General features: G+C 44.3%; 1 long non-coding RNA gene across 3 annotated transcripts; it reads right to left on the reverse strand.

Annotated features, from left to right (window-relative positions):
• Positions 1-32211: 32211 nt before the first annotated feature.
• LOC131419887 (uncharacterized) lies at positions 32212-94961 on the reverse strand. 3 transcript variants are annotated; one of them, XR_009223354.1, is made up of 3 exons: positions 54797-55861; positions 51101-51231; positions 32212-32318 (listed from the first exon to the last, which is right to left on the reverse strand). It is a non-coding gene; the product is annotated as an uncharacterized LOC131419887 (long non-coding RNA). The 3 variants fall into 3 exon arrangements; XR_009223353.1 differs by lacking the exon at positions 51101-51231 and adding an exon at positions 94947-94961 and having other exon boundaries at positions 32213-32318; positions 54797-55919; XR_009223352.1 differs by lacking the exon at positions 51101-51231 and adding an exon at positions 57688-57880 and having other exon boundaries at positions 32213-32318; positions 54797-55919.
• Positions 94962-144179: the final 49218 nt, after the last annotated feature.

The raw sequence follows: 144179 nt of genomic DNA on the forward strand, positions 1-144179 counted from the left end.
TTCTGGATGTTTTAAACCACGTGAGACAAATACAGTGTATGGTAAAATTGTTAATCTTGCAGAAGTTGTAGAATATCCTGATGGTTATGGAAGTTGGTGGCGGAGAACCTGAATCATATGAAAAGTAGTTGATTAATTAGCACCTGACAAAATTTTTTAATTTGGTAAGGACAATAATAAGACATAAATGTTGAAAAGATAGCTTTGCATATCAGAGTATTGTCAAAGGCCACTGGGGAAATTCATAATATTCTCAAATACTACAAAAAATGACCATTTTTTCATAAAAGATGTCGTACATGATGGCACCATATACTTCTGTCAGAAAATTTACAATGAAGAAAATTAAGACTTGAGTCATTTTAATTTTAACGATTTGTTTCTGCTTACTATTAGGTTAAAAAACGCTTTTAGAAATAAAGTGATAAGGGATGCACTTGCTTAATTTTTAATCTTTTTTAAGAAAAAGTCTTTTTCACATTTAAAAAAAATATTTATTTGTATTTATTTTATGCTGAATTTGTTTGTGGGCCCAAAGCCTTTTTTTAATTAGCTACCACCAATTCTTTTCAAACTCTTTCAAAAAGTTGAAGAGGAGAGAATACTTCTAAAGTCATCCTATGGAGTTAGTACTACCCTGATATGAAAGCCAAAGACACTAAGAGAAAAGAAAACTACAAGTCAGTATCTTTGATGAATATTGATACAAAAATCCTCAATAAAATAATAACTAACCAGATTCAGCAGCATATTAAAAGGATTATACATCATTTTTAAGTGGGATTTATAAGTGGGATTTATTTCTGGAATACAAGGATGTTTCAATATATGAAAATGAATCAACGTAATAAACCACATTAACAGAATGAGGAAAAAAAACACAGGATCATCTCAATGGATGCAGAAAAAGACTTAACAAAACTAAACATGTTTTCATGTTAAAAACACTAGAAAACTCTCAGAGTAAAAGGAAGCTACTTCAACATAATAAAAGCCAGATATAGAAATACACAGAGAACATCGTATTCAAGGGTGAAAGACTGAAAGCTTTTCCTCTAAGATCAGGAAAAAGGCAAGAATGCCCACTGTCACCACTTCTATTCAACACGGTATTAGATGTTCTAGCCAAAGCAATTAGGCAAGAAAAAGAAAGCAATAGCATCCAAATTGGAAGGGAAGAAGTAATATTACATTTGTTTACAAATAATATCTTATATGTTGAAACCCCTAAAAATTCCACAAAAAAATTGTTAGAACTGATAAATTCTGCAGACTAGTAGGACACAAAATCAACATGCAAAAATTAGTTGTTCTTCTATACATTAATAATAAGTAATCTGAAAAAGAAATTTACAAACTTTACATTTTTATTTACAATATCATCAAAAAGAGAAAAATACTTAAGAATAAACTCACTCAAGGAGGTAAAAATTCCAATGATGTTTTTTGCAAAAATAGAAAAATCTATCCTAAAATTCATGTGGACTCTCAAGGGACCCTAAATAGCCAAAACAATGTAGAAAAAGAAGAACAAAGTTAGAGAAGTCACACTTCATGATTTCAAAACTTACTACAAAGTAATCAAAACAGTGTGGTACTGGCATAAATACACACAATATACTAATGAAATAGTATAGAGAGCCCAGAAATAAACCTTTGCATATATGGTCAAATGATTTTTGACAAGGGTGCAAAGACCATTCACTGGAGAAAGGATAAGTTTTTCAACAAATAGTGCTGGGAAAACTAGATGACCACATGCAAAAGAAGGAGATTGGACACTTACCTTACACCATATACAAAAATTAACTCGAAATGGGTCAAAGATCTAATATTAGAGTTGAAGCTATAAAATCTTTAGAAGAAAACACAGGGTAAAAGCTGCATGTCATTGGGTCCAAATGCCATTGCCAACAATGATTTCTTTCATCTGACACCAAAGACATAAGCAACAACAAAAAAACAACAAATTGGACTTCATCAAAATGCAAAAGTTTTCTGTATCACAAGATACTATTAACAAAGTAAAAAGGCAACCCACAGAATGGTTGAAAATATTTGCAAATCACATATCTGATAAGGGATTAATATCTAGAATATATAAAGAACACCCACAACTCAACAATAAAAAAACAACCCAATTTAAAAATGCACAAAGGACTTGAATAGACATTTCTCCAAAGATATAAAATGGCCAGTAAACACGTGAAAAGATGCTCACCATCACTAAGTATCAGGAAAATACAAAATAAAACCACATTGAGATACCTCTTCACACACATTAAAATAGTTTTACTATCACAAAATCAGAAAATAACAAGTGTTGGCAAGGATTTTGAAAAATTGGAACCCTTGTGCTTGGATGGTAGGAATATAAAACTGTGGAAAACAGTATGGCAGTTCGTTCAAAAATGAAAAATAGAATTACCATTTGATCTAGAAATTCTACCTGTGGGTTCTGAAATAATAGAAAATATATTTATGGATCTCTGTCTCCAGTTCCTGGCACAGAGCTCCTAAAACCCTTGTAATTTCCTAAGTGATAAGAACACTAGGAGAATCATTTGTTATATTGAGGCAACTCTGGGTGGGCTCCTGGATGGCTCCTGGATGGGGGCTGGTTACCAGAAAGACCAAGCCCCGATTAGAAGCTTGGAATTTTTAGTCCTACCCCTTATCCTCCAGAGAGGGGAGAGGGGCTAGAAACTGAGTTAATAATTGATCATGCCTACGTGAGGGAGCCTCCATAAAAATCCCAATAGAATGAGTTTCAGAGAGCTTCCAGATTGGCAATGACAAGGACTGTTTGGAGACTGGTGCACCTGGAGATGGCTTGAAAGCTCTGTGCCCCTTCTCACATACCTTTCCCTCTGAACCACTTCCATCAGGCTGTTCTTGAGTTATATCTTTTTATAATAAACTGGTGATCTAGTAAATGTTTCTCTGAGTTTTGTGAGCCACTCTAGCAAATTAATCAAACCCAAGGAGGAGGTTGTGGGAACCTCTGGTTTACAGTCACTCAGTCAGAAGTACAGGTAACAGCCTGGGCTTGTAACTGGCATCTGAAGTTGAGGTGAGGTTGGGTGAGTGTGCAGTCTTATAGGACTGAGCCCTTAAACTGTGGAATCTGATGTAACTCTGGGTTGACAGCATCAAATTGAGTTGAATTATCTGACAACCAGCTGGCATTCCAAGAATTGCTTGTTGGAGGTGTGGGGAACCCTCCCACATGTGAAAAAATGAATCTCAGAACACCATATATGGGTATAAAAACAAAAGAACTGAACACATATATAAAGACATATACGTACACACGTGTTCTTAACAGCATTATTCAAAATAAGCAGAAGCTGGAAGCAGGCCAGGTGTCCATAAACGGATGAGTTGACAAAAATTGTGGTGTAAAACACAGTGGAATACCATTCACCCTTAAAAAGGATGGAATTCTCTTTCCTCTTCCCCTTCTAAGTTGTTTTTGTTATATCTTATTCTATCTTGTGTTGTGGCTGTGTGTTTACAGTGATGAGGTTAAATTTATTTTTGGTGAGTTTCTTCCTTTGATCTTTGAATTTAGTATTTAAGTGGTTGTTAACCTATTCCGGTAAAGATCTACTATTTTTCTGACTTTGTCTACCTACTTTTCTCCTTGCTCCAAGCTTTGTGTTCCCTTTCTCTTCTTTTTTCAGGCCTGAGTGCCTTGTTGAGTATTTCTTGTAGTGGGGGGTCTCGTGGCCATGAACTCCCTTAGCTTTTGTTTATCTGGGAGAGTTACTATTTCTCCATCATATTTGAAGGATATTTTTGCTGGATAGAGTATTCTTGGCTGAAAGTTTTTGTCTATCAGTATTTTGAATATATCATTCCAGTCTCTTCTAGCCTGTAAAGTTTCTGTTGAGAAATCTGCTGAGAGCCTGATGGGAGTTCCTTTGTACGTTATTTTTCGTTTTTGTCTAGCTGCCCTTAATATGGTTTCTTTGTCGTTGACCCTGGCTAACCTTACCACTAGGTGTCGTGGTGAAGGCCTTTGTCTGTTAATATATATAGGTGTCCTGTTGGCTTCGCTTACTGGTATTTCCTGTTCCTTCCCCAGATTTGGGAAATTCTCAGCTATTATTTCCTTGAATAGGCTCTCTGTTCCTCTTTCCCTCTCTTCTCCCTCAGGAATACCTATAATTCTTATGTTACATTTTCTAATAGAGTCAGATATTTCTAGGAGTCTCTCTTCATTTCTTTTTAGTCTTAGTTCTCTCTCCTTTTCCATCTGGAATATATCTGTATTCCTATCTTCTAAAGTGTTAATTCTTTCCTCCATATTGTCAGCTCTGTTCTTTAAAGATTTGAGATTCTCCTTTATCTCCTCCATTGTGTTCTTCATCTCCATCAGCACTGATTGGTTTTTCTTTATGATTTCAATCTCTTTTGTGAAGAAACTCCTAATCTCATTGAATTGTTTATCTGTGTTGTCTCGTATTTCGTTGAGTGTTTTTATGATAGCTATTTTGAAATCTCTGTCATTTAGATTATGGATTTCTGTGTCTTCGGGGTTGATTTCTGGGTGCTTGTCATTTTGTTTCTGGTCTGGTGATTTCATATATTTTTGCACTGTGGTTCCTGTATTGGTTTTGTTTTTCCTCATCCTGGAAATCTCTGGTTGCAATTTCCACTTGCCACCACTGTCTGGTGGTAAAGGGCTGTGTAGTCTAAGCCCCCTGCACTCTGTCCCAGTTTTTCTGCTGCAATCCACAGTTTTGTTTTTTGTTTTTTTCCCGCTGCGATCTATGGGTCTGGTCGTTTGATGAGGTCTGCCATCGATCACTTGGTCTGGTCTGTCACAGATCTCTTGGTCTGGTCTGCACGGATCGCTAGGTCTGGTTTGATCGGTTGAGCTGCAGGGTCTGGTTTGCGGGGAAGGGGGAGCTCTCTTTTGCCTTCTGGGTCCCTGATGTGGGAGGCTTCTAGTTTGCCCCTCTTTATCCGCTCTCTGGGGTGCTCAGATGTTGATGGTAGCCCTGTGGCTCTTATGAGTCCTCTCTCCCCACTTCCTCAAAACCACATATGATAAACAAAGAAAAAACTAGAAGAGTCATAAGACAGAACAACCAAACTGAATTGGCAGTCCAAAACAAATGGGACAAGAAGCAAAGGAAATGCAAAAGAACCAGAAAATAAGTGACAAAACAGCAACATTAAGCCCTCATATATCAATAATTATCCTAAATGTAAATGGATTGAACTCTCCAATCAAAAGATATGGAGTGGCAGGATGCATTAAATAGCAAGACCCAACAATATGCTGCCTTCAGGAAACACATCTTAGCACTAAAGACAAGCACAGGCTCAGAGTGAAAGGATGGAAGACAATACTCCAAGCTAATGGCAAACAAAAGAAAGCAGGTGTTGCCATACTCATATCAGACAAAGTAGACTTCAAGATAAAATAGGTTAAGAAAGACAAAGAAGGGAAATATATAATGATAAAAGGGACACTCCATCAAGAAGACATATCACTTATAAATATATATGCACCCAACATAGGAGCACCAATGTACATAAAGCAACTATTAACAAACCTAAAAGGAGAAATCAACAACAACACAATAATAGTAGGGGATCTTAACACCCCACTTACAACAATGGATAGATCATCCAGACAAAAAGTCAATAAAGAAATAGTAGACTTAAATGAAAAACTGGACGAGATGGACCTAGTAGACATATACAGAGCACTCCATCCAAAAGCAGCTGACTACACATTCTTCTCAAGTGCGCATGGAACATTCTCTAGGATAGACCATATGTTGGGAAACAAAGCAAGCCTCAATAAATTTAAGAAGATTCAAATCATAACAAGCATCTTTTCAGACCATAAGGCTATGAAACTGGAAATGAACCATGAAAAAAAACTGGGAAAGTGACAAAAATGTGGAGATTACACAACATGCTACTGAACAACCAATGGATCATTGACGAAATTAAAGGAGAAATCAAAAACTATCTGGAAACAAACGAAAATGATAATATGCCATATCAAACCATATGGGATGCAGCAAAAGCGGTCCTGAGAGGGAAACTCATAGCGATACAAGCCCACCTCAACAAACAAGAAAAAGCCCAAATAGGCAACCTTAAATTACACCTAACAGAACTAGAAAAAGAAGAACAAACAAAGCCCAAAGCCAGCAGGAGAGAAATAATAAAAATCAGAGCAGAAATAAATGAAATTGAGACCAAAAAAACAGTAGAAAGGATTAATGAAACAAAGAGTTGGTTCTTCGAGAAGATAAACAAAATCGACACACCCTTAGCCAGGCTTACTAAAAAAAAAAGAGAAAAGGCTCAAGTAAATAAAATTAGAAATGAAAGAGGAGACATTACAATGGATACCACGGAAATACAGAGGATTATAAGAGAAAACTTTGGGAAATTATATGCCAACAAATTGGACATTCTAGAAGAAATAGATAAATTCTTAGACTTCTACAACCTCCCAAAATTGAACCAAGAAGATATGGAGAATCTGAATAGACCAATAACAAGTAAAGAGATTGAAATAGTAATCAAAAACCTCCCAAAAAATAAAAGTCCAGAACCAGATGGCTTCTCCAGTGAATTTTACCAAACATTCAAAGAAGATTTAATACCCATCCTTCTCAAACTATTCCAAAAAATAGAGGAAGATGGAACACTTCCTAAATCATTCTACGAGGTCAACATCACCCTGATACCAAAACCAGACAAAGACAATACAAAGAAAGAAAATTACAGGCCAATATCGCTGATGAACATTGATGCAAAAATCCTCAAGAAAATATTGGCAAACCGAATACAACAATACATTAAAAAGATGATACACCATGATCAAGTGGGATTTATACCAGGGACGCAGGGATGGTTCAACATCCGCAAATCAATCAACGTGATACATCACATCAACAAAACAAAGAATAAAAACCACATGATCATCTCAATAGATGCAGAGAAGGCATTTGACAAGATACAACATCCATTTATGATAAAAACTCTCAATAAAATGGGAATAGAAGGAAAATACCTCAACATAATAAAGGCCATATATGACAAACCCACAGCCAACATCATACTCAACGGGGAAAGACTGAAAGCCATTCCTCTGAGAACAGGAACGAGGCAGGGCTGCCCACTCTCACCACTCCTGTTCAACATAGTACTGGAGGTTTTGGCCAGAGCAATTAGGCAAGAAAAAGGAATAAAAGGAATCCAAATAGGTAACGAAGAAGTGAAACTCTCACTATTTGCAGATGACATGATTGTATATATAGAAAACCCTAAAGAATCTGTTGGAAAACTATTAGAAACAATCAACAACTACAGCAAAGTTGCAGGGTACAAAATCAATCTACAAAAATCAGTTGCATTTCTGTATGCTAATAATGAACTAACAGAAAGAGAGCTCAAAAAGATAATACCATTTACAATTGCATCAAAAAGAATAAAATACCTAGGAATAAATCTTACCAAGGAGGTGAAGGACCTGTACAATGAGAACTACAAGACATTATTGAAAGAAATCCACGATGACATAAAGAAATGGAAAGATATCCCATGCACGTGGATTGGAAGAATAAACATAGTTAAAATGTCTATATTACCTAAAGCAATCTACAGATTCAATGCAATCCCAATCAGAATCCCAATGACATTCTTCACAGAAATAGAAAAAAGAATACTAAAATTTATATGGGGCAACAAAAGACCCCAAATAGCTAAAGAAATCCTAAAAAAAAAGAACAAAGCAGGAGGCATCACAATCCCTGACTTCAAAACATACTACAAAGCAATAGTAATCAAAACAGCATGGTACTGGTACAAAAACAGACACACAGATCAATGAAACAGAATTGAAAGCCCAGAAATAAAACCACACATATACAGGCAGCTAATTTTCGACAAAGATGCTAAGAACATGCAATGGAGAAAGGAAAGTCTCTTCAATAAATGGTGTTGGGAAAACTGGACAGCCATATGCAAAAGAATGAAAGTGGACCATGTGCTATCGCCATTCACAAAAATTAACTCAAAATGGATCAAAGACCTGAAGATGAGACCTGAAACTATAAAACTCATAGAAGAAAATATAGGCAACACGCTATTTGACATTGGTTTTAAAGGAATCTTTTCGGATGACATGCCTACCCAGACTAGGGAAACTAAAGAAAAAATAAACAAGTGGGACTTTATCAGATTAAAGAGCTTTTATAAGACAAATGAAACCAGAATCAAGATGAACAGACAACCAACCAGCTGGGAGAGTATATTTGTAAAACATACATCTGACAAGGGGTTGATCTCCATAATATATAAAGAACTCACACAACTGAACAACAAAAAAACAAACAACCCGATCAAAAAATGGGCAGAGGAAATGAAGAGACACTTCTCCAAGGAAGATATACAGATGGCCAATAGGCACATGAAAAGATGCTCAACATCACTAATCATCAGGGAAATGCAAATCAAAACAACAGTCAGATACCACCTCACACCCGTTAGAATGGCTATAATCACCAAGACAAAAAACAACAAATGTTAGAGAGGATGTGGAGAAACAGGAACCCTCATACACAGCTGGTGGGAATGCAAATTGGTGCAGCCTCTATGGAAAACGGTATGGAGATTCCTCAAAGTATTAAAAATAGAGATGCCCTATGATCCAGCCATCCCACTACTGGGAATCTATCCAACGAACCTGAAATCAACAATCCAAAGAGGCTTATGCACCCCTATGTTCATTGCAGCATTATTCACCATAGCCAAGAAGTGGAACCAACCTAAGTGTCCCTCGACTGATGATTGGATTAGGAAAATGTGGTATATATATACAATGGAATACTACTCAGCCATAAAAATAGACAAAATTGTCCCATTTGCAACAACATGGATGGGCCTGGAGCGTATTATGTTAAGTGAAATAAGCCAGAAAGTGAAAGACAAACACTGTATGATCTCACTCATATGTGGAATATAAACCAACACATGGACAGAGAAAATTGGACTGTGGTTACCAGGGGCAGTGGGGGTGGGGGGTGGGCACAAGGGGTGAAGGGAGTCATATATATGGTGATGGACAAACAAAAATGTACAACCCAAAAATTTCACAATGTTAGAAACCATTAAAACATCAATAAACAAAAATTAAAATAAAATAAAAATAAAAAGGATGGAATTTTGACACATGCTATGACATGGATGAACCTTGAGGACTTTATGCTAAGTTAAGTAAAGACAGACACGAAAGGAAAAATACTGTATGATTCCACTCATATAAGGTACTTAGAGTAGTCAAATTCATAGGAATAGAAACGAGAATGGTGGTTCCCAGGGGCAAGAGGGAGGGACAACGGGGAGTTGTTGCTTAATGGGCACAGAGTTTCAGCGCAAGGTGAAAATAGATCTGTGGATGGTTGGAGGTTATCACTACACAGTTATGTGAATGTACTGAATGTCACTGAACTGTACACTTAAAAATGGATAAAGTGGTCAATTTCATGTTATGCATATTTTATGACCATTTAACAACATTAATTATTTTCAACAAATGAACAAACACTAGCTACATGCAATAACATGGATGAATATCACAACCATAATGCTGCATAAAAGAAATTATATTCAAAAGGCTATATATTTTATAATTCCATTTATATAAAATGCAAAAAAGAAACAAAACCGAGGTCTAGCTTCCAGTAATAGTGGAGTAGCTTGTTGAACTAACACTCTCACAAATAACAATGATAAAATCTGCATGAAATACTATATATATTTATATAGAATAATGTAGCTATATGTAATACACATACAATAAATGTGTATATGTATGTATGCATAAATCTCTTCCAAAGGCAAGCAGAACCGAGGGGGAGTCTTACCTTGAATCATGGGAATTTTACGAGGATATATTTGCAAGCTTGAGTCTTTGGCCTCAAAGCATTCCAAAATCTGTACATGGCCCAGACAGGGGAAAAACTATAGTATTACTTGTAATGTTAGAGGATGTATTTTGGGGCTGGCAGAGTAGCTGGAAAGTTAGGGGAGAAATTCTGGAAGGGAGGGAACCACAAAGAGGAAAATCTTTAAATATGTATGAAAGTCTGCCCCCCACACACACCAAATTGGCAGATCTTTGAACAACACACATGCAGGGTAGACCCCAGAGGGCCTAGTGTAAAAACAGCAGTTGGAAGATGAAAGAACTGAACGAGGATTTCAGCTATGCCCATTGTAAAGGAGATAGGATTGGAGTTTCAGTCCAGCCAAGTTAACTCCCTGCTAGAAAAATAACAACACTCTTCAAAGAGATACAATAGAATCCAGAGTCTCTATAACTATCATCCATGGTTTCCAGTACATAATTTAAAAAATCATGAGATTTGAAGAAATAGGAAAATATAATCCATATACGACCAAAAGTGGGCAGTAGAAACTATTCCCAAGGTGTTGCAATTAGCAGACAAAGATGAGAAAGCAGCTTTTATAAAGATGATCATGGTGGTAAAGAAAAATATTCTCATAATGAATGAACAGATATAGAAACTCAGCAGAGAAATGGAAATTACAAAAAAGAACCAAATACGAAGATGAAATACAGAATATATTTTTGAGCTTACCGGTAGATTAGAAACAGTAGAAGAAACATGAATATAGAGCAATAGAAATTATCCAGTCTGAAGAAAAGAACATAAATTTTTGAGAAAAATGAAGAGAGCCTTAAGACCTGTGAGATGAGTGAGTCCCCATCAGAGAGGGGAGAGACAAAAAATTAAATGAAGCAGAAAGGCATATCAATGAGTAATAGCATAAAACTTCCAAAATTTGGTGAAAAATCTAAAATTTTAGATCCAAGAAAGACAGGAAACCCACACAATAAAATACAAAATAAAACCATACCTAGGCACATGATAGTCAAGCTGCTAAAATCCAAAGATAAAAAGAAAATCTTGAAAGCAGTCAGGGAAATACATATGTACAGGGGAAGACATTACATACAGGGAGAAATAATCTGAATGATGGATGATATATTATCAAAAACAAAAGAGACAAATCAACAACAAAATGACATCTCTCAAGTGCAGAAAGAAAACCCAAAAGTCAACACAGGATCTGTATTTAGCAGAACTCACTTTCAAAAAGGAAGCAGAAGCCACAATAAGATACCGCACACCTATTAGGTGGCTAAAATGAAAAATAAAATTGCAAATACCAAGTGCTGGTGAGGTTTAGGAGCAACTAGAACTGGGAATGCAGCATGATAGTTGCATTTGGAAAACAGTTTAGCAGGTTCTTATAAAGTTAAACATACACTTATTATATGACTCAGATATCCCACTCCTAGAGATTTACTGAAGCAAATTGAAAACTAATGTTTAAACAAAAATCTTTGCATGAATATTCATAGCCATTTTATTCATAATTGCCAAAAGCTGGAAATAAACTAAATGTCCTTCATCAGGTGAATGGAGAAAGAAACTGCGGTGCATCGGGACATTAGAATAGTAATTGGCAATAAAAAGGATAAACTCTTGATTCACACAACAAGATAAATGAATCTTGTATGCATTTCTCTAAGTGAAGGAAGCCAGATTCAAAAGGCTATATGGTATATAATTCCATTTATATGACTTTCTAGAAAAGGCTGAATTACAGGGATGCAAAGTGATCAGTGGTTGCCAAGGGATGGAGTGGGGGAAGCGGTTGACTACAAAGAGACAGTATAAGAGAATTTTAGGGGTGAAAAAACAGCTTGTATGGTACTGTGGAGGTGGATACATGACCATAAAGTTGTCAAAACCCATAGAACTGTACACCACAAAGAGTGAATTTTACTCTGCAAATTTTAAAAATCAATCAGGATGCTGGGGAACTCAGATGGAATGCAGTGACAAATGAACCTCACTGTATTACAGGCATGTGACATAACCACACAGAAGGGGTGAGGATGAAAGGTCCTGACCTAAGTAACTTTGGAAGACAGTGTTTTGATGGGATACTGTAAAACTAAAGTACTGGACACAAACACTTTATTCTAGGTGGTAAATTTGTTTTTCATAAGGGTATGGATTAGCGATTCTGAAACTAGTTGACACATTAGTAAATATATTGTAGATAACCGGAGTTAAGTTTCTCATTGTTGGTGAAAGAAGTTACAAATAAACAAAAGGAGAATGCTAGAATAAACTCTGTGGTGCTGGATTGGAGTTGGAAGTATCAGTATGAATCCATGTCTCTTTTAATATATATATCCAGATAGATAGATAGATTGATAGATTGATATATCGATAGGTAGATGTGTATACCTGAGTTTATATTCATACATACATTTCCAAGCTCTGCTGAGAGGGTCTAGAAGCAGTGACACCCTAGTATCAATGGGCACACCTAGCTACCAGATTTTGCTTTCTAAATATCATTCTCCAATAAAAAGAACCAGGTTTTCTTGGAGAAATGGCTAATTCTAGATCTGGGGATGGGAAATACAATATGAGCCTGGAGCTTCTTGTAGTGCCAGAAAGTAGGAAGGTGCTTTCAAAAAAAAACACAGAAAATGATGAGTTGTGTCAAAAGGAATCAATCTTAAAGACTTCCCAATGGCTCAAGCTGGAAAACTGGGAGCAACAAAATAAATAATGGTAGCATTGGATTATTACCCAGAGAATGAAATAAATATCCATGAGTCTATACTGATATAAAGAAGATTAAATAAGAAAGGAAGAAAGAAAAAAGGGGGGGGGAAGCATGAGAGAAAGAGAGAAAGACAGGAAGAAGGCAGGGAGAGGGAGGGGGGAATATTCCTCACAGAATTCCAAATAATAAACGCGACTGGATAGCATGAAATAGAAAATCGCCACTAGAACACCACAGTAATAATTACTGTGGGCAAGACTAACTGATGAATGCAAAAACTGTGACTGAAACTTAGAGAAGAAACAGTACATTTGCAGATCCTCAAAACATTTCCCTCCCAATACTTAACATTTTTCTCTTAACTTCTTTAAAAGACCTATGACTATTTAAAGAAAAATCGTAACACTGTATTGTGGGATTTATAACATGGGTAGATGTAAAATTTATGACAACATAGCACAAAGGACAGACAGAGGTAAATGGAACTGTTCTGTAGCAAGGCTTCCATATTTTACATTGATTAAACTGGTGCACTATTAAGTCTAGGTAGGCTGTGATATGTTAAAGATGCATATTGTAATCTGGATCAACCACTAAAAGCTGCAAAGGTGTGTCACTTAAATGCTAATAAAGGAATTAAACAGCATACAAAAAGTGTTTGTACAAGAATGTTCACAGGAGATGACCTGCACGTCCCCAGGAGGAAGACAAGCCCACTTCGGGGCATCCACAGAGCAGAACGCCCTCAGCCGTGCTGAGGAGCAAACGCTGACACACACGTGCTGGGTGAGTCTCATCTACCTCGTGCTGAGGGATGCAAGCTAGACAGAAAACAATACACGTGGGCTGATTTCTGCCAAGATGAACCTATGGTGAAAAAAACAGATCAGTGGTTGCCTCAGGGGAAGGAAAAAATTGCCTGGGAAGGAACAGGAAGGAGTTTTCTGGGGGTGATGGAAATACTTTATTCTTAAAGGGGTGAAGGTTATATGGGCATGTTTATTTGCCAAAACTGTACGATTGAGATTTGTGCCTTTCAGTGTGTGTACATCTTACACCCCCCCACACACACAAAAAGGACTAAAAGAATAATAAAGTGAGGTGAGAATGGGATGGAGTCTGGATAAAACAAAAATGGCAGATGATTAGTAGTTGTTGAAGTTGGGTGACGGGCCTACTATGCTATTTTGTTTATTTTGTATATTGTTTAAATTGTCCTGTAATAAAACACTTGTATAAGAAGACAAACTCGATATACAGTGTTTGCTGGTAAGATATTGGTTACCTTTGGGGAGGAAGGAGGGAGAAAGGGATTGTCGGGGCCTGAATGAAGCTGGTGCTAGTTCTGGGTCACACAAGTGTGTTCACTTTGTAATAATTCTTTGAGGTTTACACGGATGACCTCTGCATATATTTCTGTATGCATGTTATACATCAATAAACACTTTAAATCCTGTATATTTGCACAAAGATACTAACTCAATATCTGAGATCAACAGCAGTGTTTTGTTTTAAAGTGGAACACGTTCACTCATGACATCATCACATGGATTTTAATACTCTCAAGTATCTATTAATGCCCTCACCCTTCCTTGGTGCCCTAGGTCTTTCCATTTTCGCCTCAATTTGGCAAGTGTCATGGCTTTGAGTTTTTATGATGCAATCTTTTTCCATCAACGTCCACCCCCATAATGATGCTCACCAAGGCCTTGACATCTAGCACAGTGCAGTGTCCACAGCAATCACTCAAGACCTGTGGAACTGGGTTGAATGAGGAAGAAAATGAGGAGCAATGATGTTCATAACTTATGTCTAGGTGCCATATCGTGACTTAGGAAATTGGTAGGATTTTTCGATAGATGTGCTATGTCTTCTAATGTTTCCTATTTAAAACAATAGGAAATAGAGTCTCAGAGTTCTTTCTCAGAGAAAGTCTGACATTTCAGGCACAGATTACTGACAAATATTAATGGTATATGACTTTCCCACCTCATCTTAGTCTTAAGTTTTTAATTCCATACCTTGGAAATGACATAACTTTGCTTCTTCCAAATCTTGTAGTAATACTGGTGCTCCAGAGAGTTGGGCCATGGATATTCTGCTGTTGTGTGTCCTCCCTGCAAAGAAGTGGAGCTGCACATCCACCAGTCTAAAAGCGTGTGGTGCTGTAGTATTTGGAGTCAATCAGAGAAGCTAAAGGGAAAAACGACTCAAGAGAATTATCGCTATAACCCCGAAGAGCAACAAATTATTTTGCTTAATTATTTTGTGATTCTGTGGATATATTTAAAAAGAGATAATAAAACTGGTTCCCAAGGAGCCAGCCCTATAGTAGAGCAGAAATTGCATATTACCTTCCTACACAAACTTCCCTGACATTGTGGGAAGGACCAACGGGAAGTTTCAGTGCTGTTGCCTGTGTTAATGAGGCCACGAGGTCCACACTGGGATAAGGAAGTCCAGTGAACAAGCCTGTGTGCAGCGTTGGAGAAGGGGCGTGCGTGTGGTCCCCTGAAGTGGCTTAGGAGTCACTTACCAGTGCACCTGAGTTTCCCGTCTGTATATGCAGGAATTGGGGCTGTCCACTGTGATGTTTTTTCCTTTTTATGACATGGCTCACGGCAGTCCTTCTAAGATGCCTGACCAAGGTATGGGCCCTTCAGGCAGGTGGGGTCCAAAGGGAGGATCTCTGCAGCGACCCTGACCACAGGGTCCAGAGCGAGGATCATGGCAGCCTGGAGGCATGGAGGGGATAGTAGGACAAGTGGCCTTGAAAAGGCAAATTCCAGGATCCCAGTCACCCGGTATTTCCATTTTAGATATTGAATTTACATTTCAAATACTGGCCAGGGAGCTTCAAGGAGGGCTGCAAGCAACCTCAGCAACAGCCAGGCTGCTGAGCCCCACCCCTACCTGAGTACCGGCCTCAAGGGATGCAGGCCAACCACGCTGCGCATACTCCAGGCGGTGGGCAGGGCATGGAGGGTGGGCGTGGTAGAGAGAAGAGGCAGGATAGAGGGTGGGGTGGACAAGGAGAGGAGTGGGGCCCAGGGGTGGAGGGACAAGGAGGGAGTTGGGGCCCCTAGCTGTGCATGCTGGGAGCTTTTGTTTCTCAACCGCTCCCGGCTGGGAGCTTGCAGGACTACAGGACTACAACTCCCCGGATGCTCTGGGCACGGGGCGGTGCCTAGCCCTGAGGGGAGGAGCAAGGAGGTGTGCTCTGCACTGTGATCCTGCACCTGCTCCACGTGGACTGAGTCTCAGAGGGATGTGACAGGACGAGAGGAACCAAGGAGTTAGGAGGGTGTGACGGCTGCATGGGCAGCCGCGGGCCTGCATCGTGCAACTGCTTTTGTCCAAAATTGAAGCCGGACTCACGTCTATTCCACACCGCCTCCCTCCGTTGCTTGATTCCTCCTCCCACCTGCATGTCTGTGGGTCTTTCCACAGCCTCCTACCTAGTCCAGTGCCAGGTGCTTCTCTAAAGTGCTTATGGGAACTGATTTGACATCCCAGAAACTTTCCTCTGCCTGCTGCCCTCTGCCTTCTCCAGCCAAAGTGCCATCATTTCATCAGCTTTTGGGAGAAATTCGCCCTTGTGGCCCCTCTTGCAAGCACAACTTAAGAGCTTTGCAGGGTGGTAACAGTGGCTGTTGCTTGCCTTTTTCGCAGAAGTGGAAGTTGAGGCATCCGTGAGGTTCATCATTGGTTTCCTCATAATCCACCAAGAGCATCGGAGAACAACCCAATTCCCAGGCAAGTATCTAGTAGAACATTTTCACCAGTACATTCCAGTGCAGGGGCCTCTGAAACAGCATCCTTAAGATGAGAATAGCTTAAGCATTTTGCCATTTAGATTGATAGCCTAATCTCAGCTCAGGCCTGAGTGGCCAGTCTCTCAGGGACATGGGTGACGACTCTGATCCCTCAGGAAGAGACTAGTGGTCCAGCTTTGAGAGAGGGATGTTCAAGGTAGACAACACTTGGGCAGCATTTGAAACCAATCAGCTTTAACATCTCTGCTTTGGATTCTGGCAAGGTTCCAGGATAAACACGCCTAGGGATAGTCAGATGTACCATATTCTTTAAAAATTGTTTAGAGTAGTGAAAGGAACAGAACATAAAATATCCTGCTTATTTGCAAAAGATGAAATGCAACCAAGACCTTGTTTTTTTCTTTTGTTTTGTGAGGAAGATCAGCCCTGAGTTAACATCCATGCTAATCCTCCTCTTTTTGCTGAGGAAGACTGGCTCTGAGCTAACATCTATTGCCAATCCTCCTCCTTTTTTTCCCCCAAAGCCCCAGTAGATAGTTGTATGTCATAGTTGCACATCCTTCTAGTTGCTGTATGTGGGATGTGGCCTCAGCATGGTCGGACAAGCGGTGCATCGGTGTGTGCCCGGATCCGAACCCGGGCCACCAATAGCAGAGCGTGCACACTTAACCGCTAAGCCACCGGGCAGGCACAAGACCTTCTTGTTAATTTTTTTCTGCTCATTCTCTTGCCTGTACTGTACACTTGAATGCAGAAACAAAAACTTGAATTGCCAAATTCTTTTTTCCTGAGATTGGTAAATTAACTTAAAAGTCTTATTGAAACCTGTGGAGGAATGGTTAGCAGCTTTCATGATTTATGTCATCTCTAAAAATCTGGGCGTTGATCTACATGAAAAAAAGTCCTTGTTTATATTACACATCCCAATAGGTTACATTTCTGATTCCTGAATGTGAGATATTATCAAAACAACTGAAAAACCTGGTCATGGAATCTGGACCCTGTCACTTTGTCAAGAATTTGCCTCTTTATGAATTAATGACGCATGAATTCTTTGACATTTTTGTAAAGAACGGAAGAGAAACTCTGTAGTGTCTCTGAATGTGGCAAGATGGGGAATTCTCATTAGACCACATCCTTGGGTTCTTCTCTCGTGTTCAATAGGCCGGGGTGATAGTCTGTGTGGTCAGGTGCAGTGCCGCTCCCCCAGCCCCCAGTGTTCCATCCTATTCTGACCTGTGCCTTCTTCAGGGGGTTCTGATTACACTCGTCCACAAGGGTTGGAAAGAGACATTGTAACATGAGGATATTCATCATCTTATTATTTTTTTTTTTTAGATTTTATTTATTTTTTCCCCCCAAAGCCCCAGTAGATAGTTGTATTACATAGCTGCACATCCTTCTAGCTGCTGTATATGGGATGCGGCCTCAGCATGGCCGGAGAAGCGGTGCGTGCCCGGGATCCGAACCCGGGCTGCCAGCAGCAGAGTGCGCGCACCCAACTGCTAAACCACGGGGCTGGCCCTGTTTTTTTTTTAAAGATTTTATTTATTTATTTAATTTCCCCCCAAAGCCCCAGTGGATAGTTGTATGTCATAGCTGCACATCCTTCCAGTTGCTGTATGTGGGAAGCGGCCTCAGCATGGCCGGAGAAGCAGTGAGTTGGTGCGCGCCCAGGAGCTGAACCCGGGCCACCAGCAGCGGAGCGCGAGCACTTAACCGCTAAGCCACGGGGCCGGCCCTCATCATCTTAAAACAAGGATTAATGGAGAGGAAAGTCTCAGGGTGTGTGTGCTCCGATGCACTGCTGTTGGGGTGTGGCCACAGTGACCACTGTGCTCCCAGCAGTCCCCACAATGGCTGTCTCAGATGTTTGATCTCCTGGTGCAACCACAGCAGCTGTTGACAGAGCTGGGCTCTTGTCGTGGTTCGGTGTCTTCCTTCAGATTTTGTGGCTCTGACCCTCCTCTGCTCGCCCCCTTCCTATTCCTATCTGCTGCGTTGATTGCTTTTAGTTGTTTCCTAGGAGCCACTGTGTGTAACTGTATTTCACAGTGTCTTTAGGGACCCACCCTCACTACACGAGTCACTGTACAACAGCCCCTTATCCTGGTGTAGCCCATGTTCATCCTCTCCAGTGGAGCTGTGAAGAACCCTGCTTACTTGGAGCTCCTCTCACTCTCATGCTGCTGGGGCTGTTATGAAGCTGGGCATCTCGTCTTTGGTCTCATCAACATTACTCTTTTCATCGATTATTCTGAAGTCGGAGATGACTTTGTTAATAATGTCGACACTGGCTGTCACAGGCACTTTTATGTATCTTCCCCAACAGCTCTGTGAAGTAGGCCTGTGATCCCCATTTTACAGGGGGGAACACTGAGGCTCAGAGAGGTGGAGTAGCTTCCTTCACGCAGTTTCGTGGTCCATTTTGAGTCTCCACCTGGAACTCCACCTCTCAGGTGTGTGCCCTTAGGTGGTGTTCCACTTTGTGCCTCTCTGCCAGCCTCACCAAAGGCACAGGCCCCATCCTGAGTCCATTGTCTGCTTGATGGCAGTCACCCTGCACAAACAGGCCCTGGGCGGGGAGTGGACTAGTGGGCCGTGGCCCTCCAGCTTACCCTGGGAAGGTACTAGGTTTCTTGCGAGAGCTGGAGCAGTGGAAGATACTGACCGTCACTCACCTGGAAGGTTTGTTATGTAGAAATACTCCACTGACTTTTTGCAGGTGTCGTGTCTTCTTTGTCTTCATTGCTCCTCTGGGCTTTCTCCTACAGTCCATGCTGTGCAGTAACATACAGTACAGAGACTGGTGAATATAATACTCTTGTCCTGCACCAAATGGTCACATCATTCATTTTTCTAATTATGAAAGAAATACATATTGCAAAAAATGTCAAAGTACACAGATCTATATAAAGTGTAACCCACCCCTTTCATCCCCTTCCCTGAAAACTCACTCCCCTACTCAGAAGACACTACTGTTAACAGGGTGGGGTTTATTCTTCTGGAAATTTCCTATGAATTTATAAATACACATAAAGTTTTTTAACATAAATTACATAACTACATCGTTTTGCAATTTGCTGTTTCCCAAATCATATATCAAAGACGTCTCCCCTTATCAGTGCACATCATTCTAACTTACCATTTTAGATGTTTTAGAGGTATTCCAAAGAACAGGAATACCATCTGTTTACTTTTTCTTTGATAGAAATGGGATTACATCCAGTTTCACTATTATACATAATGCTGCGGTAAGATCCTTGTATGGAATTAATTACACTGCTATTCAACTGCTCAATTTGCTTTGTTTCCTTTTAGTCAGAGACTATGACATAAGATTTTCATGGTAATTATAGGGAAATTAATTTTATCATTGAATAAATACATTTATGGGGAAACTGGACTTCAAGGTCATCCATCTCAATATTGTGGAAAAAAATCATGAAACTTAGAAGGTGTGCTCCATCACATTCTAACAAGTCATGTTAACAATTTAAAGTTGAATGTTTGAATAGCCTCTTCTGTCTCTCTTCCAAAGACGGATATCTTTTTCTTTTCTTGAAAACTTCTGACTCCAGGGGCTCTCAGTTTGGCTAGAGAGGATAAGATATTGGTGTTGTATCTGTTTCTCTTCAGCTGTAGGCTGCATCTTCTAAAGATCATAGAATTGAACATGGTCCAATCGATATATATGATTTGAGTCAAAAATTCAAAGTAATGAACCTAAGAGAGGAATCTATAACTTGGGTTCTTAATAAAAAATTTCCTTTGATATCCTTAAGTTTCTGTGATTACTAGTAAAAACTCACCTATGGGTGAAGAGATGTAGGTCTTCTGGCAATGTCTGGCTTGAACATCCATAGTTAAGCCTGCCACACCCGTAGGTAGATTAGACTTGATCTCTTGACGACCTCTACCCTTGGTGTTTGACCTGGGAAAAATAAGAATTTTAAAAAGCTGCTGTTAATAGCACTCAATGCTAGAAATACCCATTAAAGAGTGAGTTTGATTTGGTGAACCAAAGGGAGTATAAGCAGAACAAAGTCTTTAAAATCTCTAAAATTTCAAAAAATTCTAATTCTTTAAAATATAACTCTATTTTTGCCAGAGTGCAAACTGTGTATATATGAATGAAATATCCCTCTGTCCATTTCCATCTGCCTCGATCTCCTGGGTTACATGTAGATCCAGGGGTCTTGAGAGTGGCTTCAGAGCAGCTAACTTTTATCTTTTTCCCCCCTTCCTTCTCTCCAGCTTATCTCAAACAGTCTTGACTATCATATTTTACAGTAAGACCAATTATAGTTATTTACATGAGTTTCTTGTTCATTATTGCAGAGTAATATTCAGGCATACCATTAAATATCATTTAATTGACCTAATTAAATTTGTTGTACCTTATAATTGATTAGAACACTAAGTTTAGTTCAGAGTTTGATACTCACCAAATGTGTTAATCTGCTTACAACTGCCATGTGTCTCACTCCTCTTAGATATGCATCTTTGGCCCATCGCAAGATTTTAATGAATGAAATCATCATAAATTAAGATAATGTACTGTCTTTTGGATGATCGGGAGGCATATGGGTCCATTTTGGAAATATGCCCATCTGTCTTTGCTCCCCATGGGAAGTTTCTGGTCACTGGGTCTCCAGGTGGCTTGCACAAGCCCTAGGTCTGTAATAGTCTGGTGCCTCTCCTTCTACTTGGGGTAGAAATAAAAGAGATCAGAGAGACTTATTAAAGTTTTGGTTGCATGAAGTCTTCGATGAAGAATATCTATACATATTATTCTGGATAGCTCTCTGTTCCTAAGAGTACTGGTTACATTAAGGGCTTGTCAGGAACCGTGAAAGGTATGATATTTTACCTTACCTGCAAGCTAATAAGTCAGCCTACCATGGTCTTATAGATGCTGGCAAAAGAAACTAGACCCATGGGTCAGAGACAAAGGACTTAATGACACAGCAATAGCAGTGGCCAGAGTATCAGCATTTGCACTGGTTCACTGAATCCCACTTCCTACAGGGTGATACACAGTGAGCCAGCTGACATGCAGAGGGTTGCAAGAGCTCAGAGCTTAAGGAACTCAAATCTTTGATAATGGACAGGAAGTCTGCTGACATTTGCCCCAGGGAGGGGTGTTATTTCTATTATACTGGGCAGTAAGCAAGCCTGCCCTTTGCTCCAGAGGAGGCCACTATTTCTGTCTTCCAAGGCTGACAGCTCTACACACATCCTTGAAAAGATAACCTGGTTTCACTGGCTTTCAAAGATAAGCTTGACTGAGACTCGATCATCATTCAGCTCTTCTGTTTCCTTTATTGAGATTGTGCAAATATGCTCTTTTCTCTGTAAACTTCACCAACTTTATTCATACATAAGGGATGCTTTTGGTTTTATTTATTAAGTTGAGATTTTCGTATTAGAGCAAATGATGAACTATCATGGGTTGGATCTGAAAGTATACTTTTCCAAGATAAATGTGAAAGAAGATCAGGACTCACAGAACTCTGCCACAAGGAGCTGATAGCAAATCAAATGATTTCAATTTGATTTATGTTTTGTACAACTTTCTTCCATCTTACTTCATCCTCTCTGCTTCCTGTAACTCTCATATGGGAATGGGGCAGTTTCAGGGATTCACTGAACTCATTTACAATATTCATATCATTTTGTCTCTTGTGTTTTTTTAAATGAGGTAAAGTTGACATACAACATTATATTAGTTTCAGAGGTACAACTTAATGATTCAATGTTTGAATATATGTTGAAATGATCAGCACAATAAGTCCAGTTAACATCTGTCCCCATATATAGTTACAAAATTTTCTCATGTGATGAGAACATGGCGTATTTCAAGATGCAGAAGAATCAACGATGGTGTCATACTTTTCCATATACAGCTTGATGAATTTGGACATAAGTATACACCCTTGAGACTGTCACCACCATCAAGGCCACAAACATATCCATCACTTCCCAAAGTTTTCTCTCACCCCCTTTATTACTATTATTCTGTGGTAAGATCTCTTAATATCTACTCTATTAGCAAATGTGATGTATGCAAGACAGTCTTGTTACCTGTAGGCACTATACCGTAGCCTACATCTCCAGAACTTATTTATCTTGATAACTGAAACTTTGTATCCTTTGACCGTCAGATCCCAAATTCTCCATCCTCCCAGCCCCTGGCAACCACCATTCTAACCTCTGCTTGTATGAGTTTAACTATTTTAGATTCCACATATAAGTGAGTATTTGCCTTTCTCTGTCTGCCTTATTTCACTTAGCATCATGTCTTCCAGGTCCATCCATGTTGTCAAAAATGGCAGGAATTGCTTCTTTTTTCAAAGTTGACTAATATTCCATTTCTTTATCCTTTCATCCATCAGTTACATTTAGGTTACTTCAGTGTCTTGGCTATTGTGAATTAGCTGCAATGAACATTAGAGAGCAGGTATCTCGTTGAGACCCTGATTTCAATTCCTGTGGGTATATGCTAGAAGTGGGATTGCTGGATCATATGTTAGTTTTCCTTTTCGGAGGAAGCTCCATACTGTTTTCCATAATGGCTGTACTAGTTTACATTCCCTCAAGGGTTTCTTTTCTCCACATCCTCACCAACATTTGCCACCTTTAGTTTTTTTGATAATCGCCCTCTTAACAGATGTGAAGTGATAGCTCATTGTGGTTTTGATTTGCATTCCCTGATTAGTGATGCCAAACACCTTTTCATACACCTATTGGCCACTTGTATGTCTTCTTTGGAAAAAGTCTATTCCGGTCCCTTCCCCATTTTTTAATTGATTTTTCTTTTTGTTATTGACCCAACACAAAAAAAAGAGAACAAAATTTTCAGGCATTATGAGTGCTTCCCAATTGATGCAGATGGTTTTGTGTTTACAGTGGTACCAAAAGATCATGTTTCGTGCTTTTTCTTCAGCTTGTTATAAGACCAGCAGTAGCTGCGGCATGGCAGATAATCGGGATCTTCTGGGTTTGGAGGTTTACAACATAACTAAGTGGTAAGGAATTTTTTATTATTCCAAGGAAATTATTGAGATCATAGTCCATGGAATCCAGGATTGATAGGTGTAGGAGGAAATTAAAGTAAGGATCGGTGATCTGGCATTACTTCTGATCATGAGGCACAGGTATCCACTGTATGAGAGTTTGAATAAAAGTATTAGATATCAGGAATTTGTAGTGAGTGAATATGTTTTCTGAATTATTTACTTTGAACATAACCATTTGGATTATGTGAACATCTGGGATGTGGGAGTAAGTCGCTAACAAGGGCTGGTTGACATTATCATTATTGATTTCACTTCTATGAACACCGAGTGGTCAATGGATTAAGCAAACGAGTAGTCAGAAAACACAGAAATGGTAGGATTTGGGATTTAGTAAAGGACTGGGGACCGACTGTCCTGAGAGGGAATGCCAGGACTTGTGCGGTTGAGAGTGACAAGGACAAGAAAAGAATAGAAACACACTCAAACAAGGAGGGGGTATTAACAGGATGGAGGGGGGAAATGATTTGGAGTAGCCTTGAGTTTGACCTTGAGCTTTCTGTTCTTGATGCAAATCTGCCTGATGACATCCCAGGACACAGGTCAGATCTATCCCCAGAGGATAGAGGGAGGGTGAAAGTACAAAACAGCCAGGATAATTGTCCTAAAATGGCAGGCTTCCTTTATCATTTGACCCAATTTCATGATTTATTTTTGTAGGGTAAGAGGAAAAGAAGGATGATAGTCATGTCTTCACAGAGGAAGCAGCGTGACTGTGGGAACCAGTCCAAACCAAAGCGTGGTTTAAGCACCTCCATCCCTTTTAGGATGTCCAGTGACATAGTCAAGGGGCCGGTTACTAGAATCCCATCCCATCCTGTCAGTGACGGTTCTCTAGGAGGACACTTTGGACCAGCCCCACCAGGTCTGCTGGCCCAAGAGACCACAAGGACTCCAGGCCTGCAGCAGTGCAGGACTACTGGTAAGTCCTTTCAATCTTGACAAAGCGTTGCAAAAACTTGCACCTAGTCACACAGGCGAATCCTTGCCAGGTGTGCTCGCAGGTGGTCTGCACTCCAGGTCCCATGCCCACTCCTGCCGGTCTTCAGATTTGACAGAGATGATTCCAGGAGCTGATCTGGGCATTCCACAGCTTCACTGCCAACAATTTCTGGTGACTGAGGAAGGTATCAGGAAGGAGGAAAGGGCAGTGAGGAGCACAGGAGAGAGACTGGTGGTAACACTGATGGCGGACAGACTTGCTAGCGAGGCAGAGAAAGTGACGGGCCAAGAAGGACTTCCTGACAGCAGATGAAATGGAGCAGGCACCTCAGTGAGGTCTCTTGGCAGCGTCCCTAATGTTTCCTTGCTTTGAGCTCTTGAAACTTTAAAACATACCAATACGTTTCTTTTATTAAACTCTGCTGTGTGACATAGAAAATATAGACAGTGGTTTCTTTCTGAGGTGACAGGTTGAGTTTCAGGTGAGGAGAGAAAGATCTTCTTTTTTCATGCTGTTCTCTCATTTTCTTTTACTACGTACATTATTTATTTTTACTTTCAAGTTAGCAGCGAGTTATCAACGTCACGAGATGATTCAGTTTTTCCCCTCACAGTCACAGTAAAACGTACTAAAAGTGGATTATTCTTTTTGTGTAATATTCCAATAGATTCCAAAATATTGTTTCAAAAGCACTTTGATGTCTATGTACTCAAATTAGGTATTTACTTCTAAGTCTCCATTTTTATGTTCTTTGTTGCATGCTAATTCAGTGTTGCATCTAAGGAAATACCAGATTTCCCTCAGTTTTTTAGATCTATATGTGTTGGAAGTTTGATTCATGAAGGTGGACATGGCAGTGGGGGGATCGTGCTATTATCAAAAGAGGCCTTTTCAGCATCAGTAATCTGACAAGAACCCACTGCTTGTTGGGATTTAATTGTCTATTTGAGGGATCAAGCTTTCACTTTTGGCACTTCTCTTTCTCTTTGGAGGGAAAGTACGGCCTTCCCAGTCTTTCCATTACCAAATCACTTTCCTGGTGGCTGTGCCGTGTCAGGAAGGGCCTGGGATGCTGGGAACCAGGATTCATCCTCAGCTTCTGGCTGTCCTGAGAAGGCTTCCCTGGCAGAGTCCAGCCTGTGTGTCTGGGTGACACTTGCAGCCATCAGAAAGGAGGGGATAGCTCACAAGTGCCACACGATTCATCTGGCCCTTGTCTTACAGGGTGTTCCCAAGGGAAGAGGTTCAAAATGCCACTTGGTAACCCTTTGAAAGCTGCTAGTCATTGGTCGGGTTCTTGGTGTGAGATCAGAGCAGTGTCTATTCACCACCAGATGGGGAGCATTTCAGTATTTTAATTGGTAAGGCTGTGTTCATGCACGACCATGGATCATCACTTCCGTGGCATTCCCTGCTGGACCACCCCACACCCCTGTCATGCCTCATTTTTCAAAGCTCCAAACAGGGTTCACACCCGATCAGGTGGTTGTAATGTAACCACAGCACAAGACTGGGGAAAAAAACACAACCACCCAGGGGTGACACACTTTAATGACTCGGGCCCAATTACCCCATTTGGACGAGTTCAGAACACCAACACTGAGTGTGTAAACTGGAGGATTGCCCAAGACCTTGGACCTCAGAAGGACACGAGCTCAGAATTCACCTTGGACAGCAAGGGACAGTGTAGGGTCACTGACTGGCCAGGATTATGGTCCCTTATCCTGGCAAAGCAGAGCTCACTCGGGATCCATCAGGCCAAGCCAGGGAGGAGGCTGGGGGCCTTCTAGGGAAATTCTGCCCTAAAGGGAATGGCATAAGGAAGGCAGGGGTGCTGAAAATCCTAGTTCACAGGGAGCAGTCATGTTTATGTAACAAGACCCGACACTAGCCTTAAAAGCTGCATCAGATATCGTTCCTCCTGGATACAAATCAAGCAGGAAAAGGAATTCAGAGTCCTGGACAAGGATCCCAGCAGGATTCAAATCTAGGTCAGGGGTGAACACGGAGCCCCTAGAGGGGTCTCAGGAGGGAAAGTCCTGCCTGCCTTTAGTCCATTTTCAAATGATCTTCCTCGGGCCTTGTCCTCTCCACGTGCACGTTTTGATCTTTTTACATTGGTTTCCCCACTTAGAGCTGATGCAATTCCAGAGATTCAACTAGAAAACTAAAAGATCCTAAAATTTGGTCAAAAGAAACCTCAGCAGCTGGGACCTGGGTGTCCCAGAGGTCACCATGCAATAAGGCCTGGGGCTGACCAGGGGGCTACGGAAACAGGCTCTCTGGACTGGCCAACGGGGAGAATCCACCCCTGCCCTCACCCAACTCCTGCCCGGCCTCACTCATTCTCGTTGAGCAGCTCCATGTCCTGGAACCAGGCCCCAAATCGCTCCTTGGGGTCTTGTTATAATTCTTTGCAGCGACCTGGAGCAGCAGGATCTCCCTCATGACTCGGTATTCCTGGGACCAGAGGGAAGGAGAGGATGCAGACAGGGCCTGGCAGGGGGATGCTGCAGGGGTCTTGTGGAGGGTGAGAACTGGGGCAGAGGACCAGTCCTGGGAACTCTCCTTCCCTCCAGTTCCATCCAGGCTCTACCTGTTCTCAGAATGGGAATAATCAGCCCCTCCTCCAGGAAGTTTTCCTTGATGCCATCCTCCCCTCAACCCACGCTCCAACTGGATGGCTCTCGACTTCTACCAAAATCTTCCACTCAATGTAAGATAAAAGGGGTGGAGCCAGAAACTGTTCTGCCCAGAGGGTCTCTGATTTCCACCTCCTTCCCCTCCCCTGCAAGGAGTGCCACAGCTGCTCACCTCAGTCCTCTTCTCAAGGTGATCTCATTCCCCTGGAAGGCAGACAGCCAGAGTTCATCAGACAGAAAGCCATAGCCTGACTAGCCCCCTATGCCCACCCCTTCTCATGTGGCACTACTGATAGGTCCCCAGAGGGGGCGGGGCATGCAGAGAAAACAGGACTTGGACCTAGGACGGTCTCTGGGCTCCAGAGAAGGACATGGGGGTGAGGCTGAGGGACCTAGCAGTACTAGCCTCTCTGATGACAGACTTGGAGGCTGAGGCCTCAGGCAGAGGGGACTGCTCAGCCAATTATGTGCTGCCTGACTTGGGGGTCCCAACTTCTCTCTCCCTCCACGGGCAACATGGGAGGGACAGGCAGAGTCCAGCTCAGATAAAACCTCACGCAGCGTGCCATCAGGCAGCTCTGAGCTTCCCCAGCCTGAGGAACGGGAATGGATGTCTCAGGCGGAGCCTCTGTTCACTCATCCCTAAGATGGGCCTGATGCCCCAGCTCCCAGGGGCGGCTGTGAGGCTCTTATGAGAGGAGATGTGCCAAGTGCTGAGAGCTCAGGGCTCAGTTCGGGGGCTCCCGCATCCCAAGGCTCAGGATCCTGGTCCTTCCTGCCTGGTCCTCAGATTCATCCACTTCGAGATAATCACCCATCGCCAGGTGCAGCACCAGCAGATCACCGAGGAAAGTGCCAAGATAGGGGACAACACCCTGTGACATCGGGGTGCGGGTGAGATGAGCCCTTGCTCTCAAGTCAGCCCCCTGCAGACCCTCCCCTGAAAAGTCCTCACCCTCAGCCTCCTGGCCCACCCCAGGGTTCCCACGGGGAGCAGCCTAGGACCCTTAGCACCCTCCCCTCAATTCTTCCTCCCTTCACACCCCAAGAACACCACACTCCTCCTCCTCACCTCCCAGGGCCTGCTTCTGGCAAATCACAGGGTATGCGGTCCCTGGCCCTCCCCACAACAAATCCATCCTACACCAGCTCTTCCAGGCCCCCCTCCTGGTCACTTCTACTGGGGGATTCAGACACTGTGGCACCAGGAGGAGGGGACCGCCTCTCTTGATTTGAGGCCTCTAGCTGGGAGCGCAGAGCCCCTCCCCCACAGGCACACTCACCTGCTGCTGCTGCTGCTTCTCCTGCACTCTCTGGGGGTTGCTCTCCGGGGGACAAACGTGGAGGGCCCCTCCTGCCAGAGTCGAGGACAGTGTCAGCGAGGCCATACTCCCTTCACCCCATTTCTCTCCAGCACCACTGGCCTCTGACCCTGAACATCTGACTCGAGTGAACTAGTACCAATGCCACTCCACCCTGCAAGGTCTTGTGATTCCAGAACAAGCCCAGCTGAAACTCTCACTCTGGGTGTGAGCTTGGGCTTTCGGCCTGGCCTCCTTGAGCCTGTTTCCTCATGTGGAAAGTGTGAGAACTCCAGCTACCTCACAGGTTCTCCTGAGGACTCACTGTCGCATGACTGTCATCATTGTTCTGGCCCTCACCCCTCCAGGTGGAGCAGGCAGAAACGTCCCACATTCCTTTCCTCCCTCTTACCTCATTACCACCCTGTGAGGCTTGCACCACACAATCACCATACCTCCATTTCCCTGATGAGGAGACAGAGGCCCAAACAGGGGCAGTGAGTTGCTGAGGGGCCAACAGAGAGGCCGCTTGCCCCTCTCAGCCAGAGGCCCTGTTCCAACATCCTCGCTTAACCCCCAGCCCCACCACTGACAACAGTCCTGTCCCCTGAGCTCTCAAAGCTTGGCCCTGGGCCGAGCCGTGGATGGAGAGGATGGGGTGTCTTGGGAGTCTAGTTGTTGAGTGGCTCCTGCCTGCCCCAGTCCCGTGGAGTGTCTCTCCCCTATGCCGGACAGAGGCAATACCAAACCCTTCTGCTCCCCAAAGAACCACTCAGGATATTCGCCTGCACTGAACTCTTTCTTTATCCACTCAGGAACTGGACCCACAAGGTGCCACCTCTGATCAACAGGGAAGGGGGTGACAGGACGCTTTGCTTCCCCATTTACATGAAGCTCCTAACGTCCTTTCAGCAGGATCCACTAAGAATCCATCAGTTGCCTAGACGCTACTCATAAGCCACCTGGGGCCTATATCATTGCCAACCAGGCACTCAGGTGAGACTCCTGTTGTTGACTCGAGTGACTGCTCTAGGGGTCCAGTGGGGAGTCCCACAATGTACACACATCTGTCTCTGGTCCAGCTGTTCAGATCCAAGGATGAGCAGCCTGTTTGTCCATCTGGGCCAGGGGAATCCCTTGCTGTGCCCGTCCCTGGGGTAGGCAGTGTGCCCTCCCCTTGGAGACATGGTGAAGATAGAAGGAGCAGCAGGGGCCTGGCTTCCTGAGGACAGGTTTAGGCTGAGGGATAAACCCACCCAACCACCCAACAGCCTGGGAGAAGCTATATCCATCAGGATGGACGTGCATGTAAGCCAGAGACCTGCTGATGGCGCCAGCTCAGCAACTCGTCCTGGAACAGCCCAGCCAACACCACTGTGTCCCATGACCAAGGCCTCCTGCCCAAAAATGGCACCCCACCTGCCCATGGGCAGAAAAGATCCCTCTGCTTGTTAACCTGGACAAGATAGACGGGAATGTTTCAGAGAAAGTTCAAGTGAGAAATTATCAAAACCACAGCTTGCTCAGTCCCCCTCCCCCCCGGCCCCTCCTCTCTTTCCAGACCCCCAGCCTCCACTCTACCTTGGTCATCAGTTCTCTGTTCAAGGACTCGTCTTGGCTATAGCGCTCCTTAAATTTTTCAGAGCTCTCCCTGAGGGGAGGGGAAAGAGGGAAGGATAAATTTAGGGATAATGTGAGGGGTCTAAGTGCAAATCCTTTTCTTTGACAACCTGAGAGATTCAAACTGCCTGGAGGAGTGCTCTCACTGGGCTCCTCTGAGCGCTGAGGTCTCGTGGGACTGGGAGGGGGCTCTCCTGTTGGTCACTGGGGTCTCCATTTGCCTGCTATACAGAGCAGCTCTCTTTTGACCACTTTGAGTTTCAACTGGGCATAGAGTTCTGTTGCTATAAACACTTGAAAATCTCCAATGTGGCTCACTCCAGTACCTGGCATTTAGGGAAACCGAGTCCTGAAGCAGAATTGGTGCACTAAGGACACCGGGAGACTTAGAGACCCACCGCCAAGGCCCAGGCCCTGTCCCAAGCATTTGCTGCCTCCCAGGAGTTCCCACCTGACTGAGGGGCCAATGGCAGACATACAGGAGATCCCCCATCCACCCTGGTCTTCCTATGGAGAGAGGCCTACCCACCAGGAAACATCCCCCCTGTGTTCTTCAGGTGGCATATGGATGTTTTCTGCAGAACACAGATGACAGTGCGGGGCGAGGAGAAGTTCTTCAGGATCGAGCACCCTTGGGGAAGGGAAGAGAGTGAGCTGTGAGGTGGGGCGCTGGAGCCCTGCTTGCTCTAGCTTCAGTCCCCTTCTATTTAAATCTCCCCTCCTGGATGAGACAGATGTTCAGGGAGCCCCAGAAGGGCACATTTAGGACCCAAAGTGTAACACTCACAAGGAGGAGGATTTTAGCTCAACCCAGGGAGGAAGCCAGGTAGGAAGTGAGCATCCTCGCACTGGGACCTGGAGTCAAGGTCAGCGTGCTCCTGGCAGGAAGGACCTAGGGACTTGCAGGGGCTTAGACCACACACTTCAATCCTGGGAGCTGATAAAGGTGGAGGCAGTTCCTAAGGCTCCAGAGAGGGGCTCCACTGGACCTCCCACAGCATACCTGGGCCACCTGGATCCAGCGCTCCACCACCCTCGCCCTGTCCTGGGCCATCATGCTCGGGTCCCCGAGGCAGGTGGTGAGGATGAGGTTGGCCACCCTTCTGAAGTGGTCGACATTGGCCCGGACGGTGTGTGCCAGGTGCTCATTGCCGGGCTTGTTCCTCTTGCCCCAGGTGGAGCCAAGGCTCTGAGAGGGCACCACCTTCTGGAAGAGCTCCTGGGGAACAGGGTGAGTGTCACTCAGCATTGCCACACCCCAGCTCTGTGTCCACAGCCCGCAAAGTCCCACACAGGGGTCACAATTTAGAGCTGGAGCTCAGGAAGCTCATGATGTGGCCTGAGCCTTGTTAGAGTCCCTGGTTTTTCTTCTCTGTCACTGCAGGCACCCAGCAGAGGATGACCCAGGACCCAATACTGGCAGGGAAGGGAGAGAGGCATTTGCATCCAGCCCGTCCTGGCTAACTCCAAGCTCCAGATGGTGGCTCAGCTCGGCTCATCCCAAGGGGGCATCTTCCACCACCCTGATCCCCCCTCTGGTCCCACTTCCCATTCTGATGCACATTCCCCTGTGGCAGCTACAACCACCGGCCTTGTCTGTCTCCCTAATAGTGAAGTACACATCAGGTGTCTAATAAGTCCTGAGGCTGTTGAGCCTCCTGAGCAGAAGGTTGGGCCACCAGGGACCTGGCTGCATACAGTGAGTTCCCCTCCACCAGTGATGTGCCAGGCCCTGCTCACCTTTCCATCTCTTCTACCTCATGGAGCCGGCACAGCCACTCTGTGCAGCAGGTCTTGTTAGTGTCCACCTCTACGGTCTACAGGTGGACAGCAAATGTTTGGGGGTTCAGAAAGTTGCCCAGGTCGTATGGTTGGTAAGGGGTGGAGACAGGATTCGGGCCCAGATCATAGGAGACTGGATGAGGTCTGGGGCAATGATGGCAGAGTGAAAGCCTACCCCACCCGCCCTGAGAGCCCAGCTGCTCACCGCATCCATCATGGTCAACTGCTCCACCACCAGCTTAGGAGGGAAGGCCATAGGTTGGGCTTCTTCTCATGCTTCTTAGCCACAGGTGGAGATGGACTTTCCACTAGAAATGATGGTCCAGGTGACTCCAGCTCAGCAGCTCCCACTCCTGCTGCAGCCGATGTCGGCCCTTGCTCTAGCTCCAACACTGCTGATGGAGGGGTCACTGGCTCCAGTGTTAGAGAGGGTGGTGTCAACGGAGCTGGAGCCAGCTCTACCTCCACCACTGCCCACTGCTCTGCTTCTGCTGCTGGCTGGAGCTCTGCAGCTGGCGCTGGAGAGAGATAAAGAGAAAGGTTCACTCACATAGCTGACTTTCCATGTGTCCTTCTAAATACAGGAAAGATCCCACTTCCTTTCCAGGAATAGCCAGTCTGCAGTCCCCCTTACCCTCTGGCTCTGCCTCAGTGGCCTCCAGAAGCTCACACCAGTCAAAGGAAAGAGGGTCACAGCAGCTCAGCTCTGAACCAGGCAAGGTTACGTGCATGTACATCCCCTTTAGCTTGAAAAAGAGACAGCTCCTGACTGGTCCCACCCTAGTTCTGGTCCAACCCCATCATCTCAAGGTCCTGAGTGTGGAGGCCCTCTGCTCCTGTTCTCATCTCAGAGCAGAACTGGATGGTGTGGGTGGCCTCATGCACCTGCCCCTTGTCTAGTGAGTTGGTGGAGTTGAAGCCATTGGGCAGCTACTCGACGACCTCCTGAGTGGAGTTCTGCAAAGACTGCCTGGGAGCTGGGCCAGAGGGAATCAGGGGCTGCCTGCACACTGCCACTGTGGTCAACCCCCAAGAGAAAGTCTGCTCCTCAGTTCAGGCACAGAGGGCATCCTGGCAAAGAACTCTGGTCAGGAAGGGAAGGGGATTAAACCTCTAGGGCTCAATAACATACGAGTTGAGGAGCTCACCTTCTCATGCTGCCAGCCATGACCTGGGGTATGAAGGTGACAGACCCACCAGGCTTCCGACACCTAACAACCAGCTCCTGCCCAGGAATGGCCTGCCCCACATACCCTGCCTTCCCCACACCACACAGACACACAAACACACACAAACACACGATGAGGGGCCTGGATTTTGGGGTTGATCAGGTGGGATCACCGTTGTGTCCTGGTCTGCATTAACCTTTCCTGGGCTGCCCCATGTTACCCTTCACTGCCTCCTGTCAGACACCCAGAGGCATCAGGGATGAGGGCTGAGCCAGTGTAGGCAACAATCAAAAAGATTCTCTTTCTGGGCTTTTTTGAGCCCAGATCCTGCAAAAGTTGGGATACAACAACAAAACATTTTTGCCTCTTGACTGTCTCCTGTCAAGTGAGCTGGATGGGGGAATGTGTGTGCCTGGTTACCAGAGTTCAAAGATCTGTTGAGGCCTAGGACCAAGGAGATAGGGACATTTTTCAAGATTCCTATACCTGGATCCCTTACCTCAATCAGATTTCTCCAGAGCTGCCCCCTGAGCCCGGGCTGCTCACCGTCCTCTCTCATGTCACTTCCTGAACTGTACACAAGGAGCCTACACAGCCCTAGCCCCAGCTCCCTAGAAACCTAACTCAGGTCCTTGCTTTGAGGAGACAGAGATGAATGCAGACTTCCTTTAACTTACCAGTTCTTCATCCTGGGATAGTCCCTGTGCCTCTCAGGTCCTCCCCAGTCTCCAAACCTACACCAGGGGGCTCAGGCTAGAATCTACTTCCTAGGGACCTCACCTGGTGTATATGAGATAATATCTATTACCCCTGTGGGCTGGTGTCACATGTACCTAAGGCACAAAATTAGAGATGGAAGAATAACAAGAAGGGGTGACAGGTAGCACAGAACACCACTCAAAACATGCCTGGGTTCTAGCACTGTGCTATTGGAACAGTCACTTCCAACTTGGTCTCATTTTCAGGTCAGCATCATGAGGGGGTTGAAACTAATGGAAATTTAGATACTGCCACTCTGTGGCATTAAACCATTCAATTGTTTCCTGTTTTATGGAGAATGAGACCCAAGTGCCTCATCTTGGCCTATGAGGTGGGCAGCCTCCACAGTGGTACCCAGTAAGCCCCACCCATGGTATAGCCATCCCCGTGGAACCACTAAGTATTTAGTAACTGGCTTCTGAACATAATAACAGCCAAAGTGATGGGATGTCTTGTCTAAATTTTAACTACACAAGTCTCTCACTTCCTCCTACTCCGTCTTTCATGTTCCATCTCTCTCTCTTTCTCTGTCGAATCCCTGTAACTGAGGAATCAAATACCAGTGTTTTGGGACTGCCCAATGTGGAGGCCTATAGAGGAGAGAAGCACAGGAGTGCCCAGGCCAACAGACAGAAAGAAACTTAGACTCTCTGTCCAAACTGAACCCTGAAGGCTGAGAGTGACCTTTGGGGCTAGTCCTCCCCCAGTTGAGCCTCAGTTGAGGCCACAGCACCAACCTGTTCAACTCACTGAGGCAGAGGCACCAAGCTGAAACGTGCCTGATTGCTGATCCACACAAATTGTGAGATAGTCAACATTTGTAGTTTTGAAATGCAAGGTTAGGGGCAATGAAGTCAGAGAGGGAAAGGTAGCTGACACAGCCTACCAGGCCCTGGTCCTACCTTCCACCCCAGCTCCTGTTCTCTCCTCCCAGCCTCCCTCCAGCTGCACTGGCCACATTTCTAACCTCCTCTCACTTCTGCCTGTGAGACTCAGGACCAGTGGTGCCATCCCCCTGACACACTGCTCCCAGACCCCTGAAGGGCTGGCTCCCTCTTGTCATTCTGGTCCCAGAAAACGTTACCCCACTGAGGCCTTTCAGACCCTCCTACCCAGTGATGCCCAGCCCTCCCTCACAGCCCCCTGCTGTGTTTCTCTACAGCACTTGCTCTTTTCTTGCTCCTGTTTTTGCTTTTGTCCATTTCCCCTCTAGGCTGTGAGCTCCTGGCAGGCAGGGACCACTTGGTCATTTTCATCCTGCACTTTGGCCCACCAGGGCACCTGGCACAGGGTGAGTGCTCAGTGCACAGCTGCTGAATGAGTACATGGGAAGATCTTTCACCCCGCCCCCTGCTTCTGACCAACTGTGATTGTGGAGGTGAACACTAGAAATAGGAGGTACAAGTTGTTTCTGAGGCAGAGGGACAGCCAGAAAGACCTCTGCTTGACTCTTCTCTGCTCCAGGAGGTCAAGAAAAGTTCAGTGGACACCGTGTAAATTCCAGGTTTACAGCAGAAGGAAAGGACTTGATGTATATGTATATTATGTAATGGTTACCAAAATAAGTTTAGTTAACATCAATCACCAAGCAAACATAAAAGATTTTATCCTGGTGATGAGAAGTTTTAGGATCTACTTTCTTAGCAACTTTCAAATGTACCACACAGCAATGTTAACTTGCATAGTGCTGTATATCAAGTATATCTCAATACAACTGAAAAAAATAAAAACAAAATCTAACTTGCCACCACTGACACAAGAGGCTGCCTGCCCCCTGGTGGCCAGCACTAGCACTGCAGCCCTCACCAAAACTCCACCAAACAGAAAGGAACCATTCTTCAGATGTCCTCAAGGCAGAGGCTCTCCAGGGTCCCAGAGGTAAAGGAGCAGGACCTGTCGGCTTCGAGAGAGTGGAGTGAATCTTGGGATCCTACCTTTCCCCCCATCTTGCTGTCCCCTACCAGGTGTCTTCTTCATTCCTGAGGCATTCAACCTCAACCAGGACAATGACTCCCCCCTGCCTCCAGATGAGGACCCCGAGGATCCAACAAGAACTGGTCTTCTCCCTCATCTCTAGACTTGGTGTCCAGTGCTCTGGCATCTTCTTCCTTATCCCCAGTTCTCATCCACCTATGCCCCCATGTCTCCTCAGTTCTAAATGATCTCAAGTGGGTGGAAAGCATCTTCTCAACATTTCAGAGCACAGTAGGTCATCAACAGAGAACCTGGTCCAACGGACACATTGCGAGTGCATGGAACACTTGGAGTCACCTGCTGGATGCACTCCATTTTATACAGGAGGACCCTCACTGAGGTATTCTCTCCTGTTCCCAATGCCTACACAAGGGGAGGATGGACTCATCACAGTTCTGGGTGCCCACAGAGGTGGACTGCAGGATCCCAGTCCTGTGCTCCCCAGGCTGGGCCAAGGATGGGTCTGGAACAGACAGATAGGCAGAAACCTAGGAACCTTAGGGATTCCTCTGCCCATCTCTGGGTCCCTGGGCATGTATCTAGGAGAACGAATGCCATGGTCCCCTGGGAGAGCTGCCTCCAATCTCTCTCCCTCCTGCCTCTTGTCACTTCCTCCGGGTCAGCTCTTTCTTGACTGCACCTCCATGGTCCCCACATGAGAATTCAGTGTGAGTGGGGGTGCCTATGCACATGCTATGATGAGGAGAGGAAAATGATCTCATATGGAGAGGGGTGGGCAGCAATCCTCTAAGATCTTAATGCCTCTCATTGTCAAAGGAGACCTGAGGGAAGGGGCGGAGCCTTGGCCAAGGAAGCTGGAGCTCTCTCTAGTCTTTGGGACCCGGACTCCCTCCTGTGGTCTGGGCCAGTACTTGCCTCTTTCTGGGCTAGTTTCCCAACTGTACAGTGAGGGGTAAGATGTGCAACAGCACAAGCGTGTGCTCAGCCAGGACAAGTCATCAGGCTCCATAGATACATTAAGTATGTTTTAAGTGTATTGAAGACATTAATATTGCTGTGCAATCATCACCACGATCCATCTTTAGAAGTCTTTTCATCCTACAAAACTGAAACTCTATACCCATTCATGAATAACTCCCCATTCCTCCTCCTCCCAGCCCCTGGCAAACACCATTCTACTTTCTGTCTCTCTGAATCTAGCGATTTCAGCAACCTCATAGAAGGGAAATCACACAAGGTTGTATTTTTGTGACTGGCTTATTTCATTTAGAGTAATATCCTGAAGGTTCATCCATGGTGTGCCATATCTTAGACTTTCCTTCCTTTGTTAAGGATAAATAATATGCCATTTTATGTATATACCACATTTTGCATATCCATACATCCCTGAACAGATAGCCTAGCCGGGCCCAAAACCAAGCCCAAAATAAAATGGGGCCCCAACCAGACTTTTATCAACGGTCCCCTGGAGACTACTTTCTTAAGCCACGTTCCATATATTTACTAAGGATCTAGTCTTGGGCCATGAGTTGTTTTTCAGAAACTCCGTTTTTCCTCCTTGAGCAAGTTTCAACTGGTTTGAACCAGTGAGACCACAAGACGGCTGGCAAGACTCAAACCGTCAGTGCTGTTTGAGTCAATTGACTGGAGGATGACGTAGGGGACCAAGAACTCAGCTGCCAATCATGTTAAGGACACTGCCTTTTGAACGTGGGATGTATGACAGAACATGAAAATCTACTTGCGCAAAATGCGTAGGACCGCCCCCAACCTCCCGCACCCACTCCTTTGCCCTTAAAAAGCCCTTTCAAATGCCCATTGGGGAGAAGGATTTAACCTTTGGCTCCTGTCTCCCTGCTGGCCAACCTCGTAATAAAGTTTTCTCCCTTCTACAAGAGCGGTATCTCATGGTTGGCTTAAAGGGTGCATTGGGCAGCGAGCCCTTCCTCGGTTATGATACTTGGGTGGCTTCTATGTTTTACCTATTATGAATACTGATGCTATGAATATGGGTGTTGAAATATGTTTTGAAGAATATGGTTTCAACACTTTGGGGGTGTAGATACCCAGAATTGAAATTGCTGGGTCCTATACAATTATATTTTTAATTTTTTTTAGGAATTGCTATACTGATTTCTACAACAACTATATATTTTATCTTCCCAAGACAGTGCACAAGGGTTCCAACTTCTCCACATCTTGACCAACACTAGTTCTATTCTTTTTCTTCTTCTTCTTCTTCTTCTTTTTTTTTTTTTGGATGCCACCTTTGTTTTTTTTTTTTTTTTGATCGATGAATGTGAGGTGGTCTCTCACTGTATTTCTGATTTGCATGTCCCTAATGATTAGTGATGATGAGCGTCTTTTCATATGCTTATTGGTTATTTGCAGATCTTCTTTGAGGAAACGTCTACTCATGTACTTTGTTCAAATTTGATTTGGGTTGTTTGATTTTTGTTGTTGAGTTTAGGAGTTCTCTATCTATTCTGGATATTAAGCCCTTGTCAGAAACATGGTTTGCAAATATGGTCGCCCATCCTGTGAGTTGTGCTTTTACTGTTGATAATGTCTTTTGAGATACAAAACTTTTTAATATCCATGAAGTCCAGCATGTGTATTTTCTTATTTTATTGGCTGCTCCGTGGGGGTCACGTCCATGAAATCATTACCAAATCCTATCTTGTAAAGTTTTGTCTTATGTTTTCTTCTAAGATTATTATAGTTTTAGCTCTTACATTTAGGTCTTTGATCTATTGGGAATTAAGCTTTGTATATGGTGTTAGGTAAGGGTCCAAGTTGATTCTTTTGCATGTAGATATCCACATTTTCCAGCACAACTTGTTGAAAGGGCTTTTCCCCTTTGAATAATCTTGGCACCCTTGTCAAACATCATTTGATCACATGGGTGAGGGTTAATTTCTGGGCTCTCAATTCTGTTTCCATTGGTCAATATGTCTGTCTTTATGCTATGACAATGCAGTTTTGATACTGTAGATTTGTAGTAAGTTTTCAATCAGGAAGAATCAGTCCTCCAACTTAGTACCTTCTTTCAAGATTATTTTTGGTATCTGGGCTTACTTGAGATTACATAAGAATTTTAGGATGGGTTTTTTTCTATTTCAGCACAAAACGTCCTTGGGATTTTGGTAAGGACTGCACTGGATTTGTTGATCTCTTTGGATAATGTTGACATCGTCACAATAAGGAGTCTTCCGATCCAGGGTGATGGGATGTCTTTCATTTCTAGTAGTGCCGGGTGGTTGTTCAGGTTGAGGGGGCGGCACTCCTCGAGGTAGTCGTGCAGAAACCCACAATTCCTCCTCACTGTGCCTTCACCATTTCCTTAGAACTCATCGACCATCAACAGAAGAGAAAATGCATGTAAAATGCATGTGGGAAATTTGCAAGGACTGGGTGTGCCAGTCGGTGCGCACCCAGGATCCGAACCCGGCCCCCAGTAACGGAGCATGCGCACTTAACCTCTAAGCCACTGGGCAGGCCCTGGTGTCTTGTTTTAAACACATGACTTCTGTTGGTCCCTGATTTCCCCAGTTACACCCCAGCTGTCCTTTCACTGACCATTGTTGGTCACACACCCAGTGCACCTGCCTCCAATCCTTCCCCTTCAACACCGTAATCTCACACACAGCTCCTCTCGACACTATCATGACATCTCTCACCACACGTCCCCTATACCTTCCATACAGCCATCAAGATGCTTCACAAACACCATCACCATTTATGTCCAGTGGGCTGAGAGGGCTGCCCATGCACTGGAAATCAGGAGTCACAGGGTCTGTCACTTGGCCTCCAATCACCTACTGTACCCCAGCTGAAAGGCTTACCCTGTGGAGACACTCACTAGTAGCCAACTCCATCGAACAACATCTTTGCCCCAGGCTTCCTTCAAAATTATCCCCCCACTTTCTGCCCCAACTGCTCCTTGAGGGGTCATTTTGTGGTCGCCTTTGAGGCCACCTTGATGATTTTGTGCCCAGGCCCAGACAGCTCTTGGTCCACAAACACTTTAACCATACCCTCTGAAATCATATAACACAGGTAACCAGTGAATGGGTGCAAATTACTGGTTTTACCTCAAGACACCTAAGGAATATTTCACACCAGGAGCATCCACTTTTGGGTTTTACTGTGGGCTGATATCACAAGGCTCTCATCCAGTGAGCTTCTCTCTTCCCCAACCCCGTGAACAGCTTTCTCCAGGCTGTATTGTGCAATGCATTATTGTTTCTCTCTCAGCCTGCTTCTCTCAGGTCGCAGGTCCCTTGAGTTTCCTGCCCTGACTAGCTACCACCAACCCATAGAAACAATGTCAGTCCTATAGCACTAGGTGTTCAGTTCTACTAGGATTGACTGACTGGACTGGGCACAGGTGTGGTGGCCCTACCCACACAAAATCAGGAAACTGAGGCAACTAAGAGTTATCAACAACCTTAACACAACGTGGACAACAACTCCATAAGAACATATCCTAGCCCTTGAACAACAGTCTCATGAGTCTCTCGCCTAAATGGTTTTAGAAAATGGCCGGGCCCTAGAATGTCTATACCGGCCAAGGAAGGAGGGGTTGGTGCCTTTCCTAGAACCACTTGCTGAGTGTACATCAAGAGAGAAGTTCAAACCTACCTCCACCAAATGGCCCAAGAGGTTAAAATATTGCATAATATTACCCAAATCTTGGAATAGATACCAAAGGCCCCGAGATCACTGACCTATTTTCGTGGCTGGTCTCTCCAAATTGTGGACAATGGAAATGGACTGGATTTTAGATTGTTGCTTGTATAATCATAGGATTTGTTACTATGGCCCTCGTCGGATGTTTACTCTCTTGGCTACAACCTGCCCTACCCCTAATAACTCCATTAATTACACTTATTTATTAAATATACTAACCAACTTAAAATTAACCAATACCCTGATTAACTTAAAAAATTCAAAATTTTTATGTGGAAAATCTGCTTAACGTAGAATACACCGTTTTAAGCATTTCAAAGTATACATTTCTGTGGCTTTTAGCACAATGATTATGTCGTGTGGCTATCACCACTATTTAATTCCAGAACATTTTCAACACCCCCAAACAAACCCATACTCATTCACACTCTATTTTATGCTAACCCAAGTCCATGGAAACAACTCATCTGTTTTCTCCCCCTATGGATTTCCCTATTCTGGACATTTCATTCAAATAGCATCATGTTATCTGTTGCCTTGGTGGATGGCTTCAGTGGGCACACATGTTTCAAGGTTCACCCATGGCCGAGCATGTAGCAGTACTTAATTCCTTTTTATGGCCTATATTATCCTATATTATGAATAGGCCACATTTGGTTTATACAGTCATAACTGGATAGAAATTTGGGTTTGTTCCACTTTTGGACCATTGTGAACACTGTTGCTTTGAGTGTCTATGGGCAAGTTTCCTCTTTTGGACATATCTATCATGGGCCTCTCCAGGTCAATGGTAATTCTAGGTTTAAGATTTTAGAAAATGCCAAGCTGTTTTCTGCAGTGGCTGCATCATTTTACTTTCCCACCAGTAATGTATGTGGGTTTCCCTTTCTCCACATCTTTACTAACACTTGTTGTTTTCCATTGTGTTGAATATAGCCTTCATTTTCAGCATGAAAACTGTGCTTTTAATTTGCATTTTCCTAATAATTAATGATACTGAGCAACTATCTTGTGCTTATTGGCCATCTATGTATTTCCTAGAGACATGTCTATTCCAGTTGGTTACCCCGTTTCATTGACTTGTCTTTTATAATTGAGTTCTAAGAGATCTTTATATATTCTCAAAATAAGAGCCTTCTCACTTATATAAGTTGCAAATAGTAGGCGACTTCAAAGACCCACTTTTAACAATGGATAGAATATCCAGACAGAAAACAAGAAATAGCAGACATGAAAACATTAAATACTAAATGGAGCTATCAGACACACACAGAACATTTTACTGGACAGCAACAAAATGCACACTCTTCTCATGGGCACACAGACTATTTTCCAGAACAGATCACGTGTTAGGTCACAAAACAAGTCTTAACAAGATTAAGAAGACTGAAATAATACCAAGTAACTTTTCTAAACACAATGGCATGAAACTAGAAGTCAATAACAGAAGGAAAACTGGAACATTCATAATACGTGGAAGTTCAACAAAAACTCTTAAACTTAAAAGTAGATCAGGGGGCCGACAGGTGCTGTAGTGGTTAAGTGCATGTGCTTCACTGCTGGTGGCTGGGGTCCGGATCCGGGGCACGCACCGATGCATGCTTGTCAGGCCATGTTGTAGTGGCATTTCACATAAAGTGGAGGAAGATGGGCAAGGATGATAGTTCTGGGCCGGTCTTCCTCAGCAAAAAGAGGAGGATTAGCATGGATGTTAGCTCAGGGCTGATCTTCCTCACACAAAAAAAAGGTAGATCAAAGAAGAAATCAAAAGGGATATTAGAAAATAGCTCAAAACATACAAAAAGAAACAAAAGGGGCCGGCCCGGTGGCGCAAGTGGTAAGTGTGTGTGCTCCACTGTGGCGGCCCGTGGCTCGCCGACTCAGATCCCGGGTGTGCACCGACACACCACTTGGCAAGCTATGCTGTGGCAGCGTCCCATATAAAGTGGAGGAAGATGGGCACAGATGTTAGCCCAGGGCCAGTCTTCCTCAGCAAAAAAAAATAAAATAAAATAAAAGAAGATTGGCAGATGTGAACAAAGGGCCAATCTTCCTCAGCAAAAAAGAAAGAAAGAAAGAAAGAAACAATAAACACACCAAAACTTCTAGGATGCAGCAAAAGTAGTAGTAAGAGGACAGTTTATAGTGATAAACTTGTACATTATAAGAGAAGAAAGATGTCAAAGAAACAACCGGACTTACAACACACAGCATTAAAAAAAGAAAAAATGAAACCCAAAGTTAGCAGAAGGACGGAAGTCACTAAGAGGAGAGTGGAAAAAAATTGAAAGACAGTATGGAAGATCAATAAAAGTAAAAGTGGAGTTTTGGAAAAAATAAAATTGAGAAATCCTTAGATAAAATATCTAGGAAAACAAAGATAGATGACTCAAACTAAATCAGAAATGAAAAAGGAGGCATTACAACTGATGCTTCAGAAAGAAAAAGATCAGAAGAAACTATTCTGAACTAGTGTACACTCATAAATTGGGTAACCTAGACAAAATAGATAAATTCCTAGAAACAACCTATGAAAGCTGAATCATGAAGAAATAGAAATCTTGAACAGATCACTAACAAATAAGCAGACTGAATCAGTAATCAAATACCTCCCAAAGAGAAGGGACTTCTCCACTCTGCCTGACCTTAGCCAGCCTGCCCCAATGCCAGGCTGACTCCTGTGGACCTAGCTGGCTCCCTGTAAGTTTCTGCAAATCCAGGCCCCTGGCTCACCCTGGAGCATGCCAGCTCTGGTGGCCTCAAGCAGCATCCTTGACACCAGGCTCCCACCAGGCTCCTGGGAACCCAGGGCCCCATCTCAGCCTAGGGGCTGCCATCTTCAACAGCCCAAGGTGGCTCTTGTGACCGCAAGTGGTGTCCTTGGCACCAGACTCCTGGTGGGCTCTGGTGAATCCAGACCCTGGTTCACCCAAGTTCCTGCCTACTCCAGGCAGCCACAGACAACACTCATAGCCACAGGCAGCTTCTGTACCAGGGCACCCAGTGGGCTCCCACACCCCCAAGACCCCAAGTCACTCCAGCACTTGCTGGATCCAGCAACCTCAGGTAGATTCCATGGCACCAGGCTCCCCAGGGGCTGCTGGGGAACTCAGGCCCATGGCTCACCACACCACCTGCCAGTTCCAGGAGCCATAGACAGCTCTCATGGAACCAGGCTCCTGGCAGGCTCCCACAAAACCAGGCTCCCAGCTCAACCAGGTTCTTGTTGACTCAGGCGGCCCCAGGCAGCTCCCATGGCACCAGGCACCGGCAGGTTCCCATCAACCCAGGCTTCCATCTTGATCCAGTGCCTGCTGGCTTCTGCAGCCTCAGGCAGCTCCTGTGGCCCCAGGCTCCCAGCAGGCTCCCAGGAATCCAGACTTCTGGCCTACCACAGCACAAGCTGTCTCTCGTGGCGCCAGGCTCCTGGCAGTCTGCCGTGAACCAAGGCTCTCAGCTCATCCCAGCACTGGGGAACTCTCATGGTGCTGGATGATTCCTGTGGTGGCAGGCTCTCAAAGAGGACCTTTCAAAACAGGCTGCAGTGGGGCAACTCATGAACTCAGGGTCCCAGCTGTGCCCAGGGCCAGACACAATACCATAGACCCAAGCTTTCCACTCACCCCAGTACCAGGCTGCCCAAGGACTCCAGCAGCAAGCCTGCCCCTGGACACTACCAGATGGCCTATCCAGGACCCCTAGATGGGATGACTGTGAAGGCTTTGGTTTGCTAAAGCCAGTCTGTAAAGAGTGGAAGAGGTGCCTACTTCCTCAAATTTGCAGACACCAATGGAAGGCCACAAGGATCATGAATAATCAAAAACCCATCACACCCCCAAAGAAAAAGAATAAAACTCCAATGACTGACCAAGCAATGGAGATATAGGAACTATGGGACAAAGACTTCAGAACAACCCTCTTCGAGAAATTCATAAAACTCTAAGGAAACATAGATAGACTACTAAATGAAACAAGGAAACAGTGCATGAACAAGTGAGAAGTTCACTATAGAAACAGAAATCATTAAGGAAAAACAAACAGAAATCCTAGAGTTGAAGAACACAATGACTGAACTGAAGAATTCAATAGAGAGCTTCTAAATCAGATTCAACTATAACAAGAAATAATTAGTGAACTAGGAGATGTGTCATTTGTAATCATCCAGTCAAAGAAGCAAAAAGAAAAATGGGAATGGATAGGAATGGGGAAAGGCAGTGTGAATTATGGGATACCATGAAAAGAAATAGATAAGCATTATTAAAGTACCAGAGGAGAAGACAGGGAGAAAGGAAAAGAGTGTTTACTTAAAAAAAATAGCAGCTGACACCTTCCCAAATCTGGAGAGAGATTTACACATCCAAGGTCCTGAAGCCGATCTGTCAACCTAAAATTTGAAACTAAAACTTTCTTCTCCAAGACTCATTATAACAAAACTATCTGAACTCAAAAAAAAGGATCAAACAACATGATCAAGTTCAACATGATGCAAATCAATGAATGTGATACACCACATTAATAGAATGAAAGATAAAAATCACAAAATAATCTCAATCGATGCAGAAAAAGCAGTTTGACAAAATTCAACAGCCATTCATGATAAAAATTCTAAATAAAATGTTACAGAAAGAACATACCTGAACATAATAAAAGGTTCACATGACAAAACCCACAGCTAACATCGTATTGAACAGTGAAAGGTTGAAAGCTTTCTTGCAAAGACAAAGAACAAGACAAGGGTGCCCAGTCTCAACACCACTCTTCAACATACTGCTGCAAGTCTCACCCAGAGACATTTGGCAACGAAAAGAAATAAAATACATCTAAATTGGAAATGAAGAATCAAAGTGGTCTCTGTTTGCAGATGATATGGTTTTATATAGAGAAATACGTAAGGACTCCCCCCCAAACTTTTAGGACTAATAAACGAATTCACTCAAGCAGCAGGAGACAAAATCAACTTGTAGAAATCTGTTGCCTTTCTGTACACTCACAATGAACTATCTAAAAAAGATATAAAGAAAAAAATCCTATTTACAATAGCATCAAAAACAGTAAAATACTCATAAATAAATTTAACCAAGAAGGTGAAAGATCTAGACACTGACAACTATAAGACATTGATGAAAGAAATCAAAGACACAGAGAAATGAAAAGATATCTTATGTTCATGGATCAGAAGAATTAATATTGTTAAAATGTCCATGCTACCCAATACCATCTCAAGATTCAATGCAATTCCTATTAAAATTCCCATGACATTTTTCACAGAAATAGGACAAACAATCCAAATATTCATATGGATCCACAAAAGACCTCCAATAACCAAAACAACCCTGAGAAAGAAAAAGCTGAAGGCATCACATTCCTGATTTCAAATTTTATTACAAATCTATAGTAATAAAAACGGTAATGATACAGGTATAAAAAGAGACACATAGACCAATAGAACAGAATCAAAGGCCCAGAAATAAAACCACACACATACACTTTGCTAACAGTTGATGAGTCAGCTAAGAAGACTCCATGGGGAACAGATAGTTTCTACAATAAATGGTGTTGGGAAAACTGGATAACCATATGCAGAAAACTGAAATTGGACCCCTATTTTACAACACTCTAAAAATAATCCCAAATTGTATTAAAGACTTAAATGCAAGACACCAAATATAAAACAACTAGAAGAAAATATAGAGAAAACAGCCCCAAGAAACTCATCTTGACAATGATTTTTTTGGATATAACATCAAAAGTGCAAACAACAAATGTAAAACTTAACAAGTGGGATGACATCAATCTAAAAATCTTCTGCACAGCAAAGAAAATAATTGGCAAACTAAAAGGGTTAATATCCACAGTATATAAGAAACTCTTACAACTCAACAGCAAAGAAACCAACAAAACAATATGAAAATGGTCAAAAGACCTGAATAGATACTTTTCCAAAGAAGACATAAAAATGGTCAACAGGTACATGAGAAGATGCTTGTAATCACTCACCATCAGGGAAATAAAATCAAAACTACAATGAGATATCACCTCACACCCGCTAGAATGGTTATTTTCAAAGAGACAACAGACAACAAGTGTTGGCGAGGCTGTGTAGAAAAGAGAACCCTGTGCACTGTTGGTATGAATGTAAATTGCTACAGTCACTACGGAAAATATATGGAATTTTCTCAAAAAAATAAAAATAGAAATACTATATAAATGAGCAATTCCCTTTTTGGTTGTATATCCAAAGGAAAAGAAGTCACTATTCTGAAGAGATATCTGCACCCCTATGTTCATTTCAGCATTAATCACAAACTGAGGACGTGGACACAATCCATGTGTCCATCAATGGATAAATAGATAAAGAAAATGTCAGACATATGTATATATACATGAAATGTATAATAAAATATTATTTATCCATGCAAGAGAATGAAATCCTGCATTTTGTAACAACACAGATGGAACTTGAGGCATTACACTAAGTGATATAAGTCAGACAGACAAAGACAAATACTATATATTCTCACCCATATGTGAAATCTAAAAAAACCCAACTCAAAGGAATAGAGGCTAGAATGGTGTTTGCAAGGACCTTGGGCGTGGGGGAAAGGGAGAGAGGTAAGTCAAATTGCACAAATTTCTAGCTGTAATATGAATAAGTTTTGGGGATCTAATGTACAGCATGGTGACCATAATTAACAATAACATATTATAGACTTGAAAGTTGTTAAGAGAGTAGATCTTAAAAGTGATCGCTAGAAAAAACAAGTTAATTATGTGAGGGAATGGAGGTGTTAACTCACTGTATTGTGGTAATCCTTTCACAAATCATCATCTTGAACACCTAAAACTTACATGTGTTACATGTCACTAATATTTCAAGAAATCTAAAAAAAAAGTCTCTCAACAAAGTAAAACCCAGGACCATATGACTGCAGTGGTGAATTCTACCAAACATATAAAGAAGTTTAAGGGCCGGCCCCGTGGCTTAGTGGTTAAGTGCGTGCGCTCCGCTACTGGCGGCCCGGGTCCGGATCCTGGGCGTGCACCGACGCAACGCTTCTCCGGCCATGCTGAGGCCACGTCCCACGTACACCAACTAGAAGGATGTGCAGCTATGACATACAACTATCTACTGGGGCTTTGGGGAAAAACAAATAAATAAATAAAATTATAAAAAAAAAACTTTCAGTTTAAAGAAGTTTTAAAAACAAGCCTTCTTACACTCTGTCAAATATTGAAAAAGAGAGGACACTTCCAAACTCATTTTACGACGCCAGCATTACCCTGATACCAACACTAGACAAGGACACTAAAAGAAAATAAAATTACAGACCATTAGCTCCGATGAACATAGATGCAAAAATCCTCAACAAAATACTAAGAAATTGAATTTAACAGCGTATTAAAAGAATTATACACTACCACCAAGTGAAATTTATTCCTGATATACAAGGGTAGATTAACACACAAAAATCGATCAATGTAATATGCAACATCAAGAAAATGAAGGGGGAAAAACATGACCATCTCGATTGATGCACAAAAACCATTTGACAAAATTCAACAGCCTTTCATGATAAAACACTCGAGAAACAAGGAATAGGAGGAAAAACGCACAGCAAACACAAAACTCAGTGATGGAAGACTGAAAGCTTTTCCTGAAAGCGCTAAGATCAGGAACAAGGCAAGGATGCCCACTTTCACCACTTCTATTCAACACAGTACTGAAAGTTCAAGCCAGAACCATGAGGCAATAAAAAGAAATAAATAAAAGTCATCCAAATTGGAAAGAAAAAAGTAAAACGATCTGTTTGACGATGATATCATCTCATATGTAGAAAATCTGAAAGACTCCACAAAAAGCCGTTTGATCTAACAGAGAATTCAGGAAAGTAGCAGGATACAAAGTCAACACACAAAAATCAGTTGCATTTCTATACATGAACCGGGAGCTCTCTCAAAAGTAAATTACAAAAACAATTCATTTATAATAGTATCAGAAAGAATAACATGCTTAGGAATTAACTTAACCAAGGATGTGAAAGGCTTGCATCATAAAAACTACAAAACATTTCAGAAAGAAATTAAAGAAGACATTCATAAATGGACACACATCCCATATCCATGGATTGGAAGGTTTAATATTGTTAAAGTGTTAATATTACCCAAAGCAGTCTACAGATTCAATGTAATCCCTATCCAAATCCTAATGATGTTTTTTGCAGAAATAGAAAAACCCGTCCTAAAATTCACATGCAATCTCAAGGGACTCAGAATAGCCAAAACAATCCTGAAAAAGAAGAACAAAACTGGAGGACTCACATTTCCTGATTTCAAAACTTACTACAAAGCCACAGTAATCAACAGTATGGTATTGGCATAAAGGCAGACATAGAGACCAATGGCATAGAATAGCTAGCCCAGAAACAAACCCTCACATATATGGTCAAGTGATTTTTGACAAGGGTGCCAAGACCGTGCAATGGAGAAAGGTTTCTTGTCAACAAATGGTGCTGGGAAAACTGGACATCTGCGTGCAAAAGAATGAACTTGGACCCTCATCCAACACTATATACAAAAATTAACTCAAGGATATAAATGTAAGACCTAAAATAAGAAAACTCTTAGAAGAAAACGAGACAAAATCTTTGTGACACCAGACTTGCCAATGATTTCTTGGAAATGACACCAAAGACACAGGTAACGGAAGAAAAACAATGGACAAATTGGACTCCACGAAAATTTTATAAGTTGGTACATCAAGAGGCACTGTGCATAGAGTGAAAAGGCAACCCACAGAGTGGGAGAAAATATTTGCAAATGATATTTCTGACAAGAGACTGGTATCCAGAATATACAGAGATGTCTTAAAACTGAACAACTGAAAAACAAGCCAATTCAAATATGGGCAAAGGACTTGAAGAGACAGTTCTCCAAAGAATTATGAATAGCATATAAGCCCATGAAAAAACTCTCAACACCACTAATCATTAGGGAAATGCAAATCAAAACCACAATGAGACATCACCTCACACCTGCTAAGATGAGTGCTACAGGAAAGACAGAAAACAACATGTGTTGGCCAGGATGCGGTGAAATGGGAACCATGTACACTGTTGATAGGAATGTAAAATGGTGCAGCCGCTATGGAAAACAGTATGAGTGTTCCTCAAAAAATTGAACATAGAATTATCACATGATCCAGCAATTCCACTTCTGCATATACACCCAAAAGATCTGAAAGCAGAGCCTTGAAGAGATATTTGTACACCCATGTTCATAGCAGTATTATTCACAATAGCTAAAACATGGATGCAACCCCAGTGTCCACTGACACATGAATGGATACACAAAATGTAGTATATCCATACAACAGAATATTATTTAGCGTTACAAAGGAAGCAAATTCTGCAATATGCTACATGTGTGTTAACCTTGGGGACACTATGCTAACAGAAATAAACCAGTCACAAAAAGAAAAATACTGTATGATTCCACTAACATAAGGAACTGAGAGTAGTCAAAATCACAGAGATGGAAAGTGGAATGGTGGCTGCCAAGGGCTGGGGGGAGGGGAGAAGGGAGACTTACTGTTTAATAGGTATAGAGTTTCAGATTTATAAGAGTTATGGGGATGAATGGTGGTGATGACTGTGCAACAGCGTAAATGTATTTAACGCCACTGAAGTATACACTTAAAAATGGTTAAGATATCACACTTTTTGTTATGTATATTTTAACTCAATATACAAAAAGGAAAAAAAAAAGAAATTAGCTATCAAGCCACAAAAAGACATAGTGGACTTTTAAATACATATTGCTAAGTGAAAGAGCCCAACTGGAGAAGGCTATATACACTGTTCCATAGTTTTCATATATTCCAATTACATGACATTCTAGACAACGCAAAACTATAGAAACAGTATAAAGATCAGTGTTGTCAGGATTTGGAAGGCAAGGGATGAAGAGGCAGAGAACAGAGATTTTAGGGCAATCCAACTCTTCTGTAAGATACTGTCATGGTGGATGCATGAGATTATGCATTTGTCAAAATCCAAGTAAGTGACAGTGAGACAGTGAACCTTAATGTAAACCACCGACTTGGTTACGAACACTGTAGCAGCATCAGCTCCTCACTTGTAAGGAATGAACCGCACTAACACAGGTGGTCATGCAAGATGTTAACAGTAGGGGAAACTGATGGGGAGGAGGGAGAAACGCTCTGCACTATCTGCTGAATTTCTCTGTCCATCTAAAACTTTCCTAAAAGACAATCTATTAATTAAAAATTAATCAATGGAAGGTAGGGAGTGGGTAGAAATATGGAGGAAACAAGAATATCAGAATATTAATAAATGTTGAAGCTGGGTAATAGGGACATGGGGGGCTATCACACTTTTCTGTTTAATTTGTGAATGTTCAAGGTTTTCCACAATAAAACATTTTTAAAGCTCCAGATTAAATCTAGATTACATGTACAAAGAATCAAAGAATGTGAAGAAAACAGATATTTTTGAAGCAAGTGCTCAAGGGGTACACTGAGGGAACGTGCAATCACACTGGACAGAGAGTGAACGTCCTGGTTCCACCAGGAAGGATCAGAGCTCAGTGAGCAAGGCAGGTGACAGCACAGTCAGGAAAGTGACAGATAATGAACACGGAAAAATTTTTGCCCTCACTGGTCACAGAAATGCCAACGATGGGCCCTGACAGAACTGCCAGAGGATTTACAACGTTGTGACACTCACAGTTAGAGTGGGCTCAAGGACAGTGTACCACGTCCTGTGAGAAGGCCAGTCATCACCGGCTTTCTGGAGGGCAAACCTCTCAAACCCGGGAACTTGCAGGCCACTGGCCCGGCTGTTCTGTTATATGGAATCTGTCCAAAAACAAAGGTATTGGGTAAAGATAATGGACTGAATAAACACATGTAGAGCCCCCTTGACATAAAATCCCTAAAAACTGACCCAAAGATTCCTTGATTGTTGAACAAATTCATAATAGCCCTGAGAACCATCAAGAGAGCCGACATTTTGAGGAAGACATCAAAGAGAGACAGCAGCTGGTGACCGGGGACCCCAGTGGGGAGCTCTTGGTGGGCCATGGAAACCAAGCCAGGGAGCCCTCTCCCTCTCCCCCTCCTCCCCCTGCTGCTCACCTAACACCTCCTGCATTGCCTCTCCACTCCCAGCCACTGCCCACATCACACTCCAGGAACACAGGAAGAGAGGCACAGGGTGCCCTTTCCACCAGCACATCAGTCCTCTTGCTCTCTGCACCTCCCCAGGCAGTGGAGCCCAGTCCTGCACCTCCTCAGGGCCCAGCTTGCCCCTCCCTGACCCTGAGGCTCCTCCTCTCCATCCGGTCCTACCTGCAGCAACTGTTAGCTCATCTCCACTTTACAAACAAAACTCTCCCTTGGACTCATGCTCCTTTTTGGCTACTGTCCACTTTCCTGACTCCCCTTCATGGCTAAACCTCTTAAGTAAAGTGTCTCATCCCTACTGCCCTCCCATGGCCCCCCTTCACCCACTCTAGACCCAGCTTCATTCCCACCCTCTCAAGGAGACTGAGGTCACCAGTGATCCGATGTGGCCGAGTCCAGCCATCTTTTCTCCATTCTGATCAGAGCTGTATCCGACCCAGCAAAGCACCCCTTCTTTCTGCAATTCCCTTCTCCCCTCGTGGCTCCTGCGACTCTATGCTCCACTGTTTCAGTCCCCTTTCCTGGACCCTCTTCAGCTGCACCTCTGCAAACACTGCCTGCTCCTAGGCTGGGCCCTGGGCCCTTCTACAGCTACAGTGTCTCCAGGAGACCTCATTCAATTCCATGGTTTTAAACATCTCTGACCTCATCCCGACTCTGCAGACACAATGATGCAACTTTAAGAGGTTAGGTGTTGGCTCCCCAGTGTCGGTACCTAAGAAGTATCTCAGACTCGATTCCTCTCAAAATTTTACTGTCATGTGAGTTCAAAAATAGCATCAAATATTTCCATAAAGGAGGAAAAATTTGGCAACAATAAATAGTAGTGAACAAAGTAACCAATAAAAAGTCTACTTCATATAACGATTGTTGCTTGATGGAGAAAATAAGAATATAGAACTAAGTAAGATCAGACAGTCTCGAGCTGGGGAGTGGAAGGTGATGAGTTGGGAGTGTAGAACACAGGAACTGATCAACTCTAAGCCTTTACAGAAAGAGATGCAGAAATGGTTGTTCCTAAAAGCTGAAAGACACCCACTAGAAGAATAGAAAAATCATGAGAAAGCCTAACAAATTAAAAATTAAATTAAATGGTAGACTCAAATTCCAATTTATTGATAATCACAATTGTAAATGGATCAAATTGCTCTATAAAAAGATGAAGGCTCTCAAGTTGAGTTAAAATATAGTTATAAAATAAAGGGATATAATATGGTTGAAAATAAGGAGATAAAGAAATAAGACTTTAAATGGGACAAACAGGGGTTCTCTGTGTTGATAACTGTCAGGAACACTTATACACCTAACAATATGGTCTTGAAACATAAAGAAAAACTGGACAAACAAGAAGACACAGGCACCTCAAGAATCACAGGCACCTACCTTACCTCTCTTAGAAATCCACAGGTCAAGTGATACAGTAAGTTAGGAAACAGATCTGATGATGAACACAAAAAAGCTAGATCTAGACTCAGCCCCAGGGACAACAACATAAGCGACTAGTGGAGAGGAAGCATTCTTCTCAAACCACAATGAAACAGTCATCACAATGGACTGTGTGCTAAGCCACAGTGAAATCTCTAAAGAGTCCAAAAAGCAGAAATCTATAAGTGACCATATTACCGGACCTTAAAGCAATAAAAGTAAAAAATAATCACAAAATATTGGCTCCCCTCCCCCAACCTATCCACTAGAACATCTATCCAAACCCTTCTAAATCTCTCAGGTTAAAGAGGGAATCCAGACAGACAGGACAACCTCTTTAGAAATGAACAGCAATTAGAGGAGCATGAGACAAATCTATGGCGTGGGGACAAAGGGACAGACGAAGGGACACAGCCGCCACTGCAAGTATCAGGGAATATCAACAGTACACGAAGAAGCTGAGCACTTCCTTCCAGGAGCCAGAACAACACCACAATAAAACCAACATCAGCAGAATGAAGTGAGGATTCACAAGACAGGAACAACAATGTAGACCTGAGCAATGGAGTCAGGGCTGACTGTCTGGAAAGACCTGTAACAGTGAGAAAGATTGCACAATCTGACCAAAAGGAACAGACAAAGGCACTAAACTGTACCATCAGGTACAAGAAACTACAGAAACAGCTTTAACGTGATAGGAGAGCATAGGGGATAATTCTGACCAGGATATCAGCGGTCCTCAACTGGAGCTGTCCTTTCCCCGGGATGCATCTGGAAACACGCAGGATGGATTTTGTTTCTTGCTTTGTGTTTTCTTAATGGTTGTTGCCCTGGGGGTCCAGGAGTTCCTGAACAGCCTGTCACATCGAGCCGTTTCCCGCCTGAAGTGTTACTGACATCTGGGAAGACAAGCACTGATCCAGATTAAATGAACAATGTGGTAGGGAAATGTTTTCCATGGGTGTATAACAGGCAAAAGATGGTACCCTCAATACATAAGGAATATCGAGAAACCAATGTTTACAAGGACTAAACCGTAAAAGAGCAGGAAAATCAGAAATATAGCCAATAAACACACCAACAATATATCCAACCTATTTGTACAGGTAGAGAAATATGTATGTAAAGCACAGGAAATAGTCTAGGAGATTACACACCAAATTTTACTACCAACAAGGAATAAAAGTTGGGAGGTAGGTGAGAAATAGGAGTTTTTACCACTTGTTAGCTTGTATATTTCTGGAGTGTTATAATTTTTACAAAAGAGAATGTACTCTACTCAAAAAGATGTTTCAAATTTTAAAGAAATTATTTAAATGTTCAAAATGACTTCAGTTCAAGGATATTCATTAAAACATGAAGGGAAAGAACCCCCCCATGACTTTAATAGTCTCCTGTAACTTTTCTAATAGTTTACTATGTCGATTTTATTTCACATTTAGATCCTAACTCATAGGAATTTACATTTGTGTGAGGGATGCAACAGAAGCTGATTTTCTCCTGTTCAAGTGGAAAACCAACCGTCCAGGGACCATTCATTGTGTAGGTCTGGCTTTCCCAGCAGACCTGCAATGCCTCCTTCCCCACTTGCTAAACCCTGACAACTACCGCTGCCTCTCGAGTGCCCTAGAACTGGCGGGGTGAGCTCTGCAACCTGGGCTCCCTGTCTGCAAGGGGCAGCTACCAGCAGAGCCTTCTCCCAAGACAGCAGCAGGCATGCTGCACACAGAAGTGCTCAGGGGCCGTCTGCTGCAGAGCAGGAAACCCCTCATGGTGAGCAGGCAGTGGGGGAGCCCCGAGCACCAGCACTGACCTCGGCTGGGGGCAGCAGGCTGCTAAGGCAGGGAGCCCCCTCCCTTCAGCTCGTCCAGCTCCTCCTGCAGCGTGTGCACCTGGCTGTCGGCGGCTGCCCCTCTTCAGCTCGCTGTCCTTCTCCACCTGCTCTCGCAGGCGGCACCCGTACTCCTGTTCCCCCGGGAGCAGAAGCAGTAGGAGTGCAGCAGTCGAGGAGATCTTGGGCCCCCAGTGCTGACAGGATGACGCAGCTGAGGGACGGAGGGCTGGTGTCGCTGTGCTCGCCCCGCACAGCTTCTGTGGCTGGCTTCAGGGTGACATCCGTCGGAGGGTGGAGGGGCTCTGGGAGGGTTTCTGAGGCATCATTGTGAATGATGAACTTGGGGGTTCTGGGCCAAGCTCTCATCAGGCCCCAGGCTGGTCCTGTTGCAGCTGGGCTCCACATCTCTCTTCAGCCTCTTTTGGTCAACAGCCTCTCAAGGGACAGATGGCCTCTCTTGAGTGTGCTCTGAGAAGAAACTGTAAGAAGGAAGCCAGCCAATAAATCTGCACGCCCCGATCCTGAGGGATAAAGTCACCCACGGAAATGCCACTCTTACCCAGCAGGCCCTGGCTGGGAAGAGGGAGTCTCATCGCCAGCATCTACAGCAGATGTGTTTGCATCTCCTTGGCTGCCTGATGTTGTGGAGGCCACACTGTCTCCTGGAGTTCCTTCCAGAGACTCTGTGCCCAATCCTGACTGGCAGCTTCCTGGGCGGCCCTGGGTACGGGTTCACCCTGCAGAGCCGGTTACTTCAACTTGCGGGACCAAGGCTGGGCCCTCAGCTTTTCCCTCAAGGACCACAACGAACCTGGAGCTCCTTTCCCATCTGCTTCACGCGCATGTTCCACAGGCCCCCGGTGGCCTTCCTGGTGTCCTTTCTCCTGGGGCGGCTGTGGCCTTCAGCAGCCTCTTCTCAGTCAGGTGGAAGATGGAGGGCGTGGCCATGGCTTGAGCACGTAGTACTGATCCTCCAGCCTTTCCTGGAGCTTTTTTTGGTGAAATGTTCACTACAGACGAAAGAATGTTTAGTGGGGTCCAGTCATCCCTGTGAACAGCTTTTAACCATAGGACCAGACGTTTTGAGCCCATTATGTGGAGCCTGCAAGGATAAATGAAAAAGTAATTAGAAAGAAAGAATTAAATGTTTCCCCCTAAAATAATCAACTATAAAAGCAAAACAAGTGTTTTTGGGAACATCCACACCTGTAGCCACTTTGCCCACTTAAACCTTTAGTAAAGATTTAAGGAACACCTGCTTGCAACTTATTACTGGAATAGAAACATGAACGACCCACTGTCTAACTTAAGGAGGTGACCGTCTGTAGGGCAGAGAAGGAAGGAAGGTGAGGACCTCCTCCCAGGCTGTGGTAAGTGCCCTGTAGGGACACAGACGTTCTGGCAGATAACACAGGATGACATCAAGACAACAGGAAAGGCTTCAAGAACCCTCTGAAATAGTTCTTAGAAGCTCATGGCTGCACAATCCTCCTGCTGTCCCTAGGATGCAAGACTTTGTGTGCTAAAACGGGGAGGGTTGGTCCCCCTATTTCAAAGCCAGGCCAGGTGTTGGCCAGCAGAGCCTCCCAGGCACTCAGCAGGGTGCCTGTTCCCAGCTCTGCTCAAGCAGCTGAGGATGCGAGACCACCGCTAAGGGGAGGTCAGCCCCAAGAGCTGTGGATTAGTATTACTCCTGTCCTCCCACTACCAGGAGGAAAACTGCTTCCTGTACAAATCAACCAGCCCCTGCAATGTACTGACCAAGACACTTCATAATCTCTTCTCCTCATTAAGGTAAAATCTCTATTTAGACCAAACTGTGCACGTGGGGGGTTGGGGGGGGTCTGTCCCGAGGGCTTTCTGTTCCACTTGAGGTCATCTAACACGCCTGAGACCACTGTGGACCAGACCAGGTGGATACTAGGTCCTCAGGGAGTTCCAAGCAACATGACTTTCTAACCTTTCTCAATGCTTTGTGACTAGTTACCAAAGGACCACCACCTCCTTTGCCCCTAGACCACGTTAAACAATGACACATGCCAAGAGCAACCTTCTCTGCAGTGCTTTGCCTCATTCTCAAAAACAGTAACAAAACTTTTGGGACACAGGCTCTGAAGGAAACCTCAAGAAAGCATGGTGGCTGACCTCTGAAACAAGCTCATGTTACTAGTTCTTTGGATAGATTGTAACAACTTCCAAATTAGAACAAACCACTGTAAACCTTCAGTAATACTACAGACAACAAGTGGCATTCAGGTCTTTCAAAATTCAATAACAACCTGCAACATGAAACAAAATGATCTGCCAGGAGGTTTTCAAAGTAGAATGTCTTCAGTGCACTGTTCTGGGACCTCCAGTGTGGAGTCCGCTGGAAAGGACTCATTGAACTAGCTGAATTCCAGAAGCCCTCATGAAGGGAGCCAGGCCAGGGGGAAGGCAAACTACTCACCCTGCTGTGGGAGCCCAAGGAAGATGTGTAGAGAGGAGCCCCTTCACCGATCCCCGAGGTAAGCCTCCCGGTGAGGAGTGGGCCGTGCCATCCTCCACCCAGGATGCTGTCAGATGCAGAGTCCAAGTCCACATGGTCAGCCTCCCTATGAGGAGTGGACTGTGCCCTGCCCCCCCAGGATGCTGTCAGATGCCCAGTCTGCAGGGTCAGCCTCCCCGTGAGGAGTGGGCCTCGCCCTGCTCCACCCAGGATGCTCTCAGATGCAGAGTCCCAAGTGTAAGTCTCTCCTTGAGGAGTGGGCTGAACCCTGCTCCTCCCAGGATGCTGTCCAAGTCCAAGTCCACAGGGTCAGCCTCCCCATGAGGAGTGGGCCTTGACCTGCTCTGCCTAGGATGCTGTCATACGCCTCTCCAGCACTCACCTCCACGTGCAGAGCCACCTTTCCCTGCACTGCCAAGAACCTTCTAGCAACAGAGCATCTGGGAGGTGTATCCATCCAGCAGGTACAAGCTGCATTTGCTCAGCCACATTCCTGATTGCAGAGATCAAGGCAGGCTCCCTGCCATCAAAAGAGCAGAAAAGTCACAGTAAATCCAAGAAGATAGTGACCTAAGGAAGAGCGTTTCCAGACTACCCTGTTACTTGACATTTTTGGCCCTAGCCCAAATCAGTGGAGAGCAGGGTGGCTGCAGGGTGGGGGTGAGAGGGTGGTGGAGGCCATAAGATGGGCTCTGGTGGCTGTGGGGTGGCCATGGTTGCCCAAGGTGCCCCGAGCAGAGACGGTGGTGCAGACCAAGGCTACACAGCACCCAGCGCTGACTCACCTGCTGGACAGGCCCGAGCACAAAGTGCTGCCCACCTCGGGCTGGACCTCATGGGGAGCTGACCGGGCAGTGGTGGCCAGGTACCTGTGGAAGGAGAAGGTGGTTTCTCCTCGTTGCCTGGCCAATGGGAGCAGTTCGTGGCCACGCAACGATCACCATCCCAGGCCTCAGGCTGTTGCACCGCCAGGCTCCGTGCCCCTCCTCACCACACCTGAGCGGGACCACCACGAGAGTAGAGCTCTGGGCAACACTCTATGGGATGTGGAACTGGTCCCCGTGGCCTACAGGGCAGGAAGATGGCAGCATGTGCCCACCCGTCCTCCGTAAAGCCAGATGGCCACGCCTGTGGGCCTAGCAAAATGCCTGCTGCCGCACGCATCCTGGGCTCACGCTGCCTAAACACTTCTGTTCTGCTGCCCAATGGGTCGCTGCTGCAGTGCTCTGAGTGAATGACCCAGACCCTGGGGGAGCCGAAAGTGTGGCCCAGCCCTCCGCTAGGGGACCCTCCATACGCAAAGATGGCGACCGATGCACTTCGGCCCGCAATTCCGGCCCCGCCTGCTTTGTTCAGCCAGATTGGACTTGGCGGCTGCCCGTGGCATCGCGCTCATTCTCCCGGGCAGCAGGAAGAGGGATGAGGGTGAGGGCACGCCCACCCGGGGTGGCCTGGGAGGCTGCGCTCACCTGAGTCCTTGGCTGCAGGGACTCGCAGGTGTGGTTTGCAGTGAGACCGTGGGGCGGAGCGGGGCCCTCAGGTGGAGTGGGCGGGGGCAGCACCCATGGTGAGACCAGCGCATCTGACAGCCCAGTCCCTGCAGGTCTGGACGCTTTTCCTGTCTGGCTGCTGGAGCAGGAGGGGCAGCAGGGTGTCAGAGAGTGAAGGCAGGGCGCCAGTGGGGCTGGGGCACCGGCCTGGCAGGCCCACAGCAGGTGGAGTGGGAGGGGCAGCGGGGCATCCGGGAGGGGAGGGAGGGATGCTGGTGGGGCTTCATTGTCGGTTCTTGGGTGAATTTTCCTTCCCCTCCAGAAGTTAAGAAGTGGAAGTTCTGTAACTCCTGTGAAGTTATGTTGTAGGCTAGAGGGGAGGAACCTACTCCAATGCTCACAACACATGCATGTATTTCTATTATTTCAGTGACTGATAGATCATTCAAGCTTCTTTTTGTGTGATGAAAAAGAGAAACTGAATCCATCTCGTTGGGCCTTAACTTCTTGGGGTCCTAATACAATGTGTTGGGGGCAGGGGTTGGGTATTGGTGCTTTGGTCAATGCTAGTGTTGGGGAAGAGGGAGAATTCCCCTCTGCCCTTTCCCTTAAGGTCATTATGGCTGGCCAAATAATTAAAAGACAGGTTAGCAGCAGAAAATAATACCAAGTTTAATAACATGTATACATGGGAGAAACTTGGAAATGAGCAGCTCGTCATTCTGTCTAAGCTGCTTGCTTAACTATTGTATTGTAGCTAAAGGCATGGAAGGTGTTGGAGGGGTAGTGGTTTGGGAATTCAGAGGGGAAGAAGACAATTCACGTGGAGATAGAAATGCAAATGTTTGTCTGACAACTCTTTTCAGGGCAAGCTATAGAGACTGTGGCCAGGGAGAGACAGACATTTTGATAGAATGGGCTTGTAGGTGCCTTTCCTATTGCAACATCTATTTTAGATTATATTACAGCCATCATATGATATTGGCTCTTTCCTGAAACAGGTCTTCCATGTTAAATTCTCTAGGCAGTTTTGGAGGGGAAACTCATATGTTCTTCCTGAGTGTTCTGAGTCTTTATTGTCTTCAGCTCGAAATAATCCACATACCACAGAGGTGCATCTTGGGGTCACCTGCCCTGAGCACCGTTACTAGCATGCTTTTGCTCCAGAGGAGACAGTTCATTAATTTCTGCTGGTGGGATATTTTGGAATTTTGTAAGTTGCCTTGAAAGCATTTGTACACAGGCTCTCTTTTTCTTCCCACAGCAATTTTAGTTCCCTCATTCCTTGTAAGGAGTGGTTTGCTTTCAAGTGTCCCTGCATCTGTCAAGGAAGACTTCCATTTGGTTTAATTCCACCTGTCTTCATGGATGGCGTTGTTTTTGCTTCCTTTTTCTTTTCCCGGCAGCTGCAACATAAGTTTACTGAAATCCCAGTTTGGGAACTGTACGGTAGACGTGTAGGCAATATTTCAATGGTTTGTGTCATCTGGCCACTTAAATGTGTTAAGTGGCTGGAGGAAACAGTAGCCCTGACTTCCAAAGGAGCATGTTCAGCAGATGTATTTCTTGTGAAGTTTGTTTAAAAAAGAAAAAGAATCAGACAGTGTTGTACTGTTTGCTGGGGGCACGGGGTGGGGGAAGGAATAGAATTATTTACTTCTCCATCTGTTCTCAGGTTATTACTGCTTGCATACCTACGACTATTCCCAGGAGAGACTTGGTTAAGGTAGAAAACAGTTTAAAGTCAGTCATATTACGTTACATGTGAAAATCATCATGTTCAAGTTAGGAGTAGGCATGTGATGAGTGGTAATGGGACACTGAAGGCTGCTTCAAAGTAGAAAAGGTGTTGGCACTTGAAGGTCTCTATTGATGCTGATAAGAACATGTATGGTTTTTGCAGGATGTGGTAGGGAGCTTTCTTTCTAACATGATGCTGTAAGTCCTTTTAGGGCTCATTAATGGACCAGCCTCCCCTGGCCCCTGGGGTTCTTACAGATTCGGCCTTCCTTGCCCAAGGGTTAGGCTGTTCCTGGTTGTTTTTATAGTCATCCATTCATTAAGCTGCATTTCTTATTGAGCGCAAGGTTTGGTTCATGCATTGTCCTAGACCCTGGGGCCAGAGAACAAAACACAAAAAGGATGCCCTCGGTGACATTCTGGATGTGACACCAATAGTGTGGCTCATGTGGGAGAGTGATGTGTGCCAGGCTGGATGGGGGTGGAGTTGTAGCCAGGAGGGCCAGGAAAAGTCTTACCACAGAGGTAGGTTTTGAACAAGGCCCGAAAGCAGTGCGGGAGGAAGGGCAACTGGCCTGCTCTGGGAGCAGCAAGGAGGCCTGTGTGGCCAGGGCACAGCTGGTGAGGGCAGCAGGAGCTGAAGGCAGAGTGGTGACTTAGGCCCAATCATGGGGCCTTGTTGTTCATAGTGAGGACTCGGGCATTTATTTATTCTGAATGAGATGTTGACCCTTTGGATCTTTTGAGAGGACAAGTAACATGGCCAGGCATATGTTTAGCAGACTCCATCTGGCTGCTCTGCTGAGAATATACCACATAGGGGCCAGGGCAGAGGGCAGGAGACCAGTTAGGAGGCTATTGCAAGAAGCCAGGCAAGAGGACTTGGAGGCTTAGGTCAGGGTGGGGAGAGGAGGTTTAATTCTGGGTGTGTTTGGATGTCGAGACAGTAGGACCATGTACAGATGGGAAGTGGTGTGGGGTGGGGCTGGGGAGGGAGGACTTGAAGTCAGTGCTGAGTTTATGGCCTGAGCCAAGAAATAAGAAACTCAGCTGGGGAGACTTGGGGAGGTCCTGCTTGGTGGGGAGATGTTTGGAGTTTGGTTTTGGCTGAGTTGACTGTGAGATTTATATTTTGTCTGTGGCTCTTTTCCACGAGAGAGCAGAGAATGGCCACCTGGAATCTGTCGTATGAAGTCCCTGTGCCCCTCCCAGGCTCTCTTCTGGCACAGACATCCTACTGGAAGGTCTTGGAGTGGAGGTTCCTCTGTGCAAACTTTCTTGGGTGTTCTGGCCTGTCAGCATTGCCCCTCCCTGGGTTTGTCACCTTGAAAAGATTTACTCACTTAGTTGAGCCTCAGGTTTTCAAAAGTTAAAGTTTATGTAATAAGTGGGCTTGAAAAGCAGTATAAAATATTTCCAAAGAGGCAAGAAATAGGCAAATTTCAGAAAAAAGTAAAAGATTCTACTATTACATTGAATGTGTTAAAAATTCTTGTTTCCCTTTCTGCCTCCCCTGAGCGTGTGTAGTCATATTGTTAGTTCTGTTCTTTTCTTTGGGATTCAGTGTTTTCAAATGGAATTCCAGTGCTTACACTTGAACAGCAAGTGTTAACTATGATTAATTGTTTATAAAACAGGGTCTTGCCATGGAAATAACAATTAACATTATTTTCTGAAAGTGATAAATACATGTGGCTTTTCTTGTTGAACTAGAAAAATGCATTACAACTTTCTTCCCTCCTTTCCACGTAAACTGTAGGTTCGTGTGAATTTGCTGGATTCTTCAAACACTGGGTTGTGCCATTTACATGATCACTGTGGTCCAAAGCAACGTGACTCGGAGCAGAGGCCTGGGGTCAGGGTCTCTAAGCTAAGCCCCCCTTGAGCCTGCACAGGGAAGTACTTGAGTGCCCACACGTTCTTCCTGGGTGTCCTCCCTGCCCATACCCACTGCAGAAGGAGGCTTTCTGCTGAGAGAAGCTACAGAGCCCTGGAAAGCTGGGAAGGCACCTCCACAGGGGCTGGGGGGTGCTGCCCTTCCTGAGGTTGTCCCTGTGCTCCTCTTTGGCCTGTGTCCACACGTAGGGTGGAGTTTTGCACCCACAGTGTAGGTGCCCGCATAGTGTGATGTGTGCACATTGAAAAAGTCTGTGAATGTCAGGAGTTCTGTGTCTGGATTAGGGTTTATGAATTTAGGGTTCATTTGAGTCACAACCTTAAACTGCATCCTGTAGAGAGTCTCCTCACTTGTGAGAGTGGGAGCTGAGAGAAGGAGCCCTTCTCTTCCTCCCCAGGCAGAGGAGGGTGTGTGAGCTCCCAGAGTCCATTCCTGTGGCTGCTCAGGTATCCCCACACTTCTGCACCAGGTACTGACCCACTCCAGGGCTTCTGTCTCCACCAGGAGACTTTAGAATGTGTTTAACATTCTGCATGTGGCTTTCCCTCTGTCCAGTGGGAAGCAGGCTGCTTATTTGTGCTGATCCCAATATTTGTGTTTCTTTCCTTTGGATTCCTGTACCGCTTGAACACTGCCGCCCTGTGCTTCTGGCTTCCCTTGGCTCTTTGTAATTTTATTTCCTGTATGAGAAATAACATTTTGAGTTTCTTGGGCTTAAAAATGTGAATTGATGGAGAGATATAATGTCAATAAGGGAAGAAAATTGTGGAACTAAATAGAATTTTTGTTCTTTTTAGGCAAGAGAATCTCAAGATGTGAAATGAATGTGTTGAAGTTTTCAGGTGCAGTTTGCATTTTTACATTAGTGTTTGCGTGTGCGTGTCCCTAGAGAATATAGAGATTTAAAAAGCTAAAGCAATGGAATTTCTATTTTAATTGATGTGAAGAAAACTAATCAAACTAATCCTACTATGTTTAAGGAGCTAAACCCAAACCCCTATGGCATTATAATATGCCACTGACTGGTGAAAATACTGCCTGTGTGAGACACAGTGGAAGACAAACTAGGATGCAACTTGTCCTTTTAGTTAGAGAGAGATATGCAAATTTCATTTGTTATGATTTACTCTTTTGTAACCGTTAGTGTGATAAAGGAATTAAATCTTAGATTGGTTTCCTATGTACAAAAGTTATAATTAAAGAAAACTATTAAATGGGAAAACATGGTATGTGTAAATTTCTCTATTTATATTAGATAAATCTGTAAGACAGAAAAGTCTAACCTCAGAAGAGTCACTGCCAACATTTCTGGGTCCCCTCCAGCGCTGTTACTCCAGCCACCCCCAGTGCACAATTCTGATCCTTCTTGAGCTTCTGTTCGTGTTTCTTTATATAAAAACAAGCCATTGCGAATGCATGCTTTTCTTTGCATGTTTGTCCTTGTAATGAGCAGTCAGACTCCGCACTTTTTGATGTGTGCTGACAGCTGATGCCTCTCCTCTCCCTCTTCACCTCATGTCCACACCTGGACAAGCTGAAGAGCAAGTCCAGAGTCTCCCTTCTCTGGCATTGGCTTTGGATCCAACCACACAATCCCTGTCTGTGTGCAGAACTCTCGTCCTGGTCTCACCCCTGGCAAAGATTTCTTGCTTTGACCAAACTTTAGTCAGGATCCTGAACCTTCTCCTAGGTTTGTCTGTGCACTTCCTTGTAAAATCCAGTTTTAGTAAGAACCTTGCTAAGTCAGTTTAAGCAGAACCCACACCCGTAGATCTGATCACCCTCGAGATCTGCTTGGGCTCCTCCACGTCCCCCCGCATCCCTCAGGTGGTGTCTGATAACTCTGGCCTGTCTTCGGTAAGAATCCTGTTATGTCAGGTTAGCCAGAAACCCCAACACTTGTTTTTTCTCTTAGTAATTTTCCATCTCCTGACCCCCACCATGCTGCCTGGCCGTGAATGCTCACTTGCCCATGCTTCATTCAGAGTCGAGCCCAATCTCATTTCTTCCCTGCTGTGAATCCCATCACAGTGGCCTCTACATATTGCAGTGGTTCTGAATAAAATATGCCTTACCATTTTTGACAAGTGTCATTGAATATTTTTTCTTTAAAACCCCCAACCACGATAAAAACCCAGGCCTGGCTTCTTTCCTTGCTCCCTCAAGCCATTTCAGAGCTGCTTGTGATTTTGGCCCTGCTCCCCTCAGAGACGTCTATTATGTGAGTCATAAGACTTTTGCTAACTTCTGTGTGTGTGTGGAGGGGGGCACACACCAGCATCAGTCTCTCCATGGCAACCACAGCACTTGCCAGTGAGCAGTCATATTTTGAAAGGAATCTCTTTCTCTGGGCAGTAGGTCTAAACAGTGAGTTCAAAATATTCAGTGAACGATGTACTAAACAGATGTGCTGTAATCCAGGCTTTGTTGTTCCATTTGAGCATTGACTCTAAGTTAAAGTCACCGGATGCATTACCCCTAACAAGAGAGCGAGCCTGTACAAAGGCCCGGGGGGGTGGATTGGAGGGGGAGGGGAGAGAACAGGCTCAGTTAGAGGGACCAGAGGTCAGAGTGTGAGAGAGGAGTTGGAGAAGGGGCTAGAGCAGTCAGTAACAGCACAGCAGCCAGGTCAAGGCCCTGTGCACCATGTCTGGGAGTCAGGATCTTCTAATTGCAGTCAGTGGGGGAGGCCCACTTCTGCTTGGATCTCTGGGGGACAAGAAGGTAGTGTCTTACCACGTCTGTCTGTCCACAGCTACCAGACCCTGGCCAGGGAACACGAAGCGCTGATGCAGGAGTACCTGCACCTGCTGCAGATCGTGGAGACGAGAAGACACTGGCCAAGCAGCTACGGCAGCAGATTGAGGATGGGGAGATCAATATCGAGTGGCTGAAGGCAGAAGTGACTGCTGGCTAGCGGTGCAGAGGAGGGTGGCCAGGGTACCCAGGGCAAAGACCCAACACCTCACACTCCAGGCTCCTGCAGGATCGGGGGGGCACATGACCGGCAAGGGGGACCAACTTCCAGCCACAGCTAGGCCAGTCTCCAAAAGTAAATTTAGTGATGCTGGCAGAGTGGGAAGGGCCTTAGTCAGATCTGAGTTCAGATGTGCCACTTGACAGTTGCAACTTGAAGGCGCCGCCCCCATCCTCTATGCGTCCATTCCTTCATCTATAAAACAGTCTTTTTATACTTGCCTGACAAGGTTGTGAGGATTGAGTGAGGTTATTTATGGGCGAGTTTTTAGTTACTCTGCTGATGACCACATTGACTAAGCATCTCCACATTATCAGCTGAAGAGTCCGGCGACACAGAGTCCCTGGTAGGTCATTATAGTGTGGGCTCCTGGCTCAGTTCCAAGCAGTCGTTCTCTCTGCCTGTCATAAGAGCTCCTACAGGGGCTCACCGGCTCCAGGCTCATCGGTCTGGAGGCCATGCTGTTGTTAGGTTAAGCCTTCTAGAACTTCACTACTCAAACTGTGGTCCATGAAGCAAGAGCATGTTGGAAATGCAGAATCTCAGGCCCTACCCAGACCTCCGGAATCAGAATCTGCACTTTCACAACATCCCAGTTGATTGCCATTTACATTAAAGCTTGGGAGGCGCTGGCTCTCTGTCCCTTAGACGCCCCTCACCAGCTGTCTACCCCAGCGCTGAATGATCTGATTGCCTCTCCCCCCTCATCTCACCATGCTCACCAGATGCTCAGAGCCATTTGGCCACATCACGTAAGGACCGAGGACTCTGAGCTGAGGACAGAAAAGTGGAAACATAGATTCTAACCAGGGTCGGCTGCATGATTTGTAGGGCCTGATGCAAGGGAAAAATGCAAGGCCCTGGGTGGAGTCGGGGAAGTCGACCTCCCCTTCTCACAGCCCACCAACCCACCCATGGCAGACAGGCGACCCCCCAATTTCAACCTCCAACCTCCTCTAACCTCTGTGCCATGATACACTTGGTACCTAGATGAGGGGTGGGCAAGATACCCATGCTGAGTCACTCACCTAGTGCCCAGGCATTGTCTCCTTGCCCTGCCCTGAGACACCATCGGGAGTGCACTGCACCCACTCTTACTGCACCTACACCGAGGCTCCTGAAGAGGGTTGAGGGTGACTCACGGAGGGATGTGAGTTTTCCTTGCTGACTAGACCCATTTGCTCCCAGACAGAGGGTAGAGGAGGTCATGGGTTCTGGGGTGCCAACATATGTGGAGCGAGTAGCTGAGAGAACATCCCAGGGAGGCAGCAGGAGGCAGGAACACATGTGGTCTGAGGCTCCAAGCCCTTGGGGTGTGCTCCATTGTTCCGTCAGATGTTACTCGTGAAAACAAATTAAAAGAGAAATGGTTAAGAACTTCAAGGTTGCAACTGCGGAACTTGAAACCCGAAGCATGGGGCCTTCTGAGCATAGGACCCCATCACACGCCCTTGAAGCCAGCTCTGCCTGGAATGTTCAGAGATCTGAAGTTGCCAATTCCACCTTATGGTGCCACTGCCAAGCTCTGAACTGATGGTCACATCAGCTCAGAACTTGAGGTTGAACAAAAGTTTCAGATTCCACATACCTCCTCTACCCTGCACCAGGCACTGTCAGACATGCTTCCTTAGTCAGTCCCCATAGCTATAATCATAGGATTGAACGAGGAAGGGGGCTAAGAGAACTCAAGTCACCTGTCCAAGCTCACACAGCTGGGAGGTGGCAGAGCCAGAACTAGAACCCACGTCTCCATGTCTACTTGCTAGTCTTCCCACTCGACTCGTAGCCTCTTCCCATGTTGCCCCTGGGATGGGGGCTTGTCCCGAGTCTAAACCATACGGTTCATTCTGAGATCTATCCTAGCCCTACATAAATCCCTGAAACCAAGCTGAGTCCTTGCTAGGGACCAGCACCAGGTTAGTGGCTTCATGATCAAGGGTGTCGGGTGTCATTCATTCACTCACTCACTCATTCACTAACTGCCTAATATCAGCTGACCACTGCCTCATCCTCTTCCCTAGGCTCCTCTTCCCTCATCACTTGGGGCTCCAGCCAGTGCTCCCTGGTCATGAGCTGTGCACATCTTGGCCTTTGCACATGCTGGGGCTTCTGTTTGGAGTGCCCCTGCCACCCCCACGCTTCCCTGCCTGGTGGGATCCTACCAAGCTCGAATGCCTCCTCCTGGGGACTCTCATCCCAGAATGTTCTTCTTGCCCCCTGCTCCCATGGCTTTCCCACCCTCAGCATGCCATGTCAGAGCCAGGTCCTTGGGTGTCTGTCCCCAACCCGGCCTGGTGAGACCTCCTTGAAAGCAAGGGTGTCCTTTATCACTCTGTTCCTTCTGACTCACACATAGTAGGTACTCTGTAAGGGCTTGATGAATGAATGGGCATCAGGCTCTGTGGTAGGCAGTAAAGAGATGGAAGTTTCTACCCTTAAGGTCTGATTGGGGTAGAGTGTGATTGGTGCCATAATAGAGCTTGCGGTGTGAACCCAGCTAGAAAATGAGTCATTTTATGGCCATAGAGAGTGTGGGTTCATGTCGCATATGACCTTGAAAGGTTTCAGGGGTTGGTAGGCCAGAGAAGGGGTGGGTGCAAAAGGCAGGGCCCTCTCTGGTGCTGGGGAGCACAAAACTGGTCAGTTTTGAGTGAAAGTGTGTGTGTGTGTGTGTGTGTTTGTCAGTGTGGCAGCAGAGGCCTGTTTGGTGGGAATTTGGAGCAACGTTTTCAACTGAGTACATTACTCTCCAGGGCAAAGGATTTCTCTAAGAAGACTGAAAGATCAGCTTGGTAAAGGCTTCTGGCTGTAGTCTCTCTCTCTCACTGTCTCTCACTCTCTCTCACTCTCACTCACTCACACACACATCCACATCCTGCAGGGCAGAGGACACCTGTGTGCTCTGGAGGGGCTTTAGGAGGGTGAAACAGAGCCCATTTCCCAGGAAGTAAGCCATCAGGTAGGCAGGAGGCACTGAGAAGCCAAGTAAGTGATGAGTGACGCCCGTGACAAAGATAGAGTGTCTTAGAAAGTCAGAGCTGGGAGGGATCTGAGAACTCAGCGGTCCACAGAAGAGGGAGGACTTATCCAAGGTCACTCCAAGGTCACTTCCAGTGTTAGAATCCAGGCTCAACCTTGGGTCTCCTGGCTGCAGATCCTTGGCCTGTGCCTGCCCCACAACTTATTCCTTCCTTGCTGGGGAGACGAGCCAGATAAAAGGTGCATGTTCGGGAACCACTGTGTCAGCTGGATGGCCTCAAGCTCTCATGGTCCACCTGATAGCCAGAAAAATTCCTCAAGCCCCATCCCACTTATTCCTGAGGATTTTCAGGGTCTTCCATTTTCATGGCCACGTCTGGCTTCCAATTCTGCTCTCCTGGCTTCTTGTATCACTTCTCACAGTGGCTGTCTTCACTCAGTCTTGACTGCTCCTTACCCCCGTATGGGCACTCCTTGTGTCCATCAGGTGGAGCTAGATTCTGCTGCAATTACAAACAGCCCCCAAGTCTCAGTGGCTTAAAACAACAAAGATTGCTTTTTCTCTCACACTGTGTGTCCATTGTGGGTTCCGCTCCACAACATTCTCACTCAGAGTCAGGGTTACAGGCTGATGGGTCTCCCACAATCAGGAAATTCACCAGTCCCAGGGCAGGGGAAGCAACGTGGCAAATGGTGCCTGACAGCACTGCTCACAATTCATTGGACAAAGTGAGTCACTTGAACACACTCAACTTCAGGGGCTTGGGAAGTACAGTCCTGCCTGTCCCAGGAGGACAACCAGAGTATCCAGGAAAGACCTAATGACACCCAACTGGCTCCTCTTTCAGTCCCCAAGCCCCTGACACCAGCCAAGTATAGACCAGACTTTCTGAAAGGCTTAGATACAGTAGAAGGGGTTTGCAGTACTGAAACAGAAAATGGCTTAAAGGTGAATAGAAGACATCCTTGCCCTTCTGTCACTCAGCCTTTCCTGCTACACGGATTTCTTGCTGACCTCTCCTCACACTGGCCTCTCTCCACATGCTTCCAACGCCATTTTGTTGGTGGTGGGGGTGTTCATATTCTCTTTATCTGCCAAGACCCTCGCCCCCATCCAGTGATGTGTTGGAGCTGGCTTATACCAATTTGCAAGTTTGTTGTGAAATTTTCAAGACTCTTTCAAGCTTGTTATTTGCCCTTTGGTAGCTTAAAATGGGCCAAGGTTGGAATGTTTACACCATGGAAATCAGCCAGTGCTACCAGTCAGAGTTTTTTTTTCAGAGAGCTGGTCGTTAATCCTTTACCAATATACCCTTGTCTACACTTTCTTCAGGACCAGCTAAATACTTTGCTGGGTCCAGTGCAAAATGAAAATGCAAGGCTCTTAAGAATTTCAAGGCAAAAACAGCAGAGCCTGAAACCAGGCATTAGGCCCTTCTAAGCGGGCTGTGGACAGGTCACACATCAAGGACATTGGCCCTGTCCAATGCTCCATCCCTGGAGCCTCCACCCGCAGCCATGTCTCCCTAGAGGTAACGGGAGAGCATACCCAAACAAAAGTCTGCACAAAATTTATTAAGCAAAACTATCCAGCTCTGCTTAGTCTCTTCTTTTCCATCTAAACAGCCCTCTTGGACCTCATCTTTTGTAACCAAAAAGCTCCAAGGACCATCTAAAACAAAGGGAACATCCGCCTCTGAGAAGAATCCTCCCCTCCTCTAGAATCTTCAGTTTGGCACCATTTCATTGTTTTAATAGCTGTTTTTCTCCCATTTATGATTGGAAGTAAGTTGGGATGGCTCAGGCAGCTCTAAAGGGCAGGGTAGGAGTTTAGAGATGGTGGTGATATTTTCCTGACTTGGTAGCACTCAGAATCCTGCAAGCCTAACTCTGTAAGAAACTGCAGAGATCTTTAGTTCAGGGTTTAAGGTAAAACTGTAGCCATGGAATCAGGTTTGCAAACCAACTTTGACATGGAGAGGGCAGCCTTGACCCCTCCCCCAGGCAGCCCCACTGCAGGGCCCACTCTGTGCCTTGAGTCCTGTTTCCCATGTTCCTCCTGCCATCCCCAACCCTGCTGTCCTGCACTCAACACCCTGTCATACTCTGCATCTTTGTTCACATCATCCCCTCTGCTCCAATTCCTTCCATTCTATAACACACCTGTTGGGCTCCTTTTTTTCTTTGTGAGGAAGATCAGCCCTGAGCTAAAATCCATGCCAATCCTCCTCTTTTTGCTGAGGAAGACTGGCCCTGGGTTAAAATCTGTGCCCATGTTCCTCCACTTTTATATGGGATGACACCACAGCATGGCCTGACATGAGGTGCATCGGTGCAGGCCCGGGATCCGAACCGGGGCCGCCAGCAGTGGAGCTCATACACTTAACTGGTACACCACGGGGCCAGTGCAGTTGGGCTCCTGTTTTGTCCTGCAAAACCTCTGGGTAGCGCTTGTGGCTTCCATGGTGAGACCCTCCCACTGCAGTAGGTGTGCACCTTGTTGGAGTATAAGTTACCTCTGTGGGTATCTGACCCTCTTCTTAGGCTGGAAGCTCCTCCAGGGAAGGGATCTGACTTATCCACCTCTGGCTGTGTCTCACCCGTGCCCAGCATGGTGCCCACCACAGAGACTCCATCAGGACATGCTGACAGGATTGGCACAAAGGGAGACAGAGATGGGCATCTCTTAGGCTTGGAAGAGGCCAGAGGGAATGGAGGAAGGAGAGAGAACTGAGTTGTGTGGCAGCTGTTTGAAAAGCACGAAGTACAGAGATCTTTAGCAAAACTTTGCTAACAAAAGAGAGAAAACCCAGGACTAATTCCTCCACCAATGACTGCACTGACTAAATGCATTCTGGATTAAAGACACTGTCTCCAGAGAGGGGACTGGGGTGTGGCAGGAGCCGATGAGCAGTGCTGCTAAGGAGTGTGACAAATGAGGGTTTGCCTCTGATGGGCCAAGAAGGTCAGACTGTGGAGTGGAAAGTGGGCAGGGCTCAGCTGAGACACCAAGCATTGACCCAGTTGGGCAGACAGAGCTGGACTCTAGCTGGCGAGTTGTGGTGTAAGCCAAAGTCCGAACTCTCCATGGACATCATTGACAAGGGTCAGCTGAGCAGGCCCTGATGTCAGCCAAGCAAACCCAGATCCAAAGCAAATGCATCCCCAGAAGGGACCTGCAGGGTAAGGGAAAGGCAGCCTCTGCGATCTCAGTGGGGCTGGGGCTCCTGCCGCCATCCTGACACTGGCTCATAGCAGGGTTGGGCCTTGGCCCAAGGCTTCTGCAGGGTCCCCAGGCTCACAGCTTTCCAGAGCTTTGCCCACCCGGCCCGATCCTTAAATCAGACTCCCAGACTGCCAGTGCTGCCTGTGCTGGGAACAGAGCGTCTCACCTGACTGCATCTGCTTTTTGCTCTTGTCCCTGGGGAGTAGATGTCCTGTAGATGCCTCTGAGAAGAGCGCCATCAGTTTTACATACATACTGTTACACACACACACACACCACCATCCTAAAGAGAAAAAGATACAACTTGCAAATCCCAGAACTGGCAAAGAGAGCAGACTGGCATGGGGGTGATGACATGAGGGCAGTGAGGGTGCAGACTGGGCATCCACGTGTCTCTGAGCTCTCCACAAGCCCGTGTGTGTGAATCCCTTAGCTCTTTAGAGTTCAGATCCAAGAACAGCCATTTTTTCATGTGCCAATTTTCTCAGAGAATCGAAAAAATAGAAAAGCCTGCATCAGCAATGAATATTACTCCATTAGATATTTTCAGCCACTCTTCAAGCACAGGCCGGGGTAGTTTTAGCAACCCAAAAGTGGAGAGAGGGTAACTGTCCCATTTTGCTTTCAAAGTGCTCCATTCGCTCTATTGTCAGAGCCCATTCCCCCTGCGGTTCAGCAAGTGGCCTTGAGGGGACAAAGCCACGTGCCCTGAAAAGGGAGCAGAGCTGACTCTGTGGCATGTTTGTGATTTCCTGAGCTACTATCTTTGGACGTGTGCCACACAGCTTAGGGGTGTCTCTGTGCCCATTCAGCACCTTCCACTCCTGCTCTTGTTGTACTGAGGGAGTGAGACTCCCGGGTGGGGGTTTGCCCTCAGGGCACAAACTGCTGGGAGAGGGGACAGCCCCCTGTGACACATCCCCGAGGAGGACAACAGCAGGGGCCTCCAACAGTCAAAGTTCTGGGTCATCACAGAGGAGGGAGCAGAGAGCACAAGTGGGCAATGGGACCAGGGAGGGGCATCTGATGTGGCAGAGAAAGAGAGAGACAGCTGCAGGGAGAGAGGGACAGGCTCCTAGGTTGGGGCTGCCCTGACTCCTGGGGGTTTCACAGTTTCTCTCTGGGCCTGTTTTCCTGTCCACAAATGGGGTACATGACATAGTCTCTTTGGCTTCCCCTCTGTCTTTCAGCTCAAACCCCAGACACATTGGGGAGGTTCCCAGGTCTCCAGGGTGGTAGGAGCTGCGGGTGATGAGCAGGGGCAGAGGACGAAGAGTTGGGAGGGGAGGGGGCTGCAGGAAGTAGCAGAAGTCTCTCTGGCATCCTTACAGCTCATCCTGGGAGAGGGGACTCAGGCTGTGTTCTGGAGCTGGCTGGCTGGGGAGCATGGGTGGGGAAGAGGGTGCTGGGAGGGGAGCCATGGAAAATGTGGCTGCCAGGGGTGCTCAGAGGGCCATTGCCCAGCCTGGTACTAAGCTGCCAGTGAGAAGGCATGTTCCCCAGTGCTCTTTAGGTGGTGACAGGGCAGGTGTTTGGAAGATGCTGGGTGTTTTTGCTTTTCTAAGTTCTCCCCCAAAAGGCGGTGGTGGATAGCTAGCATTTACTGAGCACCTTCTCTGCACCAGGCCCTCAAATTATCCCACTACTTGCACAGGTGACCTCATTTCACCTTCATATTTTACAGGAAAGACCTGAGGTTCAGAGATGTTAGGCATCTTGTTGGAGGTCACATAGCTGAGAAGCAGCATAAGGCAGATTTGAGCCTGCTCTGTGTGGGTCTCAAGCCCTAGCTCTTTTCACATCATCAGTGGCATTTCCTCTGAATTTTCCAGAGACCTGAGATCCTCTAAGACCCCTCAGGGTCATCCCAGCAGATGGGCACTGAGGGTGCAAGGAAGGCTGGCAGCGAGAGCAGCTCCCGTCCTCTGCCAGCTTCCGGGGCATGTGACCCATGTTTAGAAAAGCCTGTGTTTGGTGTAGAGCTCTGCTGTCACCGTCTTGAAATTTTGTCATTTTTTAACAAGGGGTCCTGCATATTTGCTCTGCACTGGGCCCCACAAGTTACATAGTCCATCCTGCTGATGGGGTTTTCACATAAGGTGTCACTTGAGAAAGGCGTTTGTTGCTAGAATCCCACCGGTGGTGGCAGCCCCTGCCCTCTCCCTGGGCCCCTCAGCTCTGCTGGACTTGGGGGCGAGGGCCCATTGAAGGGGCAGGAACTCCGTGGCCGGAGCTTACCCTGTGGCTCCTCTGTCAGTGAGGCCATCATGTGTTTGCACCAGATCTTTGCCAAGGCCTGAAGGCCTGCATCTCCAGCTGGCCCACTGGGGCCTGGGTGAGCAGGCAGCCCTGGCAGAGGTCCCCAGGCCACCTGCCCCCGTCTCCACCTGAGAAGTCCCTCTCCAGGGCCCACTCCTCCAGGCTGGCGGCACTTCCATCCTCCCCGAGTGTAACAGTGGCCCCTTAAAAACTTACATAATCCCTCAGAGGGGGCAGAAGAGGAAAGACAAGTTGGCAAAAGCTGTTTTTCTAGGAGGAAGAGATATATTTTTAGTTTCTTATCTATTTTCCCTTTTAAAAATAATATATATGAACACATTTGAGAAAATTTGACAATCTAGAAAAGCAGAAAATGTTAATAGCTATATCAACAATAGTTCTCCTTCCCAAAGATAACCACTGTAAACACATTGATGTGTTTTCCTCAAACTTTTTTCTATACACAGATCTTGGGATCCCCCCCCCATTTCATTTACATAATGTCACACATATGAATATTGAATTTGAATATTGATGTGTTTTTTTTTTTACTTAAGATTAGCACATGCTTTTCGATGGCTGTATGATGCTCCAGTACCTGTGAGCATGCCCTCATCCATGCAGCCATCTCCCATCATTGGCTCTTACAGTTGTCGCAGCTTTTTGTTACTAGAAACACTCATCTCTGCATATGAAATGTTCATATGAGAGAGCGTCTCCTTGCGACAGGTTTCCAAAAGTAGAATGACTGAAACAAAAGGTAGAAGCAGGGTCAAGGCTCCCACTCCGTCCACCCTGCGTCACTGCTCTCCGAGCTGGCTACACCGTCCTGACGGCCCCAAGGGCTGCACAGCAGGACCCCTGCATCGTGCCTCTCCCACACTGAGTGTGACTCTTCTATTGTTCACTTTCCTAAGTCAGAGAGCCCCGCTTTTCCCCAAGGTCACAATGAGAAGACGCCCTAGAAGGAAAAGGTCTGCACTTCCTGTAGTTGTGTCGTTGAACGGGCTGTCCCTTGGGTAGTGTAAGAGCTCCCACTTGAGAGTTTATCGCAAAGGAAGCACGTTTTTCTTTTTTAATGGAGTTTATAAGCAGAGGTTTCAGTGGGTTCATCCCTGCCAATCAAGTATTGAAGGGCAGGTTTGGGGAGATTGGCTGGCATTTCAGGGGCTGGAAGACAGGGTATTGTGTATCCAGGAGGTTGGGACAGAGCAGGCCAGTAGCAGACCCACATTGCTGAACCTGGGGAGGCATGGAAGGACAGGGACACACAGATAAAGGGACAGACAGCTGAGGGGACATGACTCGGGAAGGCATGTCATGTGGGGGAAGCACTGGAATGGAGGACTCAAGAGAGCTGGTTCCAGGCCAGCTACTGACTCACCTTATGACCACGGATGGGTCATTTCTGTCACTGGTGGGGCACTCTGGGAGGCCTCTTGGGGGAGTCAGGGCTGAGGGGGACGTGGAGCTGCAATTCAGTTACCACAGAGGCCTCAGCTGAACCCCCAAAACTCCAGAGCTGGACGGCCCTTCAGACCCTTCAGGTGGCGAGGCACACCACAGCACCCACAACAGCCCTCTCCGACCTTCCAATACACAGGAGTCAGACTAGACGGGGCCCCATCTCTATAAAGATCTGTGACTCTGATGTGGTCCCAATGCCTGGGGCCACCTATCTGGCCCTGGATAGGGCAGTGGTGCCAGAGTCATCCCCAAAGGCAAGGGTGTCTCTGGGTGGGAGGTCTGAGCCTGGCCTTGACCTCCGTGGGTCGGGCTGGGTGACCGAGGGTTTGTGGGGCATCTCACCGAGCAGAACTGTTGGCCATCCTGCTGCCCGTGTTCAATTTCTATCAGGAGCTAGTATCCAGCCAGCAGTACAGCCTGCAGACCCTGGCCAACTGCAAGCAGAACAGTGACTGACAAGCTGCTGAAGCACTATGAGGCCAAACTGACTGCAAGGAGAGAGTTTTGGAGATCTTCCTCACTGACCCCATGTTCCAGCTGGCATCTAGCCCTGTCCTTGAGGGCGAATGCATGGGGAGCCCACTGGGGGCCATGACAGTGAGGGCCACAGCTGGGAGGAAGCCACACCTGGGGGCACCAGCGGGCCATGGCTGGGAGATCCTAAGCCCTAACAGGCCCCAGCTCTGGGCTGCCTGGAGAATGGGGTTAGAGCCAGCCCCTGACCCAGCGGACCACAGGCCTGTCCAGCTCCACAGAGCAGGCAGTGTGGGAAGGCGAGGAGGATCTCCTGCGTCCTGAGCCCACCTCCAGGCCCTTCCTCTTGCCGGCTTAGAGCCTCAAGCTCTGGGCTTTTGCCCCAGACAAGACCCTGGAAAAGCATCCACATTAGAGTCTGAGATCAGAAGTGCTGTGGGTGTCCGTCCTCAGCCCTGCTCGTGGGAGTGCTGGGAGCTGAGAGAACCATTCTCCATCTGCTTTCTCTCTCCCTCTCTACATTGCTGCTCTCTCTGACTTGCTTCATCACAGTCTCTCTCCTTCCCCATCCTTGCCTCTGTCCCTCTCCCCCTGCCTCTCCCTGCTGCAGATTCCCAGGCACATTCTGACACTGCACGAGCTTCTGGCCCACTTTTCACAAGCACATCAAGCCAACAGCCTGGACGATGCCATGGCTAAACTGGGGGGGTTGTCTGGGTGAGCCCAGATCCTGGGTGTCCCCGCCAGTGGACAGGCCAGGGCTGAGGATACTCCCCAGCAGGAGTTTGCTGAACCCCAGATGGTAAATCTCATGTTCAGGTTAGGATCCCAAGAGGTGGGGTTTGGGGGACACCCAGCCTGCCCCACCTGGAAGCAGGGTCCCCGGAGCCATCTGAGGAGTTCACAGCTGAAGACCAGGGGGCAGTTGGTGGGGTGGTGTGGGTGGTGTGCTGTCCCTGGCACAGATGGGGTTCGAGGAAGGGCCCTGGGCACTCACATGGGTCCACCTGCCATGATGGGGATCCGCCCAGGGACTCCCAGGCACTCTACCAACTTCCTCTGTTCTCCAGTGTCAGTGTGTCACAACCTGTGGTATAGGAGCCCCAGAGGGGAGCCTGGGTGATGGGCCTTCATGAGCCCAAGACTGCAGTCAACAGCAGGCAGTGTCACAGGTGGACAAGCCCATGACTTCACCAGTGTCAGAGGCCCCAGCCCTCTGGTCAAGGCCCCTCTGCTGCCCCTCTTTCAGTCTCCAAAGCCCAGGGGGAACCTTCCTCTGCCGGGGCAGAAACAGAGGGACCAGGGACGAGGCACCTACAACAGCCCAGGCAGCAGCTGATGGTGGGCGGCACCAGGTGGTGGCAGTGGAGGTGAGGAGGAGGTTCAGATTCGGGGTGTGTTTTGAAGATGGAACCAACAAGAGTTTTTGATGCACTAGATGTGGGGAGAGAGAAAATGGGAGGCAAGGGCGATTCCAGAGTTTTTGGCTGAGCAAGCAGAAGGTTAGAGTTGCTGCTAACCGAGATGGAGAAAGGTGCAGGAGGGGCAGGTGTGGAGGGGAAGTCTTTCTTGCTTCACTGGAGCTTAACTGGGGGCATGTTGAACTTGAGATGGACAACAGTGGTGGAGAGGACAAGAAGGGAGGAGGGCGTTTGAGTCTGGAGTGTAAGGGAGTGAGCCATTAGAGAGCCATTAGCATGGAGATGGGATTATAGTCACAAGACTGGTGAGATCACCAGGGGAGTGAGTTTAGGCAGGAACGAGATGCGCACCAGGAGCTGAGCCCTGGGCTCTGCACCTTATGGAGGCCAAGAGATGATGAGCAGCCTTGTACTCAGTGATGGGCTGCCAGAAGCTGTAAAGGAGGGTCGGTCTGCAGCGTGTGAGGTGCTGTCCCCAGCTCTGCCAACCACTCAGTGTCCTAAATGGCTTCCCGAGTCCAGCAAGAGGCAGCCAGTAGGGCCACGGCTCCCAGCTGGGCAGAGGGAGGACCAGGCTGGACCAGGGCAGGGCACAGGCCCCAGAGTGGAGGTTCTTTCAGGGAGCAGATGTAATCAGAGCATGATTGTAGACTAACAAAAACCATTGTGGGGTGGGGACCGCAGTCCTCTCATGCCACAAGTAGCCAAATCCTGCACACTTCCCCAAGGAGAAGACTTGGGGCTCCAGCGAGGCTCCTCATCCCTGTGGGATGCCCTGTCCCAGTGCGGGCAGTGGCGAGGAAGGCACATGGGTGCCAAGGCATTTATTTTAAGATTCTGATCCCATTTCCCGCAGCCTACTCGTCCTTTGTCCCACCTGATCACCTGTACCTGGCCTGAACACAGCCCTACTGGCACAGAAGAGGGTTTTCCTATCGGCCTGACAGCAGCCCTTTCATCCTCCTCTCTCCCTCTGGGGACTGAGGAAAGCTCCCAGCCCGGCAGGAAGCCATCAGATAACAAACCCTCCCTGGCTGTGCTCAGAAACACTCCTCCCCTGGGGCTGACTCTCTCCTACCTCTGGCCTTTGTCCTACTTTTTCTCCTGAACCTCATCTCTTGGGCTCACTGTAACCCAGGTCGTCACTTCCAGTTCCCCTGGGAGGCTGCGTCCCTAGGAACTCCTCGCCAGCTGCGTGGACAGTGTGGCTCTCAGCACAAACCCCAGCCGGGGCTGGCAGCAGTCCTGAGCAGCTGCAGCTGGCACTTGTCTAACAGTGAAACTAGTGTTGCTACTGTGGGATCGCCCCCTTGTTTGTAGCAAATACAGCCCTCCTCAGCAAAATCCCCACCCTCGTCAAAAGAAATGGTTCTGCTTACCTTTGCTAACTTCCAAAAATGAATCCCTATCCAGGGAACTAGCATATCCTTGAAAGGTGCCTCCCTGTCCCCTGTCCCTTCCAGAAGAGGGCTAGGGCCTGGGCTACTGAGAATAGCATTGCTGGGAGGAAGGGACTGAGGCTCCTAGGGAAGAGACCCCATCTCCATGCCCCAGTCTGATAACCAGAAAACAACGATAATAGTAGTTTTATAATAACACTTTGCAACCAGTGATAATAGCAACAGTGATCACGGCCCTTTACTCAAGCACCTGCCGTGTGCTGGGCCTGAGGTCAGCACGTGAAATGCGTTCTCTTCCATCCTCACTCCGACCTTCTACAGGTGAGCAAACTGAGTGTCAGAGGGGCCCAGTAATTTGCTCATCACGCTGAGTTCATTAATCACAGATCCAGCTCGACCAGTGTCATCTCTCATTGCTGGGAGGGTTAAACTGGACAGTGTCTACTAGAGAACTTCATAAGCCACGCATATTAACCAGCCCTCTTGGTGATCTGGTCGTGGTTGTAGAATTTGAAGCATCAGCAGACAAATAAGAGGTTTTATGCTTTTCTTGGAGTAGGTGGGGTACTTTTTCCAAACACTTCTCCCTCCAAAATTACTAACTTCCTAAGACTCCTGAAAACCCACCAAGGCTCTTAGCAAAGTTGGCAACTCACGCCTCTTTTCCCACCAATGCTATTTTTAAAAAGCAGTTAAATGGCGCCACCTCCTGGAGGAGGAGTGTTGCGGCAGTCAGAACAGGACAAATAGGAGAGTTGTCCTTATTCTCAGATTAAGGGACAAGATGTGTCCTGCTCCCCCCCAGACATGCTGGAGCCTACTGAAGTCAGTCTTTCCATGAGCCAGCGCGATTGCCAGGTGCTCCAAAACTAAGCCATTCCAGGACCCAAACATTAAGGAAGCAACTGTATAAAGTACAGTTGGGGGAGGAGCGGAGATGGCAAGTGCAAAGGCCCTGAGGCAGGATGAGTGAGTGGAGTTCTATGGATGGAGATAAGGCCAGTAGTGGTGGTGGGGGCAGAGTAATGAAGAAAGGTTGTTTCCTGTACTCCCGTCCTCCTCCTTGTTTTGCCATCTCTGTTCCACGTGGCTCAGACTTTTAAATCAGACCTGCATTCTAGCTATTAATCTCCATTTCCTTCTCTCTGAAATAAGAACACCTGTCTCCTTGGGCTGTCAGAAGGATGATGTGAGATCATGCCCATAGAGTGCCCAGCACAGTGGGCATTCAATATGCATGTTCTCTCCCCTTTTGTGACCACACGCTCCACCTGAGAATCCTGGGTGCCAGGCCTTCTTCCTAGGTCTGGCCAGACGCCCGGCATTCCCTTCTCCCTGAGAGGTGGGGGCAGCCTGTCTCTGACTTAATTTCTGTCCCCACAGGATAATGCACAATGAAGTAAACGAGGCAGAGTGCCTCCCGGAAAACATAGCCATGGAGGGCGTGTTCAGGGAAGGCTGTGAGACCCCCCTGGACACCAGCCACACTTTTGTGAGACAGGGCATGGCACCCTGCCTCCCCTCAACCTCAAGGTAGGCCCCAGCAGTGGTGGCATTCAGGGACACCACCAGTTGGTTTGGCTGTCATGTGCCAAAATCCGCCAAAATAATTGCAAAGTATTCCAGGGCTGCTGGAGGAATGTGACAGCTGTATGTAGATGTCAGTATCTGCACACATGGATGCAGATATTACTGGTTTTCACAGTTCTCTTCTCTCCAGATGTACACATGATTCTTCCCAGATGCCCTTGCTGTGTCTGTGGATGTCACAGTAAACACTGACATGTCCTTTTGGGGAGAGAGGAGTGGAGGAGAAGGACAGATACTGAACGGCCCCGTGAATCACAAGCATGTTCAGCATCCGAGGGGAAGTCGTGTGGGTCAGTCCCTCTGTCCCTTGCTCATCATCCTAGGCCTCTTCTGGGAGGCCGTGATCACAACGGTTCTCATGGGTAGGAGGTTTCTTCACCCTCAACATCCATTCACCTTGGGAGCAGTGTTTGAGAGGCACAGCCCTGTGAGGGGGCAGCCAGAGGCTGTGACTGAGGGGACTGACTTCCAACTCAGAGACGTTAGAGCCACAAGGAGTTTGAGGGTCAGCTCTTCAGATTCCACTTGCTGTGGGACCCTCAGCTTCTGCTTGCATGCCCCCGAGGTGACCTCCACCTCAGATGGGCCTCCTGAGGTCCTTCTATCCAGCCCTGGGACTCTCTGAGCAGATGAAAGGCTCGCCAGCACGTCCTGTGGCCTGTGCAGCTGCCTTTGGCCCCTGCTGCCCTTAGCAAGGGTATCGTCTACTTGGAGTTCTGTCCTGAGGCCCTCTGTGTGGCCTCTTGTGCTCTTTCCCTAGGCCAACCCTGTGACCTGCTGATCCCAGAGCCAGCCTCCCTGTGTCTTGGCTCCCCCTGAGCTGCATTGGGCCCAAGCTGGAAGTGGCCCAAAGGATGACGTCTCCTGGGGTGGGCAGTGTCACCACAGTCCAGGAGTCTGCTCCATTGCCCTGATCCTAAGCATTTCCTCCCCTCCTGCGGGGCTGGGCTCGATGTGGCGACCAGACAAGGGGGCCCAGCAAGCTTCCAGGCAGTGATGGACGTGGGCAGGAGGCAGAGTGGTGGCCCAGAGCAGGCCTGGGGAGATGGAGCGTCAGGGAGGGCTTCCTGAGGAGGCATCACTGGAGTCGAGTCTTGAAGGGTAAGTAGGAGCTCACAGGGTGGATGGGGTCAAGGAAGGCCCTTCCGGGCCAAGGAGCAGCACTCAGGAGCCACAGGTAACTTGCCCTGGAACTAAAGTGGGAGCAGAGAGGGGAGGAAGGAGAAGTGCTGGAGCCAGCTGCTGGCAGGACTTGAAGGCCTGAGTTCCGAGGACAGTGAGGAGCTGGCGGAGTAAGTGCGGAAAGGAGGCCTGGAGCACGTCTTAGGGGAGCGGGGACAGCAAATGGGTTCATCACAGTCCACTGCTCTGCCCAGGAGTAGCTTCAGAGTGAAACTTGTTGAGGATTGGGGGCTCTCTGGGCTCTGCAGCCCAGCATGTCGTGACTGATTGGTGATGTCTGCTGCGGCTGTGTGTGGCAGCAGGTGCCCTGTGTCTCTTGCTCATCCCTCTGGGCCAGAGCCAGCTCCACACTTGTCCAGCCTCCTCCCTCCCCCAGACCCAACTCTAAAGAGATACAGCCTTTTAGATACAGGATACAACCTTCCTTAGAGAGGGAGTACAAACAATATCGTAGTTGGCCTAAATTCAGCCACCCATTAAGAAAGCCTTCACCTTCAACAATATACTTAATTTCAATCACAGAAACTAACTCCTAATCTAATACTGCATTAATCTATTAATTCATAGAAGTAGTACTGTTATTATGAGGAACAAGAATTATTTGTCCTTGCAAAATCTTAGAACAGATAATCATTGAAAGTTAACAATAAAATAAATTCAACCCAATAATTCTTTATTACCTTAATTGTTAACCCAACACAGGTAGGCATTCAAGGAAAGCTTTAAAAAAGTAAAACAAACTCGGCAAACCCAGCCCCCACTTGTTTACCATAAGCACCTCCTCTGGCATTTCTGGTGTTACAGGCACTGCTTGCCCAGTGACACAGTGTAAAGGCCACAGTGACTGGACCCTGCAAAGGCAGCATCATCATTTGTTGTCTAAATGAGGACTTGTATGAATGGCCACTCGAGGGTTTTACTCTCTCTTACTTTTAATCAGTGAAATTAACCGTTCCCTGAAGAGGCGGGAAGGACAAAATAAGATGAGAAGTCCCGCTGGAGCTTCAATTAATTCAAAAAACACAAAGGTAAGCCAAATCAAGGGGTAACAAAACTTAAATGGACTAACAATTTTGGTTGGGGTGACCTCAGAGAAGAAAATAACCTTTGAGTGATTAAAATCTAGACCAGCTAGTCAAAATATTTTATCACATATTGATCCAAAATATTGATCAACAGAACAAGTTACCCCCGGGATAACAGCATGATCCTATTCTAGAGTCCATATCCACAATAGGGTGTATGACCGCGATGTTGGATCAGGAAATCCCTTGGTGTAGCCACTGTTAATGGTTCATTTGTTGAACGATTCAAGTCCTATGTGATCTGAGTTCAGACCAGAGTAATCCAGTCGGTTTCCATCTATTCCGTATTTCTCCCAGTACGAAAGGGCAAGAGAAACAAGGCATACTTTACAAAAGCACATTCAAACTAATAGATGATATAATGTTAATCTAATATATATATGTATATAGCCCTGCCTATGAACGGGGTTTGTTAGGGTGGCTGATTGATTGCATAAAAAGTAAACCTTTATAGCCAGAGTTTCAATTTTTCTCCCTAACAACATGTTCATAATCAATCTACTTTTATTAATTGTCCCCAATCTACTTTCTGTAGTATTCCTCACACTAATAGAATGAAAAATATTAGGTTATATATGACTCCGTAAAGGACCACACATCATTGGCCCCATGATCTGTGGAGACACCAGTATTTACGTCAGTGTCACAAGGCCATCAACTGGAGTTCACATTGGAAAACGTACCTGGGAAGACACCCTACAAAGGACACACTAGCACACAACTGGATAAGTAATTTGGACTTTTATCGACTACCTAGTATTTAAAATGGTAGGATAAGGATGCAGGATTCTAAAGTGTTCATGGAAATGCTGAATGCACAATTCAGAAACAAGCAATAATTGACAAGATAAACCAACTCCAATAGATTTATAATTGCTTACATGTATACGGTAAGAGTTTTTGCTGAGCAATTAAGTATGCATGTATTTGTCTTGATGAAAACATGAAACTTTATGTTGAATAAAAATGGGCCATTTTCCTGTATTAGTACATTACTACTCATCATTTAGTCAATTTCTATAGTTAATGAAGTTATAAACATAATTACAAAGGCATGCAAATAACTATGAATGAATCTGGAAATTGTAGGGCCAAAAATAATGTTTTCAATATTATGTATTAGAATATGTATATACATAACAATGATGAGAGAAAACTTTGATTAAAGGAGATTAAAATGTAATCTAATCTTAAAAGAGTAAAAAGGGTGTCAGTCCTGGGGGACTGGGGATAGGCAGTAAAATTTCACACAATTCTGAGACTGGAAATGGGCCATTCCCTACTTTCATTTTTTTATTGTTGTTGCCAAGGGAATTTGGCCACCAAGAACAGAGAGATGGAAGGGAAAGAGGACACAGAGGGATATTGCAGACATGGGAATGGTTCCATTTTCAGGACACCTTAGAGAGCCAGGTGTCCATATTCTAGATCACGTAACCACAAAGAATTTCCCCTGGGAGATGCCTTCTGTAGCTCTTCCCTCCAGATTTCCACTCATTGCTCCTGGTGAGAGCATCCCAAATGAGAACAGGCTGGAAGGAAGACAGAGCTGTCTGGAGGAAAGCACATCTTGTAAATTGACCCTGCTCTGGAGCTGGCTGGGCAGAGGACAGGAGCTGCACGATGGATACCGGCCCCTCTTCAGTCCAGGGACTTTTCTTTATTGCCCAAAGCACTGACTGTAACACTGAGGTTCCCTGAAGGCCAATGAGCTGAGGTGTGAGACTAAGGTGTCAATAAAGCACTTGAAGCAACATGTTTTCATGTGTATCAATATGTGTATAACTAGGGAGAAGGGCCCTAACGTCTTTATGATCCTTAAGGGAAATTTGACTCACACCAATTTAGGAATCATTGGCAATAACACGTCATGTAGAAGAAGGATCGTCAATCTAAATGAACTTATTCACACACTCAGTGTCCTAGTCAGTATGGGATGCTGTAACAAAAACACCAGACTGGGTACTTTATTTATTTAGTATTTTTTCTGAGGAAGATTCACCATGAGCTAACATCCGTGCCAGTCTTCCTCTATTTTGTATGTGGGTCACCCCCACAGCATGGCTGCCAATGAGTGGTATAGGTCTGTGTCCACGAACCGAACCCAGGCCACCAAAGAGGAGCTCACTGAACTTAACCACTAGGCCATGGGGCAGGCCCTAGACTGGGCACTTTTGTTTTTTTTGTGTGTATGTGTGAGGAAGATCAGCCCTGAGCTAACATCTGATGCCAATCCTCCTCTTTTTTGCTGAGGAAGATTGGTCCTGGGCTAACATCTGTGCCCATCTTCGTCTACTTTTTATATGGGACGCTGCCACAGCATGGCTTGACAAGCGATGTGTCAGTGCGTGCCCGGGATCTGAACATGTGAACCCTCGGGCAGCCAAAGCGGAGCACCCACACTTAGCCACTGCACCACCGGCCCATCCCTAGACTGGGCACTTTTAACAACAGAAGTGCATTACTTACAGTTCTGAAGACTGGAATGTTCAAGATCTAGGTTCAAGCTGATTTGTTTTTGGTGAGAGCTCTCTTTCTGTTTTACAGAAGGACAGCTTCTTGCTCTACCCTCATCTGGCAGAGAGCTCTGGCCCTCCATCTCCTTATAAGGGCACTAATCCCATCATAGGGGCTTCACACTCATGGCCTCATCTAACCTAATTAACTCCCAAAGGCCCCACTTCCAAATACCATCATGTCGGGGATTAGGATTTTAACGTATGAAACTGGGTTACATAGACATTCAGTCCATAGCATTCATGAAACCAACAATTAACAAATGTTTATAGAAGTCATACAGTCCCAACTGAAGAATGTTCTGGAGATCATGTGGCAAATGATACAACGTCTTTCCCTTCACAGAGTCTTCTAGTGGAGGCAATAAAAATTAACAGCCAGGAGGAGTGACCTCAGCGTCATGGTGCAGTGAGCTTTCCTGTAAACTCTTCCGCCGATAAGATACAACAAAAGGAACAGTCACAGACCAACAATGGAATCCTAGACAGTGAAAACCAAGATTGGAAAGATCCACACTGCCGCACATCGGAGAGTGGAACATGCTGGGCCCCCAGAGGAAGTGCGGAGAGGGAAGGAGAGCTCCTCTCCCTCCCCATCAGATCAGTGATCCCGGTCCCGGAGGCTCCCAGAGAGGGGCAAGGGACGGCCCTCTGGGGGGGAACCATAGCTCTTCGGGCTCTCTCAGCCAGTGGGAAACTCCCACACAGAGGACTCAGAACTGCCATGAGGTACCATCAACATCTGAGCACCCCAGAGAGCAGATAATGAGGGGCAAATGAGAAGCCCCCCACACCAGGGACCCAGCGGGCAAAAGAGAGAGTCCCCCCTCCCCACAAACCAGACCCTGCAGCTCAGCCAACCAGGACAGACCAAGCGACCTGCGGATCACAGCGAACAGCTGCGGCAGAGCACAGGGGGCTCAGATTACACAGCCCTTTACCCCCTCACAGTGGCGGTGGGTGGAAATTGCAACCAGATATTTCCAGGATGAGGAAAAACAAAGCCAATACAGGAACTACAATGCAAAGGTACATGAAATCACCAGACCAGAAGGGAAATGACAAGCACCCAGAAACCAACCCTGAAGACACAGAAATCCATAACCTAAATGACAGAGATTTCAAAATAGCTATCATAAAAACACTCAATGAAATACGAGACAACACAGACAAACAATTCAATGAGATTAGGAGTTTCTTCACAAAAGAGATTGAAATCATAAAGAAAAACCAATCAGTGCTGATGGAGATGAAGAATACAATGGAGGAGATAAAGGAGAATCTGAAATCTATAAAGAACAGAGTTGACAATATGGAGGAAAGAATTAGCCTTATAGAGGATAGGAATACAGATATGCTCCAGATGGAAGAGGAGAGAGAACTAAGACTAAAAAGAAATGAAGAAAGTCTCCAAGAAATATCTGACTCTATTAGGAAATGTAACATAAGAATTATAGGTATTCCTGAGGGAGAAGAGAGGGAAAGAGGAACAGAGAGCCTATTCAAGGAAATAGTAGCTGAGAATTTCCCAAATCTGGGGAAGGAGCAGGAAATACCAGTAAGCAAAGCCAACAGGTCACCTAAATATGTCAACAGGCAAAGGCCCACTCCATGACATCTAGTGGTAAGTCTGGCCAAAGTCAATGACAAGGAAACAATATTAAGGGCAGCTAGACAAAAACAGAAAATAATGTACAAAGGAACTCCCATCAGGCTCTCAGCAGATTTCTCAACAGAAACTTTACAGGCTAGGAGAGACTGGAATGATATATTCAAAATACTGAAAGACAAAAACTTTCAGCCAAGAATACTCTATCCAGCAAAAATATCCTTCAGATATGATGGAGAAATAGTAACTTTCCCATATAAACAAAAGCTAAGGGAGTTCATGGCCATGAGACCCCCATACAAAAAATACTCAAGAAGGCCCTCAGGCCTGAAAAAAAGAAGAGAAAGGGAATAGAAAGCTTAGAGCAAGGAGAAAATAGATAGACAAATTCAGAAAAATAGTAGATCTTTACTCGAATAGGTTAGCAACCACTTAAGAACCAAAACCAAGATCAAAGGAAGGAATCCACCAAAAATAAATTTAACCTCATCACTGTAAACACACACCCACAACACAAGATAGAACAAGGTATAACAAGAATGACTTAGAAGGCAAAGAGGAAAGTGATTGAATTGACTTAGTATAAGGAAATAGAAGGCCATCAGATAATGGACTATCTCATACACAAGATTTTTTATACAAACCTCAAGGTAACCACTAAATAAATAAGGAAAACAAAATCACATACAATAAACAAAGAGAAAACTAGAAGAGTCATAAGACAGAACAACCAAACTGAATTGGCAGTCTGAAACAAATGGGACAAGAAACAAAGGAAACGCAAAAGAACCAGAAAATAAGTGACAAAACAGCAACATTAAGCCCTCATATATCAATAATTACCCTAAATGTAAATGGATTAAACCCTCCAATAGAAGATACAGAGTGGCAAGATGGATTAAAAAGCAAGACCCAACAATATGCTGCCTCCAAGAAACACATCTCAGCTCTAAATACAAGCACAGGTTCAGAGTGAAAGGATGGAAGACAATACTCCAAGCTAATGGCAAACAAAAGAAAGCAGGTGTTGCCATACTCATATCAGACAAAGTAGACTTCAAGATAAAACAGGTTAAGAGAGACAAAGAAGGGAAATATATAATGATAAAAGGGACACTCCACCCAGAAGACATATCACTTATAAATATATATGCACCCAACATAGGAGCACCAATGTACATAAAGCAACTATTAACAAACCTAAAGGGAGGCGTTAACAACAACACAATAATAGTAGGGGATCTTAATACCCCACTTACATCAATGGATAGATCATCCAGACAAAAAGTCAATAAAGAAATAGTAGACTTAAATGAAAAACTGGACGAGATGGACCTAGTAGACATATACAGAGCACTCCATCCAAAAACAGCTGACTACACATTCTTCTCAAGCACGCATGGAACATTCTCAAAGATAGACCATACGTTGGGAAATGCAGCAAGCCTCAATAAATTTAAGAAGACTGAAATCATAACAAGCATCTTTTCAGACCATAATGCTATGAAACTAGAAATCAACCACGAAAAAAAACTGGGAAAGAGACAAAAATGTGGAAATTAAACAACACGCTACTGAACAACCAATGGATCATTGATGAAATTAAAGGAGAAATCAAAAACTACCTGGAAACAAACAAAAATGAAAATATGCCATATCAAACCACATGGGATGCAGCAAAAGCGGTCCTGAGAGGGAAACTCATAGCGATACAAGCCCACCTTAACAAACAAGAAAAAGCCCAAATAAGCAACCTTAAAGTACACCTAACAGAACTAGAAAAAGAAGAAGAAACAAAGCCCAAAGTCAGCAGAAGGAGAGAAATAATAAAAATTAGAGCAGAAATAAATGAAATTGAGACCAAAAAAAACAGTAGAAAGGATCAATGAAACAAAGAGTTGGTTCTTTGAGAAGATAAACAAAATCGACAAACCCTTAGCCAGGCTTACTAAGAAAAAAAGAGAAAAGGCTCAAGTAAATAAAATTAGAAATGAAGGAGGAGAAATTACAATGGATACCATGGAAATATAGAGGATTATAAGAGAATACTGTGAGAAATTATATGCCAACAAATTGGACAATCTAGAAGAAATAGATAAATTCTTAGACTCATACAACCTCCCAAAACTGAACCAAGAAGAAACGGAGAATCTGAATAGACCAATCACAAATGAAGAGATTGAAGTAGTAATCAAAAACCTCCCAAAAAATAAAAGTCCAGGACCAGATGGCTTCTCCAGTGAATTTTACCAAACAGTCAAAGAAGATTTAATACCCATCCTTCTCAAACTATTCCAAAAAATAGAGGAAGATGGAACACTTCTTAAATCATTCTACAAGGCCAACATCACCTTGATACCAAAGCCAGACAAAGACAATACAAAGAAGGAAAATTACAGGCCAGTATCGCTGATGAACGTAGATGCAAAAATCCTCAACAAAATATTGGCAAACCGAATACAGCAATACATTAAAAAGACCATACACCATGATCAAGTGGGATTTATACCAGGGACGCAGGGATGGTTCAACCTCTGCAAATCAATCAACGTGATACATCACATCAATAAAACAAAGAATAAAAACCACATGGTCATCTCAATAGATGCAGAGAAGGCATTTGACAAGATACAACATCCATTTATGATAAAAACTCTCAACAAAGTGGGAATAGAAGGAAAGTACCTCAACATAATAAAGGCTATTTACGACAAACCCACAGCCAACATCATACTCAACAGGGAAAGAATGAAAGCCATTCCTCTAAGAACAGGAACGAGGCAGGGCTGCCCACTCTCACCACTCCTGTTCAACATAGAACTGGAGGTTTTGGCCAGAGCAATTAGGCAAGCAAAAGGAATAAAAGGAATCCAAATAGGTAACGAAGAAGTGAAACTCTCACTATTTGCAGGTGACATGATTTTATATAGAGAAAACCCTAAAGAATCCGTTGGAAAACTATTAGAAATAATCAACAACTACAGCAAAGTTGCAGGGTACAAAATCAATCTACAAAAATCAGTTGCATTTCTGTATGCTAATAACAAACTAAAAGAAAGAGAGCTCAAAAAGATAATACCATTTACAATTACATCAAAAAGGATAAAATACCTCGGAATAAATCTTACCAAGGAGGTGAAAGACCTATACAATGAGAACTACAAGACATTATTGAAAGAAATCTATGATGACATAAAGAAATGGAAAGACATCCCATGCACATGGATTGGAAGAATAAACAGTTAAAATGTCTATATTACCTAAAGCAATCTACAGATTCAATGCAATCTCAATCAGAATCCCAATGACATTCTCCACAGAAATAGAAAAAAGAATACTAAAATTTATATGGGGCAACAAAAGACCCCAAATAGCTAAAGAAATCCTAAAGAAAAAGAACAAAGCAGGAGGCATCACAATCTCTGACTTCAAAACATACTACAAAGCAATAGTAATCAAAACAGCATGGTACTGGTACAAAAACAGACACACAGATCAATGGAACAGAACTGAAAGCCAAGAAATAAAACCACACATATACAGGCAGCTAATTTTCGACAAAGGAGCTAAGAACATACAATGGAGAAAGGAAAGTCTCTTCAATACATGGTGTTGGGAAAATTGGACAGCCACATGCAAAAGAATGAAAGTGGACCATCTGCTATCGCCATTCACCAAAATTAACTCAAAATGGATCAAAGACCTGAAGGTGATACTTGAAACTATAAAACTCATAGAAGAAAATATAGGTCACACGCTAGTTGACCTTGGTCATAAAGGAATCTTTTCGGATGACATGCCTACCCACACTAGGGAAACTAAAGAAAAAATAGACAAGACTTTATCAGATTAAAGAGATTCTACAAGACAAACGAAATAATCAAGATGAACAGACAACCCACCAGTTGGGAGAGAATATTTGCAAAACATACATCTGACAAGGGATTGATCTCCATAATATATAAAGAGCTCACACAACTGAACAACAAAAAAACAAACAACCCAATCGACAAATGGGCAGAGGAAATGAACAGACACTTCTCCAAAAAAGATATACAGATGGCCAATAGGCACATGAAAAGATGTTCAACATCATTAATCATCAGGGAAATGCAAATCAAAACAACACTAAGATATCACCTCATACCTGTTAGAAGGGCTATAATCACCAAGACAAAAAACAACAAATGTTGGAGAGGATGTGGAGAAACAGGAACCCTCATACACAGCTGGTGGGAATGCAAACTGGTGCAGCCTCTATGGAAAACGGTATGGAGATTCCTCAAAGAATTAAAAATAGAGATGCCCTATGATCCAGCCATCCCACTACTGGGAATCTATCCAACGCACCTGAAATCAACAATCCAAAGAGGCTTATGCACCCATATGTTCATTGCAGCATTATTCACCATAGCCAAGAAGTGGAAGCAACCTAAGTGTCCCTCGACTGACGATTGGATTAAGAAAATGTGGTATATATATACAATGGAATACTACTCAGCCATAAAAAAAGACAAAATGGTCCCATTTGCAACAACATGGATGGGCCTGGAGCGTATTATGTTAAGTGAAATAAGCCAGAAAGAGAAAGACAAACACTGTATGATCTCACTCATATGTGGAATATAAACCAACACATGGACAGAGAAAACTGGACTGTGGTTACCCGGGAAGTGGGGGTGGGGGGTGGGCACAAGGGGTGAAGGGAGTCATATATGGGGTGATGGACAAACAAAAATGTACAACCCAAAATTTCACAATGTTAGAAACCATTAAAATATCAATAAAAATCACCAAAAAAAAAAAAAAAAAAAAAAGAAATAATAGATGAAAACTTCCCTAACCTAAGAAAGGAAACAGACATCCAGGTACAGGAAGCACAGAGAGCACCAAACAAGATAAACCCAGAGGCCCACATCAAGACACATCATAATCAAAATGTCCAGAATTAAAGATAAAGAGAGAATCCTAAAAGCTGTAAGAGAAAGTCAAGTTACATACAAAGGAAACCCCATAAGGCTATCAGCTGACTTCTCAGCAGAAACCTTACAGGCTAGAAGAGAATGGCATGATATATTTAAAGTGCTAAAAGGAAAAAACTTACAGCCAAGAATACTCTACCCAGCAAGGTTATCATTCAAAATGGAAGGAGAGATCAAAAATTTCCCAGACAAGCTAAAATTAAAGGAGTTTGTCACCAAGAAACCAGTGTTACAAGAAATGTTAAAGAGACTTATTTAAGGGGAAAAGAGAAGACCACAAATAGGAAAAATTATCTATTTCCATGACAAGAGGGTAATGGATACAAATGCACAAAAAAGAGGTTAGATATGATATCAAAAACATAAAAGGAGAGAGGAGGGGAGTTAAAGAGTAGAGCTTTCAGACACAGGTCAAACTAAAGAGACCATCAATTCTGTATAGAAGAAGAAAGGAACAGAGAAGGACTACTAAAAGACTCAGAAAAAAAAGTTAAAAAATGGCAGTAAGTACATACTTATCAATAGCTACTTTAAACGTCAATGGACTAAATGCTCCAATTAAAAGGCATAGGGTGGCTGATTGGATAAAAAAACAAGACCCATATATATGCTGCATACAAGAGACACACTTCAGACCTAAAGACCCTCACAAACTGAAAGTGAAGGGATGGAAAAAGATACTCCACACAAATGGCAAGGAAAAAAAGCTGGGGTAGCAGTACTCATATAAGACAAAATAGACTTTAAAACAAAAACTGTAAAAAGAGAAAAGAAGGGCATTACATGATGATCAAGGGAACAATCCAACAAGAGGATATAACACTTGTAAATATCTACGCACCCAATGTAGGTGCACCTAAATATATAAAGCAATTATTAACAGACATAAAAACAGAAATAGACATTAACACAATAATAGTAGGGGACTTTAACACTCCACTTACACCAACGGATAGATCATCCAAACAGAAGACCAATAAGGAAACATTGGCCTTAAATGACACACTAGAACTGATGGACCTAGTAGATATATACAGAGCATTCCATGCAAAAATCGAAGAATACACGTTCTTTTCAAGTGCACATAGAATATTCTCCAGGACTGATCACATATTAGGCCACAAAACACGTCTCCATAAATTTAAGATTCAAATGATACCCAGCATCTTTTCTGACCACAACAGTATGAAACTAGAAACCAACTATAGGAAGAAAATCAGAAAAGCCACAAATACAGGGAAATTAAACAAAATGCTACTGAACAACAACTGGGTCAATGAAGAAATCAAAGAAGAAATCAAAAAATACCTGGAGACAAATGAAAATGAAAATACGACATGCCAGAGTTTATGGGATACAGCAAAAGCAGTTCTAAGAGGGAAGTTTATAGCAATACAGGTCTATCTCAACAAACAAGCAAAATCTCAAATAAACAATCTAACAATGCACCTAAAGGAACTGGAAAAAGAAGAACAAACAAAGCCCAAAATCAGTAAAAGAAGGGAAATAATAAAAATCAGAGCAGAAATAAATGAAATAGAGACCAAAAAAAAAGAATAGAAAAAATTAATAAAACCAAGAGCTGGTTCTTTGAAAAGATCAACAAAATTGACAAACCTTTAGCTAGACTCACCAAGAAAAAAAGAGAGAAGGTACAAATAAGTAAAATCAGAAATGAAAGAGGAGAAATTACAACAGACACTTCACAAATACAAAAGATTATAGGAGAATACTATGAAAAGCTATATGTCAACCAATTCGACGATCTGGAAGAAATGGATAAATTCTTAGAATCATACAACCTTCCAAAACTGGATCAAGAAGAAGTAGAGAATTTGAATAGACCAATCACCAGTAAGGAGATCAAATCAGTAATCACAAACCTCCCCAAAAATAAAAGTCCAGGACCAGACGGCTTCCCTGGTGAATTCTACCAAACATTCAAAGAAGACTTAATACCTATCCTTCTCAAACTCTTCCAAAAAATTGAGGAGGAGGGGAAGCTCCCTAACTCATTCTACGAAGCTGACATTACCCTGATACCAAAACCAGACAAGGACAAGGCAAAAAAAGAAAATTACAGGCCAATATCACTGATGAACATCAATGCAAAAATCCTCAACAAAATACTAGCAAATCACATACAACAATAGGTTAAAAAGATCATACACCATGATCAAGTGGGATTTATTCCAGGTATGCAGGGATGGTTTAACATTCGCAAATCAATCAACATAATACACCACATTAATAAAATGAAGAACAAAAATCACATGATCATCTCAATAGATGCAGAGAAAGCATTTGACAAGATACAGCATCCATTTATGATAAAAAACTCTGAATAAAATGGGTATAGAAGGAAAGTACCTCAAAATAATAAAGACCACATATGACAAACCCACAGCTAATATCATCCTCAGTGGTGAAAAAGTGAAAGCTATCCCTCTGAGAACGGGAACCAGACAAGGATGCCCATTGTCACCACTCCTATTTAACATAGTACTAGAAGTCCTAGCCAGAGCAATCAGGCAAGAGAAAGAAATAAAAGGGATCCAAATTGGAAAGGAGGAAGTGAAACTGTCACTATTTGCAGATGACATGATTTTATATATAGAAAACCCTAAAGAATCCACCAGAAAACTTTTAGAAGTAATAAACGAATATGGTAAAGTTGCAGGATACAAAATCAACATACAAAAATCAGTTGCATTTCTATACACTAACAACGAAGTAGCAGAAAGAGAAATTAAGAATACCATCCCATTTACAATTGCAACAAAAAGAATAAAATACCTAGGAATAAACTTAACCAAAGAGGTGAAAGAGCTGTACATGGAAAACTATAAAACATTGCTGAAAGAACTTGAAGAAGACACAAAGAAATGGAAAGATATTCTGTGCTCTTGGATTGGAAGAATTAACATAATTAAGATGTCCATAGTTCCTAAAGCAATCTATAGATTCAATGCATCCCTATCAAAGCTCCAACAACATTTTTCACAGAAATAGAGCAAAGAATCTTAAAATTTATACGGAACAACAAAAGACCCCGAATAGCTAAAGGAATCCTGAGAAAAAAGAACAAAGCTGGAGGTATCACACTCCCTGATTTCAAAATATACTACAAAGCTATAGTAACCAAAACAGCATGGTACTGGCACAAAAACAGACACACAGATCAATGGAATAGAATCGAAAGCCCGGAAATAAACCCACATATCTGTGGACAGCTAATCTTTGACAAAGGAACCAAGAACATACAATGGAGAAAAGAAAGTCTCTTCAACAAATGGTGCTGGGAAAACTGGATAGCCACATGCAAAAAAATGAAAGTAGACCCTTACCTTACACCATACACAAAAATTAACTCCAAATGGATTAAAGACTTGAATGTAAGACCTGAAACTATGAAACTTCTAGAAGAAAACCTAGGCAGTATGCTCTTCGACATCGGTATTAGCAACATATTTTCAAGCACCATGTCTGACCGGGCAAGAGAAACAATAGAAAAAATAAACAAATGGGACTACATCAAACTAAAAAGCTTCTGCACAGCAAAGGAAACCATCATCAAAATGAAAAGACAACCTAACAATTGGGAGAAGATATTTGCAAACCATACATCTGATAAGGGCTTCATCTCCAAAATATACTAAGAACTGATGTATCTCAACAACAAAAAAACTAACAATCTAATTAAAACATGAGCAAAAGACCTGAACAGACATTTCTCCAAAGAAGATATACAGATGGCCAACAGACACATGAAAAGATGTTCAAAATCATTAACTATCAGGGAAATGCAAATCAAAACTACAATGAGATATCACCTCACGCGCGTCAGAATGGCTATAATTAACAAGACAGGAAACAACATGTGTTGGAGAGGATGTGGAGAGAAGGGAGCTCTCATACACTGCTGGTGGGAGTGCAAACTGGTGCAGCCTCTATGGAAAACAGTATGGAGATTCCTCAAAAAATCAAGGATAGAACTACCATATGATCCAGCTATTCCACTGCTGGGTATTTATCCAAAGAACTTGAAAACACCAATGCATAAAGATACATGCACCCCTGTGTTCATTGCAGCATTATTCACAATAGCCAAGACTTGGAAGCAACCTAAGTGTCCATCAAGGGACGAATGGATAAAGAAGATGTGGTATATATACACAATGGAATACTACTCAGCCATAAGAAACGATGAAATCCAGCCATTTGTGACAACATGGATGGACATTGAGGGTATTATGCAAAGTGAAATAAGTCAGAGGGAGAAGGTCAAATACCGTATGATTTCCTTCATTAAGTAGTAGATAATAACAACAATAAACAAACACATAGTACAGAGATTGGATTAGTGGTTACCAGAGGGGAAGGGGGGAGGGAGGAGGGCGAAAGGGATAATTCGGCACATGTGTGTGGTGGTGGGTTGTAATTAGTATTTGGGTGGTGAACATGATGTAATCTATGCAGAAATAGATGTATAATGATGTACACCTGAAATTTATACAATGTTATAAACCAATGTTATTGCAATAAACAAAAATTTTTAAAAAATTGTTTTTTAACCAGAAATATTAAAACTAATGGTTAAACTATTAAACTAAATGATTAAATATTAAAATTAATGACAACTCATGATCTGTTGTCTTTCCCTATGGTTTATCTTTTCTAGAATATCATATAAATGAAATCCTACCATATTTGGTCTTTTGACCTTTCACCTTGTCAGTCAAATCAAAATTTGAAAATTCTTGTTCTATGGGCTTTCTAAATCTAAATTCTTACAATTCTAAATGCATATGGAGACAAAACACACACTACATACTGCTTCTATAAATTCATCCTTATCCTATTTTAATTTTAGCACCAACTGCCATGAAAAACCTTTCCACTGAAACCTAAATTCCATACACATTATGTCAATCATCAACTGATCAATCATCAATCTTAACAGAAGGTGAGTTATTATTAGGAAGTTACATAATTCACACTAAAGATTGTTTAAAGCTCCTTTCATTGAATGCAGTTTACAACAATTCACAGGCTTCAAAGTTCGCCTTGTAAATATAGAGTCAATTATCAGAAACCATGAATGCGATTAAGGCTTTTCTATAAAAGTGGTCCCAAGGAAGTAGGAACTGTTTATTTGTTTAAAGAACGCAGTGAGGAGCCCAATAGCCTGCGCGGAGTCAGGCAGAGGAGCGCTGACCACAGGCCCTCTTCTGAAGGAAAGTGTTCACCCAGAGATGTCTCGACCTGGCCTAGACAGGGCCTGGGGGAGCGTGAACTCAAGGGCACGAGCAGAGGGCAGGCGACTCCCTGCCGCCCCCTGCACCTCCGCTGGGTGGGCAGGAGGCCCCGCGGTGGTGGGGCCCCGCCAAGGCAGAGGGACCGGCTGGCCAGGCGGCGCTCCTCTGCTCCTCCAAGGGACAGAGGTTGGGGTCCCCGCCTGGGGCAGCCCGCCAGCAGCCCCGGCCCCCCACCCCATCCAACCCCCGCCCCCCACCGCGCTTCCGCCATCTGCCGCGGAGATCTCCACGCCCAGCCGGCTGCCCACCGCCTACCTCGGCGCCGCCTCCTGCCCAGCGCTCCTCCACACTGCAGAAAGGAGAGCTCCCCAGCACTGAAAATCCTTGAGGAAGGATCCAGAAACTGCCCAATGCCCCCCCAGAAACCCCAGTGGCCGCCGCCTCCACACCAGGGACCCCGCCTTGAGTGCGCTGCCGCCCAGAGCTCTCCAGCTCGCTTGGTCCCTCTGCTGCTCCGAGCGCTGGTCCTGCGCACGCGCGGGCCTCCAAGGATACAATGGGAACAGCTGGGGGGGCGCCGGGAGGGGACAGAGGTGTCCCTGAGACAGAGAGCGGAGTGGGCTGGGGCTCCACAGCCCTTGACTCTGCTCTCCCTGGATGACCATCAGCTCCTGGAGAAGATCTGCCTTCCCTTGATGCAGCTCCTCCTGTCCTGAGAAGCGTGTCACACGATCTAACATTTGTTTAAAAAAGAACGATGACATCCTTAACACTCAGTGTGTCATGTCCCCAGAAGGATTCTCTTTTTCCCCAGAAGACTAGACAGCGAGCAGCTGGGACCGAGTTCTGACCCAGGGAGGAAGGACGTTGTTGGCGCACCTGTCTCCCCTCTGCCGGCTCCTTCCCCTGATCTGTCCCCATGATGGGGCGACAGCGCTGGGGACTCCTGCAGCTGACAATGCTCAAGAGTTTGCCCACGGTATTTCATTTCTTACAGTTTAGTGGTTAAAACGGGAGGCTAGCTGTCAGTTTTTCAGACAATTTCACTTGCAGAAATGTCTTTGGACAAAGAAGTTTGTTTTCTTCATTTCTGATTTTTCAAATCAATAACAATAATTAAAATACTTATTTTCTTAATTTCATTGGTATGCTAAAACAAACTTAAGTCACTTGGTTTTCACCAAATTGGCTACATTTTCCTTAAAATTTTGGAAGTATTGCTGTTTGATGTAAAGAAATCTTTTGGGAAGAACAATTACCCTTAGATAATATCTTCCCAGATAAACGTACAAACACAGAGTTATGAGCCATTTTGCGGGGCCTGGGAAATCCAGTTTGAGTTCTACAATGGATCATACAAAATAAGGTTAAATTAGTAATTTTCTGAGAAGTTTGCAAGTAAATGTTCATGTCGCCTTCACCTAATAGGTCTGGTGATTTAAATGAAGGTTGAGCTTAATGATAAAAGTTTTCAAGACACTGAGAAATATTAAGTAAATCTACTTTAAAAAAGGTGCAAATTAAAGCAAAGCCTGCCATTATCCTCTTTAAAACAGAGTCACAGTAGCACTATTATCAAGGTATGACAAGGAATAGAAATGCTTTATAAAGTCAATTTTCACTTCTAAAGGACCTAACATGACATTCTAGAAGTCTCCATAGTCTTTCACTCATCTAAATTTAAATTGCTCAATTTATATTTTAAAGACTAATGAATCTGAGGGCAAAATATTCAAGGTCAGCGTTTAATTGTTTTTCATTGTTGCAAAGTACATGGGTATAAAGTGGGGCTGAAATCCATGGTCTTGGAGAAGAAAAATATACAGAACCTCTCACAGCGTGTCCTGACTTAATCCTACAAACGTCCCAAGAATAAAGCCTCAGTGAATTCCATTCTGTTCTTAGATATGACATCTTTCATTCATAATGAATATTCTCAAATTTGGCTCTAGCTAGTAATTATGTTCCTGACGCAAAGAGGTAATAAAAAAGAATCCATGCTTGATTAAATTGGGCTCAAGAGGACTACTTAGAACCAAAATTTGTTTTTTGCTTTGTTTTTCTTTATCCATTTCTTTCTTTCTCCTCAGCGGAGTCGACAGATAAATGACACAAAGCTGAGAGACTGGAGGGCAGGGTCTTGAAGAATGTGGGATTTCCAAATCTTGCAGATCTTTTTTATCTTTAAAGTTCTATGATTTTTGCTATTTATATAGGGGTTCATTTTTTTCATTATTTCTCATAGTGATCATAATAGTGAGACCAACAAAACTTAGCACCTGTGGAACATTTTTCATAGTAAAAATTTACGTTATTCTGATAATTGTTGATATTTTAAAAAGCCGTTAAGAGCTAATCTGATGCTCAGAGGATTCTTAGCATAGTGAGACTGTTCTGTATGTATTGGGGCTACATGTCACTATGTGTGTGTCAAAACCCATGGAACTGTACAACACAAAGTGTGACCCTTAAACTAGGGACTGTATTTCATAATAACGTATCAATATTGTTCATTCATTATAACAAATGTATCATACTAATGCAAGGTGTTAATAACAGGGGAGATGGGGCTTGGGAGAGAGGGAAGGGGCAGTGTGGTGGGTGTATGGAGCTCTGTGTACTATCTGATCAATTCTCTGTAAATCTAAAACTGTACTTTTAAAAATAAAGTTTTAAAAAATTTTTTGAAATGTAATCTAACACTGTAGGGCATCTATTATGTGAAGAAGGGCAAGAAAAAAAGAAGTTGAAATGATTTAAACAGTTCAGCTTGTGACAGTTTGAATTGTGGTGTGTTTCTGAAGCCTTAGACAAGGGCAGGACATAGAATTTGAGATATGGATGAAATAAAGGAGAAAGAAGACATCAGAGTGATCACACCTGATCAATTAATATTTAGGACAAATTACTATATTGGATGGATTTGTTTTTATTTTCTTTGCTTTTTAGAAACTTTACACCTTTCTATGAAAGCCACACGTGCACAGTGTCAACAGGTACGTTTCCTACCGAGTGGCAGCTGCTTCTCTCCCTCTGCATCTTCCATTCCTTCCCCCTCCTCTCACAACCTCTGACTGACGGTCGCTGTTTCTATCTCCCTTCCTTACTCTCCCTCTCTCCTGTTTTGTTTTGTTTTTTTCCTTATCTTTGTGCTTCTTTCTCCTCTAACACATCAGACTAACCATGATCTTCCTGGTCATTGTTTAGTTCCACTGAATGAACTCAGTGGTTTCCATCAAGAAATGATAGATCAGTGTTCTGGGAAAATTTTCTCTATTTCAGCTACTTCTCCACCCTCAATCTGAAGCAGGAAAATTTCTTGAACGATGAACCAATTTTTTAAATTTTTTTCATTTTTGAATCCAAATTTCAGAGCTTCTGGTCATATTGGAAAAATTCCTGAAGAAGGCTGCCTGGAGTTTGAGCTGATAGTTCTTCCTATGGCCATAAAGACAAATCCTCATTTTGTCCATGGGGCCTCAGGAGAAGCCCTCATGACAGAGGAATCCTTGCTAACCCGATGTTGTACCTGGGACTGGCTTCTCCTAAGGCAGTGGTTCTCAAACTCCAGTGTGCATTAGAACTGTGTGGAGGTCCCCTACAACACAGAATGCTGAGCCCATCCCAGAGTTTGTGATCCAGTAGGATGGGGGACCCGAGAATTTACGTCTCTGACCGTTTCCCAGGTGCTGCTGCTGACCAGCCACACATTGAGAACCACTGGCTTAGAAGCCCTAAGTTTCAAAGGATGCTTTGCTTGAGCAGACAGCCAAAACTATCAAAATCTTAATCAAGATTCACCAACAACTTGAATGTGTTGGCATTTGGATCTAGAGGCTCCTGAATTTTCAGGGGCTAAAGCAAACATTACTCTGAGTTCAAGGTTTGTGACTCTCCTAAGTGTTGCCCAATTCCTTTGCTTGCTTCCCCCGACCACTACCTGGCTAGGAAAGAATATTAAAAAGAAAGCCAGCTTTGATTACTTAATCCTCAGTCAATTAAGATATTTTTGAGTAAGATTTTTTTGACAGAATAGCCAACTTTCTTTTATCCACACTATTTGAAACGAATTATTAGTGATAACAATGGTTATTTACTGAAGACCTAATATGTCTCAAGCCCTTTGTATACTTTTATTGCTCTGCTTCTCAGAACCCTATGGCATGCCAGGTGTGTTTACTGTTTCTCCACCAGTCCTCTAAGGAACCCCCCAGAGCACACTGATATTTGACTTCACCATGCCTTCTCTCATTTAATTTAGCAGTAGATTAAAATTACAGAAGAATCTTTAATGGGTTTTGACCCCCAGCAGGAGAATGTCTAAAGTCTACACAGGACAAATGATTTAATGTTTGTTTCTAAGAAGTTTCGGAAGACAAAGACTCCATAACCTCCAGAAACCAGTTCTGTTGATTATTAATATCTCTAATCAATGATGTGCATTAATTAATTGGTTTTTATTGTTTGGTTGATTGTCTGCTATATTATTTTGCCATGAAATTTTTCTCTGTGTTTAGTTAAAATAATTTTCACTTTATATCCACTTTTTAAATTTAGCCTTCTATGGACTTCCTTATACATTGAAGATGGTAATTGTCACCCATTAGCATTTTCCTCTTCTGTTTAGATAACCTCAGTTTCTTTACTGTATTAAAAATATTTAGTAAATGTTGTCCTTTTTTCTCCAGTTCTTCTCTAGGTTCAATTTGTTGGGTGGTATAGTGGAAAGATGACTTCAGAGGTCCTGTGTGGTAAAGAATCATCTTTGTACTGTATTCAATGTGAATAAAATCTATATTAGTTTTGTGTTCAGTCTAATCTGGAATCTGAACCTTTCCTTCCTTCCTCCCTCTATTGTCTGAAATAGTTAATAATCCCAGACCTAGAGTTTTGCTTGTGGAAAGTGTTTGTTGTTTTTGTTGGTTAGTTGGCTTGACGTTTTAACACTTCAATTTATTTAGTAGATATATGAGTTTTCCTATTTTATGTTATTTTCTGTGTCATTTTCAGTATATTGGGTTTTTTATAAGGTGAATTTTGACATTTGTTGTCTAATTTGTTGCCCTAACTATTTCACAAAGTGGTGTAAGTATCTCGTTAAGATCTAAGGGCTCTGTAGAGAATACTTCTTATTTGATTTCTGATATTGGTTATTTGTGTTTCATTTCTTTTTCCTTTCCTTAATCAGTTTTGCTAGTGGTTTATTAACTTTATTGATATTAAAAAAAAAAATCTTTTCGCCTGGTTTGTTTCTGTAGTATTTTTCCATTTCAATGATTCTTATCTTTATTATTATTTCCATTCTGTGTTTTTTTCAGTGTGATTGTCTTTTAATTCTTGAGACAGAAGCTGAGATTGTGGATTTCCTGTCTTTCTTCCATCCTCATACATTCATTTAAGGCTACACAACATTGCCTTCTAAGCACAGATGTAGCTGGTCTTCCCTTTCCTCTTGCCTTCCCTAGCGTATTTCTTTTTTTTTTTTTTTGAGGAAGATCAGCCCTGAGCTAACATCCATGCTAATCCTCCTCTTTTTGCTGAGGAAGACCAGCTCTGAGCTAACATCCATTGCCAATCCTCCTCCTTTTTTTTTCCCCCAAAGCCCCAGTAGATAGTTGTATGTCATAGTTGCACATCCTTCTAGTTGCTGTATGTGGGATGGGGCCTCAGCATGGCCGGAGAATTGGTGTGTCGATGAACACCCGGATCCAAACCCGGGCCGCCAGCAGCGGAGCGCGTGCACTTAATCACTAAGCCATGGGACCAGCCCCCCCAGTATATTTCTAAACTCTGTGCTGCAAGCCATGTCTGCCCCATAGGGTCCCAGCCCATGAGCCTGAAACTATGCCAGCCTTTGTGTGTCTCCATCACTCTACCTGAAGCTCATATCTTCTGTCCAGTGTCACCATGTCATATGACTGCAGCCCATGTCTGCCCTTTTGTGTTGTCAAGGTTTTCTCTCCCCTCTGTCCATACTACATCTCAAATATCTCCATTCCTTGTTCCTATAGCCCATGCCAACCCATATGAATCTCCAACCCCTTTCTCTAAAACCCATGCATTTTGAGAGGTCTGGGGGTTTCGATCAGAGTTGTAAAAGAAACTTTCCACTCCAAACAAATGGGCTGAAGACATATTTTATTATATAGAGGATAGTAAAGGCGATAGTCTGCAAACAGATCTGAATCGGTCAAATATTAAGAGGAAAAAACACCAGCTCGACTGGAAAGGGAAAACATCCACATTGACTGAGATAGCAGCAGATTCGAATAGATCATATAATGAGAGGGAAAAACATCAGATCGATTGGAAAGGGAAAACATCCACATCGACTGAAGGGAAATGACACAAATCAACTGGAAAGAGAAACACTGGGTTGACGGAAAAGAGAAAACACATCAGATTGGTTACTCACAGCATCCACACCCCACTGCCGAGCAGAGTCCCTTCAATTGACACGGCTGGGCGGGAATCCAATCATCTGAGGTCCTGGGCAAGTTGTCCCTTCCACAGGTGAGACTCTCACCAGGCCTCGGTTTCCAGCAGTTTATATGAGCAGTTACAGAGTTTATAGAGCAAGCATTCGATGTTTCCATGCACAAATGGTTATCATATAGAAATGAAATGGTTTCATATAGAAAACCCTAATGAACCCACCAGAAAACTTTTAAAAATTATCAACAACTACAGCAAAGTTGCAGGGTACAAAATCAGCTTACAAAAATCAGTTGCATTTTTATACACTAATAACAAACTTGCAGAGAAGTCAAGAATACAATCCCGTTTACAATCACAATATGAAGAATAAAATATCTAGGAATAAATTTATCCAAGAAGGTGAAAGACCTATACACTGAACACTGTAAGACATTATTGAAGAAATCAAAGAAGACAGGAAGAAAGGGAAAGATATTCCATGCTCATGAATTGGAAGAATAAACATAGTTAAAAATGTCCATATTACCTAAAGCAATCTACAAATTAAATGCAATCCTAACCAGAATCCAATGACATTCTCCATGGAAATAGAACAAAGAATCCTAATATTCACATGGAACAAAAAATGACCCCATATAGCTAAACCTGAGAAAAAGGACAAAGCTGGAGACATCACAATCCCTGACTTCAAAATATACTACGAAGCTATAGTAATCAAAACAGCACAGTGCTGGCAGAAAAACAGACACTCAGATCAATGGAACAGAATTGAAAGCCCAGAAATAAAACCACACATCTATGGACAGCTAATATTTGACAAAGGAGCCAGGAAGATACAATGGAGAAAGGAAAGTGTTTTCAATAAATGATGCTGGGAAAACTGGACAGGGACGTGCAAAAGAATGAAAGTAAACCATTGTCTTACACCATACACAAAAATTAACTCAAATAGGTCATAAACCTGATGTAAAACACCAAACTATAAAAATCCTAGAAGAGGGCCGGCCCAGTGGCTTGGTGGTTAGGTGCGCGCTCTCCGCTACTGGCGGCCCGGGTTCGGATACCCGGCGCGCACCGACACACTGCTTCTCTGGCCAGACTGAGGCCGCATCCCACATACAGCAAATAGGAGGATGTGCAACTATGACATACAACTATCTACTGGGGCTTTGGGGAGAAAAAAGGAGGAGGATTGGCAATAGATGTTAGCTCAGAGCCGGTCTTCCTCAGCAAAAAGAGGAGGATTAGCATGGATGTTAGCTCAAGGCTGATCTTCCTCACAAAAAAATAAATAAATAAAAATAAATAAATAAAACTCCTAGAAGAATACGTAGGAGAAAGTCTACATGACCTTGGGTATGGCAATGAATTTTAGATAACAACACCAATGGCATGAACCATGAAAGAAATAATTGATAAGCTGGACTTCATTACAATTAAAAGCTTCTTCTCTGCAAAAGACACTGTCGAGGGAATGAGAAGACAAACCACAGACTGGGAGAAAATACTTGCAGAAGACATATCTGATAAAGGATTATTTTCCAAAATATACAAAGAATTCTCAAAACTCAACAATAAGAAAACAAATATCCTGTCTAAAAAATGGGCCAAAGACTTCCACAGATACCTCACCAAAGAAGATATACAGATGGCAAATAAGCATTTGAAAAGATGATCCACATCATATGTCATCAGGGAAATTCAAATTTCAACAATAACAAATAACTTTTGGTATTTGTTTGAATTTTTTTGAAATTTGAAATGTTGTTCAAATAAACAACAATGAGATGTCACTACGTACTTAGTAGAATGGCCAAAATCCAAAATACTGACAACACTACAAGCTGGTGAAGATGTTGGGCAACAGGAACCAGAATGCAAAATGGTACAGTCATTTCAGAAGATAGTCTGGCACTTTCTTACAAAACTAAATATCCTACTACAGAATCCAGCAATCATGCTACTTGATATTTATCCAAATGAGTTGAAAACTATGTCCACACAAAAACTTGCACAGAGATGTCTATAACAGCTTTATTCATAGTAAGCAAAACTTGGAAGCAACCAAGATGTCCTTCAGTAGATGAATAGATAAATAGTGAACAGTGGTACTCCCAATCAATGAAATATTATTTAGTGCTAAAAACAAATGAGCTATCAAACCATGAAATGATATGGAGCAACATTAAATGCACATTTCTAAGTGAAAGAAGTCAACCTGAAAAGGCTACATGCGGTATGATTTCAACTATATCACACTCTGGAAAAGGCAAAACTATGGACACAGTAAAAGGATTAGTGGTTCCAGGGACTGGGGGGAGGCAAGGATGAATAATCAGAGCACAGAAGATTTTTAGGGCAGTGAAACTATTTTTTTCTGTATGATACTATGGTGTATTCATGCCATCATATATTTGTCAAAATGCATAGGATGTACAACACCAGGAGGGAACCCTAATGTACATTATGGACTTTGGGGAATTATGATGTGTCAATATAGGTTCATAGATTGTAACAAGTGCAGCACTCTGGTTCCAGATGTTGATAGTGGGGGAGGCTGTGCATATGTTGGGACAGCAAGTATATAGGAACTCAGTACTCTCCACTCAATTTTTCTATGAACTTTAAACTGCTCTAAAACGTAAAGTCTGTTTAAAAAGCACTACTGGAACCCTAATCAGGTGGTGGGAGAGGAGTGTAGAATGTGTAGATGTGGAGGACAGTTAGGGAAGGCTTGCTAAAGGAAATGACTTCAGACTGAGACCCAAAAGGTGGCTAAGAATTACCAGGCCTAGAGGGTGGGCAACAAAGAGTGGTGGAAGGAGATGGGATGATGCATCCCTGGCTTCTGCTTATGTTGTCTCTCCATATCCATCTTCCCTTTTTTGTCAGGTAGAAGGATGGTTGTATATATTTCAGGGGACAGATTCAGACACAACAACATCGAGAGGAAGAAGGGATGATCTTTAAAGAAAGTTGTTTAAGCTCACATTTTCAGCTGGACACAGGTACCCAAAATAAAAACTACATTTCTCAGCCTTCCTTACATCCCAGTGTGGCCATCCATTTAAATTCAGAACAAATGGAATGGACACAGTAATGTTACATGGCAGCTTCTAGTAACATTCAGAGATAGAGTACAGGGTTCTTCTTCAGAGTGTAGAGTACCAGTGCCTCTTCTGCTTTGTCCTTTCTTCCCTCCTGCTCCTGGGTCATAGATGCCACTATGGATAATGAGGTTGAGACCATGCATGGTGGATCATCAAGATAGAAAGATCATGGGTCCCAGCTGACATATCCCCAGAAATCCTGCTTGAACTTTTATGTAAGAGAGAAATAAACTCTCTTATTTAAGTTAGTGTTATTGGACTTTCTGTCACACAGCAGACCTTTATTCCAACAAACTTCATAAGCAGTGACCTTGGAGAAGAGAAGAACATGGCATATAGCAGGAGCTGAAAGATCAGTCTGGATGGAGTAGAATAGGCGGGAGACTGGAAAGTGTTTCAAGATGAGGTAGGGATCATTTTATACAGAGCCCTGTAGGGCATGTTTAAAATTTTGGACGTGATCTGAGGAACAATGTGGAGACATTGAAGAGTTTTAAGCACAAGAGGGACAGAATAGAAATTTTAATTTTAAAAAGATCTCTCTAGCTACACTGTAGAGAAAGGACTGCATGAGTGGCAGGTGTAGATGTAGTGAGCCTAGTTAGGAAGCCATTGAAGTCATCCATGAAAAAGGGGTCTTGGCTTAGACTCAGGAGGTGGGAATGGGAATGGAAAGAATAGGCTGATCTGAAGGCTTTTTAGAGGCTAGAAAGAGAAGCATTGGGAATGGATTGGGTGTAGAGGGTTGGGGAGAATGAGTAATCAAGCATGATGTCCAAGTTTCTGACTTGGGCAGTTGCATAGATCACTATGTGCCAGGTTAGGGAATCCTGAAGGGAGAGTGGATATAGGATATGTTGCCACTTTTGAATGTGTTGAGTTTAACAATCTTATGAAAGATCCGAGGGGAAATGTCAAGTAAATGGTATCAAATTGGATACTCTCTTTTGGAGCTTTATGAAGGGAAAAATTGATGGGAGTTATAAACTTGTAAATCATTGATTAGAGATAGTGAGTGAAGTCATGAGAGAAAACTGTATGGATCTTTATTCTTTTAGTCACAGTGACCTAGGACTCTCCTGATTTCCTCAGTACAGCATAATAGGATGTTTATAAAAATGTCATTTTATATATAATTTATAATTGTGGTATATTCTTATGCTTAGGCAAACCTTCTAGTAAAATGTTTCTAAATTTCATTTATTGGGGCCGGCCCCATGGCTTAGCGGTTAAGTACATGAGCTCCGCTACTGGCGGCCCAGGTTCGGATCCAGGTGTGCACCAACGCACCACTTCTACAGCCATGCTGAGGCTGCGTCCCACATACAGCAACTAGAAGGATGTGCAACTATGACACACAACTATCTACTGGGGCTTTGGGGGAAAAAAAAAAGGAGGAGGATTGGCAATAGATGTTAGCTCAGAGCTGGTCTTCCTTAGCCAAAAAAAGAAGAGGATTATCATGGATGTTAGCTGAGGGCTGATTTTCCTCACACACAAAAAAAAATTCATTTATTTCATTGAGTTAAAGCTAAGCCATTATCTACAAAAAATTTTGTTATAAATGCCACTCTAGATAGTTTATAAGATAGATTTCACCTGGCTACTGCATTCAGCTTTCTGGTGCCCAGAGTGAACATTACCAGGCAAGCAAACCCCTTCCATAGATCTGTATGTTGCATGTTACAGAAAATATAAAAGTTTGACAATTTTCACTTGCTTTAAAAATCTTTAGAGGAAGATGGGCATGGATGTTAGCTCAGAGCTGGTCTTCCTCAGCAAAAAGAGAAGGATTGGCAGATGCTAGCTCAGGGCCGATCTTCTTCACCAAAAAAAAAAAAATCTTTATAACTAAATTGAGTACAAAACAATGAAGTATTCTGGCTGTATGAAATAGAAAGAGTTTCATAAATATGAAAAACAGGCGTTTATGGTTTAAGCCTGTATGTTTTTGATTAAAACAATGTTTAATGCTCTTGAAACATTTGATTTGACATAAGAAGTGGTAAATTGGAAAGAGTCTAGGATTTGGAATCAAAGAATTCTGGGTTTGAATCCTGGCTTTGTTACTTAGTAATTCCATGACTTTGAGCAATTTATTTAGTTTCCCTGAACCTAAGTTTTTCATTAATATTTATCATACTTATTGATCCTTATTCAAAGGACTATTGTGAAACTTATGAATCCAGTATAGTGCCTATAGATGCTTAATAAAAGATAGTTACAATTTTTACTTGTTTCTAAGATAATTTTAAGAGTAAATCTTATATTTTCTACAATATATCTTTTGTAGTTACCCTTAATCTGTTCATGATGAGTCTTTCAAGTCAGACTACCTTCCATTATTGGCTTAATCACAGAATCTCAGGATTGGAAAAAAACATAAGTGTCTCATGCAGAACTCTCTCTTCCAACATAAACTTGTAGACAAGTTTAATCTGAAAATTATGCTGTGTGTAGTTGTCCAAATATGTAAAATGCATACTAAACAGCTTAGGTTAACTTCATTGTACAAGAAAGGCTCATAAAAGGTCAATTATTTCAGATCTTAAATGTAGTTCCATATGAAAGATATTTTTTGTGATTTTAAAGAAAAGCCACTGCCTACATAGTATCAATAATTATGCTGAAGTGTTATTTTTCAGCATTCTCCAACAAATATGGAATTTTAAATGAAGAAGAGGGGACTGAGGTGTAGTTCCATTCAAACATCTTTTGTATTTATTTTTTATTTAGATCACATTAGTTGATGCATTATATAGATGTCAGGTGGACATCATTGTAAGTCAACTTTTGTTTACACTACATCCGCTCACCACCAGGAGTCTAGAGTTGGAGGAGCTGTGCCTGGTAGGCGGAGCGGGTGGCCGGGGCCAGGATCCCGTTTCCATCTGAAAGAGCGGCCAGGTCAAGCGGCCAGCAGGGAGCAGAGGGGGGGCTTAAGGCCGTGCAGGGAGGCAGGGGCGGGAAGGGAAGGAGGGCACGGGCTGGAGGCCACCAGCTGGTTGGCCGCTGGGAGGAGGTCGTGGTCCCCTGAGGAGCTGGGGGAGGGGCTGCTGGTATCTGGACAAGGTAGAGATGAAGGTTATAGTGGGGCGACTGTGGTTCAGGGACCATGCAGATATCTTGGGAGAGGGGATGAAATGGGGTGGGGAAATCAGCTAGAGGCAGCCAGGTTTCCTGAGGGCCTGAAGTAGTCGGAAAGGAAAGAGATCCTTTCAGGTGAGGGTCTTGGCATTAGCTGGCCACATTTTGTTGTGTCCGATCTTTTTGTTCCTCAGGGAAACCCATCCTGGCCACCATGAGGCCTTTCAGCCTCATCCCCTTGGCCCACTCTCTTTTGCAGATGTGCGAAGGAGAAACAATTCTGAGCCGTCCTCTCCTGCCTCTTTCAGGGGACTCTCCCTAGGTGTGTGCAAAGCAGTAGAACAAAGTTGGCTGATGGGGAGGCCAGAAAACTGGCTGCCGGTACTGTTTAATACAAAGAGACTGCCTCCCACCCAAACATATGGGTCTCTGTGTGGACCTTCTTGGATTCTCCTTTTCTACCTTTTTTTGGATTGTGGAATAGTCTCAAATCTCTTTTTTAACAGAAGTAAACTGAGGCCTTGAAAGTTAGGGGCTGAGACACAGGGGTGAAGCGTGTGGACTCTGGGCCCAGGCTGCTTGGGTTCAAGTCTAGACTCCCCTCTTAGAGTTGCCTAGTCTTTGGCAAGTTATTTCACCACTCTGAGGTTAATTTCCTCATTTCCAAAATGGGAAAAACCAAAACACTTCACTCATAGTGGTTCTTTGAACCCTAAACAAGTTAATATACGTAAAGAACTTAGAGCAGTATCTGGCACTAATGCACTTAATGTCAGCTATTTTTATTTGTCATATTACTATTAGTTATTATTATTATAAACAAAACTGACGGACTTGTCCTGGAATGGGAACAGGTATTACATGACAAAAGGATTCATAATAAAGAGAGATCCATAGACAAGGACGGCAGGGAAACCTCAGTTAAGCAAAGTTAAACAGGTATTTCTTCAGCAGAAATTCTTGGAGCCTTTCCTATGTGAATGTGTGTTACTCTCTAAGAGATAGAAATACTACCGAGAAATTTCCAAATTGATTTGACAAAGAAAGCCTGTTTTCACCAGAGCATCATCCAGGACAAATATCCAAGGAAACACACATTGAAAATCCTACTGGGTCCACGCCAGTTCAGAACCTGAGGCACATTCTTTCCCACTGACAGATAGAATGGGCTTCAGTACATTTATTCAAACAAGTGGTTGTATGAAATGTTAATCTTACTCTACTTAATTAACCTGCTAATAGATTAGCTCTTCATCTTTCCTCTTATACATCTTACCCTTCAACCTGCTCATCATTTTTGATTTCCCAAAAATATAAAGAGTGTTAATTACTTGTAGCCAAGACATAGTCTTTTCTTTTTACATAACCTCCCTTAATTTAAGTTACACTTAAAACGTAGTTCAACCTCTATATTTAAACAAAGTATATATTGACTTCAGACAGAGAAAAACAGTAAGTATATATTTAAACGAAGAGAACAAAGAATTTTTAAGTTTAAAAATATAAAATGTAGTGTGTTGATTTGTAGCCTTGAAGCTGTTTCTAGCTACAGAGAAAATCTTATTTTTTTTAAAGCCACACTCAGATCAGATTTGATAGAATATGTTTGTTTCAGGTAACTTTCCTTAAAAAAATCCAACTTCAAATCTTTTTTCCAATACAGTGAAGTGATAGACAAAAATGTTTCCATTGCTCATTTCAAGGTAGGAGGGAAGAGAGAAAAACTAGTATCAGAGATTTTTTGGCACATTTTCTAACTGAACTGTGATATGTTGACACTCAATAGAGGCAGTGCACTTGAAAACTTAGGTTTAACCTCACTAAAATGTTCAAAGATGATGGGAGGGCCAGCCCCGTGGCTTAGCGATTAAGTGCCCGTGCTCCGCTACTGGTGGCCCAGGTTCAGATCCCAGGCGCGCACCGACGCACCGCTTCTCCGGCCATGCTGAGGCCACATCCCACACACAGCAAATAGAAGGATGTGCAACTATGACATACAACTATCTACTGGGGCTTTGGGGGAAAAAAGGAGGAGGATTGGCAATAGATGTTAGCTCAGAGCCGGTCTGCCTCAGCAAAAAAGAGGAGGATTAGCACGAATGTTAGCTCAGGGCTGAACTTCCTCACAAAAAAAAAAAAAAAAAGATGATAGGAAGCAAAGACTGCTGCATTATTCTTATAATTAGTAAGCTGAAATTTGCCCCAGGCTGCCTTGTGTTGGTTATATGAGACAAACTGGCTGACGAAATGATGGGAAAATGGCCCAGTTCCTTAGTTTATATCTAAAAATCAGACATTGCAGTCAAGCTACAAATAAAAACATTGTCTTCCATTTTTCCCTCTTATCAGAATTCAGTGCTAAAACCATGGGTTTTTGAGAGTCTGAGAAACTGTTGCCCAGTTCAGAGGGACCTCAATCACCTTTGCTTTATCCTGGAGAAGATCCTCACTTGATAGAGAATTAGTATCTGGCTGCATCAAATGACCACCTCATTACGAATATGAAAATCCATTTAATGGAACCTCAACATCTATACATATGATAACCCATATATCTGAACCAGTGATTTGAATATACAAAATATTTCAATAAAAATTCCATTATTTTAAAGAAAAACTTGTTTTATATCTGAACAGGCATATTGCTATTTACTAATGGTTTTAACAGTTATCAGGTGTCAACAAGCTAGTTTAAAAAATTTTACACATACATATACATATTTCACTTACTCTGATAACTTCTTTCAAAATATTGCCCCAAATTGGCCTTTATGTCATGCTATACTTGTAGAGCTGGAAAGAGCCTCAAACATCATCTAATCCAACTCTATCTTTTATAATCCATAAAATCAAAGACAGAGAAAATTGCCTAACTTGTTCACCCTAGAATGTAGTATTCCCAAATATCAGTCCCATTACACCTCTGTAAGTTAGACAAATACATCTTTTTTTAAACCCTCTACTATCCACTATTGTACTTAAGTTGTTAGAGGAAGAGAAATACTAGCCGATTGCTCAAACTTATATAAGTTTACAACTTACACATCACTGTAAGCTCAGGGTCTTGTCCTTAGTTTTCAGATTTAAATAGTTCGGGTTTTTAGACCACTCAGGAGCACCTCTTCAGAAGGAGATTCCTTTTCTTCTAACAGAAAGCAGCCCTCCCCTCAATAGCAATACCCCCCAAGTCGCTCTCTGTTCTTTTGCCCCTACTTGGTTTTTTTCAGAGAATTTATCAGTGTGGAAATTTTATTATTCAAAAGGCTATTCTGCACATTTTTGTAAATGTCTCTTGGTGCACATGTTTACCAGTTTCTCTAGTTAAAAATCTCTACTATAAAGTATCAGAATTATTGTTTTATACAATGTTTGTTTAGTTTTTCTCACAGGCTTTATCATTTTCTTTGCTTACCATTCCTCTTTGCATATTAATGTTCCTTCTGAGATTAATTTCCTTATTCTTGGAATACATACTATAGCTATTCCTTCAGGAAGAGTGTCCTATAAATGAAGTTTCTTACTCTGTGAAAATATCTTTATTGTATCCTCATCCTTGAAAATCTTCCTTGAAAAAAATCACTGGGAATAGAATTCTAGAATGACAATTTTCTCCTAACATTGTGAAGATAATTTGCCTGGCTTTCTCAATCACATTATTGAGAAATTTTTTGGTTGTGTTATTGACAAGTTACTTGTGAATCTCACTGTAGTTCCGTTATAAGTAATCTCACTTTCTCCCTATTTTTAACATCTGTTCTTTGTTTTTGGTATTCTCTATCTTCACTGTGTTGGTTCTAGGTGTGGATTTCTTTTATTTATCCTACTTGAGATTTTTTCGGGGGATACTGCTTCTTGAGTCTGGGACTAAGTGTCTTTCATCATTTTCCAGCTGTTTATCTCTTTACTCACAGCTCCTCCCATTGCCTCTCTTCTCTTTTCCTGAAACTTCCATTAATTGTGTCATGGAACATCTCTCTCCATTCAATGGGTCAGTTGCATCTTCTCTAATGTCTTCAGATCTAGCTCCTCTTTACCACTTCTTCCTACTTTGTCTAATTGCTTTGTTTGTTTTTTATGTCTCTACATTTTATTTCTAACATAAATCCAGTTTTTTTAATTTTAAGAGTTCCAGTTGGTTCTTTTTCAAATCAGACTTGTCAAATTAGACTATCAGAATTGATAGTTTAAAAAATTTCTCTTTCTATCCCAAGCAGTAACCACTATGTAAATTTAATTTTAAAAATTTAATAATAATTCAGATAGTGGTTATATTGAATAGCAAAGATAAATTTTTCCTTCCTCATAAATTTGATGTAGCTTTACTTTTAATATAGTAAATACTTCAAAATCTGTATGTGATAATTTCCATATCAACAGTTTTGATAGTCTGATTCCACAGTCCATTGTTTCTAATGACTCTCATTGATGGGATTTGTTTCCTTGTATGTGTGGTGATTTTTGATGGTGATCTCATATTCTTTGGAAATTTATCTGTGGAAATTCTTTGACTGAATTAAAAGTGCATCCCTTCAGAACATGTTTGCTTTTCTTCTGCCAGTTTCCTCTCCCCACAAGACAAGACAGGCAAATATCACTTCTGACTATCCCTAAAAAATATTTATATAATTCCTCTACTGAAGATGTCACTCTTTGAGTTTTCTGCCTTTTTACAAGGTTGTCTGTGCCAAGTGTCTGCCCTCTTTGCACTGGGATTTGTCTCTTGAACTTTGAATAGGTGGCCCATTATATCTGGGCTCTACAGGTTTTCAAACATGGGAAACTCTACAAGACTAACGATCTGGTTTCTTCAGCAAGTAAACCTCAAGGAAAAGAGAGTGAATTAATCCCCATGGGTTATAAAAGATACAAAAGGTATATTAATCAGTGGCAACGTGGATCTTATTTGGATTCTGATTAAAAAAACAAAACAAAAGAGCCAGACCATTAGGGAAATTTGAACACTGACTGGATATTTACTGATATTAATGAATTGTGCTCATTTTTCAGGTGTGACAATGGTATTATTGCTGTGTTTAAATGAAGAACTCTTATCTTTTAGAATAAAAAACTGAAATATGTACAGATGAAGTAATATAATGTCTTGGATTTGCTTCCAACCAATCCCATGTAGGGAGAAGGGATAGTGGATAGAGATATAAATGAAATCAAATGACTCATGAGTTGATAATTGTTCATCCCGGTTTATGGGTTCATGGGGCTCATTATACATTTCTCTCAACTTTTATATATGTTTGAAATTTTATTAAGAAAAAGGAAAAGAAAGCCAGGCTCTAGGCATCTAGGCATTGGCCAATACTACTTAAATAGCCAAATCTCAGAAACTGGTTCCTACTTTGGGGATTTATTCTTTCCTTTTATTCATGGCCTCTGAAGAATTTCTTTACTTTCAAACCAGATCATCCATATGTTTAACAAAATATTTCTTGTATTGTATCTAGTGCTTCTAGGTATGCTGTCACAGGCAGCATTTCACTTAGTGTCTGATGTGCCTTATTTCAAATATTCAAACAAATAGCTCAGAAATAGTTCTTGACAACACCCTGTTCAGTTGCTCAACTAGAATCTTGAGACACTGACTTGATGTCTTCTCTAGTCATCCTTCTTTCCATCAATGACCATGTCCTGCAAATTCTACTTCCTAAATTTATCCCTTGTTTGTGCCCTTGAGTCTGGAGATGACACTGTCACCACTCTAGTCCAGTTCCCTGACTTCTTTCATTGTAACCACTGCAAGTCTCCTCATCAGTCTTCCCTCATTCAGTCTAGTCCACTCTAATTCATTCTTTACATGGTAACTTGACTCATCTTTTGATGAATGAAAATTACATCATCTCACTCCCCTGTTTAAAACTCTATTTTACTTTCTTGGGACCGGGTCATAAATTCTAAAATCTCTAAGGCCCTGCATAAGCTCACCTCTAGCCAAAAACCCCAGTTGCATCCTGGGATACTCTCCCTATGATTATTCTCTAAGATTCAAACAGAGGAGCCTTGGTTTCATTCTTTGTGCTAAACTCCTCCAAGGCTCTGGGCCTTTGTGCTATCTTCTGCCTAGAACATCTCTTCCTTTTCCACATCAACAAGCTATCATCTTATTCTTTTGGTTACAGCTTAATATCATCTCCTTAAAGAAAGATTTCCCTAACCCTACGCTCACAGGGTAACCCTGTAGTACATTGCTACAGCACTGGAGTTTCATCTCAATAAAGTCACTTGATCAATATCCATCTTCCTCACTAGTTTGTCAGAATGAGGAAGGGAGGGACCATAATTTTCTTGTCAACTACTCCATTTCTAGTGGCTAGGACCACAATGACGTATAACACACGCTCAATACAGGTTTAGAATGAATAAGAGTCAAGCATTATGCTACTGGTTACAAATAGACTGGTAACCAATATAAACACAGTCCTACTTTCAGGGAGCTACAGCTGAGAAGATGAACAATAAAACAGGAAGTTACTCTACAATAAATGGGGCAAGCAATATGATAAAGGGAATTCAGTGTGCAATTTTTTTTTGTGCTTTGTCAATTTTTCCAGGGGCCAGTGAGGCAACTAGTTTGCAGTTTGCATCACTCTATGAATTAACAGTAATGGTTATCATCAGAGTTGACCCCCAAATGTTTCAAGGTCAATATTATTAAATCATTTGTTGCCTTTCCTATTTGAGATTGCTCTCACCTCCACTCTCCATGTCAGTGTTGTATATACAACACTCCAACCACACAGTAGACTTTACAATTAACTGGTCTCACCATTGGTGACATCTAGGCAATGACATGACTGATGGTGATATTACAGAGGCCCATTATAGGAAGTAAAATAAGTCTGGGGTGGTTTCCACATGGAAGATTAACATTCGATCAGTTGCCACAATGGTTTTCATATCTTCAATTTGATTGAAAACTTGATCACCTCACCATGACTGGCACATATTAGTAGACAGTAGATAATATTTGTTGGATAAATTGATTGAAGCTCTATTAGTATCACTCTGTAAATACCTCCCAAGGATGGGTGAACTGGATTCAGTTCTCCTCTGTTATTAAGCACTCTATCAATGAACAATGTGCTGCCTGAGTAGCTGAATTTGGATAGTGTTTAATCCTACATTGTTGACACAATATTTTGGCTGTTTTCCAGTACTTGTGTTCTTCTAGCAAGCTCAAAATCAATAAGAGGAGGGTTAATTCTGGAATCTTCTCTGTCAGTCCTTAAACTAAAACTGACTGCTCTATAGTGAGAAAAGTCACCTTTGTCTCTTTGTTTATTTATCTTTTAGGAAGCAATGCCTGAGACTGTGTATTTTGTATGGATAGTGTGTATAAAATTTACAACCATCTTTGCACATGAACAACAGTTTCTTGTAGAGCTGTTTAATTTTTTTCTTGTTTCCACAGAAAATTTGTGCCCCAGCCTCAGGACTTTTCCTTTTTCCTCCTTCATGACACTGTTTAAAATACTGAGGATGTTTGCCGTGATAAGAGGATTCCAACAAGGACCTGTCATAGGCAATTGCGTGCTCTTTGGTTGAGCATGAGGTTGTGGGTGTGGATTTTGTCCTTGACCTAGCATCTCTACTAAATTACTGACAGTAGCCTGTGGCTGTTCTGACTGTTAGGGAATATCCACCCCTGAAATGTATTCTACTCTTCTTTTTGATGTCTGGAGCGTCCACAGGAGAGACAGTATAGACTTTCTAACTTATTCTTTCCCTCTCAGACTCATTTCTTGTCTCAAGCCATCTCCGTTATTTCCTTTCTCATCTCTGTTTCTTATTCTCTGCCTTAACTGTACTTTCTTCCCCAAAAGTGTATTTTCCTTCATGCTTTTCCTTTGTGATTCCATAAAGAGCAAGTACCATGACATAATGTTTTCCAAGAATGACCTAAGGATGGTTCCATGCTGAAACTGAATTGACTAGGTAGCTCTATCCAATTGTCTTCTTTTATGTGAGCTTCAATGGATAGTTTCCTTAGGAAATCTCTTATATTTTCCTGAGGTTTTTCATTAACTGTTTTAGTGTTAAAATCAGTATGTCTAATAATAATACAAATAATAATTACAATTTATCTTTTTTCTATAATTTTAACAGAAATTATCTGATTTAGGTAAGCATATATATAGATATATATCAAGTATATATCAAGTAATTATACTGTACACTTAAAATTTACATGGTGCCCATTGAGCTTTGCTTGAGATATTGGAGCAGGGAAGACTCATGAAGAGGTCACTGCACCATTTTACATTCCTATCAACCGTGTACAAGGGTTCTAATTTCTTCACATCCTCACCAACACTTGTTTTCTGCCTTTTCAATAGCAGCCATCTTAAAGGATGCGAGGTGGTACCGCATAGTTTTGATTTGCATTTGCATTAATGATTAGTGGTGCTAAGCATCTTTTCATGTGCCTATATGCCATTCCTAAGTCTTCTTTGGAGAAATGTCTGTTCAAATCCCTTGCCCATTTCTGAATCAGCTTGCTTTTTAGTTGTTTAGTTTTAGGACTTCTCTGTATATTCTGAATACTAATCTCTTCTCAGAAATATGATTTGCAAAAATTTTCTCCCACTCTGTGCGCTGTCTTTTTACTCCGTAGATAGTGCCTATTGATGTAGCATTTTTTAAAATTTTCATGAAGTCCAACTTGTCTATTCGTTTTTCTTTTGTTACCTGTGTCTTTGATGTCATATCCAAGAAATCATTGCCAAGTCCCGTGTCATGAAGATTTTGTCCTATGTTTTCTTCTAAGAATTTTCTTGTTTTAGGTCTTACATTTCTGTCCTTGAACCATTTTGAGTTAATTTTTGTATATGGTGTTGGATGAGGGTCCAACTTCATTCTTTTGCATGTGGATATCCAGTTTTCCCAGCACCATTTGTTGAAAAGAAACTTTTCTCCATTACATGGTCTTGGCACCCTTGTCAAAAATCATTTTACCATATGTGTGAGGGTTTGTTTCTGGGCTCCCTATTCTATGTCATTGGTCTCTATGTCTGTCTTTATGCCAATACCATACTGTTGATTACTGTAGCTTTGTAGTAAGTTTTGAGATCAGGAAGCGTGAGTCCTCCAGCTTTGATCCTTTTTTTACATAAATTTTTCTTTTTCTTTCTTTCTTTTTTTCTTTCTTTCTTTGTGAGGAGGACTAACCCTGAGCTAAAATCCGATGCCGATCTTCCCCTTTTTTCTTGAGGAAGATTGACCCTGAGCTAACATCTGTACCCATCTTCCTCTACTTTATATGGGATGCTGCCACAGCATGGCTTAACAAGCAGTGCATCAGTGCATGCCCAGGATCCGAGCCTGAGAACCCCGGGCTACCACAGCAGAGTGTACAGACATAACCGTTGCACCATCGGGCTGGCCTTTGTTCTCCTTTTTCAGGATTGTTCCGGCTATTCTGAGTCCCTTGAGATGATTCCATGTGAATTTTAGGACGAGTTTTTCTATTTCCACAAAAAGCATCAGTAGGATTTTCATAGGGATTACATTAATCTGTAGACTGCTTTGGATAAAATTAACACTTTAACAATAGTAAGCATTCCAATCCATGAACATGGGATGTGTGTCCATTTATGTTTGACTTCTTTAATTTTTTTCTGAAATGTTTTGTAGTTTTTATGGTGCAAGACTTTCACCTCGTTGGTTAAGTTAATTCCTAAGCACATTATTCCTTCTGATACTATTGTAAATGAATTGTTTTTGTAATTTCCTTTTCAGAGAGTTAATAGTTTGTGCAAAGAAATGCAGCTGATTTTTGTGTGTTGACTTTGTATCCTGCTACCTTGCTGAATTCATCTGTTAGACTGAACAGCTTTGTTGTGTAGTCTTTCAGATTTTCTACATATGAGATGATATCATCTTCAAACAGAGACGACTTTACTTCTTTCTTTCCAGTTTGGATGCCTTTTATTTATTTATTTTATTGTCTCATTGTTCTGGCTTGAACTTTCAGTACTGTGTTGAACAGAAATGGTGAAAATGGGCATCCTTTCCTTGTTCCTGATCTTAGAGGAAAAGCTTTCAGTCTTCCATCATTGAGTATTATGTTTGCTGTATGTTTCTCATATATGGCTTTTATTATGTTGAGGCACTTTCCTCCTATTCCTAGTTTTTTGAGTGTTTTATCAAGAAGGGCTGTTGAATTTTGTCAAGTGGTTTTCTGGCATTAATTGAGATGATCATATGGTTTTCCCACTTCATTTTATTGATGAGGCATATTACATTGATCAATTTTTGTATGTTGAACAACCCTTGTATACCAGGAATAAATTTCACTTTGTTGTGGTGTATAATTTTTTGAATACGCTGTTGAATTCAGTTTACTAGTATTTTGTTGTCTAATTTTGCATCTATGTTCATCAGGGGTAATTTTCTTTTAGTGTCCTTGTCTAGTATTGGTATCAGGGTAATACTGGCCTCATAAAATGAGTTTGGAAGTGTTCCCTCTTTTTCAATATTTGACAGAGTGTAAGAAGTCTTGTTTTTAATACTTCTTTATATGTTTGGTAGAATTCACCAGTGCAATCATCTGGTCCTGGGTTTTAATTTGTTGGGAGATTTTTTTTTAGGTTTCCTGAAATATTAGTGACATACAACATATGTAAGTTTAAGGCGTTCAAGATGATGATTTGCGAACGGATTACCACAATACGGTGAGTTAGCACCTCAATTCCCTCACATAATTAACTTGTTTTTTTCTAGTGATCACTTTTAAGATCTACTCTCTTAACAACTTTCAAGTATAGAATATATTATTGTTAATTATTGTCACCAGGCCATACATTACATCCCCAGAACTTATTCATTTTACAGCTAGAAGTTTGTGCACTTTGACCCACATCTTCCCATTTCCCCCACTCCCAAGACCCTGGCAAACACCATTCTAGTTTCTATTGCTTTGAATTGGGCTTTTCTTAGGTTCCACATATGAGTGAGAATATATAGTATTTGTCTTTCTCTGTCTGACTTATATTGCTTAGCATAATGCCTCAAGGTCCATCCATGTTGTCACAAAATGCAGGATTTCATTCTCTTGCATGTCTGAATAATATTCCATTATATATTTCATGTATACATATATCTCACATTTTCTTTATCTATTTGTCCATTGATGGACACATGGATAGTTTCCATGTCCTCAGTTTGTGAATAATGCTGAAATGAACATGGGGGGCAGATATCTCTTCAGAAAGGTGATTTCAATTCCTTTGGATATACACCCGGAAGTGGAATTGTTCATTCATATAGTATTTCTAATTTTTGAGAAAATTCCATATTTTTTCCATAGTGACTGAGGCAATTTGCATTAATACCAACAGTGCACAGGGTTCCCTTTTGTACAGAGCCTTGCCAACACTTGTTGTCTGTTGTCTTTTTGAGAATAGCCATTCTAGCAGGTGTGAATTTATATCTCATTGTAGTTTTGATTTCACATCCCTGAGTATTAGTGATTACCAGCATCTCCTCATGTACCTTGTGGCCATTTTTATGTCTCCTTTGGAAGAGTATCTATTCAAATCCTTTTATTATTTTCACATTGTTTTGTTGGTTTCTTTGCTGTTGAGTTGTAAGAGTTTCTTATATGTTGTGGCTATTAACCCCTTTAGTTTGCCACTTGTTTATTTTGCTGTACAGATGCTTTTTAGATTGATGTCGTCCCACTTGTTAAGTTTTGTATTTGTTGTTTTCACTTGTCAAAAAAAACAATTGTCAAGACCAGTTTCATGGGGCTTTTTTCCCTATATGTTCTTCTAGTTGTTATATAGTTAGGGTCTTACATTTAAGTCTTTAATTCAATTTGGGATCATTTTTAGAGTGGTGTAAAATAGAGATCCGGTTTCATTTTTCTGCATGTGGTTATCTGGTTTTCCCAACCCCATTTATTGTAGAGGCTATCCTTTTCCCATGGAGTCTTCTTAGCTGACTCGTCAACTGTTAGCAAACTGTATGTGTGTGATTTTATTTCTGGGCAGTTGATTCTGTTCTGTTTGTCTAGGTGTCTCTTTTTATACCTGTACCATACCTTTTTTATTACTATAGCTTTCTAATAAAGTTTGAAATCAGGAGTTGTGATGCCCTCAGCTTTGTTTTTCTTTCTCAGGGTTGCATTGGTTATTTGAGGTCTTTTGTGAATCCATATGAATGTTAGGATTGTTTGTCCTATTTCTTTGAAAAATGCCATGGGAGTTTTAATAGGAATTGCATTGAATCTTGAGATGGCATTGGGTAGAACATAAGATATCTTTCCATTTCTTTGTGTCTTCAATTTCTTTCATCAATATCTTAGAGTTGTCAGTGTGTAGATCTTTCACCTTCTTGGTTAAATTTATTCATGAGTATTTTACTGTCTTTGATGCTATTGTAAATAGGATTTTCTTCTTTATATCTTTTTTAGATAGTTCATTGTTAGTGTACACAAATGAAACAGATTTCTGTATGTTGATTTTGTCTCCTGCAACTTGAATGAATTTGTTTATTAATCCTAACAGTTTTGGGGGAAGTTTTTAGAGATTTCTCTATATAAAATCATATCATCTGCAGAGACTACTTTGTTTCATCCTTTCCAGTTGGGATGCATTTTATTTCTTTTTCTTGCCAAATGTCTCTGGTTAAGACTTGCAGCAGTATGCTGAAGAGTGGTATTGAGCAGGGGCACCCTTGTCTTTTTCTTTGTCTTAGCAAGAAAGCTTTCAACCTTTCACTGTTCAATATGATGTTAGCTGTTGGTTTGTCATATAAAACTTTTATTATATTCACTTTCCACGCTGCCTGCAAGATACTTCACAAACACCACTACCATTTATGTCCAGTGGTCTGAGAGGGCTGCCCATGCACTGGGATTCAGGAGTAACAGGGTCTGTCACTTGGCCTCCAATCACCTATTGTACCCCAGCTGAAGGGCTTACCCAGCGGAGAGACTCAGTTGTAGCCAACTCCATCGAACAACATCATCTTTGCCCCAGGCTTCCTTCAAAGTGCTCCACCCACTTTCTGCCCCAACTGCTCCTTGAGGGGTCATTTTGGGGTAGCCTTCGAGGCCACCTTGGTGACTTTGTGCCCAGGCCCAAACAGCTCTTGGCCCACAAACACTTTAACCATACCCCTTGAAATCATATAGCAGAGGTAACCAGTGAATGGGTGCAAATTACTGGTTTTATCTCCAAGACCCCTAATGAATATTTTACACCAGGAGCATCCACTTTTGGGTTTTACTGTGGGCTGATATCACAAGGCTCTCACCCAGTGAGCATCTCTCTTCCTCAGCCCTCTGAGCAGATTTCTCCAGGCTATAATCTGCAATGAATTATTGTTTCTCTCTCGGCCTGCTTCCCTCAGGTCGCTGCCCTGACTGTCTACCATCAACCCATAGAAACAATGTCAGTTCTATAGCACTGGGTGTTTCAGTTCTACTAGGATTGACTGACTGGACTGGGCACAGGTGCGGTGACCCTACCCACACAAAATCAGGAAACTAAGGCAGCCACTGCCGAAAACAGCTTGACATTTTTTAAAACCTTAAACCTAGAATTACCATTGACCTGGAAAGGCCCATGGTTGATATGTCTAAAAGAGCAAACTTGCCCATGGATATTTAAAGCAACATTGTTCACAATGGTCCAAAAGTGGAACAAGCCCAAATTTCTATCCAGTTATGACTGCATAAACCAAATGTGGCCTATTCATAATACGGATACTATAGAGCCATAAAAAAGAATTAAGTACTGCTACATGCTAGGCCATCGGTGAGCCTTGAAACATGTGTGCTTACTGAAGCCATCCACAAAGGCAGCAAATAGCATGATGCCATTTGAATGAAATGTCCAGAATAGGCAAATCCATAGGGGGAGAAAACAGATGGGTTGTTTTCACGGGCTTGGGTTAGGAGAAAATAGAGTGTGAATGAGGATGGGTTTGTTTGGGGGTGTTGAAAATGTTCTGGAATTAGATAGTGGTGATAACCACAAGACTTAATCATTGTACTAAAAGCCACTGAACTGTATACTTTAAATGCTTACAACGGTGTATTCTATGTTAAGCAGATTTTCCCCCATAAAAAGTTTGAATTTTTTAAATTAATCAGGGTATTGGTTAATTTTAAGTTGGCTGGGATATTTAATAATGGTAACTAATGGAGTTATTAGGGGTATGGAAGTGAACTAGAAGATGTATCATTTGAAATCATCGACTCAAAGGAGCAAAAAGAAAAAAAGAATGGAGAGGAATGGAGAAAGACAGTGTGAATTATAGGATACCATGAAAAGAAATAGATAAGAATTATTAAATTACCAGAGGAGAAGACAGTGAGAAAGGAAAAGAAATTTGACTTAATAAAATAGCAGCTGACACATTCCCATATCTGGGGAGAGATTTAGATATCCAAGGTCCTGAAGCCGATCTGTCACGCTAAAATTTCAAACTAAAACTTTCTTCTCCAAGACATATTATAACAAAACTATCTAAACTCAAAAAAAAAAATAAAGATCAAACATGATCAAGTTTAACATATGCAAATCAATGAATGTGATATACCGCATTCATAGACATTATCAACAGAGTAAAAACACAACCCACAGAATGGGAGACCATATTTGCAAACCATGTATCTGACAAGGCCTTAATATCCAGAGTAGACAGAGTAGACAGACTCCTAAATTCAACAACAAAATCAAACAACCCAAATCAAAATTGAACAAAGTACACGAGTAGACATTTTCTCAAAGGAGATCTGCAAATGACCCATAAGCATATGAAAAGATGCTCAACAGCAGTAATCATTAGGGAAATGCAAATCAGAAACACAGTGAGAGACCACCTCACATTCATTAGGATGGCATCTATCAAAAAATAAAAAGAAGAAGAAGAAAAAGAATAGAACCAGTGTTTGCCAAGGTATGGAGAAACTGGAAACTTTGTGCACTGTCTTGGGAATATAAAATATATAGTTGCTGTAGAAATCAGTATAAAAATTCCTTAAAAAATTAAAAATATAATTATATAGGACCCAGCAATTCCACTTCTGGGTATATAACCCCCCCCAAAGAGTTGAAATCATGTTCTCCAAAACATATTTCAACACTCATATTCATAGCATCATTATTCATAATAGCTAAAACATGGAAGCCACCCAAGTATTGTAACCAAAGAAGGGCTCACTGCCCAATGCACTCCTTAAGCCAACCATGAGATGCCTGCTTTTGTAGAAGGGAAAAAGCTTTATTATGAGGTTGGCCAGCAGGGAGACAGGAGACAAGGGTTAAATCCTTCTCCCAGATGGGCTGTTGAAAAGGGCTTTTTAAGGGCAAAGGAGTGGGTAGGGGATCGTTGGGGGCTGTCCTAGGCATTTTGCGCAAGAAGATTATCATGTTCCGTCATACATCCCACGTTGAAAAGGCGGTGTCCTTAACATGATCAACAGGGGAGTTCTTGGTCCCCCAGGTCATCCTCCAGTCACTTGTGCAGTCACAGTTTGAGTCTTACCAGCCGTATTGTGGTCTCACTGGCTCAAACCAGTTGAAACTTGCTCAAGGAGGAAAAACGGAGTTTCTGAAAAACAACTCATGGCCCAAGACTAGATCCTTAGTAAATATCATATGGAACGTGGCTTGAGAGAGTAGTCTCCATGGGACAGTTGATAAAAATCTTGTTGGGGTACCATTTTATTTTGAGCTTGGTTTTGGGCCCGGCTATGGTATCTGTCCAGGGATGTATGGATATGCAAAATGTGGTATATACATACAATGGCATGTTATTCATCCTTAACAAAGGAAGGAAATTCTAAGATATGGTACACCATGGATGAACCAAGCCAGTCACAAAAATACAACCTTGTGTGATTTCCCTCCTATGAGGTTCCTGAAATCGCCAGATTCAGAGAGACAGAAAGTAGAATGGTGTTTGTCAGGGGCTGGGAGGAGGAGGAATGGGGGGTTATTCATGAGTGGGTATAGAGTTTCAGTTTTGCAGGATGAGAAGAAAGCTGAAGATGGATCATGGTGACGATTGCACAGCAGTATTAATGTATTCAATACACGTAAAGTGTACTTAACGTATCGATGGGGCCTCATGACTTGTCCTGGCCGAGCACATGCTTGTGCTGTTGCACATCTTACCCCTCACTGTACAGTTGGGAAACTGGCCCAGAAAGAGGCAAGTACTGGCCCAGACCACAGGAGGTAGTCAGGGTCCGGAAGACTAGAGAGAGCTCCAACTTCCTTGGCCAAGGCTCCGCCCCTTCCCTCAGGTTTCCTTTGGCAATGAGAGGCATTAAGATCCTAGGAGATTGCTGCCCACCCCTCTCCATATGGGGTCATTTTCCTCTCCTCATCATCGCATGTGCACAGGCACACCCACTCACACTGACTTCTCATGTGGGGGCCATGGAGGTGCAGTCAAGAAAGAGCCAACACTGGGGAAGTGACAAGAGGCAGGAGAGAGAGAGGTTGGAGGCGGCACTCCCACGGGGCCATAGCATCCGTTCTCCTAGATGCGTGCCCAGGGGCCCAAAGATGGGCAAAGGAATCCCTAAGGTTCCTAGGTTTCTACCTGTTCGAGACCCATCCCTGGCCCAGCTTAGAGAGCACAGGACTGGGGTCCTGCGGTTCACCTCTGTGGGCACCCAGAACTGTGATGAGCAATACTTCCCTTGTGTAGACATTGGGAACAGAAGAGAAGACCTCAGTGAGGGTCCTCCTGTATAAAGTGGAGTGCATCCAGCAGGCGACTCCAAGGGTTCCATGCACTCACAACGTGTCTGTTGGACTAGGTTCTCTGTTGATGACCTACTGTGCTCTGAAACGCTGAGAAAATGCTTTCCACCCACTTGAGATCATTTAGAACTGAGGAGGCTTGGGGGCTTGTGTGGATAACTGGGGATAAGGAAAAAGATGCCAGAGTACTGGACACCAAGTCTAGAGATGAGGGAGAAGACCAGTCCTTGTTGGACCCTAGGGGGCCTCATCTGGAGGCAGGGGGGAGTCATTATCCTGGTTGAGGTTGGATGCCTCAAGAGTGAAGAGGATACCTGGTGGGGGACAGCAAGATGGGGGAAAAGGTAGGCTCCTGAGAGTCCTTCCACTCCTTCCAAGGCAACAGGTCCTGGTCCTTTACCTTTGGGACCCTGGAGAGCCTCTGCCTTGAGGACATCTGAAGAAAGGTTCCTTTCCATTTGGTGGAGTTTTGGCGAGGGCTGCAGTGCTAGTGCTGGCCACCAGGAGGCGGGCAGCCTCTTGTGTCAGTGGTGGCCAGTGAGTTTTTGTTTTTATTTTTTTCAGTTGTATTGAGAGATACTTGATATACAGAACTGTGCAAGTTAACATTGCTGTGTGGTATATTGGAAAGTTTCTAAGAGAGTAGATCCTAAAACTTCTCATCACCAGGAAAAAACCTTTTATTTCTGTTTGGTGATTGATGTTAACTAAACTTATTTTGGTAACCATTACACAATATACATATACAACAAGTCCTTCTTCTGTAAACCTGGAATTTACTCTGTGTCCACAGAACTTTACTTGACTTCCTAGAGCAGCGAAGAGTCAAGCAGAGGTCTTTCTGGCTGTCCCCCTGCCTCAGAAACAACTTGTACCTCCTATTATTAGTGTTCATCTCCACAATCAAAGTTGGTCAGAAGCAGGGGGAGGGGTGCAAGATCTTCCCATGTACTCATTCAGCAGTTGTGCACTGAGCACTCACCCCGTGCCAGGTGCCCTGGTGGGCCAAAGTGCAGGATGAAAATGACCAAGTGGTCCCTGCCTGCCAGGAGCTCACACTCTAGAGGGGAAATGGACAAAAACAAAGACATGAGAAAGAAAAGAGTGAGTGTTGTAGGGAAACACAACAGGGGGCTGTGAGGGAGGGCTGGGCGTTGTTGGGTAGGAGAGTCTGAAAGGCCTCACTGTGGTGACATTTGCTGGGACCAGAATGACAAGAGGGAGCCAACCCTGCACGAGTCTGGGAGCAGTGTGTCAGGGAGAAGGCACCATTGGTCCTCAGCCTCACAGGCAGAAGTGAGTTTGGCCAGAGGACGTTAGAAAGGTGGCCAGTGTGGCTGGAGGGAGCCTGGGAGGAGAGAACAGGAGCTGGGGTGGAAGGTAGGGCCAGGACCTGGTAGGCTGTGTCAGTTACCTTTCCCTCTCTGACTTCATCATCACAACCTTGCATTTCAAAACCACAAATGTTGACTATCTCACAATTTGTGTGGATCAGCAATCAGGCACGTTTTAGCTGAGTGCCTCTGCCTCAGTGAGTTTAACAGGTTGGGGCTGTGGCTTCAAAAGAGGCTCGACTGGGGGAGGACTGTCCCCCAAGTTCACTCTCAGCGTTCAGGATTCAGTTTGGACTGAGAGCCTGAGTTCCTTTCTGTCTGTTGGCCTGGGCACTCCCTTGCTTTTCTCCTCGAAGGGCCTCCACATTGGGCAAACCCAGTACACCAGCATTTGATTCCTCAGTTACAGGGATTCGACAGAATGAGAGAAAGAGAGAGAGAGATGGCACATAAAAGAGGGATTAAGAGGAAGTGAGAGACTTTTTTAGTTAATATTTAGAAGATATCACATCACTTTGGCTGTTATTATGTTCAGAAGCCAGTTACTAACCACTTAGCGGTTCCATGAGGATGTGTATACCATGGGTGGGGCTTACTGGGTACCACTGTGGAGGCTGCCCACCTCATGGGCCAAGATGAGGCACTTGGGTCTCATTCTCCATAAAACAGGAAACAATTCAATGGTTTTATGCCACAGGATGGAAATATCTGAATTTCCATTAGCTGCAACCCCCTTATGATGCTGACCTGAAAATGAGGCCAAGTTGGAAGTGACTGTCCCAATATCACATTCCTGGGACCCAGGCCTGTTTTGAGTGGTGTTCTGTACTACATTCCACCCCTCCTTGTTATTCTTCCATCTCTAAGTTTGTGGCTTAGGTACATGTGACACCAGCCCACAGGGGTAATAGATATTATCTCATATACACTGGGTGACGTCCCTAGGAAGTAGATTCTAGCCTGATCCCCATGGTGCAGGTTTGGAGACTGGGGAGGACCTGAGAGGCACAGGGACTTTCCCAGGATGCAAAACTTTTAAGAAAAAGGAGGTCTGCATTCATCTCTGTCTCCTCAAAGCTAGGACACGAGTTAGATTTCCAGGGAGCTGTGGCTAGAGCTGTGTGGCTCCTTGTGTACAGTTCAGGAGATGACGTGGGGGAGCAGGGTGGGCAGCCCGGGGGCAGGGGGAAGCTCTGCGCAAGTCTGGTTGAGGGAAGGGGCCCAGGTAAAGGATTCTTGAAAAATGACCTCACTTTCTTGGTCATAGACCTCAACAGATCTTAGAACTCTGGTAACCAGGCACCCACAGACCCCATCCAGCTCACTTGACGGAAGAAGGTCAACAGAAAAGATATTTTGCTGTTGTTTCCCAACTTTTGGAGGATCTTGGCTCAAAAAAGCCCAGAAAGAGAATCTTTTTGGTCATTGCCGATGTTGGCTCAGCCCTCATCCCCGACACCTCTGGGCGTCTGGCAGGAGGCAGCGAAAGGTAACACAGGGTAGCCCAGGAAAGGCTAGTGCAGGCCAGGGCACAACTGTGATCCCACCTGATCAGCCCCACACCCCTTGGCCCTCTTCATGTGTGTGTGTGTGCATGTGTCTGTGTGGAGTGGGGAAGGCAGGGCATGAGGGGCGGGTCATTCCTGAGCAGGAGCTGGTTGTTAGGTGTCAGAAGCCTGGTGAGTCTGTCATATTCATACCCCAGGTCATGGCTGGCAGCATGAGAAGGTGAGCTCCTCTACTCATACGTTACTGAGCCCTAGAGCTGTCATCTCCTTCCCTCCCTGACCACAGTTCTTTGCAGGGATGCCCCTCTGTGCATGAGCTGAGGAGCAGACTTTCTCTTAGGGCTTGGCCCCAGTGGCAGTGTGCATGCAGCCCCTGATTCCTTCTGGCCCAGCTCCAGGGCAGTCTTTGCCAAACTCCACTCAGGAGATGGTTTCAACTCCACCAACTCACTAGACAAGGGGCAGGTGCATGAGGCCACAAACTCCGTCCAGTGCTGCTCTGAGGTGAGAGCAGAAGCAGAGGTTCTCCACACTCAGGACCTTGAGATGACGGGGTTGGACCAGAACTAGGGCAGGACCAGACTGGGGATGTCCCTTTTTCAAGCTAAAGAGGATGTACATGAATGTCATCTTACTTGGTTCGGAGCTGAGCTGCCATGACCCTCTTTCTGTTTCCCAGGGTGAGCTTCTGGAGGCCACTGAGGCAGAGCCAGAGGGCAACGGGTTCTGCGGGCTGGGTATTTCTGGAAGGGAAGTGGGATCTTTCCTGTGTTTAGAATGACACATGGAAAGTCAGCTATGTGGGTGAACCTTTCTCTTTATCCCGCTCCAGCGCCAGCTGCAGAGCTCCAGCCAGCGGCAGAAGCAGAGCAGTGGGCAGTGGTGGAGGTAGAGCTGGATCCAGCTCCGTTGACATCACCCCCTCTAGCGCTGGAGTCAGTGTCCCCTCCATCAGCAGTGTTGGAGCTGGAGCAAGGGCCAACATGGGCTCTAGCAGGAGTGGGAGCTGCTCAGCTGGAGTCACCTGGACCATCATTTCTAGTGGGAAGTCCATCTCCACCTGTGGCCGTTAAGTAATGAGAAGAAGCCCAACCCCACGACATTCCCTCCTAAGCTGGTGGTGGGGCAGTTGACCGTGATGGATGTGGTGAGCAGCTGGGGTCTCAGGGCAGGGTGGGGCAGGCCTTCCCTCTGCCATCGTTGCCCCAGACCTGATCCAGACTCCTATGATCTGGGCCCAAATCCCAGCTCCACCCCTTGCCAACCGTATGACCTGGGCAACTTTCTGAACCCCCAAGCCTTTTCTGTCCACCTGCAGACCATAGAGTTGGACATTAAGAGGAGATGCTGCACAGAGTGGCTGTGCCAACTCCATGAGGTAGAAGAGACAGAAAGCTGGGTGGGGCCTGGCCCAGCAGTGGCTGAGGGGAACTCACTGTGTGCAGCCAGGTCCACGGTGGCCCAACGATCTGCTCATGAGGCTCAACAGCCTCAGCTCTTATTAGACACCTGATGTGTACTTCACTATAAGGGAGACAGACAAGGCCCATGGTTGTAGCTGCCACGGGGGAATGTGCATCAGAACGTGGAGTGGGACCAAAGTGGGGTTCAGTGTGGTGGAAGATGCTGCCTTAGGATGAACCGAGTTGAGCCACCATCTGAAGCTTGGAGTTAGCCAGGACAGGCTGGGTGCAAATGCCCCTCTCCCTTCCCTGTCCGTACTGGGTCCTGGGTCATCCTGTGCTGGGTGCCCTCAGTGGACAGAGAGGAAAACCCAGGGGCTCTCACAAGGCTCAGGCCACATCCTGAGCTTCCTGAGCTCCAGCTCTAAACTGTGACCCTTGTGTGGGACTTTGGGGGCTGTGGACACAGAGCTGGGGTGTGGCAGGGCTGGGTGACACTCCCCCTGTTCCCCAGGAGCTCTTCCTGAAGGTGGTGCCCTCTCAGTGCCTGGGCTCCACCTGGGGCAAGAGGAACAAGCCCGGCAATGAGCACCTGGCGCCCACTGTCCAGGCCACCATCTACCACTTCAGAATGGTGGCCAGCCTCGTCGTCACCACCTGCCTCGGGGGCCTGAGCATGAAGGCCCAGGACAGGGCGAGAGTGATGGAGCAGTCGATCCAGGTGGCCCAGATATGCTGTGGGAGGCCCAGTGGGGCCCCTCTCTGGAGACTTGGGAACTGCCTCTCAACCTTTATCAGCTCCCAAGATTGAAGTGTGTGGTCTAAGCCCCTGCACAGTCCCTAGGCCCTTCCTGCCAGGGGCCCGCTGACCTTGACTCCAGGTCCCAGTGGTAGGATGCTCACTTCCTACCTCGCTCCTTCCCTGGGTTGAGCTAAAATCCTCCTCCCTGTGAATGTTATTCTTTGGGCCCTAAATGTGCCCTTCTGGGGCTCCCTGAGCATCTGTCTCATCCAGAAGGGGAGATTTAAATAGAAGGGGAATGAAGCTAGAGCAAGAGGGGCTCCAGAGCCCCACTTCACAGCTCATTCTCTTCCCTTCCCCAGGAGTGCAAGATCCTGAAGAACTTCTCCTGTCCCCGCACTGTCATCTCTGCTCTGCAGAAAACCTCCATAAGCCACCTGAAGAACACATGAGGGGAAGTTTCCTGGTGGGTAGGCCTCTCTCCATAGGAGGGCCAGGGTGGATGGGGGATCTCCCATATGTCTGCCATTGACCCTCAGTCAGCTGGGAAATCCTGGGTGGCAGCAAATGCTGGAGACAGGGCCTGGGCCTCAGCGGGGTGTCTCTAAGCCTCCTGGTGTCCTTAGTGCACCAGTTCTGCTTCAGCACTCGGTTTCTCTAAAGTCAGGTACTGGCTTGAACCACATTGGAGATTTTCAAGAGTTTATAGCAGGAGAACTCTATGCCCAGTTGAAACTCAAAGTGGTCAAAAGAGAGCTACTCTGTAGAGCTGGGGAATGGAGACCCCAGTGACCAACAGGAGAGCCCCCTCCCAGTCCCACAAGACCTTAACACTCAAAGGAGCCCAGTGGGAACACTCTTCCAGGCAGGTTGAATCTTTCGGGTTGTCAAAGAAAAGGGATTTGCACTCATACCCCTCATATTATCCCTAAATTTATCCTTCCCTCTTTCCCCTCCCCTCAGGGAGATCTCCAAAAAACTTAAGGAGCTCTATAGCCAAGATAAGTCCTTGAGCAGAGAACTGATGACCAAGGTAGAGTGGAGTCTGGGGGTCTGAAAAGAGAGGAGGGGGGACAGGGGGAGCAGGACTTGGCAGGCTGTGGTTTTGATAGTTTCTCACTTGAACTTTCTCTGAAACATTCCCATCTATCTTGTCCAGGTTAACAAGCAGAGGGATCTGTTGGGCCCATGGGCAGGCAGGGTGCCATTTGTGGGCAGGAGGCCCTGGTCATGGGACACAATGGTGTTGGCTGTGTTGTTCCAGAAGTAGTTGCTGAGCTGGCGCCATCAGCAGGTCTCTGGCTTCTATGCACATCCATCCTGCTGGATGTAGCTTCTTCCAGGCTGTTGGGTGGTTGGGGTGGCTTTAGGCCTCAGCCTAAACCTGTCCTCAGGAAGCCAGGCCCCTGGTGCTCCTTCTGTCTTCACCACGTCTCCAAGGGGAGGGCACCCTGCCTGCCCTAGGGACTGGCATGGCAGGAGATTCCCATGGCCCAGGTGGACAAACAGGCTGCTTATCCTTGGGTCTGAATGGCTGGACCAGAGACAGATGTGTGTGCATCCTGGGACACCCCACTGGACCCCTAGAGCAGTCACTTGAGTCAACCAGAGGAATTTCACCTGAGTGTCTGGTTGGCAATGACATATGCCCCAGGTAGCTTATGAAAAATGACTAGGCAACTGATGGATTCTTAGTGGATCCTGCTGAAAGGACGTTAGGACCTTAATGTAAATGAGGAAGCAAAGCATCCTGTCACCCCCTTCCCTGTGGATAAGAGGTGGCACATTGGGGGTCCAATTCCTGAGTGGATAAAGAAAGAGTTCAGTGCAGGGGAACGTCCTGAGGGGTTCCTTGGGGAAGAAAAGGCTTTGGCACGGCCTCTGTCCCAGCCTGGGGCCCAGACACTCCATGGGACTGGGGCAAGCAGGAGACACTCAACCAGACACCCAAGACACCCCATCCTCTTCATCCACAGCTCAGCCCAGGACCAAGCTTTGGAGCTCAGGGGACAGAACTATTGTCAGTGGTGGGGCTGGGATTTAGGTGAGGATGTTGGAACAGGGCCTCTGGCTGGGAGGGGCAAGCAGCCTCTCTTCTGTGGGCCCCTGAGCAACTCATTGCCCCTGTTTGGGCCTCTGTTCTCTCATCATGGAAATGGAGGGATGGTGATTGTGTGGTGCAGGCCTCACAGGGTGGTGATGAGGTAAGAGGGAGGAAAGGAATGTGGGAGCTTTCTGCCTGCTCCACCTGGAGGGGTGAGGGCGAGCACAATGATGACAGTCATATGTCACTGAGTCCTCAGGACAACCTGTGTGGTAGCTGGAGTTCTCACACCTTCCAGATGAGGAAACAGGCTCGGGGAGGCCAGGCCACAAGCCCAAGCTCACACCCAGAGTGCGAGTTGGAGCTGGGCTTGTTCTGGAATCACAACACCTTGGAAGATGAAGTGGCAGTGGTACCAGTTGACTCGAGTCAGATGTCCAGGGTCAGAGGCCAGTGGTGCTGGAGAGAAATGGGGTGAGGGGAGTATGGCCTCGCTGACTCTGTCCTCGACCCTGGCAGGAGGGGCCCTCCACCTTTGCCCACCTGGAGATCAGCCCCCAGACAGTGCAGGAGAAGCAGCAGCAGCAGGTAAGTGTGCCTGTGGGGGAGGGGCTCTGCCCTCCCAGCTGGAGGCCTCAAATCAAGAGAGGAGGGCCCTTCCTCTTGCTGCCACAGTGCCTGAATCCCCCAGTAGTAGTGGCCAGGAGGAGGGCCTGGAAGAGCTGGTGCAGGATGGGTTTGTTGTGGGGAGGGCCAGGGACCACATACCCTGTGATTTGCCAGAAGCTGGCCCTGGGAGGTGAGGAGGAGGAGTGTGGTGTTCTTGGGGTGTGAAGGGAGGAGGAATTGAGGGGAGGCTGCTAAGGATCCTAGGCTGCTCTCTGTGGGAACCCTGAGGTGGGCCAGGAGGCTGAGGGTGAGGACTTTACAGGGGAGGGTCTGCAAGGAGTTGACTTGATAGCAAGGGCTCATCCCACCTGCACCCCAATGTCACAGGGTGACGTCCCCTATCTTGGCACTTTTCTCAGTGACCTGCTGATGCTGCGTCTGGTGATGGTTGATTATCTCGAGGTGGGTGAACCTGAGGACCAGGCAGGTGACCAGGATCCTGAGCCTTGGGATGCGGGAGCCCCCAAACTGAGCTCTGAGCTCTCAGCACTTGGCACATCTCCTCTCATGAGAGCCCTGCAACTGCCCCTGGGAGCTGGGGCATCAGGCCCATCTTAGGGATGAATGAACAGAGGTTCCGCCTGAGACACCCATTCTGGTTCCCCAGGCTGGGGAAGCTCACAGCTGCCTGATGGCATGACTGCATGAGGTTTTATTTGAGCTGGACTCAGCCTCTCTCTCCCAGGCTGCCCATGGAGGGAGAGAGAAGTCAGGCCTCCCCAAGTCAGGCAGCACGTAAGTGGCTGAGCAGTCCCCTCTGCCTGAGGCCTCAGCCTCCAAGTCTGTCATTAGAGAGGGTTGTGCTGCCAGGTCCCTCAGCCTCACACACATGTCCTCGTTCTCTGGAGCCCAGACCCCGGCCTGGGTCCAAGTCCTATTTTCTCTGCATGCCCAGCCCCCTCTGGGGACCTGGCAGTAGGGCAACATGAGAAGGGGTGGGCATAGGGGGCTAGTCAAGCTAGGGGGCTCTGTCTGATGGACTCTGGCTGTCTGCCTTCCAGGGGAATGAGATCAACCTTGAGTAAAGGACTAAGATGAGCAGCTGCGGCACTCCCTGCAGGGGAGGGGAAGGAGGTGGAAATCAGAGACTATCTGGGGAGAAGAGTCCCTGGCTCCACATCTTTTATCTTACATTGAGTGGAAGAGTTTGATAACTGAGAAGTTATCCAACTGACAGGTGGGTTGAGGGGAGGATGACATCAAGGAAAACTTCCTGGAGGAGGGGCTGATTATTCCCATTCTGAGAACAGGTAGATCCTGGATGGAACTGGATTGAAGGAGGGTTCCCAGGACTGGTCCCCTGCCCCACTTCTCACCCCCTACAAGGCCCCTGCAGCATCCCCCACCCAGGCCCTGTCTGCATCCTCTCTTTCCCTCTGGTCCCAGGAATACCGAGTCATGAGGGAGATCCTGCTGCTCCAGGTGGCTGCAAAGAATTACAACCTAGACCCCGAGGAGCAGTTTTGGGCCTGGTCCCAGGACATAGAGCTGCTCAACGAGAATGAGAGGTGAGGCTGGGCAGGAGTTGAGTGAGGGCAGGGGTGGACTCTCCCTGTTGGCCAGTCCAGAGAGCCTGTCTTCATGGCTCCCCGGTCAGCCCCAGGCCTTACTTTGTGGCGACATCTGGGACACCCAGCCTGCAGTTGCTGTGCAGGCAGTGGGGGGACACCTGAGGTGTGGCTCCTGGTAGGCTCACAGGTGTTTCTCTGTCCTGTAGCTACAGCCTGTCCTGCCAGCTGGATCCCCAGACCTAGTTGGCCTGCAGAATACTCAAGGCTAAGAAGAACCTGCCATCATCAAGGTCAGGGGTGAGTGAGTGTCTGGGCCGGGGTGACTGACTCCTGGGGGTTCAGTAAGGCTTTGAGCTAAGCGTGGCCTTGGGGAGTCGGACAGCTGGCACTGGGATCCCAGCTCCACTACTGAGCAGTCCTGTGACTGGGGTGACTCTCTTCAGCTTCCTCAGACTCCGTTTCCTCCTCTGTGAAATAGGTGATACTAAATGATCGCTCACTTGGCAGGGACAAATGTGGTACTGGTGGCTAACAGCACTGAGCACAGGGTCTGGAGCACCCAGTGCAGTGGGGACAGGGTGGGGGGCCATGATTCTGAGGGAGGCCCCCCAGGATAACCCGACTCTTCTACTCAGCCCCCAGGCCCCAACACCGAGCCCAGTACCCGTGGCCGATCACAGCCCCATCCTCAGCAGCGGAGACAAAGCTGTGACGTTTGCTTGCCATGCACCAGGCCAGCTCCTCCCACCTGATGGGAAGGGGAGAATTGTAAGCTGATTCCTGGGGTCCCCTGAAGCCCAAGAGAGAGGGGACGACCCCACTCCAGCTCCCTGACATCTCTACCCCAGCACCTATTCACCCACTGGGGAGGGACAGTAGTTACTTGTTGTAAATAATAAATGCCATATTTGAGTACTATATTCAAGTCCTGTTCCCTTTACAGCCTGGGAGTTGTGGTGTGGTTCTGTCGCTTTCTGTAGGCATGTGAGTGAGACACAGAGTCTCACATTTCTCCTTGAATCACGAACTCTTCTGGCTCATCAGCTTATTGTATGTGGGAGAAGGGAGAAGGGCCAGCCCCTTCCCTGCCTAGTGGAGACACTTCCAAGTCCCCTAACTCCAAGGACAAGTTCATTTCAGTACCACTCAGCTGCTCCAGGAGCAGACCCGGCCCCTCGCCCATTCTCTTGGGATTTAAAGGTTGAAGGTACTTTCACAGGCAAAGCAACAACCACTGAAATGTGGGTGTCTTTAAAACAGCACTACCCAGGACCATGTCATGCCACAGGCAGGGGCTGCCTTTCTACATTCTGGAGGAACATGGAATGTTTTCTGTTTCTCTTGTTGAGGTTTCTTTTGACCAAATTTTAGGAACTTGTAGTTTCGTAGTTCAATTTCTGGAATTGCATCAGCTCTAAGTGGGGAAAATAATGTAAAAAGATCAAAACGTACACGTGGAAAGGACAAGGCCCAAGGAAGGTCATTTGCAAATGGACTAAAGGCAGGCAGGACTTTCCCTCCTCAGGCCTCTCTAGGACCTCTGTGTTCACCCTTGACCTAGATTTGAATCCTGCTAGGATCCTTGTCCAGGACTCTGAATTCCTTTTCCTGCTTGTTTTGTATCCAGGGGGAAAGATTTGTGACGCAGCTTTTAAGTCTACCGCTGGGCCTCGTTCCATCACATCTATGCTGCCTACACACTAGGTTCTCCAGCATCCCTGCACATCCTTATGTAATGCTGTTTCAGGAGGAAATGCCCTGGAGGCCCCAGCCTGCCAGGTACATTGTGGCCACTCCTCCCTGATAGAGTTGATCTGGTGGATCAAGGATGGGTTTTTATTTCCCAGGGTATGAGTCCCTCTATTTGGCCAGAGAAAACTGCCACACTCTCACTTGCTTGCCAAGGTGACTTCTGGGTCTGTGTGGTTCTGAAGTACATGGTCTCTGACATTCACCAGTTTAGACATTCAGTCGTGTTTTTACTGACATGTCCTAAAGGGGTAGATGGGCCTGAACCCATAGATCTTGTAGCCCCCTGGGATGGCTGTGTTATTTTCCACAGCCTTGTGCTGTGGTTACATGTCATGAGGGGGTGTGAACTTCTCCTGTTGGGAGCTTTGAAAGATGAAGCACGAGAGGGGAGGGTGTAGGCAGATCCACTGAGGGAATGCCACCACACTGATGATCCATGGACATGAATGGACATAGTTTTATCAATGAAAATACTGAAGTGCTTCCCATCTGGTGGTGAACAGACACTGCTCTGAGCTCACACTGAAAACACACCTCACGACTAGGAACTAAAGGGTTACCACCTGGCATTTTGAACATTACCTCTGGAAACACCCTGTAAGACAAGGCCTAGATGAATTGCTTGGCAGTTCTGAGCTATCCTCCTCCATCAGAAGGCTGCAAGTGTCCCTCAGACACACAGCAGGCTGGAATCTGCCAGGGAGGCCTTTACAGTGCAAGTAGGGGTTGAGCATACATCCTGGTTCCCAGCAGCCCAGGCCCTTCCTGACATGGCACAGCCATCCGGGAAAGTGAGTTGCTAAAGGAAAGATAGGGAAGACTATACTTTATCTCCAAATAGAAAGAGAAGCGCCAGCTCCCATGTCTAATCAGGATGAGGAGGTAGCCAAGGGTGCCAGAAAGGTTTCTACTGCAGGACTGTGAGGCTCCTGAGAACCAATCCTGCATGTAGCAACATTTAATAACCTTTGTGCCCAATGATATATCAGAGGGGGGACAACTTAATGCATCTTTGGGCATCCATTTGTCAAAAGTACACTTACAGTCATCCAAAAGAGAATCACGTTTGTACAACGGTACATATTACTCAATCTTTTACTGCTTTTTTAAACTTATGTAAATTTAACTAACATACAAAATACACAAAAATACTCAAACTTATTCATACCTGAATAAGGAAGAAATATAACAATCACTCCATGTTTTTGCAGGTAGTCACCCTTTCATAGCTGGTGTTTATAACTACCTTCTTCCATTACCCACTTCATAGTCCCTTTGCCTCAGCAAGCACCTTAGCTGGTTGTGGTTCTCTGCAAAACTTTTTCAATTTCAGTGGTTGACCCTGACCTTCATTCCTGAAGGGTCACAGCCATTAGTAGTCCTGCCTGGATTGGTTTCTTCTAGTTTTCCATTGACATTGATCACAGGGCACGTGATACTAAGAAAGCCCTAAGGAATCTCCTGTATTCCTTACCTCCGTTGTGGAGCAGCAGCCCAGTTTCCCCTTGGTAATCAGGATCAATCACCTCAGCCAGCATGGAAACCCCCTTCTTTTTGCCTGTAGCTTCAGAGGCAAGAGGAGCCGTAAGGGGCTGGGTGGCAGTCTTAATTTCCAGTCCAATGAAATCAATGTGTTTTCACTCTTTGGAATGAAGATCCCTAAACCAGTAGAGCATAAGGTCACATGAACATGAAAAAAAATTATGCTAGTGGATCATGAGGGGTAACAGTGGTAGTAGTGAAGGATGTCCCTCCCATTTCCACCTTTGATTACTGGACTTGTGAATCCTGGCTATTGGAAAATCAGTGCTATATAATGGACAATGATTTAGAGCAGAAGTAGCTTCCTGGGGAACACCGCCCCAAACCTGCAAGGTATTGCCACGTAGGTAGTACTGTAACTCCATCTTCACACGCCTATTCTTATCTCAAGTCAGCTGCTTCAGATGGTGGGGAACAGGAAAAGACCAGTGAATTCCATGAGCATGGGTCCACTGCTGCACTTCATTTATGGGCAGTGAGTTCCTTAATCAGAAGCCATGCTGAGTGGAATACCATGATGGTGGATAAGGCATTCTGTGAGTCTACAGATGGTAGTTAACAGGAACATTGTGTGAAGGGAAGGCAAACCTGTATCCAGAGGAGGTGTCTAACCCACTAAGAGCAAAACACTGCCCTTTCCATGATAGAAGAGGTGCATTGTAATCACCTGCCAGCTGGTTGCTTCCTGATCACCCTGGGGAATAGTGCCCTATCAGGGACCCTGTTTTGGTCTAGGCTCCTGGCAGATTTGGCACTCAGCAGTGGCTGTGGACAGATCAGCCTCGATGAGTGGAAGTCCACGATGCTAAACCCATGCATAACCTCCATTCCTGCCTCTCAGCCACTTTGTTCATGGCCCCCTTGGGCCCCGACAGGAGTGGCTAGGAAGAGAAGCTGGGTAGCACCCACACAACAGGTCATCTTGTCCACTTGACTATTAGAATCCTCCTCTGCTGAGGTCACCCTTTGGTGTGCATTCTTATAGGAAACAAAGAAATTCACCTTTTTTGCCCATTCAGAGAAGTATAGGCACATGCCTCTTCTCCACACCTCCTTGCCACCAATGTTCCTATCACATTCCTTCCAAGCTCTTGACCAGCCAGCCAATCGTGCCTCTGTGAACTGAAATTGACTCATATCTCTGGCCATTTCTCCTTCCAAGCAAAATAAACAACCAGGTATATTGCTTAAGTCTGGGCCCACTGGGAGGATTTCACTTTGTTACTTTCTTTTAGGGATGTCCCACAAAGACACTGCAATAATCTAGCTATCCACTTTTGGGTGGCGTCTGCCTATCACATAGAACCATATATAAAGCAGACCTGAGTCTTCTCTTCCTCAGTCAACTTATTGTAGTTATTCTCCATGAGGCCATAGGTGTGGTCTGGGAGAGTGAAGGGAATGTGTCAGGGCTGGGGGTCACGGACATTGGGTACACACACTCATGTGACTTGATTGTGCCTGAGGGCCTGCTCCAGCCTGCCCTCGTAGACACCACTTCATGGGACGGTGGGGTGCTGCCTCACCTAGTTCATGACGGGCATCCCAGGTCACGGGCTAAGTTGGTGGCCCATGGTTATGCATTCAGTTCTCCTAGGGCTCAGCAGCAAGCCAAAAGCTGAGCGGTTGTCTTCAGTGGATAGTAGGGCTTTGCTCCAAAATCCTAAGGGTCTGTGCTGTGATTCATCTTTGGGGGCTGTTAAAGCCACCAAACAACATCTCCAAATGCCACCAACACTTCAATCACCATTGGATCTGCTGGATCACACGGCCCTAATGCCAGAGTAGCTTACATAGCAGCCTGCACCTGCCCCAAGGCCTTCTTTGCTCTGGGCCCCATTCAAAACTAGCAGCTTTTTGGATCACGCGGTAAAAGAGCCGGAGTTGCCCACCAAAATAAGGAATACGTTGCCTCCAGAATACAAAAAGGCGCACTAGGCAGTATGCATCTTTTTCATTTGTAGGAAGGACCAGATGCCGCAACTTATCTTTACCCTTGAAAGCGACGTCTCAAAATGCCTGACACCACTAGACTCACAGACATTTCACAGAGGCGAGAGGCCCCTGATTCATTGCATTTATTTCCCACCTTCTCACATGCCAATGTCTTCCAATAAAACAGTTGCTACTTTTGCTGACTAGATTGAATCAGCATGATGTCAAAAATGTAATGGAACAAGGGCTGACCTGGTGTCACAATGATTAAGTTCATGCACTCTGCTTTGGTGGCCTGGGGTTCATGGGTTCAGATCCCAGGCATGGACCTACACATTGCTCATTAAGCCATGCTGTGATGGTGTCCCATATATAAAATAGAGGAAGATTGGCACAGATGTTAGCTCAGGGCCAACCTTCCTCATCAAAGAAAAAAAAAGTAATGGAACAGTGTTATGCTTCATGGAAGAGAAAGGTTATCAAGGTCCCTGTGAACTAAATTATGACGTAGAGATTGAGAGCTGCTACACTCTGAGATGGGACATTGAAGGTTTATTGCTGGCCTTGACAGGCAAAAGCAAACTAATTCTAGTGTCTTTCCTATCAGATAAAGAAAATAGCATTTACCAGCTCAAAAGCTGTATATGAGTTACCAGGACTCAAGTGATGAAACTATATGTGGGAAAGCAGCTGTAGCTGTAGACACCATCTGGTTAAGTTTATGACAATCCTCCATCCTTTTCCAAGATCCATCTGTTTTATATACAGGCCTTGGGATGACTTGAATAGAGACGTAGCGGGATTCATCACCTCTGCATCCTTCAGTCCTTGGTGGTGGTCCTAATCTCTGCAGTCTCCAGGAAAGCAATATTTCTCTTGTTTTACTATTATCCTAAGTAGAGGCAGTTCTAGTGGGTTCCACTTGGCCTTCCCTACCATGATGGCCCTCACTCCACAGGTCAGGGAACCAATCTCATGATTCTGCCATTTGCTGAGTATGTCTATTACCACTATGCATTCTGGGACTGGGAGAAAAGCTATAGGATGCACTCAGGGACCCACTAGACCCACTATGAGACAGATCTGAGCTAAACTACATTGATCACTTGATCCTATAAGCCCAACTCTGATTCACGGAGCACAGTGATATTTTTGGTCTCCTGGAATTAGTGTTACTTCAGAACCTGTGTTCAATAATCCCTATGATTCTGATTATTTCCTTTTCCTTAATGTATGGTCACCAACACAAAAGGCTGTACAGCCTTTTGGAGAAGGTTGGGGAAAGATAAAGTTTTAATTTTTAATAGTATACCTAGATCCTTACTCAAGGGAATCAGCCTCCCCTTCACATAAAAGGTTCTGTATCTAAGTGGCTCATGTCTGGGAAATGATTGAAGGGCCATAACTGTTTTGGTGATTCAAGTTGGACTTCTGTTCACTTGATCTAGAACTATTCTTCTTACATAGATCAAGTAAGAATTTCATTGACTGCCTTCTCTTTCCCTCTACAGATACTCTTATCGACTAGCTACCACCATAGGTCTCTGTGAGTCAGATGGATTCTCATTATTGCCTTGACTCCACTATCCACTACAGAAACTGTAACCACCTTGTCTTTTGAGATTCAGTGCCTCCGTTTGGTCTCTGCCACCCCGGGATCCACGTATCCTCACTGCATATCAAGATCCAAGGTCAGTGGCAGCAGTTCCACTGTAATGTCTGCCCTAAAGAGAAGAGTGGCCACAGAGATCTTCACGCACTCTGGGGCTGCCCTCATGAATTTATTTCCACAGTAGTAGGGCAAGTGCGTCCTCTGGACCCTGTCGGGGTGGGTAGGCATGTCTTACATGATAAATACACTGTAACATTCCAATCACCTAAGCCTTGTATCCCTTCTTCTACAAGAGACCAAGGAAGGTCAGCCTCACTTAGTGTATTCCAGGCAACCAAACAAACTGCTGGAACTCTTTGTACTTCCTCAAGACACAGCAAAGAGTAGAGAATCTCTGCTTAGTGGGCCCATATCAATAAATTTGACCGGATCCAACTTTATTCCTTCCACCATTATCCATACCCCTTAATAGCCATTTCCACACAGTTTTCCTAGATTTGTTTCTGTATAAACTGGGGAAAGGATGCAGCTGTTTCGGAACATAGCACAACTCCTCATGGGTCATATTTTACTCTTCAGTCTTTGGGACATACTGGGAGTTGAGGCTAATAGATCTAGTAGCAAATGGGGTTGGTGGGTGTAGGTCCTAAGGAGAATGAGCAGTATTTGCAAGGCAGCTTCCTGGGGGAGACCACTACAGAGTCCTCAGGAAAAGCAGAGTTCACCTGCCCACACAAGGCTGGGAGGGCTTCTTCATTGGCAAAGAAGACTGTACAATCTTATAATCATTTTTATTCCTGTAGAGTCGGTAGTAATATCCAACTTTCATTTCTGGTTATGATAATTGTGTCCATTTTCTTTTTTCCTAGTTAGTCTAGCTAAAAGTTTGCCAATTTTGTTGATTTTCTCCCAGAAAACACTTTTCGTTTGATTGATTTTCCCTTTTGTTTTGTTGTTCTTTATTTCACCTCTGCTCTTATATTTATTGTAACCCTCTTTTTGCTGGTTTCAGGTTTAGTTTACTCTTCCTTTTCTACTCTTCAAGGTGTAAAGTTAGGTTATAGTTTTGAGATCTTTCTTCTTTTAATGTAGGCATTTACAACTATAAATGTCCCTGTGAGCATTTCTTTTTCTGTATCCCATGAGTTTGGTATGTTGTATTTTCATTTTCTTCAAGGTGTTTTCTAGTGTCCCTCATATTTTCAACTTTCATCCATTGGGTGTTAATGGTGCATTATTTAATTTTTGTGTATTTGTGATTTTTCCCAGTTTTCTTCCTGTTCTTGATTTCTAATTTCATTCCATTGTGATTACAAATTATACTTTATTTGATTTCAATTTTTAAAAAAAATTATTACAACTTGTTCTGGGGCCTAAAATATGGTCTACCCTGGGGAATGTTCCATATGCACTTGGGAAGAATATGTATTCTGCTGTTTTGGCTGGAAGGTTAAGTCTAATTGATTATGGTGTTGTTTGAGTTCTCTATTTCCTTAGTGATTTTCTGTCTGGTTGTAATATCTTTTTCTGAAAGTGGAGTATTGAAATCTCCTTTATTGTTGGAGAACTGTCTATTTCTCCTTTCAATTCTGTTGATTTTGCTTCATATATTTTGGAAGCTCTGCTGCTAGATATGTGTGTTTAAAATTGTGACATCGTCTTGATGGATTGTACCTTTCACCAATACATAATGCCATCATGAATGAGAGAGACCTGATCGCTTCCCTTGAGGAACTCACAAGCAGTCTAGGGAAGATACTGAGAGACAATCACAGCAAGAGCTGCGAGAGAGGCCTGTACCACATGTTGCAGCAAGACCTCATCTCCTTAGGTTACCTGTGTCCCTGGAATGGCAAATGCATGTAGCAGGTGCTCGGTAAGCACTGGCTGTATGCA

The sequence above is a fragment of the Diceros bicornis genome, chromosome 22 (assembly GCF_020826845.1).
Source record: "Diceros bicornis minor isolate mBicDic1 chromosome 22, mDicBic1.mat.cur, whole genome shotgun sequence".
Taxonomy (NCBI): Eukaryota; Metazoa; Chordata; class Mammalia; order Perissodactyla; family Rhinocerotidae; genus Diceros; species Diceros bicornis.